The sequence below is a fragment of the Tamandua tetradactyla genome, chromosome 11 (genome assembly GCF_023851605.1).
Source record: "Tamandua tetradactyla isolate mTamTet1 chromosome 11, mTamTet1.pri, whole genome shotgun sequence".
NCBI classification, from domain to species: domain Eukaryota; kingdom Metazoa; phylum Chordata; class Mammalia; order Pilosa; family Myrmecophagidae; genus Tamandua; species Tamandua tetradactyla.
The window spans coordinates 98918225-99062403 of record NC_135337.1 but is presented as its reverse complement, the minus strand read 5'-3'; the positions used below and the strand labels follow the sequence as shown (position 1 = coordinate 99062403).

At 35.9% G+C, this 144179-nt stretch overlaps 1 protein-coding gene and 1 pseudogene across 1 annotated transcript; one reads left to right on the top strand and one right to left on the bottom strand.

Annotated features, from left to right (window-relative positions):
• Nucleotides 1-35755: 35755 nt before the first annotated feature.
• On the bottom strand, nucleotides 35756-80253 carry LOC143649317 (eukaryotic peptide chain release factor subunit 1-like; annotated as a pseudogene).
• A 19130-nt stretch (nucleotides 80254-99383) lies between these two features.
• LOC143649316 (olfactory receptor 8H3-like) lies at nucleotides 99384-99986 on the top strand. Its single transcript, XM_077119436.1, has one exon. It carries the CDS (start codon nucleotides 99384-99386, stop codon nucleotides 99984-99986), a length of 603 nt encoding a protein of 200 aa, XP_076975551.1.
• Nucleotides 99987-144179: the final 44193 nt, after the last annotated feature.

The following is a 144179-nucleotide window of genomic DNA, read 5'->3' as shown; positions in this document are numbered from 1 at the left end:
GTGATAGGCTTCACAAATTTTCTGATCTCCTACTAGCTGATAAGCATTTACTGTTCTGCAATTCTACTATCAATGATTTATTCTGTGACCATGACAGCTCTTTTAGCCCTGTCCTGTATAAATGCATCCAGCCTAGAGATGGTGATTTTTGTCTTAGCTGGGTTCTCCCTGATAACTTCTCCTCTCATTATCACAGTCACTTCACTGCTATTATCTCAGCCATCCTGAGAATCCAGTATGCAACAGGCTGGCAGAAAACCTTCTCCACCTGTTTGTCCTACCTCTGGGTTTAACCATCTTCTATAGGTCCCTAATTTTCACATATTAGTATCCTAATAAAACATCTTCCTTGACCCAGGCATAGGTGGCATCTGTGTTCAATAACATCATCATTTCAATGCTGAATCCTCTGATCTATAGTCTGAGAAAGATAGATGTGAAATCATACAGAGAAAATTATTTCCATGACTGATCTATGCATCTTACCATTAATACAAACCTGGATGACTTTATTCATTTAATTACTCCAATGATTGAGAAAACATTAGTTACCTCAAATGGCATAATATACCTTAAATGCTGACTTAGAAACTTGAAATTTGTAATGTGAACCATAATATGCAAGTGAGAGGCATCTGAACAGCACCTGAAATGATTGCCTTATCACTGATACGTGAGCATGCATAGTAACAGGGGGAAAATATTAAACTGTTGCTTAATATAGCTAGATGTTTTGCTTTCTCAACTGTTAGTAAATTGAGGGTAGAATATTAAGATGCTAAGACAGGAGGACTGCTAAATTCTAGTAACACAAGAAATGGAAGTTGATAGCCTGAGAGCAAAACAGGAAAGAGTACCCAACTAATAAAAGTAAATATCAGCTCCAGTGAAAAGATTGGATCAGTTCAATGAGGTGTAAGCACTAATGGAACACTCAAGTAAGATGGAAAAATCTCTTGATGATGTGGGGTCATTTTGCTAAGAGAATTAAAATTTAGATCACTTATCTGTGATTAGATGAGTTTGATTTTTGATTACATAGAAAAATGATCAGTTTATGATGTACAGTATGTCTTCCATTAAGAATAGCAGAGCTTAATTTTCAGGTAAACTTACAGTACCTTTCTAAGGCCAAACACCTAATAAACAAAGTGTGTGTGTGTGTCTTAGTAAATGAAGAACTAGCTGTAGCATATTTCCTCCAATAGTTTTGGAATATATAGAGACATACTTATTTTCCAGATTCAGCAGAAAGCTTTGGTAATAATGAATCTACAGTGTTAAAAGGAAAAAAAAAAGTGCCTTTTTGTTCCTTGAAGAGAGAATTACAGAGCTGAATAATTATTCTTTATGGTAAGCCCAGATAAATGAATTCTCCCAGACATTGTTACAAAATCCTTCAGTGCTGTCTTTACTATGCATGAGTCATTTATAGCAATCACAGGAATGAGTGGGGACATTGTATTTAAGATGTATGTTGAAAGGAATCAAAGATTAATTGGATGAGGTTCTTTTAAAATGAAATGAGTGGGTGTGTAACATTTCTCTCCAATAGGATGAAGACCGGAAGTTCCTTGAGAGAAAGGATAGCTTACTCTTATTTTTCTTCTCAGCATCTAGCAAGTAAACATTGTCTGTATTTTTGTATGTGTGAGGTTGTATTTATAGATGTGTTATTTTATACCCATAAGCTAATAAGCAATAGTTTTATTTGTTTTTTCCCCTAGTTTCTGGAAGCAGTGATAATTCATTAAGGTCAAGGACCCTATTGTATTTATGTTTATATTTTTCATTGGTATTTGGACAGTCAAGTAAATATTGAAATTCAGAAAGCTCTAGTTTAGAGGAAAAGTTTATTTCAGTATTTCTTTTACTAATATTTCCTATGTATATGTTATCTATGTCATACTGATTTACAGATATATTCCTTTTCAAATGATATATTTAGTAAAGGATTTAGATAGGTAAATAAGAATAAATATTAGAATGCCTGCCTTTTATGTGGGAGACCTGGATTCAATTCCTGGACCATGCACCCATCCCTCCCCCCAAAAAAAGAATAAATAGATCTAAACTTTGTATATATTACTTTATGTGTTTGTAGTCAACTAGGTAGGAAGTTCTCATATCTCATATACCAAAAACAAAATTCCTTTATAGGAGTCTTGGTAGTGACAAAAGTTAGCTTACATGATGAGAATGCTGTGTATGCATGCAGTGCAGTCAGATGTATAACTAGGTGTGTGCATTTTCTCTTTTTTATATTTCAGTGGTCTAACTCCCACAAGTTTCATCTTACAATTTACAATTTTATAATATAAACTGCTCTAATATTCTGGACATGTTATGAAATCCTATGATATTATTGTAGGGATCTATTGAGGTTACTCTCCATTTATTCACTCACTACATTTTATTAAGCCTGTATATTTTTTCCTTCCTTAACAGTGCCTAGTTAAGATTGGTTACTGTATTTACAAATACTGAATATTTTTAAAAGACATTATTGAGAATTATTAAACTAATTATATTTTCTGAATTTATTTTTTCTAACACGGATTTTCATTTATTCTTTCTAAATATAATGTTAATTTTAAAAAATTATATAAAATATCATGGGTGTGCCACAGTGCCTCAGCAGGCAGAGTTCTTGCCTGCCATGCCAGAGACCTGGCTTCGATTCCCAGTGCCTGCCCATGTAAAAACAAACAAACAAAACATCATGGTTTCCACAATGTGCTGGTTTGAGGGTGTTGTGTGCCCCTGAAAAGCCATGCTTCTTTAATCCAGATTCAATATTATGGGGTGGAGAATTTGTCTGGATTGTTTCCGTGGAGATATGGAACACCCAGTTGTGTGGGGGGCCTTTTATTATATGGAGATGTGACTTTGCCCGTTCTAGGTGGGTCTTGATTAGTTTACTGGAGTTCTTTAAAAGATAAAAGCTTTATCTTTTATAAAAAGATAAAAGCTTTATCTTTTATAAAAAGATAAAAGCTTTTTTGGACAAAGCTCAGGGCCTAAAGAAACACAAAAATTTGGAAATTCAGAAGCCACAGAAGATGCCAGGAATTGTGATTGCTGACAGAAGCTAGACAGGAACCAGAGCTGACACAGAGAGAGAAGTTTGGAGAGGCAGAAAGAAAATGCACCTGGGGAAATTGTTTGAAACCAGAAATCAAAGGACCAGCAGATGCCAGCCACATGCTTCCCAGATCAGCCTTTTTTGAGTTAAGGTATCTTTGTGTGGTTGCCTTTTTGGATGTTTTTATGGCCTTAAAACTGTAAACTTTTAAATTAATATATTCCCTTTATAAAAGCCAATTCATTTCTGGTATACTGACTTCTGGCAGCATTTAGCAAATCAAAACAGATTTTTATACCAGAGAAATGGAATGCTGTGGTTTGCAAATGTAGAACATGTTGGAATGACTTTAAAATGCATGAGGGGAGGATTTTGGAAGAATTTTGAGAAGTTTGCTAGAGAATGCCAAGAATGCTTTGAAGAGACTTGGTAGAAATATAGATTCTGAAGATACTTCCAATAAAGACTTAGACAGATATAGTGTGTGTTTTATTGTAAACTGGAAGGAAGATGACCCTTGTCTAAAAGTGGCAGAGAATTTGGCAAAATTGATTACTGGTGTTGATTGGAAGACAGAATTTAAACGTGGTGAGCTGGGGTACTTAGCAGAAGAGATTTCCAAACTAAATGTGGAAAATGCTTCCTGGCTTCTCCTTGTAGCTTATTGTAAAATATGACAAGAAAGAGATAAGCTAGGAAGTGAACCCTTAGGTACAGAGAATCCAGAAATTGATGGTCTTGAAAATTTGGGGCTTCCAGAAATGGAGACCCCAGAGAACAGTGCCCATGTGAGGATTTAACCCAACATGGAACAAGCAGCCATTTCATAAGAAGCTGGAATTCAAAATGGAGATATCCAGAAAGGATTTTTGGAAAAGACTTAGTTCTTTTAAAAATGAGAAGACTTGATAATATTAAACAACCAAGGATATCATGAAGACAACATAAATTATAAGAAATTATTCTGGTAAAACACAGACTTTCTGCCTTTTACACTGATTATTCAGAAAAACCTTTTACAACTTTTCACTAAATACAAACTAATGATCTAAAAGTGCTTTATCACTTTAAAAGAAAGAAAATGAAATTTTAGTTTTGTATCAGTATATTATTTGATATTAAAACTTTACAAAAATTTTATACATAGACATTAAATTTTACACAACTTTGACCACAAGAAATAAACTTTATTTTCTGTGAACCTTCTGCAACTTACTGTAACTATTGCAGTTTTTCCTACATTTTCTTCTAACTTATTCTGTAAAAATTAATTATTTAGGACAAAATTATTTTATTTTTCCTTTTAATAAAAGCACATACTTTGTATCTTTCATACTTAAATTACCAAAATAATTTTGGAAACTGTTGTTAAGCAAACATCTCACAACATGCCATTACCATCAAAGCCAAACTTCTGAGAATAATGCTAAATACATAAAATACTTTAGGCAATGCATTTTTGAAACAGTAATATGCAATCTTTAATAAGAGTTAGTGGCACATGTAGGTATTACATTGTTCCTCACAAAAAAGCCACAATAATTTAAACCCTGAAGGTATTTTGTCCTTATAGTTTTGTGAAATCTGTTAGGGCATATTAATTTATGTATATGTCTACTCCTAGAGGGTATTGAGTGAGGACAAAGCTCAAAATGTTTCACAATCTCCTATAACAGTTATTAATCAGAGAATTTTAGAGGGAATCCTAATATTTTTACCATTTGCCACACCATGGCTGCTGCTTTATACTCATCCTTTATTTTTTGTATTCATAAGGCAGACTGTTTAGCAGGTGTGGGACATATTAGGCAGATCTTGGGTAAAGCATTTGCTTTTTGGCTATTAGGAGGAGAAGTTTTCAGTTTGATTAATTCACCTGCATAGTATTCCCTCATAACTGTACTTTTATTTACTGGCTGAATAGGGCTGTTAAAGGGACAATTTGCACTTTTGCTAATTCTTTAGTTGTATCATTTTTTTCTTGATGTCCTCTCAGGGATTCCAGGTTTTTGAATCCCAATTTTTTTTAGTTAACATAGCTCTTACTTTTGTATGAGTCTTTATTTATTTATTTATTTTGCCTCTTCATTTTAAAACCTGACAGGCCAGCACTTCTATATCATCATTTCTTTTATCTAATGCCCTAAAATGCCTGTTACTAAAGCAGAGGTAAATTTCTGCATATCTCTTTCTAACTGTGACACTTCCTTCAACCTGTGGATTTCTTTGTTTTTCTCCAGACAGTCAGCTGTTGCTGGCTGTTCTGTACATGACAGTGGCCAACTACATCTACCTACCATCAAAACAGTCAAGCAAGTGGGTGACTTCTCCTCACCGTGAGGAAGCAGGCCTCCCTAGGATTATCCTCACAGACTTGAGGATTTTAGCTTTGGCCGCTAACACCTCTTCTGAAGCTGAGTGCACAGCCTCCAAAAGAAGGGGGATGACAGCAGCAGTAGCATTGTGGATTTTCCCCTTCTTATGAAATGCCAATTGCCCTGCAGCCTGCATAGCTATCAGTCCTATTGGGGAGTTATAGGCATCCCCACACTCCCTTGGCAGTCCCCACTCATCCAGGAGGGCATTTATCCCTCCCCACATGGATGTTTAAGACACCCAATAATACTTGCTTGAGAGTTTTCTTTCACAGAATTCATGCTACTAGTAGCAAGAGTCCTTGGTCTTCTGGCTGGATCACTAATTGCCTAGCCAGCAGTAGCCTATCCAGTTAAATGACCAAAGAAAACATCAGGCACAGAATGAGACATGAATTTTATTGGGGAACCTACTTACAGGAGAAGAAATTCTTCTCTGTCACATAGGAAGGCACACAGTGATGTCTACTAGCCATTTATTCTGGCTTCTGGTTCCAATGACTTTTCCCCAGGTTGGTGTACTTTCTGCATCTCCAAATATCTAGGTCTGGGCTTCTCTTCTCTGACACCCCCTTTTAAACCTCAAGCATTGTGGAAGGCACTCCCCTTAGCTGACTACAGATATAATCAGCCATAGGTGAATTTCACAGTTTGAAAATTTAAGCCCACAACAGCAGAGCAATAAGGGACAAACACCTGGCCAAGTTGACACCTGAAATTAATACTAAACTAAGCTTAAGGAGAAAACCTTAATTACAAATTAGAAATACCTTATAAAGAATAAAATAAAACAGAGAGAGCAAAAACACACTGTCGTTAATTTATTGTCTTCCAGAACAAAACTGAATAGCCTTTAAAGGAAGGCAATAAAATCCAAATCCTCCAAAATCTATCATTCAGAAGTTATATTATATAAGAAAAATTAAGCATATGACAAAGCAAGAAAATGTGAAGTATATTAGCAAATGAAAGAAGTTAGTGGAAACAGTTTCCAAGTTACATGTAGTGTACAAAATACAGTTACACATAATATACAAAATACATGTAACTGTCCTACTTTAGGTAGGACAAGAAAGTTAAATTCACTTACTGTTTCTCACTCCCAATCCTCCATAAAAATCATTTTACTATTAGAGATGTACTGTCGGAATCCAGGCAATGAAGATTAAGTAATAAAATTTTAAAAAATGATGAAATTACTTTTGTAAATCATTTTTCTTCAATGTTTATTTATATTATTTAAAATTACACTTGATGGTTATAAAACCAATTTCAATATTGAGAAGAAAAATTCGCACATGGTGATTTTGCAAGTAGTAAGCAGTACCTTTTAAGGTGGCATTAAATTATCACTTTAGACTTTACATTTTGCTTGAATCAAGGTTATCTCTGCCAAATAAATCAATGCTGGTATTTTAATCTTCAAATAAACCTTTCTCAGCTTCACTAACTTTTAAAAAAAAAACAAAAATTTGTCTATATAAATCATAGATATTATTTTCTTACTTCTTTATCCACACCAATAAATTCTCTCCTGAACTTAGAGAGTTTGAGCTGTTTTCCCTATGAGTTACTTCTAAATCTATACCATTCTAAATGGTAATGATTTCATTATCACAAATTAATGCAAAATTCACAAGTCATTTGAACTGAATATGTTTAGAGAAAATGAGCTTTAAGCATTTAATAAATTAAAGATTATGAGTCTCATCAGTTATTTTTACTTTCTTCTCTCATTTTTATTTTAAATAAAATGAAAGCCAAGTATACAATAATTATTTTAAAGTTGCAAAAATATTTTTATAGATGAATAAAGAAATGCATCTGCTGTGAGATGAATTAGGTGACTCGGCCAAACCAGAGTAAAGAAACTGTACCATGTTTTCCATGTGATGCCTCAAAAACACCCATTCATCAGCAGGTGCACACTCCTAGAAGGTAGTGAGTGACAGGGCACCAACACAATGCAAAATACATGTAACTGTGCATTTTAAAAAAGCCTAATTGAACTTAGGTAAAAGTATTATAATTATTTAGTGAAAAGATCAGAATAAGTTACTGAAAATGCAGTATGATAAAATTAAGCAAATGCATACTTATTTACATATAAATAAACATCTAGACAGGCAAGAAAATAGTTGGAAGAAAAGACATGTAAAGATTGATAATTATAAATGATTTTTTTCTTCTTTGAATTTTGTTCCATTCTAATTTTTGTGTAGTAATGTTTACTCCTAAGATCATGTTATTCTTTTGATTATATAAAAAAATCATTATGAAAAATGTTCTATTCTATCCCTGCTGGTTGACAATTTGGACTTTCTGCCATGGAGTAATTAAATATTTCACTAGAAATACCTTCTTTGTTATCCAGTAAAAAAAAAGAGCATCACAAAGGAATTATAAACAATCATGTCAAAATTATGCGGCTTCTAAGGGGTAAGCAATTCTCTGTTACAAACCTAACATGTTTGCATTAGTCCTTGAACTTTTAGCCTTGGAATCATGCCAAGCAATCTTCCTTGGAAATTGTTCCTTAGGGATGACCAATGTTGCATTTTCAGTGATCCTCAGTGTAAGTGGTACTGTGGCATTATCAGGATGAAAGGCAAGAAACAGTCTCATCTCCCGGTGATTATATGAGGCCCTTGAAGTATTTGAGATGTAATTTCTGGGAGAAATTTCCATTTAAAAGGGACTGGAGCAAAATTTTAGGTTGCTTTATGTTACCTCAGGATACAACAAAAATGCATGAGCAAAAATATTAAAGCTAATTTATCTGAAAGGGAACAAATATTTCCTCAGTTGTTTTGATATCCTTCTATGATTTACATATTTTGTGTGTGAAAAAAGAATTGAGGATGTCAAATTTCTAGAATATGCTCTTGGAAGACAATTTTTACCATCTTTTGCTCATAGTAAGTATAATTCTCAATATTAAAGGGTTTAATTCAGATCTCTGCAACATAGATAGGCTTCACAAGAACAAGCCTCAAGTTCAATGGTTTGGCCTATTGATTTGGGTGTCCCTAATATTTGTTGCAGTACCTTGGGTCTCCCTGATGCTAAAGTTTAATATTTCCATATTTTTTCTCCCATCACTGAAGGGACTTTGCCAATACTTTTTGATTATCTGCTTAATATACCCTAGGATGTATCCAACCAATTACATTAAGCTATACAGAATTAAAGGTCTCATTTTATTCTGGGCTCCCTGTGTTTGGATAACAAAGCAGGTTAAGTTAGATGAAATGTTTCAGAAAATTTAGGTTCTTGACCAAAGAAACTTTTCTTCCTTTGTTCTCAAAGAGTAGGTGATGCTCTAAAATACACACAATGCCTAACTTACCCCTGCATTCTGAATTACCTTATGCCCATCCTGGTTGGCTTAATTCTTATCTCTTTATACTAGGTTCTACATACATAAAACAGACTGTAAAAATCCATATATAACAATTACTGATCTGGATTAACTGTGACTTCTATAAGACCTTAGAATCCAAGTTCCAGTTTCCTTATAAGTATTTTCTAAATGAGATCATACAATATTTGTCTTTTGTTTCTGCCTTATTTTGCCCCACTAAATGTCTTACAGATTCTTTCACAATGTGGCATGCCTCACAACTTCATTCATTTTTGTATCAGCACAATGTTTAATCATATGTATACACCATCGTTCACCAACCTGCTTCTCAGTCAGTGCATCTTTCAACCATCTCCAACTACTGGACCTCATGTATAAAGTCCAAAGTCACTCTCCATCAACTCTCAATTTTCCGATAATTCCATTGTTTCCAAGAGAAAGATAACCAATGGACACACCCTCACCAATAGAAAATCCAAACCTCCCCCTAATGCTTGCCCCTCCCCTCATTAGGTACCCTTGGTGTTGCTGTGGTGCTGTTGATGTTTTCCTGTTAAACACAGCCCATAACGTATTAAACACATTCCATGCAAACACAAAGCATACAATAGCATTTTTCTCCCCTGAAATTATACACTCTTTGGACAAGATTCATACCTTTTCAATACTTCATGCAAGAACTTATTTATATTTGTAGTGCTAACTGGTGGGACACATGAGGCTATACAACCCCTTTCAATCATGTTCACCTTCAGCATGGTAACATTATTTTACTAGTGAGCTGCCTTCACTTCTATCAATTCCCGTACAATTAAATTCAACCTCATTAGCTTACTGTTAACCCATCTCAAGCTTCCATGTGTCTCTAGGTCCCCTATATTCTGTATTGTAAGCCCCTGGTTTTACTTTTACCAAGGTCAAAAGAGTGAACTTATACAGTAGCCATCCTTTTATATCTGGCTTGTTTCACTCAGCATTACGTCCTCAAGGCTCATCCAATTTGTCATGTGCTTCAGGACATCATTTTGTCTTACTGCTGCATAATATTCCATCGTATGTGTATACCACATTTTTTTAATCCACTTATCTGTTGAAGGGCACTTGGATATTTCCATCTTTAGGCAATTGTGAATAATGCTGCTATGAACCTTGGTGTACAAATGTGAGTTTGTGTCACTGCTTTCAGCTCTTTGGGGTATTTACTGGAGTAGTGGTATTGCTATGTCATAGGGAAACTCAATATTTAGTTTTCTGAAGAGCTGCAGACTATCTTCCATAGTGGCTGTACCATTATACACTCCCACCAGCAGTGGATATGGGTCCCAATTTCTCCACATCCTCACCAACATTTGTAGTTTCCTGTTTGTTTAATAACAGCCATTCTTATAAGTGTGAGGTGGTGTTATAGTTTGTTAGCTGTTAGAATGCAAGATACCAGAAACAGGACAGATTCGAAAAAGGGGAATTCATTAAGTTGCAAGTTTGCATGTTCTAAGGTCATGAAAATGTCCAAATTAAGGCACCAATAAGAGATTACCTTCATTCAAGAAAGGCCAGTGAAGTTTGGGGTTTCGCTCTTAGCTAGAAGGGAACAGTGTGAAGTCTACCAGCTTTCTCTTTCAGCTTCTCATTTCATGAAGCTCCTCTAAGGGTATTTTTCTTCTTCATCTCCAAAGGTCTCTGGCTGCATGAGTTCTAAAGCTTTTCCAAAATGGTTCCTTCTTACAGGGCCCTTTGTAAGTAACCCCACCTTGAATGGGTGGAGACACATCTCTATGGAACCCATCTAATCAAAAGTTACCACCCACAATTCGGTAGGTGATCTTTCCAAGGTTACAATAAAAAAATTCCCATCCAGCAATATTGAATGAGGATTAAAGGCCATGGCTTTTCTGAGGTTCACAACTGATTCAAATTGGCACAGGTGGTATCTCATTGCAGTCTTGATATGCATTTCCCTTTTAGCTAATGAAAATGAGCATCTATTTATATGCTTGTTTTAAGCCAGCTGCCATTACTTTTTGGAAAAAAAAAGTCTCTTTATCTTTATCTTTATAATTGGGTTCTTGTTCTTTGGTTGTTAAATTGTATGATTGTTTTATATATACAGGGTATAAAACCTTTATCCAATATGCAATTTCAAATATTTTCTCCCAGTGAGTTGGCTGCCTCTTCACTTTTTGACAGTCTTTTGAGGCACAAAAGGATTTAATTTTGAGACATTCCCATTTATCTATTTTTTTCTTCTTTCTTTCTTTCTTTTTTTGTGCTCTGGGTATAAAATTTAGGAAGCTACCACCTATTACTAGGTCTTGAAGACATTTCCTTACATTTTCATATGGGAGTTTTATGATACTGGTTCTTATATGTAGGTATTCAATCAATTTTGAGATAATCTTGTAGGGCATAAGTAAGTTTTCTCTTTCATTCTTTTGGTTATTGATATCCTGTTCTCCCTTGCCCATTTATTGAAAAGACTATTTTGTCCCAGTTCAGTGGATTTGAGGGCCTTGTTAAAGAGCAGTTAACCATAGATTTGGTTATCTATTTCTGCATTCTTATTTACTTTCATTGTTCAATACTTCTACCTTTGTGCCAGTACCATGCTGTTTTGACCACTGTGCCTTTGTAGTAAGCTTTGATATCAGGAAATGTCAATCCTCCCACTTTCTTCTTTTAAAGGATATTTTTAGCTATTCATGCTATCTTTCCCTTTGAAATGAATTTGATAACTAGCTTTTCCAAGTCTTCAAATTAGGCTGCTGGAATTTTTATTGTTACTGGAGTGTATCTGTAGGTCAGTTAGGGTAGAATTGAAATCTTAACTATAATTAACCTTTGTATGATTGTTTTGTATTTTTTTGGGGGGGAGTGCATGGTCCAGGAATTGAACCCAGGTCTACCACATGAAAAGTGAGCATTCTACCACTGAACAACATGTATGATTGTCTTTTGACCTACTTATATCTTCTTTTCTTTCTTTTAGAAATGTTATGTAGTTTTCTATGCACAGGTCCTTTACATCCCTAGATAAGTTCTTTCTAGAGACTTGATTATTTTAGTTGCTATTTTGTATGGAAATTTTTCCTTAATTGTCTCCTCAGTTAGGTCATTGGTTGTGTACAGAAACAACTGATTTTGCACATTAGTTTTATATCCCACCACCTTGCTCAATTTATTTTCTCAAATAACCTTGCTGTAGATTTCTCAGAATTTTTCAAGTAGAGTATCATGTCATCTGCAAATAACAAATGTTTTAGTTCTTCCTTTCCAAATTGGATGCCTTTTATTTCTTTTTTTCCTTATTGCTTTAGCTAGAATTTACAGTACAATGTTAAATAATACTAGTGGCAGTGGAATTCTGTCTTTTATCCAAACTTAGGTGAAAGCCTTTCAGTCTCTTACCATTGAGTATGATGTTGGCTATGGGTTTTTCATATATGCCCTTTATCATATTGGGAAGGTTACCTTTGATTCCCACATTTCAAAGTGCTTTTATCAGGAAAGACTATTGAATTTTGTCTAATGCTTTCTCAGCATCAATTGAGATGATCATTTTTTCCCTGTTGATTTGTTAATGTGCTGTATTATATTAATTGATTTTCTTGTGTTGGACCACCCTTGCATTCCTAATATAAACCCCACTTGGTTGTGGTGTATTATGCTTTTAACGTGTCATTGTATTCAATTTTGTAATATTTTGTTGAGAATTTTTGCACCTATTTTTGTTAGGAAGATTGGCCTGTAGTTTTCCTTTTTAATAGAACCTTTATCCAGTTTTTGTTACTTGAGTGATGTTAGCTTCATAAAGTATGTTAGGTGGTGTTCCTTTTGCCTCATTTTTTTTCTTGAGTCAGTGTAGCTTGTTTGTGTGTTTCCAGGAATTTGTCCATTTCATTTAAGTTATCTAGTTTGTTTGCAAGTAGTTGCCTATAGTATCATCTTATGATTTCTTTCATTTCTTCAGGGTCCTTGGTAATACCCCCCCATTCTGATTTAGTTTATTTGTGTCCTCTTTCTTTTTATCTTTGTCAACCTTCCAATGTTTCCATCAATTTATTCATTTTCATGAAGAATCAATTTTTGACTTTATTGATTCTTTCTATTGTTCTTTTCCTCTCCCATTTATTTAATTCTGTTTTAATTTCTATTTGCTCTCAGTTTAGTTTGCTGTTCTTTCTCAAATTCCTCCAGGTGAGCAGTTAAGCCCTCAATTTTTGCTCTTTCTTCTTTTTTAATATAGGCATTTTAGGGCAATATATTTCCCTCTCAGCACAGCACTTGCTGCATCCCATAAGTTCTGTTATATCATATCCTCATTTTCATTAGTCTCTGGATAGTTACCAATTTCTCTAGCAGTTTCTTCTTTGACCCACTATTTTAAGAGTGAATTATTAATCTTCATATACTTGTGAAAGCTGTGGTTCTTTGGTGATTATTGGTTTCCAATTTCATTCCACTGTGATCAGATAAAGTTTTTTTTTTTTTAATAATTTCCATCTTTTTGAACTTTTAAAGACCTGTTTTTGCTCCAGCATATGATTTGTCCTGGAGAACATTCCATGAGGACTAGAGAAGAATGTATATCCTGGTGTAACAATGTATATCTGTTCAATAGGTCTAATTCATTTATCAAATTGTTTAGGTGCTCTATTTTCTTCATAATCTTCTGCTTGGTTGTTCTATCTATAAAGGAGATAGAGCATTCTCCTACTATGATTGTTGAAATGTCTATCACTCCTTTCAGTTTTGCCCATGTTTGCCTCATGTACTTTGAAGTTCCTTGATTGGGAGCATAAACATTTATGATTGTTATTTCTTCCTGATGAATTGTCCCTTTTATTAATATGTAGAGTTCTTCTTTGTCTCTTATGATGTCTTCACATACAAAGTCTAGTTTGTCCGATATTAGTATAACTACGCCTGCTTTCTTTTGGTTACAGTTTGCATGGAATACCTTTTTCCATTCTTTCACTTTAAATGTATTTATATTCTTGGGTCTAAGATGAGTCTCTTGTAAACAGCATATAGCTGGATCATATTTCTTTATTCATTCTGACAACCTGCATTTTTAAATTGGTGGGTCCAGTATGTTAACATTCAAAGTTATTATTGTAAATGTGTCTCTTGAATCCACCATCTTATCCTTTGGATTTTATTGGACAAATCTTTATATTCTTTCCCCTCTTTCTCTTTTTGTCTTTTAAGTTGCCCTTACTGGTACTCTTCAATTCTGTGCTCTCTTCTAGACTTCTCTCTCCTGTCTTTTTTTTTTTTAGGGGACAGATTTCCCTTTAGTACTTCTTCTAGGGTCAGTCTCTTTTTGAGAAATTCTCTCAGCATTTGTTTTGCTGTGAAAATTGTAATCTTGCACTCAATTTTGAAGGAAAATTTGGCATGGTTTAGAATTATTGTTTGAATGTCTTTCTCTTTCAGCATTTTAAATATGTCATGCCACTGTGTTCTTGCCTCCATAATGCCTGTTGAGTAATCTGAGCTCATTCATATATGATTTCCCTTGTACATAGTTGATAATTTTTCTCTTGCCACTTCCAGGATTTTCTGCTTCTCTTCAACATTTGACAGACTGATTAGTGTGTGTATTGGAGTAGGCTTATTTGGATTTATTCTAATTGGAGTTCATTTGGCTTCTTTGATTTGCATATTTATGTCTTTATAAGCATTGGGAAGTTTCCCCCATTATATCTTTAACAAATCTTCTTAACCCTTTACTTTTCTCTTCTTCTGGGACATTGATGATTCCTATATTTGTGTGCTTTGTTTTGACCATCACTTCCCTGAAATCCAATTCAAATTTTCCATCTTTTTTGCCATTTGCTGTTTTGTATATTCAAAATCAATTGTCATGTCCTCTTGTTCCCTTATTCTTTCTTTTACCTCTTTAAATCTGCTGTTATGTTTCTCTAGTATGTTTTTATTTAGCATCTTTTATTTAGCATCTTTAATCTCTGCCAGATTTCCTGTTTTTCTATTATTCTTTCAAATTCTTCTTTATGCTCTTCTAGTGTCTTTTTGATATCCTTTATGTCATTAGTCAGTGCATTGATTTTATTTAATAGAAATATAAGAACATCTTGGACTAGTTTGTTTCAAATTCTACATCTCCTCCAGGATTTTAATTCATTCATTAAGCTGGTCTCTATCTTTCTGCATCTTTATATGCTTTGTGCTTTCCCATTGCCTCTGAGGCATGTTAAGTATCTTGATAAGATTACTTTGGGAGTTGATGTCCCTCAGTAAGTTCTGCATTTGCAGGATGGATGTGGAGCAGGTTGTGTGTCATGTGGTAGGGTGCAGTGGTGCAGTGAAAACTTGTATGGTGATTTGCATGGGTGTAGTTTACTACACTAGTGCCTGGGAGCATGGGATATGTGTTTGTGGGAGGAAGGTACAGGGACTGTGGGGTTAAGAGACAGCTGAGGCAGGCACTGGAGCGCAAGAGCAGGACATTATATTGGGGACATAGAGGTGGTGCATGGTGGGAGGTGGATTGGAAGAGCTGTGCAGATGTGAAAAGACTGTTGTGTGAAGAGGTTGAAGGTTGTGTGTGGAGTACAGGGGTCACAGGTATCAGGGTGCAGGCAGAGGACAGCTGCAGAGCAGGCAGGGCATAGGTGCATGCTTGTGCTGGGGAATGGAGTCCAGGGAGTCTAGGATGAGGATGCAGGTGTGCACATGGGTGGGGAGCAAGTTACAGTGCTTGCAGGATATGGGCTGGGGGAAGGGCACATGTGCCCATGCATGGGGATTGTGGGAGGCTGGGTCAAAAGTGTGCACATGTTCAGGGAATTGACAGTGTGACACAAATGTGCCTGTTAGCAAATGTTGGTTGGGGGGCAGGGCAAAGTGTGGTTATGCACAAAGCAGGGACATGTCAGGTTGGTGTTTTGTGCATGCACAGGACATATGGGCACATATGATTGGCAGGGGTTTGGGATGAGTATACATGGAAACATTCAGGATGGGAGTGCTTGGAGTGCCAGGAAGTAGAGCTTGGGTGCATGGGGTACAGAGAACAGGCAGTAGGTGGGATTCATTTGCATGGGGTGTGGAGGGTTATGGGTCATGGGCCATGCAGTGGGTTGGTATGCATGAATGGGATACACTCAAGGAACATGGCTTTGTTTACTTCCTAGTCCCCATCTCCTTGTCTGTGCACTCCTCAGGACTTGAGGTCTCCATTTAGAAAGGGGAGCATTAGGCTGTTGGCACTAGCTAGATGGTCTTTGGTTCTCTGCATCTCAGTACTTCAGCTTTTGTAGCTAAGGCCTCACTATGTGGTAGAAGACCCTCACAGGTCACTTACAGCTTGGAATTGATTTTTAAGATAAATATTTAAAGGTATTTTTCAGTATATCCACATTTTCAACTTCTTCATTGGTGTTTGTATTTTTACCCTTTTCCTTTGAATGGGCCAAGGACCCCTTTTTCTTTCTTTATTTAACACACTTTTGGTGAACAGTGTACATTTTTAATGTTTAAAAATGCTAACCCTAGAATTTATTTCTTAGTTGTCTATTCCTTGGTTTTCTAGCCAGCTAAGGATGAGCTTTTGCCTGTGGTGATTGCAATATGCAGATTTTTAACTGCCTCTCTGAAGTTCTGTATCATCTTGGGATTTTGCTTGCTAATTGCTTTGGATTTCTCTCTTTACAGGAGTTTTGTTGTCATCTCTCTTCTTTGAGAGACAGCCTATCTTCTCTGTTGTTTGAAGCTAACATGCCTTTGTCCAAGTGTGCATGCTTTTATCATTAAATTTATTCTCTTTTCACTCTCTCAAGCTGCTTTTGTTTGAGGGTCACCTCATAGAAGACTTTCTAGGTCAGTGTTTCCCAGTAAAAATAAGACCAGAGACCCATGAAGGGCACACAGACTATCTCCCAATGCCCCAGGATGGGATTAGAAAGGACTCCAAGAGATTTTTCCACCAGCTCCCCAAAGTTGAGCTTTCCTGATCTGTCCAGTAAATGCAGCCTCTCACCTAACCATCTCTTATAGGCTTGAGGTGAAACAGCCAATGCTGCATCCAGGGAAGGTTGAAACCAGAGGGTCTCTGTCTTTGCCTGGGGCAGGGGTTAAACAATTGCTGCCATCAGAGCTAAATTCCCAGTGATCTGAAATCACTAATCAAAAGCCAGATCCTGAAAAACTGTGCCGACACCTGTTTTGTAAAAAGAGAGTTTTTATGTCCCTTTCTGTCGCCAGTGAGTTACACACAGTATGGATCCCAAGGCAGCCTGCTATTATAGTGGGGGTCAGGTGTTTATAGTGCACTGAGAGAATTATTTATTGTCCTTTACTGTAGTTTATCAGCCACTTCCTCTTCCTCTTCCCTATATGCTGTGTGGTGTTCTGGCTCTGGCCTCTAGAATTTCAGGATAGTTGTTACATACTGCTGCTGCCTGCTTAATAGTTTTTTTGCTTGATAAACTTGAGTCCTGGAGCTACATACTTTGCCATTTTCCCTGGAAATGCCCCTCTCTATTCTCATTATAGTTTTCTATCTTTATGAATATTAAATGTTTGATATTGCTCCACAGCTCTCAGATGCTATTCCTCACAATTTTTTAAAAAGTCTTTTCTCTTTTGTTAATTCCTATTGGCTTATCTTGAAGCTCAATAAATCTGTTCTCATTTTTATTGGCTCTACTAATAATCCTGTTGATGGGAGTCTTTTTTCTTATATTGTGTTTTTGTGCTTTTTAAAAAGTTCTATTTATAGAATTACTTTAGGCACTAACTAATAGATTATGTGATTAAGATGAAATTTCTCATGTATTTATAAGTGATTTTGTCTTTTCCATGAGATATTTTGTCCTAGTAATGTTCAATGCTCTTTATAAAAACACCTCAGGACCACATAAAGCTGAAAAATTTGGTTTCATTTATCATTGTAGAGAGAAAGAATATATGCTATGTTGAAATAGGTATTTTGTGAGTGAGAGGATTTTGCAAAGAATCTATTACAGAATTAAGGCTTTGGTTGGATAACTAGGGAAAGGGTACAATAATGTGAATATTTAATATTACATTGATGCTTTCAGGAAGCAGAAACTATTCTATGATGTGTATCTCAATAAATTTTACCTATTATTAGGGCATAATAAAAATATAATTTCTAAATTAATAACAGTTCCTCATTTAATGAGAGTATGAAGACATTTTTTATTTTGTAGGTTGTACAATGATCTTGACTGAAGTACTCTCAACTTACCGTATATTCTATTTATGAACACTTGGTAGGGAACTACAGAGAATATATTGGGAATAAAAGCAAACCCCTTGGTTCTAGGACTATCTGCCTTATGCAACTGATGCTGTAGGCCACACTTGTCTTTAGCCGTACTTTATAATTACCTGTATCCTTCCTATGTGCTTGTATTGTCTATATTCTTATACTGTCTACATTCTTCTTTCACCCTCTGCCAAAGGTGAAACAATTCATTTTGACTGTTCCTCTATGACATACTTGTTTCAAATTGGTATTCTGATTTCTTAGATGTTTTCAACCTCATTTATCTTGTGGGTTCATGGAAAGTTTAATTTTGTAAATAATCTGGTTTTTTAAAATTGTTAAGGTTAAGGAAATATTCTTTGTAGATTTCTACACTCTAAGTAGAAATGGAAGTTCTATATATTCTTTTAAATCTCATTCACTACAGTGGCTCCAAATAATTTCTTTCTAGCTAACTCTACAGTTGCCAGTACATTACATCACTGAATTTCAAATTTTGCACCTTGATAATATAATGGAACTGAAGAGTCTTGTAGATATAGCTAATCTAATACATTTTCTTGTTAAACCTTCACTTTTCCCTCTATCACCTCCCCATCATCATCATCCACACCATGTCATTCTCCTTCTCCTCCTGCTCATGCTGCTCTCCCTCCTCTTCCAATGGGAATGCCAATGAAGAGCTTTGATTAATTTCCCAGGAGAAAAACTGACTGAATTTGAGATGGAAATTCTCCCTTCTGACTACTGAATTCATCACCTCTATTTTTGTTCTATTAATGGAGAAGTTGTGAATCTACAAAAATAATAATGCATAAAATACAGGATTCTCCTACACTACCCCATAAAGAACAACTTGCATCAGTACAGATCATTTGCCACTATTAATTGTAACACTTTTAAAAATAGTTGTTCATTTTTAACAGTAGCTACCTTTGTTACAATTGATGAAAAGTTATTAAACTAGTTCTATCATCCATTGTTTACCTTAGGTAGATGTTTCCCCATATACCACTCCATTATAACAACTTTGTTTGATATTATACATTTAATATAACTCATAAAAGAACATTATTAAACTTGTGCTAATAACTATAGTCTGTTATCTACAATAGAGTGCACTGTGCAGTACAGTCTTATGTTCTGTCTTTAAATTTTTATTCTAGTAACATGTATATCCTAATGTATCTTCTTTCAAGCATATTCACATTTATAAATTAGTGCTGTTGACTACATGCAAAATAATGTAGTACCATCACCACCATCCATTTCAAAACCTTTATCATCAGATTATATAGAAATTCCATAAAAGTTAAACATTAACTCACAATTCTCTCACCCAAATCTATGGTTTGTGACTTTTTGTTGCTATTTAGATATCCATTATCTTGATGAGTTTACTCTGAAGGTCAGTTTCTCTCTTACCTGGGGTTTTGTCTTTGATTGACTTTGTATTAAAGCTCTATTTTGCATTTGTTTTAAATTATTCTAGGCCTCTAAAATTGCCCATGTTTAACTTATCAGAGTTTTTAGCTCTTCATATGATTCTTTCTCAGATATGTGGCACAATTTTTAAGATTGTGCTATTTGTGCAATTGAATCATCATCTCTTCTGTCCCCTCTCTGAAAATATTTGTTCTGTTTGTTTTGGTTTTGCCTTTATAGATTCTTTGCTTTTGCTTAGAAAGCAAATTCTGGAAAAAGGACCACCCAGGAAAAAAAATTCCCAAGTTAGCATTTCCCTACTAATACAGTCCAGAAAATCATAAAGTATGTGTAGATCATCTCCAGAGAGCCCTGGGAAGAGTGTCAGGAAAGAAATGAAAAAGCCCTTGTGAAGGCTATCCAAAGGTTTATGTTTATGGCCTACCCACAGATGGTACCCTTCAGAATACTGCTCATCACAGCCCTACAGAGGTACTGATTCTTTAATTCTCAACTACCTCTGTCAGGGATGTGGTTGAAACAATGGCTTGAGCTCATATTTTCCAGAGCATGTTGAAATAGTGGCTCTGAGCCAGGACTTAGTGCTCTGAATTTGCTAATCAAAAGCTGTGTTCCATGCTCAGCTGTCCTACCCCAATTTTAGAGGAAGAGGATTTTATACCCCTTTCTGTCTGCAGTAAGCAATCAGGGGCTGGACCCAAAAGTAATCTGCCTGAAGAGAAGGGGAGGAGTGTCAGCTGCTCCTGCCAAAGAAGCTACTCACAGTTCTTTGCCACAGCTTCTCAACCACTTTGTGCTGCTCATCCCTGGATCCTTCACTGTATTTTTCTCCCCTTCAGAGCTCCAGAACTGTTTTCTGACAGTTCCTGCCTGTTTCCTAGCTGTTTGGAAAGAAGAAGTAAGTGCTGCAGCTCCTTACTTTCTCATCTTTGAAGGAAGTTTTTCATCTCTCCTTGTTTAAGGCCTTCAATTTTTGGATGAGACTTTTCTAATTGTGGAAGGTAATCTCCACCTTTGACTGTAGATGTAATCGGCCAAAGATGCAATCAACTTACTGATCATTTTATCCATGAAATGTTGTCAGAGGAACAACCAGGCCAGTTCTCACTAAAAATCAAACAACTGGACACCATGGCCTGGCCAAGTTGACACATAGGTTTAATCACCAAAGTCCATCACTTCACATGTTGGTACTCATCCACATCTCCTTAACCCATATATAATTTCTAACTAAAAGATTATATAACTAAAACTATCTATCTAGCTAAGAATAATAATAACAGTCATATTTTTCCTTAACAATACTTAACTGTATTCCTTAAAGGCTGAAATACACTACTTTTTCAGAATAAGGTGCAAAGATTTGGGTAATATTCACTCAGACTTAATATTCTATAAGTTAAATACTTCAACATGAATTTATTATAAATTATGTCATGTGATGTGATGGTAAGATAGGGAAGAAAACAAATATATTTGCTTTATGTATAATTATGAACAAACTTATAGCAAAACAATGAAGAAATATGAACATTAGAATCCTTTTATCTATAACTAGTCACATGGTTGTAGCTAATATTTATAGCTACCTTCTTCTGCTACTTATTACATGATTTCTATTTAACCTCAGCAAGAACCTCAGCTGACAGTAGTTCTTTTCCAGGAGAGCTGAGAAATCGTTTTTCCTAAAATATGTAGACCGTTAAAAGTCCTGTCTGGATTGGATTGTTGCAATTTTCAATTGAATTTAACCACAAGGCATAGCAATAATAAGAGATACCCTCAGTGATTTTCTATAGTCCAGCCAACCCATTTTTACCTCCTTTGATAATAAGGTTCAATCATCCCAATAATTACATTGATTCCCTTCCTTACCTGTTGATTCAGAGGCATGAGGAGCAGAAAGTAAATGGATAGCAGTTATAAATTCCTGCTAAAAACAGACTGGAATATAATGTGAGCATGTTGCCTGACTATGAACAAGTTCTGTAATCTCTCTGTGCCTGTCTTATCATCTGTAAAATTCAGCCACTCAAATACTTTTTTATTGAAGCATCCTTCCAGGTGTTGGGGATGCAGAACTGAAAATAATTGTCAATAATCTTGTGTTAATAGAGCTTTCATAAGTGTAGAAAAACAGAGAAGAAACAAAAGGCATAAGCAAAATCTATAGAATACTAGGTGGAGTAACTACTACAGAAAACAAATACAGCAAGGCTGAGGAAAATGAGCAAGGGCAGTTTTGAATAAGATGGTAAGGCCTGGTCTTAAGAGAAAGGGAATGAGAAGAGATCCATGCAGTTATCTGGGGGAAGCGAATTTCAGGGGAAAAAAAAATTTTAATTCCAGGTAGTATGAGGACTAACGTATATAGGGAGGCCTGAGAAAGTCAGTTTGCAGCTGCTGCAAAGTGAGAGTAAGAGATTCAGTGATAAAGAATGAGTTGATAGGAGCAAGGAGGAGGGAGAGGTAACTTTTGATATGGAGACTCTTGTATAAATAGTTAATTTTACTGTTAGTATGGTAGTAAATCTTATAGGCTTTTTGAAGAAATGTGACATAATCCAAGTTAGTTTCTTTGTTACTGTCACTCTGGCTCCTACACTAAGATTAAGCACAGGGGAAATAAACAGAAAGCAAGGATCTAGAAGACATCATTAATAATTTAAAGACAGAGATGTTGGCTCTTTTGGCCAGGGTAGTGGCAAAGGAGGTGTTGAGAAACAGTCACATTCCAAATACATTCTATAGAGAGAATCAATGATATGCTGATGAACTGAATGTCAGATGTATCACATAGGAAAAATACCAGGACTAACTTTAAGTCTTTGCCTGAACAAATAGGATGATGGCTTTCCATTCATTGAGATTAAATATTAGATATTGCCAATACCTCTCTGAGAGGTATCTTGTGAGAATAAGCCAGGTTTATTATAGACTTCAAACCATTTGAATATATCTGGCACTCACTAGATACTCAGTAAACATAATTTACTTTTTATCATTATTATAGAAAATCAATCATTTGCAAACAAAACTTGTTCATATTTTGTCATACAGTAGACTTATTTTTGTCATTATTTAAAGAGTTGGAATTTTGCAATATATAGAATTGTGACATAGTACCATGAAAAAGGGATTTCAAACGTAAACAGAGGAAATTTTCAGTTTTATATATACTGCTAAAAATAGGCATTTACAATACAAACATTGAATCCCAATGTAATCCATTGGACTGTAACTAATAGCAAAATGTAAATAATATCACCACACCAATTATCACAATAATGTAATGTGTTAACAGGGAAGATGTATTGGAACTCTGCAATTTACACATGACTTCTCTCTAAAATTTTAACATCTCTAATAAAAATAAATGAATATATATATTTATATATGCAACAATAATTCAGACCAGATTTTACATAAAATATTTTCTGACTTTATATAAATAAGGATAAAAGGGAAAATACAAATAGTCTAGTTTTTTAAATTATTCAAATGTTATATTGCATGTAACATAATTGTTCACTGGAATATATTATGAAATGGTGGGGTATTCCTAAGTTAATGAAAAATTAAACATTTCCTGAAATTGGTATTATCTACAAAATTATAGAATATGTTGAACATCATTGCAAAAACATATTACCAGATACATTTTCTAAGTCAATGAAATGTACATAATTAAAGTATGGTCAGCACAGTGCATAAAAACAACAGAAAATGTAGATCCTGAAATATATAACAATGGGCACAATACATGTACAAGATGAAAAATTAGTTTAAAAAGTATATGATTAGCTTGATTAAATGAGGTCTAAACACGGTTATTTAGATTGTGTGTTACAGAAAATTTAAGTTCTAGAAACAATAAACCTCCTTATCTTTGGTCTGATATGGTACCTGAAGCTCTAGAGTACATGGATTATCATCCTTTGTCTTGTATTCTGATTTACCTTACACCTGTAGCCTAGAACAGGTATGAAACCTGGTAATCCTGATTAGTTTAATGTAATACCTGAAGACAACTAAGGCTATGGAGGGCTGATAATTAAAAAGTATTGCTAGAGTCCCTTGAAAGACTGGAGAAAAATAAGAAAATGTTAAGTTTTCCCACTCAGGTAACACCTGATAGTCTCTCAAACTTTAGGAACTCACAAGAAAATAATCCAAACTCTTCATTTTGAGGCTTGTCCTTGTGAAACTTATTTTTGTAGTGGAGAAGCTCATACTGCCTATAATTATGCTTAGGAATTACTTCCAGAAAACCTCTTTTGTTGCTTAGGTGTGGCCTCTCTATAAACCCAACTCTGCAAGCCTATTACAATCCCCTTATGTGAGACATCACATTCAAGGGTGGAAGCCTCCTGACAACATGGGACATGACTCCCAGTGATAGTCTTGCCCTGGAACTCAGTTCCTGACAATGCCTTCCAAAATAAAAGGAGGTAAATAAATGTTACAAGATGGAGAATCAGTGGCTAAAAGAGTTCAAATGGAGTTGAGAGGCTATTCTGGAGGCTATTCTTATTCAAGTTATATTCCTAATTGTTATGGTTTGCCATACCCCAACTAACTTCATTCCTGTTAACCCTAAAGAGGTCCTGGAGCTTTAACTGAGACTTTATAAAAGTTTCATGCACTAAGTTTACTTCCTTGAAACCTATAACTTCCAGAAAATTCCTAATCCATATAAATTATGAAACCAGAGGGGCCAGCCTCACCAACCTCTACAATATTGTTGACACTCCTTTTCAACATGAAAAATTTAGAATAAGCATTACCTAAAGACCCCTGTAGATTGAAAGTATGATCAGAAGAGAAGGAGGAGTTTTAAGGGGAAGAAAGAATTTAACAAACAAATATGACAGATGAATCACTAAAGATACTTCATTTAACTTCTGGTGTTCTGGATCTGCTAGAAGGAAAAACATACAAATATGGAATGGTAACCCATACCAAACTGAAATATTTTCTGTAACTACTTGTTAAAATGTATTTTAAAAACTATTTCTTTTTTGTATATATGTTATATTTCATATATATTTGCAAAGTATATGATTTAAAAATAAATGCTTGTCAAAGATGTGTCTCATTGTAAACATACAGAGGAATTACAAAAAAATATAGATTCCTGTGAAACATACATTTCAAATAAAAGATGTAATAATGAAATAATGTATATGGTATTATTTCTTCTAAGTTAAATTTTTCACATAAATTTGGAAAATAATATAGATTTTAATTTATATCTGAATAAATTTGTGACAAACAATGAGCCAGTTAAGAGTTTTTAAACATTGTCATGACTAAAATATAGGTTGAACTTTATTATAATCAAATACCTGGAAAGTGGGAAAACTATTTTCTTATATAAGCTTTGAATAGCAGGGAAAGGTAAAATCACAACCCCAGATTTCATATAGGAATTTTTAAAGGAGATATTAGCAACAATATCTGTTGAAAATTTATGAGATGTCACAAAAGTAGGATTTATTATGAATTCTTACTTTTACAAATTTTATCTATTAAAAAGTCAAAACAAATAAGCCAAACATTCAATTTCTGATTCATTGCTTCCAGCTTCTGATGTCAATGGCTTCCTCTATAAGCATCTGTAGGCCTTCACTTAGTTCCTCTGGGATGTAATTCTGGGTTCTGGTTTGCTTAGTGTCTCATAGAACCATCTACATGTGTTCGGTTCTGCCCTTGTCTAGGCATCTGCTCTCTGTGTCAGCACTGTAAGCATCTGCAAACATCTGTGAACTACTATGTTGGCTCTTTAATTCTACAATAATTGGTTGACTCCAAAGAACATTTTCATCAGACTATTCCTATTTAATATTACTCTCACAAAAACAACACTGATAAATATGTAAAGATAATAATCATTTAATGCACCATCTTACTGGCTATATAAATTCATTGTTATTATAATTCAGATATTATCATTAGTTTTCAAAGGATATTATGTGTTTTTTAACTTTGCTTAATGTCAAATTTCTTCAATAAATTACATTTTCAACATATGTGCATTCCTGATACACTCTGATTCCACAAAATCTATATCACTCTTTCCCTAATTCTGGCATTATTTAGGTAAGCTCTAAATGATATGTTTATGGATATAAATGCTCTTCTAATATTATCTTCATTTATTTCTTCAAATCTAAAACCTTCTAACTTTGAAAAAATAATGCAATAGGTAAAAATCTTCCTCAAGTATTATCTGTTTAAGAAATTTGTCAACATCAAATTTGTCCTGCATATCCAAAATGTAAACTTTAAGGAACTGCTAATTTCTATGCTATAACATTTGTTTTCTTTAAGATAAATTATTTTAAATTTTTGTACAAACATTTTCATTTTTTTCTAAGGCAAAATAAATCAATCACAAATTTTGTTCAGATCCTGATCAAAAGGACAATTCCTCTGAAATCATGTCTCACAAATTTATGAATGAGCTTCTATGAACAAAAGAACAGAAACATTTTCCTGCCTTTAATTCTGATAATGCCAAAGCACTTCTTATATTGATGACTGCTTATGATGTCCCAGTTAGCATCTCTGGGACTGATCTCTAAGGAGGTTACTTGACATGATTCCAAGGATTAATGTGCCAATGTTAAATTTAAACTAGAGAATTCCTTCTCTCTTAAAAACTACAAAAATTTTTTCAATAATCTTTTTCCTTTTTGGTATTCTTTAGAGGTGCTGTAATATTTGACTGGGTAATACAGACTTTATTTTTTATAGAGAAATATGCATATTACCCTGTGCTGAATAGCAAGATCTTTAATAACCAGGGATGGAAAAGCACATTTTTTGCCATAAAATTAAATTTATACTTAAAAGTATGACACTATCATAGGATTAAGCATTTGTTCATTATAAAAATTAGAAAACAGCAAAATTCAAAGAAGAAAATGAAACCCACTCCTGTTATTAATCTGACATATATTTTCATCTAATAACTCCTTTTTGCATAACTATTTATATGTATATTTATGGATTCCCATAATTTTTATTATACTATATTTTCTGTAACATTCAGATTTTATCACTAAATATTTATAACATACCTTGACCAAATTTATAATAGAATTTTGAAAAACCCACACTTTCAGGTTTTGCATTGGTTTGTGAAACATAACTGCTTTCTTTTCAGGAGTATGCACCAGCTGATGAAAGAGCATTTTAAGGTATGACATCAAAACATATAGAGGAGTTTCCCCATTCAGGATTGGCAGTTTCAACTAATTTCATTGACACAGCAGTTGTAAAGCTATATTAATCAATGAAAATGTTTGTGCAACTTACTTTTTTAGTGTTCTTTGCTTATATTTTATTGCAACAAGCAAGAAAGAAAAGAGGAAGGTAGAAATAATTTCTGAGCTGTGAAAGAATTTGCAGATATGGGAAAACCACTTATGACGATGTTATATAGAGAGACTCAAATCAATTATTATAAAGCTACAATAGTCAAAACATCAGGAAGCAAATAAATTTTGCTACAAACTGTGAATATCTCCAGGATTTACAGGGATCAATATCATTAAGATGGATGGGTACTTTTGGTGGGCAATATCTTTCAGTCAGGGAGTCAGAAGCCCATCCTGTAGTTATGGGGTTAGCATAAAGTTACAGAGACTCCTTTGCGGTACAAACTGAATCTCATGCAGGGTTTGGCAAGGAGGGTGGAGGCAGAGTTAAAAGCCTGGGATGTGAGGTCTGATGTGGAAAAATTAGTCTGGGCACACAGAAGAGATTTCTTTTTTTCTCTTTCTGTTGTCCCCTTCACTTAGCCTTCAACATTGACCTCTTGAGGAAGTGGTTTCTACCATGCCTCTCCTGGTTCTCAGAGACAGACTTGGGTCTCCTGCTTCCAATCCACATCCACCTTCTATACTCTTGTGGCAGTTCAAGAAGAAAAGAACCATTTTGAGTTTAGGAAGGAAATGTCAAAATGTGCATGCTTAAAGCAGTGACAATAGGGAGAAAAATTACAAGAATAAGCAACCTCAGGAGCTCAGTGACCCTAATGAATAATATGGGAATCCCAGAAAATCTTGTGACCTGGGGTGGACAGGAATAGAAATGAGGTTTGAGAGAGTGCACTATGCAGTGCAATTGTTGGCAGAACACCAGCACAGGAAGTTAAAAGCCTCAAAAGGTGCAGATGACAGATATTTCTCAAACTAACTCTTTAACGGTGTTGAAAATAATGAAGGCCTCCTCAACCACAGAAGAGAATGGAGGGGTCTTGTTGGAAGATGAACCCTTAAAGACACTGAAATGTGACATGTGTTTTCTGTAGTTGGCCTAAGTCTGAGAGGAAACTTGCTTTGTTTTAAAACAAAACTCAAAACCTTAATAAAAACCATCATTATAGATTCTGTATCTGCATAAGGACAGAGAAAAATGCATGCTCAGCACTAAAAGACTCAGTGTATTTTCTTCTCTGCAAAAGCAGAAGAAGTAACACAGGCATCCACACTTTTGGTCCTCACAGGGGAATGACCAGCAGAAGTGTATCTCCTTCTGTGGTAAAGCAATGACCCTAACCAGGTAAACTCACAGAGCATTGTATCATTCCCATGATCATAGCCATGCTGTGCTCTGTGCTCCCTCTGATCTGTTTAAGGAGGGATCCGCTCCACCTGTCGAGACAGCTGAAGAAGGGACAAGAGAATGTGAACACTGTTCTGCTCTTCTTTACAGAAGAATGTGTTTGGAAGGGGTAAGGGGACATTTCCCTCAGAAATGTTGCAGATACAACTAATTATCTGTAATCAAACCACATACTCCATGTAATTTCATTCTGTACTACTTCCATTATCTCTTTTAAATGGTAACCAAAGTATCCAAACAAAAGGTACTAAAATGATTTATAATATTCAATGTAAAAGTGAGCAATATTTCTTTTCTAGCATCAACCCGCATTCCTCCTTCCACAGAATTATCCAATCTCAACTACATTGGCTGCTTCTCTTGGGTATTTATTTCTGTTTTCAGGCATATGAATTTCCATCTTTTCATACATCCCACACAGAAATATATGAAAATCCTTCTAATCTATGCTGATCTTCCAAAAAGATTTTTGGAATTATTTTTCTAAGACCAAACACATAACACCATTTTCTTGTATTCTTGAACTGGTATCTACCTTTCAGAGATCCACTCCTTAGATGTGTGGTGATCCTTGATTTTCTTCTCATATTGAGAAATGGAAACTTTGAATGTGGGGATCTTTGATGTCAATTTGCCTCTGGTGTGCTCTGTCTGGTTTTGTCCTCAAGGATCCCTGTATATCATTCAAATTAAGTCTCAGAATCTACAGTTAGCACTAAAAAATATTTAAGATACATGTCCCTTGTTATCTAAAATAACATCAGCATCAGATTTAAGTAATATTCCATTTTATGAATGATTTCCTTGTATTTAACACTTCTCTACTGTACAAAATACTACCAGAAGAGTATGAAATCACAGGAATTCCATTCAACAAGGCATAGGAACATAAGAGAATGAATAGTTCACACTAGAACTTCAGACCTTAGAGATGTAAGATGGTGATTCATAGTGGACTTGTGATCCACTCTGGCTACAAGGCTATGGACCCTCAAAAATTTTTGACAATATATTCAACCATTACACACCAGGCAGAAAATTTTATGGTGAGCAATTAGATAAAATAAATGAGCTGTCTCAAACACAGCACTTAATTGTAGATGACAAATGAAAAAAATTCAGCAAACAAATATAAACTTGCTTGACATAAATATTCCTGTTTCACAGGCCATTATTACTATTCCATCCTTAAAATTCATTCATGGGAAGCCAGAAGTATATCAAAATTAATGGCATGAGAACTGAATTGAATAAGGGTAAGGGTGGTGGGTGGTTATTATTTAGTTTTCCTTATCCTGGTAAACAAAGAGACTAGTGAAAACTGGTGAAAAATAATTCCAGAAGACCCTGCCTATATATTAAAACATTAATTCAATAAAAATATAGTTCAGTATAAGAGCACAATTAGTTGAGTGCCTTAAATTATGCATGAGAGATTTCACATCTTAAAGGTATTATTACATACATAACAAGATTCAGATATGTAGAAAATATTGAAGTACAATTTAAGATTATAAAAAATGTTCAACTCATTAAAATATTGGAGAGTACTGTTATGTTTTCTAATTAGAAGGATCATTTTTAAATTAAAATACAAGGAAAATTATAGTTAAGTAGAAAGTAGGTCACTAGTTCTGAGGATTTCAAACTTGAATGCACATCAGGATCATGTGCAGAGCCTAAAAAAATGTAGAAATACTTGGGATCTTTAAATGAAAATGTTTTGATAAATTCAGTATAATTTTTACAATGATAATTTTAAAAACTGCTTATCTGGCTATTTCCATAATGGCAAAATTAAGCTGATTTATATTTATGCCTAAGAACCCCCCAGGCACTCTCTTTTGTTTCTCCAATATGGCCTCTCTCTAAGCCAAACTCTGCTATTAAATTCAGTAACTACCCTATATGGGCATGGCTTCCAGAGGTATAAGTCTCCCTGGCATCATGGGACTGACAATGCTTTGGACAAAAGGGAGAAAAGAAAGGAAACAAAATAAAGTTTCAGTGACTGAGATTTCCAATAGAGTCAAGAGGTCATTCTGGAGAGTATTCTTATGGAAGCTTCAGCTACACATTACAAATTACCCTGAAAAGCCTAAATGATGTCCTGTACTTTATCTGAAAATCTATATAAGAATATTAAATTTATATTTGTTGTTGGTTTCTAAATAAATTCTGCACTGCTTAGAGTATGATTTCAATTTGTTTCATTGAAATGGCACAAGGGCAGACACATGGATGAATGGAGTTGAATTGGGCATTCAAAAATAAAACCTCATATCTATGGTCAATTAATTTTGAAAAGGGGCCAAATCCATTAAATTGAGAAAGAATTTTTTAACAAATGGCATTGGTGAATCTGGATATCACAGACAATGGAATTAGTGTGGACCTGTATCTCTCGCCATATACAATTAACTGAAAAGGATTCTACACCCAAATACAAAAACCAGAACAATGTAACTTTTGAAGGGCTGCATTATGTATTTGAAAAGAAAATAAGCATGTTCTTAAACTAAAGACATTTCCATGGCTCTGAACCCATTTTAAATAAGCTATTTTGTAGAAGTTACTTTTAGTTAAGATGTGGCTTTCACAAATCAGGTTGGGTTTTAATCTGATTTTTGGAGTCCTTTATAGAGATAATGAAATGCAGATGTAGAAATAAAGCTACAGGAGAAGTTGAAAGTCAGTGGAATTCTGAGGATAAAGGAGAAAACATAGCCATGTATATTGCTATGTATCACAAAAGCCAAGTATCAGAGACCACTGGCAGCCAGCCCCAAATGCCATAGTAAGGGGAGAAAGAATCACATTGCAGGTGACCCAATTTTGGAGTTCTCTGAGCCTTAAAACTCTGAGCAAATAAATTTACATTGTTAAGGCAAACCACCTTATGATATTTGTTTTAGCAACCAGGAAACTAACGTAAACTGTTACAATGAAACATATGAAAATGCCTCCAGTGTTTTGTGTGAGGCAATGTTTTCTTAGCCTTTACACCAAGCACATAAGCAATAAATGAAAGGAATAAATAAATGGAACTTCATCAAAATTCATAATTTCTGCACATCAAAGAACTTTATTAACCAGGAAAGTAATTAGAAACTCTGTAAAATGAATAAAACCTTTGAAAATCATGTATCAGAATAGGGTTTATTAGCCAGATATTGAAATAAAGCCTACAATTCAATAAGAATGACAAAAATCATTCAAAATGGGCAATAAACTTGAATAAATATTTCTCCATAGAAAAGATACAAATAGCAAATAACCATATAAAAAGACATCCAGAATCATTAACCATTATAAAAAAGAAAATCAAAAGTACAGAGATACCCCATTCCACATCCACTAGAATGCCTATTATGATGGAACAGAAAATGACAAATCTTTGAGATGATGTGAAGTAAGGGAACACTTGTTCATTATTGGTGAGAATATAAAATGGAGTTGGTTCAGCTACCATGGCAAATGGTTTGGTGGTTCCATAGAGAGTTAAATTATAGAATGACCATGTGACTCAGCAATCTCACTGCTATGTGCAGACTATAAAGAATTGAAAGTTAGCACTAGAAAAGATATTTGTACATGATTGCCAAAAAATGGAAGCAACCCCATCATCAAATGAGTGAATAAACAAAATATGGTATATGGATGCAATGAAATATTATTCAACCAATAAATTATGATGTTTTGATACATGCTAAGCAAGGATGAATCTTGATGACATCATGTTAACTCAAATTAACAGGATTCAAAAATGCAAATATTGTATGATCCTACTCATATGAAATAATCAGAACATAAAAATTTATGGTGTCAGAAAATGGAATGCAGGTAACTATGAGCTGAGTTGGGTATAGAGATGGGAGTTAATGCTTAACTGGAGCAGAGCTTCTGTTTGAAATGATGGGAAAGTTGTGGTAATGGATGATGGTGATGGCCACACAACATTATGAATATAATTTAAACCATTGATTTGTATGTCTGAATGTGGTTAAAATGGAAATTTTAAGTGTATTTAATTTATCTGACTAGTTAAAAAATAGCATATAATGTGTTGGTTGGGAAAAAGTTGAAATCAAGTGTCATCAGTCTGAAGCTTTCTCCCTTAGACTGTAATATTCTATGGCTGGCTGCTGGTGATTCTTAGTCCTGGCCTCCTCTGTCACATGAAAATACATATCGTGGCTTCTACTGAACTCTACCTTCTTGGTTTACTTGACCTTCAGCTTCTTGCTTACAGGAGTTGTGTGAGTTTCATTCTGCATATAAAGGACTCCAGTAACAGAATTAAGGCACATCCTGATTGAGGTAGACTAAACCTCACCTGAAATAACCTCTCTGATCAGTCTTACTTACAAAGGGTTCACACACACAGGCCTGGATAAAGTGTAAGAATGTATTTTCTGTGATACATCCAGCTCCACACCACCATACTTTATTGTTTGGACCCTAAAAGGGCATGCAAGTTTTTCTTTTCCAATAGAAGGACAGGCAAAGGATGACCATTCCTATACTAATAGGGGGAAACTGAAAAGGAAACGAGGATCAAAGTCCCCATACAATTCTGAAAGCAAGCAGGGAAAACTTCATCACATTTCAAAAGGAGAGAATCATCTTTAGATCAATGTTTTCTCTTCAGTGCCTGATGGAGCAGCAGCTTCACCCCTTCCAAGCCTTTGCAAAGCAGCACTGCTTTTGATGGCACACAAGTTGCATCTACCTCCAGCATGCCTCCTGCTGTTCTTTTTGTCTCTGCTCATTGCCAGAAAAGAACACAAAATAGATTGGTGTGAAAAGGAAGTTCTATGAGACAAGTGAAATGTGTGTCTAACTTAACCAATGCCTAAGCAATCTGAAAACATTTTAAATTTAATAGTTCTTTCATTAATTCTTATATTTAGTACTGACATGTAATTGCTCCCATTTTACAATTTGTTTATTAAAGAAAAGCATTTTAGGAACATTATAGCAAATTTAAGGTTAGTACTGAGGTATGTATTTTCCATTATAACATTTCTGATACTAAATATCACAGTATTCATTTATCTTTGTGAATTTTAATATTACATAATATGAAAAGTTATGCTAATAATTTCAACATAAGATTAACTGGAAAATAAGCCATGTAAATTGCCAGGTTGTTTGTTTCTTTGTTTTACATGGCACATTTAAGCCAAAATTGAATGAACATTTCTTCATTAATTTTACACAGAAATAGGCTTTCACTTCAGCCCAACCTCATTATCATTTCCTATCTCATCACTGCTTAGCATATCATTATGTCCTTCTAATGCCATGTACTATTTTCTGAATGTGTTGTAATTCTTGCATATCTGTTATTCTTTAATTCTTGCCTCAAAATGTTGACCAATTTCCTGGCAGTGAATAAAACTATTCAATTTATTGGATGTGCCACTAAATATCTCTTTTAATTACTATTTTTTATTCTTAAATATGGTTTAACATACTTCTCCATTTCTGTACAACACCAAGATTTCACTGAATAGGATCTCTCTGCAGACGCTACAGAGAGTGCAAAGTAACATTTTCACTCCCTTAAGTGCAATACTTATTACTATATAGAGACATACACATCAATATATAATGCAAAATATATCATGAAAAAGAATACTTTGATTTAAGAAATACCAAATTTGGCATTTTTTCCAAACTGAAATAGTAAAAATTAAAAATACAAAAGGAGCTACATACCCTAAATGTACAAACATATTCAAAAATGTAAATTTACATCCAATTTCTCTGGTCTTGTCATAGCACATTAGATCATTTTCAATGGCAAAAACTTAATGTACTGCTGTGAAGAGAGTATTTTTGCTTGCTCTTGGGCTTTCTGCAAACAAACAGCAGAACCAAAATCAAAAGCATGTTCCAGTGAAGCCTCCTACATCAGTGAACACCAAAGAATTGATTTGTCACATTAAATGTTAAGACATCAGGTTACTACTTTCACAAAAATTCATTTGGTCCTCAGAATACAAGGTGAAAAGGTTTATATTTTATGACATACTCCCTTCATTCAATTTCAGTGGGTCATTGGAATGATAACATGTCTTTAGCCTGAGATGAAAAAGTTGATTCAGACCAATAAATCTATAAGTGACTAAGTCAAGAGTCAATTAAGAAGAGTAGTCAAGCACTAAAGTGTTAAAAGTACCCAATTTGAGAACCAAATAAACTCCACTATCTTAGTCAGTGTTGGGGTGATACCAATTGACTTTTTAAACTCTTGGCCCTTCAAAGTCCAATTGGTAGGGTTTTCTATTGCTAACACTGGGCACACCCTATACACTGTTCACTGTCATTATCTCAGCCATGTCATGACCTTGCATATCCTCTGAATTCAAGCCCAATTTACAGGCTGGCAATGAACCATAAGCTTCAAGTTTTCAGGCCCACTTTTGGATCCAATATGGTTAGTTCCTTGGTGCGAGTAACAGTGTCCCATCTCTTCCCATCCCTCCCTTTTCCACCATTCCTTCCCATAATTTTATAAGTTTCATATTTGAACAAAATCTCCAACCCCCCTAAAGGGTACACTGTTTATATTACATGTACAGTAATACATGTCTTCTGTGTCATTTTCTTTGAAAACCTTGTAGTTCATTTTTTAAGATCAAAACATTCACATATTCTCATGCAATCCAACACATGGAAAACATTACTACCTCCCTTTTACCAAGGCTAGACCCAAGCAAAGTAAAATAAAATTTTCTTTAAATTCCTTCAATTCAGTTTAAATTGCATGTTTTATTTCTCACAACCCCAGTGGAATCACAGAAACCCGGTCATACCCATCTCAAACTGGTTTCTAGGATTCTAGGATTATGGGAACACTTGAAACAGCAATTGACACTAAGGACTTCCACCCCCTAGGCAAAAAGTCATCTGGAAAACAGCAGGAAAAACACTGCAGTGGCCCAAATAATCAAGAAGTCATTTAACTTGCAAATGCAATTTGTATCCCTGAAACTGATGGTCTGGAGGGTAAGGTGGTGTAAGGGAGTGAAATTCAAATTGCCTCCAATTAGCTCACCCTTTCAACATTAAACAGAGACCCAGACAGAATTAGTTTCAATGTTTTCCTACATATATTTCTTCTTATGCAGTCTAAACTGAGAATGTCATGTAAATGGTTCACAGTAAGATGCATCAATTTAATTTTTATTCACTCAAAATAAGCAAACCAGCATGATTGCAGTTACATTAACTTTTGAAGGTTTACAGCAATTAAGGTTTCTGTTTCTATGTATGAAGGTTTAAAAAATAGTTTTTCCATAAAATACAAGTGCAATAAATTTAACCATATTGTAAATGTAAACATTTAGATTCTTTTTAAAATTATTCCCAAGTATAATCTTAGGAATTTAGTTGCATGCTATTATATTTGCATCACGACAAAACCAAAGTGTAGGGTTGGATATAATTTTTCTTGGGTTTTCTTTTCACTATCTAATGTTCATGGATTAAATTCTGGAGGCAGGGATCCTTTTGGTTTCCATTACAGGAATGTTCCTTGCATTGGATGTTGGAGTGTGAGATGTGGTTTGCTAGACCCCTGTTGACTATCTAGTAATTATGAAGGTAAAAAAAATATTGTCCCTTCCCTGGTATTTCATTCCCTAGTATATAGTCAGTATGACAAGATACCTCCAATTGCATCAAACCCTTTCATAAACAGAGGTGCTCCTCGTGACCTGTCTGTGACAGTTTTCAAGGTAGCTCCCAATTTTTTATAGCTTAAAAACATTCCAGCAAAGGTATGCTCTCAATCAGCTCTTATTTCTGTCCTGTAACTTTGTGAAATGATACTTATCCTTCTTTTGCTCTGGAGTTAGAGAATTTTCTCTTCATCTGTGTCTTGGCAAAAAAAAAAGTATCTCATTATGTCCAGAGTTTCACAGATTATTAGAATCTATACAGCTCCAATTTCCAAAGCTTTTAGTGTATATTCAACTCCCAAACAGTACTTGCCTGTGTCTTGGCTGATTTCCTCACAATATCATCCTGATAATTTATTCTTTCAAATAAATTTCACATTTAAGAGAACTTCAGTCTATTATTCAATAGCTTGGTTGAAGCTATTTTCACTAGTGAGGTAATTCATAAGAGGGACCTCAGTATTATTGCTGTATTTCCTTACTGAAATGACTTCATGAATATGTGTATTCTGAAGAATTTGTAAAAACATGCTTTCTGGAAGAAGTAGTGAAAAAAAAAGTCGGTTGCATCTGCTTAGTCATGCCCAGGAATGTCCAGGCCTGCCTGCATAGCAAGACAAAATGTCTACTTTTCATATAAGAGTAATCAGCCCTGAGCCACAGAATTTATAGCAGTACCCCTGTCTGTTCCCATGGTAAATCCCATCCTGCAAATTCTGCTTCTGCAGTTCCTGCTTGCTAACCTATATAAGTTGGAGACAAAGGATATTTGATGCTCAGAGTTTGAAAAGAAGTCCTCTGAGTCTGCCAGCAATAAAAAGCTTGTCTACTTCTCAGAGACTCTGGTGCTTTCTTGTGTGTTGTTCAGAGTCTTTCCCTACTACATTTATGGTGCATTGGCCAAGAAGCTCCACACCCCAAGGAAGAGACACCCTTGTGTCTCCTCCCCATCTACAGAGAGACCCAAGCCATAGACTGATCTTGATCATCCCTGGGCATCCCCAAAAACTCTTCAGCTGGTTAAAAATCACCTAATTGTAATGGGATGCCAGCTTTCCTGGACTCAGGAGGGACTTCAGCAGCCATGAGAACTGAACTGGAGCCCCACCCACTGGACTGGTAAGAATGGGTGTTCAATCAGGTATAGAGACTGACAGGCCCTGCCTTTCAGACAGAAGAGGAGATTGAACCTCCTTAACTGGAATGAGCTCCCTTTGGACAGAAGAGAAGCTGAAGGAGAAACTCCCAGCAGTTAGAAACACTCTGATGTTGGGAGGCAACATAATTTGTCAGGCCTTTGTAGCCCAAATTATACAAAAATCTCAGCAACACACTCCACACAAAGTAGAATCTCCACACAGCATATAGGCTGCAAATTTTAGGAAAAGTGGAGCCAATGAACTGCATCCAGAAATCACATCTGAAGAAACTCTGTCAGGAAACCAACATAAAATGGACTGGTGTTCTCCCTACAGCCTTGTTAAGAGTAAGATTCAATCCCACAAAACAAACCAGATTTTTCCCTTTTGAAGTTTTGTTCAGACAGCCTCCACCACTGATAAAAGAACTCCCAGGAAATATTATACAATTTGGAGAATTGACCTTAAGAAAGAAACTCCAGAGCCTAAGCTCCACTATGTCTCAGCTGCATAGCTTGGTAAATGAAAGAGTCCCACTACAATTAATACCACCTGTGCACTCCTTTACTGCAGAGTCATTAGTCCAGGTGAAAGATAGGAAAAATGAGCCACTAACACCCACCTGGTTAGAGCCCTAGATGGTCCTCCTTTCCACCCCTACAGCCACTAAGGTTTCCAAGACTGTCCTCTGGATCCACCACTCCCAGTTAAAACCTGGAAACAGCTCAACCCCATCTTGGAAGTGCCAGGCTAGCAAAGAAAACCTATTATGCCTGACCCTGCATAAAGAATCCAATTGCCCTGCCCCAGCCACTCTGGAGCTGGCTGGTCTACACACAGCCAAAACCTGAGGAAATCTTCTGACTCTAAGCCTTGTTTCAGTCACTCCAGGGCTGACTGATCTATACATGATTGAATCTTGAGGAGCTGCTTTATTAGTCATGTGCTAACTTAGTCTTTCATGAAATGAGTGATATAGTTTATCGTGCCTGTAGAATACATTTTTTATACTTGTGTTTGCATTTGTCATGCATCTAGCAATTTTAGCACTTGCAGAAGAAATCCATCTTCATTATTTCCCCCAAACTAATTTTACTTTAATTTTGTGGCATTATCCATATCCAGGTAACTCTTCCTTTCCTGTATAAGTTACTGAATGCTGTTTTTAATCCCTAAACCTTCTTTCCTTTTCCATTTGTCCCTTCAGGATCACCACCCTGGACTCCTGCCATGAGTGCATCCATGCTGCTGGTTGGTGGCCCAGTCACTTTCACCCTAGTATTCCACACCATTGCACTTGCCAGGATATCCCCAAGGGCTTCTGTACCTACAATCAGACCACATACTTCATCTGTGACCCAGGGGAAGACCGTCATTGCATCTGCCAAGACCTTAAGAAACCCAAGCACAAAACTGTGGTAGAATTAAAATTCTGAGAGGGGGAGAGAGAAATAAAAGTAAGCAGAGCCACTGCCCCGAAGGCCAACAAGTAATATCTCTACTCTTGTTTTTTTTAATGTTTCTGTTGTGTGCCCTGTCATTTGCCTGGCTACACATCATGTGTTACAATGAAGAGGAAGCCCCTGAAGTACCTTCCTACACAAAGCACTAAGTACTACCAGTTGCTGTATGCAATAACAAACAGAAAACCCCTGAGATATCCTCAAGTAACATCAAGTACCCCCAGTTGCAGGGCAGGATGCTCCAATCTTACTAATCTTACCAGTTTAAATATTCATGCTACCCAGTAGGGAAAAGAAGTCCAGGTGCTGTTCAGAGTAAAGTGGCCCCTTAAAGCCATCATTGGTCCCACCCTTTATATAAAAAGAACCATGAACTCTTACAATTGAGAAATATTACATATGTTCCATTCTTTCTGTAACAAAATGCATAAGAACCCCCAGTCATTCCTGTAAGCACACAAAACCTGTTCTTTCAACTGGCAGAACAGAGAACCTCCTCCATAACTGTTTCCTCCTGCTACGTCTGTGAAGGAACAAATATGGGGAACCAATGGCCATGGGAAGCAAGAAAACTGATGCCAAGAGAAAAAGCAAATGTAACCACCTCCTAGCCCAGATCTAGCAGATGGGACCTGACAACATCTATAATTGGAAAAAACTGGATAGATAGATGGGGAAGCAACTTCCCAGTTCCAGTTGGGAACCTCATCTGTCTAGGCAATCATATTAGAATCAGAGTAAAAATGGTACCTTATGGTGGGGATCAGATGAAAATCACACAGCTCCCAACACATCTATGAAATAAAATGTGATGAATGATATTGTCAAAAGGGGGTAATAAGGTCATTCATAAGAGGGACCTCAATATTATTGCTGTATTTCCTTACTGAAATGAATTGTGTCATGAATTTGTGTACTTTCAAGAATATGTAAAAACATGCTTTCTAAAAGTGTTGGTGAAACAAAATATCTGCTGCACCTGCCTAGTCATGTCCAGGAATGCCCAGGCCTGCCTGCATAGCCAGATGAAATTTCTACTTTCCAGATAAGAAAAAATCAGCCCTGAGCCAGAGCTTATAGCTCTACCCCTGTCCATTCCCATGGTAGCTCCTGACCTGTAAGTTCTGATTTGTACTTCCTGCTTGCTAGCCTATATAGTCTGAAAACAAAGGATTTTCAGCACTCAGACTTTGGAAAGAAGCCCTCTGAGTCTGCCAGCAATAAAAACGTGTCCACTTTTTAGAGGCTCTGGTGTTTTCTTGTGTGGTGTTCAGAGTTTTTCCCTACTTCACTACCACTAGAAATCTCAACTATATTTAAAACTTCTTGCAATCTCTGATCAAACATATCAGATTGACTTAGTTCAGTTTTAAAGTTAGCTGATCCAGCAAAAATAAGAGCAGTCACATTAATTTTGTCCCTAGAAAAAAACAGCTTCACAGCAGTCTCAGTTAATTTCCAAAAGTAATTATGTTCTTTTTCTGTTTTTAAAGTGTCAAAATGCAACACAGACTGATCTACTTTATCATGTTTCTTTGGGAGATCCACAGTGAACTTGTGCAGAAATTTTACTGTTTCTTTGGTGCACCATTATCAGCTTTTACAATGAACTAAAACTTGCTAATATCTGAAAGTAGCACTGTAAGAACCCCTGTTTGGATTTTGTCACACAAATACGGTGGCCTATTACTTGGTTTGAAAGGCCAAAAGTCAATATTGACTTTTTTCCCTTTCCTTCTTCCATTATAATTGTCCCTCAGTAAGCAATCTGACCATTTGGAAATACTTTGTTGTAAAATTTTAGACATTTTCATACAGATGAAAGGCTCTGAGGACAGAAAGGCAATTTACCTGTGATTTAATGTTATATGTAGTTCCCAACTCATCTGCTAACATTTTTGCCACTCATGAAATCCTTTGAGAGGAATAATCAACAAAATTATGCTTGCACCATTGTTCAGGCTGCCTCCAGGCTCTTGATGAACTTCTTGATCTTCCAGATAAACAGGTCCATGTCAACAGCACTCTGGTCATCCACCAACTTCTTGCCTCCTCCTCCCTAAGGGCCTAGTCCTAAGTGGAAGCAGCTACTTCCCCCAGAGATAGCTCCACAGTAGTGGCAACTCTGTCTGTCCTATGACACCAGCTCCATCTGTTTTTATTACTTTTGGGACCAAAGAATTCTTTCTCATGGCTGCAGTTGAAAACTGGAGGAATTTTTTAAAATACTCAATAAAATCTTTTAGCTAAAAAGCTTTGTATTTGTTATTTTTATGGTCACTTCACTCAAGCAGCCTTGAAGTCATTTAAAGCATGAAAAACCCTTGTTGAAATAGGATTTCATTGTTGGCCTTATCTCAAAACTTCACTCTCATTCCAAGAAACACTCCCTTGCTCTGCTTGCAGTAATGAAATATCATATGAATTAATATCAGCACCTTCCTCCCTTGTGAAGGAGAAGATCAAAATAGTTAACTAGAGGGCCCTATAAGAGTACAAACATATTGACTTAGCAGCTTTTCTTCTTCTACTTTTTTCCCTCTTGTTTCTTCTGGATCCTGGCCACTTCTTTGTCAGTTTGGGGTTATAAAAGCCAAAACCACCCTTCCAACTCAGAACTGGCCCTGGAAAGTTTTTCCAACAGTTCCTTGATGATGCATCTTTGACAAACTCACCTCCTCACCAAAATAAAGATAAATGTTCCTCTGTTTTTGTTCAGGATCAGATGGACTTGACTACTTAGAAACATGTTTTTCTGATGGTAACAATTTGATGACTGTAGCAGGAACTTCTCTGCTTTAGGTGCAGCCTAGATCCATGTCTTGCCAGCCACAGGGCTCTTTTCTGGGCCCCATGGCTCTGTACCTACCAGCTACCCAGGAAATTTTCTTGGAGGTCTGGGACTGGAGGGTGTAGGTGGAGACACCTGACATGAATGGACACCAGACTTATCTGGGTGAAGGTGACTTTGCAATCAAGACTTTCCCTGTGCTAGGTGTGTGATATTTTGTTTGTCATGTTTTCTTTGCTTTCTTCTGTTTTAATTAGCCTTTTATATAAAAGGCTATTTAGTTGATCCAGGGGTCATGCATGTAGACTTGGTGGGTTTGAGCCCCACTATCCAAGACCCCATATTTGTAATTCTCTTTTTGATTTTGCGTAAGTTGATCCAGAGGTCATGCAAGTGGATTTGGTGGATCTGAGCTCCACTATAGATGACCCTGGATTTTGTGATTCCTCTTTAGGTTTTGCACACTTGTACAGTTTGCATTTGTGTGGGGGAACCAGTTGTGTTTAAGGAGTTCCTACTCTGATGTTCTGTGTTTATGTTTTCTGTTAGTATTGTCCAGGCATGGGAAACTTTCAAAGCGGGCCAGTTATATTTTCCTTAGGAATTTTCTTAGGGATTGATCTAAATTTTTAGAATATCATTTAAAGAAGGAATAGTTACTACATTAGTTTATCTCTGTGTGGCCATGATATAAAGTAAGCAAAAGGATGGAGTGGCCAGAGACTTGGTCTCCAGATGATTATCAATTAGAGATGTATTGCAAGAAATACAGGAGATTAGAGGAAGTGACATATTTTCAACCATTTATGGGGTTGTGTAAAGATAAAGACACTGTAAAAGATTTAATTTACTGTACCTTGAGGATTCAAAGTGAGAGCTGTATGGGAGGAGCCTGTTACAACATAAAAGGAAATATATGAGACCTTAAAACATCATGAGGTTTTGAAAAAGAAGCCCTGAGCTGAGGTAGGTCCAAGGGGAGAAATGGATATTAAAAGCCTTCCATGAAATCTTCACTGGTGAAAAGGACCCATTGGATAACTTTCCTTTTTTCCCCATTCCCTCAACCTTCTCCACTTGTGGGTGCAGGAACAGCATTTTTCCCACAGTCCTGGCAACTGGGGATGGAGCAACACCTCACTAAGTAGGTCTGACAGCATTGCAGTACCTGCCCCCTGACACCCATGAGCCTATCTGAGCCTCCTAGCATTCCTCCAGCACCCCCATGTGACACCCCCTCTTACACCCATAGTGATGTACAATTTGGACGAGGTGTGATGACTTCTGGGACGGGGAAATTTTCAATGTATCAAGTCCTTATAAGAGTTGATGAGGTGAGACACTCTTGAGGAACAATGTTGTTCTACACACTCTTTTAAACATCAGACTTGTCAAATTGGAGAAATATCATGCCTGGTTATGGGATTGATCAAGGACAAAAAAGAAAAATACTGTACGTTTTTGTCACACACCCCAAACTGGCCAGTATCAGACATTGATGAATGTGGTATAGACCTTGGAAGAAAGAGAAATGGTGATAGATAAAACAAGATAGATAGCAGACTGCTTAGGAGAGCCATCGCCTCAGGAATCTGTTTACCCAGCAGCTGCAAGTTCTGCAATCCCTGAGGTGGATACTTGCTTGGATCCTAGTGACCCTGGGGAATGAATTATCTTAGAGCACTATAAGATCTACATTATGGTTGGCCTTATAATCGGACCCGAAAACAAATATCTCTGAAGAAAATACTGGAGGTGCAGTGGGAGACTAATGCAGATTTCCGCTTTTGTAAAAAAAAAAAAAAAAAAACCTCTGAACAATACCATAGATTTTGTGATATGGATCCAGAAAGTGCAGGAAATAACAGAATAAGTAACATGACTTTTATTAGTCAGAGTGCTCCAGACATTCAGCATACATTGCAGAACCTAGTGGGTGGGTTTGTGTTCTAGTTTGGTAGCTGCCAGAATGCAACACACCAGAGATGATTGGCATTTAATAAAATGGGACTTATTTCATTAGTTCTTCAGAGGAAAGGCAGCTAACTTTCAACTGAGGTTATTTCTTATGTGGGAAGGCATAGGATGATCTCTGCTAGCCTTCTCTTCAGGCCTCTGGGTTCCAACAACTTTCCCTGGCTGATTCCTTTCTGCATATCCAAAGGCCTGGGCTGAGCTGTGGGTGCTGAGATGAGATATTCTGAGCTGCTTGGCTTGTGCTACATTGAACTCTCTCATTTAAACACCAGCCAATCAAGTCAAGCATCATTCATTTCAGCAGGCATGCCTCCTAGCTGACTGCAGATGTAATGAGCAACAGACCAGGCTCACATACCATTGGCTCATGTCCACAGCAACAGAACTAGGTGCTTTCATCTGGCCAAATTGACAACTGAATCTAATTACCACAGCTGGGAATGCCCATGGCAATGCTTATAGATGTTGCTTTCAAGATATTCAACTATTGGGAATAAGCTTAGCAAAAATGGCAAACAGAGCAACAAACTGACATTCTGGAAGCTGTTCTATCCTAAGTAGAAATTTCTTACAAGGAAAGCATAGCAGGTAGAATAGGAAGGAGAAATCTAGTAAAGATCAATGTGCTTACTTCAGGGAGGAAGGATATTGGGGGAAAAATACTGCCCCAAACTGACAACTAAGAAAAAAAGAAGAAGAATGCAATGGCATTAATAGCCTATGGATCTGAACTAGAAAACTCTGATTAGGGATGCCCAAGGGCATTGCCAGCATTTTCTTCTGCTATAACAATTTTCCACCAACAGCCTCAGGTGAAGATAAGTGTGGGAAGCAAATTAGTGTACTTTATCATTGATACAGGATCAATTTATTCTGTGATAAGCCAGCAAATGGCCATTGAGACATATGAGAAAATTATGGTAGTTGGAATATATGGCCAAAATACATCTAGGGTGCTTCTGCAGCCTTTATATTGTAGAATTGGGAAAGAGTATTGCAGTGATTTCCATATGTTTCTGAATGTTCTATAGCCTTTGTTTTGGTTGGCTAATGCTGCCAGAATGCATTTTATCAGAAATAGAATGGTTTTTAGAAAAGGAATTTAATAAGCTATGTGTTCAGTTCTAAAGTCATAAAAATGTCCAACTAAGGCATCCAGGTAAAGATACCTTAACTCAATAAAGGCTGATGGGTCCGGAACACCTCTTTCACCTGGGAAGGCCTGTGGCTGGCTTCTGCTCATCCTTTGACTTTTGGTTTCAAACAGCTTCCCCAGGAGCATTTTCTTTCTGCATCTCCAAATGCTTGGGCTCTAGTTGGCTCTGTTGCTTCTGAGGTTTCTCCAAAATGTTTCCTATTTTAAAAGACTCCAGTAAACTAATCAAAACCCACTTTGAATGTGTGGAGTCACAACTCCATGTAATCAGAAGGGCCCACCCACAGGTGGGTGTGTCACATTTCCACGGAAACCATTAATCAGAGGTTTACAATTCACAATATTGAATCAGGATTAAAAGATACATGGCTGCCTTCACAAGATTGAATCAAGAAAAAAGACATGGTCTTTCTGGGGTACATAACAGCTTCAAACTGACACACACTTGCTGGAAGGGATTTACTAACTAAATTAAATGTTCAAGTTGTCTTTACAAAAGGAGAAATACAAATCCAAGTGCCTCCAAATAAAAGGACTGCATCTGCTGGCTGCCCTTTTACAAGCTGAAAAATCTGATAAAGAGCAGGTATCAACTCACATATTATAATGTGTTCTTCTGAGGTATGGTCACCAGCCATTGTGGGAAATGATATAACTGCTCATCCAGGAAAGATTGGGTTCAAGGTAGAAACAAATCAAACAGGTATGTCAATATTCTTTGTCATTACAAGAGAAGAAAGGCATTAAAACAGTATTGAAAACTTTAAAAGAAATTGGCCTCATCTGACCTTGCCAGGGTCTATATAACATGCCTATATTCCAATCTTAAAACCTGTTACTAACTGAGAATATAGGTTTGGCCAAGATTTTAGGGCTATAAACATAAATGTGAATGACATTTATCCAGTTATGCCTAATCCTTAAACTCTAATGATGACTCTGACTGGTAAGTTCAAATGGTTCCCTGCATTGTATTGAAAGGTGCTTTCTTTTGCATATCTCTGGCTTTTGAATCACAAGAAATATTAACTTTTGAATGGGAGGACCCAAGCCATAAAATTAAGGAGCAACTTATGTGGACAGTTTTGTCACAAGGATTTAAGAATTCTCCCATACTCTTTGGAAAATTCTTAGCAAAAGATGTGCATGTACTACAACTGCAACAATGTGCCCTTTTGCAAAAAGTAGAAAATATTTTTATAGCCAGAAAAACTGTAAAAGATTTAGATGCAATTACTATTGAAACTCTCAACTTTCTTAATACTAGGGATATAAAGTGTCTCAAAAAAAGGTTCAAATCTTTAATTGCTGTATAAAGTATTTAGGATATTTGCTCTCCCAAGGACACATGGCCCTCCTGCCTGATAAGTGCCAAGCCCTGATGAATGTTTGAGCTGTTAAGACAAAGAGACAACTACAGGGATCTTTAGGAATGACTGGTTTTTGCCACAGCTAGAGTTTGCATTAGATTGCTAAGGTTACCAAAGTGCATTATGCCAGAAATGGCACAGCTTTTATGAAGATAATTTATTATGTTGCAAGTTTACAGTTCTAAGGCCAGAAATATGTCCAAACTAAGGCATCCAGAGAAAGATACCTTGGCTCAAGGAAGGCTGATCTTGGAAGGCATGTGACTGGTATATCTTAGCCTGTGCTGGTTTGAAAATATTATGTACCCCAGAAAAATTATGTTTTAATCCTGATCCAATCTTGTGGGGTTGCTATTTCTTTTAATCCTAGTTCAATACGGTAGGTTGGAAATTTTTATTAGGTTGTCTCCACAGATATATGACATGCTCAATTTTAGGTGTGACTTTGATTAGATGGACATGTGACTCCACTCACTCCAAATGGGTCTTGATTAGTTTACTGGAATCCTTTAAAAGAGGAAACATTTTGGGGAGAGCCAGAAATGACAGAAATCACAGAGACAACAGAGATAGAGCCTATAGAAATGATATAAGCCTCAGAGCTGACCAAGAGAGCTGTTGACCAAAAGAGAGTAGATGCTTGGAGAATATTGTTTCAGAGAACAGAGACACAGATGTTTGGAGATGCTTGTAGCCTGGCAGACATCACTATGAAATGTTAAGCATGCCAGAACTTCAGAGAAAGCCAAGGAAAGACAAGAAATGAAAGCCAGTCCTGGAGAAGCAAAGTAAGGAACTCCCACAAGAACAGAGCCCAGGAGCAAGGGAGCAACAGATACCAAACATGAGAGTTCCTAGCTGACAGTTGTGTTTCTGAACCATTAGCCTTTCTTGAGTGAATATGATGTCTTGTTGGCGCCTTATTTTGGACACTTTCACTTTCTTAGAACTGTTAACTTGTAACATATTAAATTCCCTATTTTAAAAACCATTCCAGTTCTGGCATATTGCATTCTGGTAGCTTGTAAACTAACACATGGTCCTTGTTCCAGGTACATTGATTCCAGTTTACAATGTCAATGATTTCCTCTCTAAGCTTCTGTGGACCTATGCTTAGCTTCTCTGGGACACAACTCGCTTAGGTGACACATGTGGAGGCACATGCAATGTCTGCTGCATCCTGAATTTCTAAATGTCTGGATCTTGTGTCAGCTCTGAAGTAATTATTCTACAGGTACCTGCATCTGAGATTTCTCCAAAATATTTCCCCTTTTAAAGGACTCTAGTAAACAAATAAAGACCCATCTTGAATTGGTGGAACCACATTTCCATCTGTTCAAAAGCCATATCCATATTTAGAGATGCCACATCTCAGTAGAGATAATCCAATCAAAAGTTCCTGCCCTACAGTATTGAATCAAGATTAAAAGAAATTGTTGCTCACAAAAGATTGTATCAGTATTAAAACATGGCTTTTCTAACATGCATAATACTTTCAAACCAATATAATTCCCAATTTTGGAGCTATTGGTAAATCTTTGTATGATTCTTTGCAAAGTTCAGACCAAGAAGCCCCAGGGTTGACTGCAGAATATAATCAGGACTTTCACCAAATTAGAGAAAAGTTGAACACCTTACCAGTCTTGGGACTGCCTGATGTGCACAAGTCTTTTGATATGTTTGTACATGCAAGGCAGAAAATAGGCTTTTTTATTCTCATGCAAAACTTTGGGGGCCATCAATGACCTGTAACATATTTTTCAAAGAAACTAGACTTGATGACAAAGGGGAGGCCAACTTGTCTTTTGACTGTGGCTGACACTTGTGATATAAGAACCTACAAAATTCACCTTGGGTCAGGAGGTTACAGTACACACCCTACACAGTGTGTTCTATCTGTTTAAGCAGAAAGGAGGTTAGTGACTAATTGCTGGTGGACTAAGAATATTTCAAGGCACATTATTAGATAACCTTAACATGTACCTCTTAAATTCTATGAATTTAAATCCAACTACACTGTTATCTGAATCTGAGGGACCTGCTTTACATGATTATGTTCAGGTGATTGAGGAATTGTTCTCTAATCAACCAGATTTGGGTAATGGCCCTCTAAAGGAACCTGACCTGGGAACAGTTTTATGGACCATGGGCATTGATGCTTGGGATATGCTGCATTAACCCTTACAGATTTGTTCCTGCTGTGAGGTACATCTGCCCAGAAAGTTGAACTCATTGCCCTGACCCAAGCCTTGCTCATCAGATTCAGTTAAAAAAAAAAGGATTTGTATGTATTCTCCTATGTCTTTTCTATAGTGCATGTGCATTGCACAATCCAGATGGAGAGAGGATTTTTGTCCACAAATATTAAAGAAATTAAGTACCCAGTGACCATATTAGATTTATTAAAAATATTGTTTGAGGTGTCAGAAGTCAAACAGCTATTTAGCAGAAGAAAGTCAGAAGATTGGCAAATGGACTTTAATGTGATGGCCTGTGCAACTAGAAACTTCTGGTATCATCTATTATTAGCTGACACATTTTCAGGGTAGGTAGAAGCCTTTGCCTGAAAGAGCAACTGAAGTCATCAAAGTATTTTTAAAAGAAATAACAGCTAGATTTGGTGTGCCATACACTCTTCAGAGCAATAATGATGGTGCTTTTGTTTCAAAGGTAACTCAAAATTTTTGCAGGCACTTGGATTAAATTGGAGATTACATGCTACCTGGAGGTCTCAATCAACTAAAAAAATCTGCGTAAATGAATCATACTTTAAAAAGACTATTGCTTAAACATGCCAAGAAACTAACCTGACTGGGAAAAGACATTGCCTATTGCCATCCACAGAATCCAGGTTTACCCTAAGGAGTCTAGGGTTGAATCCTTTCAAAATTATTTATTGGAGGCCCTTCCTCAAGAAAGCAACTGAGAATATGTCCATATCTTGTTTAATAAATTGCAGAGAGAAACAGTATTTTTTTCCTGTGGAATACTATAAAAAATGCTTTCTAAGTTTGCTGACAATTGACTTTCTTTCCCCACAAATATAGCTTTATATTCCTGCAAGGGAAGAGCTCAAGATTATTGAAAACATGAAAAAGTAATCATCCTGAAGATCAGCTTGTAACCAATAAATTAGGATTTAAAGAATGATTTTGATTATTGAATAAATACATAGAAATTCATTTTTCTTTTGTTAAATTTGAGAAGATAGAAGAAAATACCTGAAATCCCTACACTATAATTCAGCTGCCCTAATATCTGAAATGATTGTAAAAAACACTTATTTTGTGCATTTGTGACTATAAGAGCTGCTATTTCCTCTGTCTGGTCCTATTTTTGTTAGGGCAGAGACCTAATGTTAATGAAGAATTAGAAGTCAGCCATAAACTACCTTCAGCCCTGGACATTTGTAAATGGTATCAGCTAGACTCTGCTATTGAAATATAGCTTGTCTCCCTTCCTTTCAGTTTGTACCATTAGTATTGCAGTGATATCTCTGCTCACACTCCTTTCAAATTGTGTTTTCTTAATGAAATGGCAGTGATAATATTGTCTTCTTTTCTGCTTTGAACTTGCTATCTGAAATGACATCCTCTCTCCTTACTAAATTCCTTAAAATCCTTGAACTTCTAAAACAGATTTTGGATCTCTATGTCATCTGCTCTCCTACTACATGCCTAGTAATGAACTTTTTCTCACATTGAAACCCCAGTGTCTCAGAAATTTGTTATTGAGCACAAATGTTAAAAGAATCCACAGGCTTTTTCTGGTAGCAAGCTATCCCTAAATGGGAGGATTTTACATTGTGTTGCTAACCATTTACTCTTCTTTAGAGCTACAGCCAGCCCTAGAAGAGAGAGATGAAAGAAGTTGCCTCCTACTCAAGTAGCCCAACTGCTGATTTAAAATTATTCTTCCATAAATTGCCTAAAATCATATAATGATTAAGTTGAACATGTTTGCCTTTGAATTGGATAAGGAGGTACATTATTGGATACCATTTTTGCCTAGGCAAATACTTAAACATCTATCTGAAACACTGAGTAATGTAAAACCTTTAAAGCCCTGTTTAAATTTGCATAAGAAAGCTTTATACTTAAGCCAGGCCAAGAGAGCTTTATGATGGTAGGAATAAGTTTTGACTATCTTCCTCCCAGGAGAGGATGCATTAATTATATGCCCTTTCACAGATTAATACCCTCCCTAAAGTCACAGCTCAGTTTATGCATACCACCAAAAAAAGCCTGCATGTGTTAAATAAAGAAGTCACCCAAATAAGAAAAGTTGTCCTACAAAATAGGATGGTTTTAGATCTACAGATTGCAGTCAAGGAGGAAACTGTGCTTTCATTGGCTTTAAGAACTGCACATATATACCAAATGAATATAACAAAACCTCTTCAATATTAGATCATATGCAGGATGATATTGATCATGCTAAAGATCATAGTAAACTGAATTCATTTTCTAGCTGGTTAATGAAACTACTTATGAAATGGAAGAGAACTCTCATTAGCATGGATTTTATTTTGTTTGCCATAAATTTGTCTTGCTATTGCTGGTATTGTATCTGTGGGCTTGTATCCAGAGCATCTTCCAGATTAATATAAGAAATTTGCCCTTGCTCAGCAAAGAAGCAGTTACAGAAAATGGATCTCAGTCCACTACCTTTTATAAGAAATGCCTACAAATGCCATTTATTAAGAATAAGAAAATATCACATAAAAATGGGGTAGGTAATAACTGGATAGATAGAAAATATTCCATATAATGCATTAGTTTAAATGTTTAGTATAGTCTTCAGTACCTATAATTTTTTTTTCATAATCACACCATGCAAGTGCCTTGAAGTCATTTTAAACATAAAAAGCACTTGTTGAACTACTTTGCTGTTGGTCTTATCTCAAAACTTTACCCTCATTCCCTGAAACCCTCCCTTACTCTGTTTATGGGAATGAAGCATCATATAAGCTAATATCAGCATCTTCCTTTCTTTTGAAGAACAAGATAAAGAACCCAAATAGTCAACAAGAGGGGCTTACAGGATTATATGATCTGTTGACAAAACAGTTTTTGCTGTTCTACTTTTTTTTCCTCTTTTGTTTTCTTCTGGACCTTTGTCATTTCTTTGTCTGACTGGGGTTATAAAATCCCATACTTTTTACCTTTCCCACTCAGAACTGGCCTTGGAAAATTTTCCTTCAGTTCCTTGATAATCCATCTTAAATAAACTCACCTTCTCACCAAGATAAAGAGACTTGTTTCTCTGTTTGATGTGGTATCAGGTGGACCTGACTGTTCAGGGCTGTGTTTTCTGATGGCAACACTGGCTTATGATAAGTATATAATCATTCACAATCAACTGCTTTATTCACTTTTTAGCCAAGAAATCAGGAATTAAAGGATGATTTTTTTTACATAATCATTATATAGTCATTCCTTTTTGCTTTCTGGTATATTAGGGGATAGACAGAAGGAAATTACTGCAATCTCTAAATTGTAATCCAGCTGCCTTGGTCTCTGTTAATGATTCTATAGCCCTTATTTTCAGCTACTGTGATTGTAGAAATCCTATGGGTAGCCTTCATTTGTACCCAGTTATCCAGTTTTTCAACTTTAGAGTCTTGCAATCACTGAAAACATCCCCTAATATTTATTAATGATGGGTCTTAGGTCAGCCCAGAACTAACCAACCCCAAATCCAAAGTATAACCAAGAGTGTATCTAACCAAAATATGCCCCCTGAATGAACAGAAGTTGACTTTAACCTTAAACTCACCTATACCTCATTCCACCATTTTCTTACATACATACTGTGACTAAGTATGTAATCAATATATGCACAATTAGATCACTTCTAACAACATCATCTGTTACTAATGCACTCATTATCCTAAAATCTGCCCATCTTATCTCTCATAAAACTATCAGAATTACTGCAATTCAGGGAGACATATTTTAGGCTGATAGGCCATCTACTTTTCTACTACATGTCTAGTAATAAAGTCTTTTTCTCTTTCAAACCCTGGTGTCTTGAGAATTGGTTATTGAGTGCCTGAGGTAAAAGAATCCATGGACTCTTTACAACAATTTGATGACCCAGATGGGGTGGATGCCCAAGGGTCTGGAGCCCCAACAGAGCAGAGAAGTCAGGTGATCAAGACTTCTGTGGCTGCTGGTATGAATTTAGTCTAGAGGCTCAGCAACTGGGTTTCTCTGTTCTGTCAGCACTCCTGAGATTTTTGGCACCTTGAAAGCTTCAAAGACAGAAACTATTTCCAGTTCCATGTCCAGACATCTGACTGGGTAAGTGGGTCATCAGGCTAAAAGTGGATTGGAAAAAAATAGGCACTTTGAATCCCCTTGACCTAGGTCTGGGTCATGCTTCCAGAACTATTCCCTTTGCCTGACCTCTACATCTTCTGTTTTGGGGTACCATACCATGCAGGGTTTGAAGCCCTGATCTATTCCAACAAGTAATTGGTTTCAAATGAAATTTAAACAGTAGGTCTGTTTAAGTGTTAGCTAGTGTGTTGTTACCTAAGTATTGTTTAATTGTTAGTTTAGTGTGTTAAATGATTAATGTCTATTTAATTGTTAATTGATGTATTTGGTGCATGTTCTGTAAAGGGTTTGAATCCCTGACCTAAATTTGTCTGTTGACCATACTCTTTAAAGAATATAATTCAACAATTAATTGGTATTTAATCAAATTAAGTAGGTATGTTTAAATACTAGCTGGTGTGTTACCTAGGCATAGTAAGAATTAATATTTGTTTAACTGTTAAGTGGTGTGTTGTGTTTAATGCCTGCTTGTTAGTTGGCATGTTTGGTCTAGTTATTAAATGGTGTACAGCTTAAATATAATAAGTATTAAATGTCTGTTTGAATTTGTTGGTTGTTATGTTCCTGAATTTGTATTGGTCAAATGTTCCTAATTGATTATTGATTACAGAAATTCTTTTTAAAAAAAAAAAAAAGGGACTCTGGACTGTATTGAAACGTTAAAATATTTTGGTTGAGTCTATTAAAAAGGGTTTATTTCTAACATAGCATAACATAACATAATCTGGGCTCAAAAAGACTTAAATGAAAATACTAGCTTTTCAGTTAAAATTGAAGATATTATGGTTAAAATTTTTCTGCAAATTTCTGTTTTTTTCTATTTGTGTCTGCTTGCTTAGTCAATGTATATTCTTATTCTTCCAGATAGTAATAACAAATAAGAAAAATTTTAAAAAGCTCTATTTGAATTCCTTGGAAATAATTAGGTGCCTGATACAAATATATAAATATGCAAATTAGTACTTCTGAAGCATAAAAGTAAAAAGAGAAAAAACTCCCTGAATGACAAGATTCAAAACTTCAGTTTTGCAACTATTATAAACAAACCTGGACATTAGAAAGAAACTACCCCTGGAATTTCCTTAAGGCAGCAGAAAAATGTTAAATAGCTGTCTCTGGAAAAAGTAAAGACCTTTTACAATGGTCTTAGTCATAGCTTTTATTAAAATAAATGTAATAATTGGGAATAGTTAAAGAACAACATAGGAACTCTCAAACTTCATGACCATCACCTAATACTTTCAAGTCGATGCTCAAAATCAAGCCTGGTTTCTTTCTGTCGAACGTAACCCTGCCTGAAGGCCTAGCCACCTAAAGCAGTTATGGGAACAGGATAGGTATGGAAAGATATTGTGGGTTGTGGTTTAGAATTCTTTTTTTTTCACTGGGTCTGGAGATTAGAAATGGTGAGCATAAAAATGCTACAGAACAGGCTAGGTTTGTTAACATTTTTTCCAATAATACCTTTCCAATGGTAACTAATGATCAGATCACTATTAAAATATAAATAACTGTGGAATAAGAGTAACTGAATAAAATCTGATTGCCAAATTTCAGTAACTAAAATGAAAGATCTTTGAAAGATGTTGGAAAGTGTTCCTGGTTTAGGTTTGGAACAATCTAAACAATTGCAGTTTATTTTCCAGAACTTAATAGCCTATGTACTTTTAAAATTGTCTGTATATTTAAGATATTATGAAAACGAAGAGATTTTTTCAACCTCCATTAAAAGGAATTTTATGATGAGTTTTTAATTGAAAAATGTGATTTTGTTCTGCTTGGATATATTCTCCCTAAATTTATACGAGTTTACTGATAAGGTAGCCTAACTACACAAGTTAAGTTAAACAAGTTAAACAATGTACCTAGTAATAATACTTACATAAAGTACATGAAATTAAGACTATGCTGATGCTTCAAGTATACCCCATTTAAGAAATGAGTTAAGTTCAGTAAGAAATATAACTGGATTTTTTAGTAACCTTAATTACCTGGATTTCAAAGAATCTGGACTTTTTATTTGGCCATTTCTTACCTCAGTATGTAGAAGAATTTGAATTTGTAGTGGTTTTATTAATGACAATCAGTATATTTCTGCTAATAAATGCTATCATAAATAGGAAAAACCTAATTCTTAGCTTCAAAAAGTTTATATTCTGGTTAAAACATAAATGTACTAGGGCATGGTATAAGACAGTGGTAATGAAGGAATATAAATGCTGGAAAAATGTAAAGAGCAAACAGATAAAGAATGACCTAAGAAGATGCCAGAGAAGAGATGGCACTTGTAGTAACTTTAAATTAAAAAGCTACATTTAAATAAATAGAACTTTGAACTAGATTTTAGAAGCCACAACTTAATTGTGTAAACTAACATATCCCTGGTATTATTTAGCAGTTGGAAATAATGTTATTGAAAATTTGAGCTTTTTCATGGATATGAATCCCTCAAATATCAAAAAGCTGATTATATTTCAATTTATATATATATTTCAATATATATTATATTTATGCATATATTTATGTTATATTATGTATTATGTGTGTGTATATATATATATATATATATATTTTTTTTTTTTTTTTGCGTAGGTGGGCATCAGGAATTGAACCCAGGTCTCTAGCCTGGCAAGTGAGAACTTTGCCTGCTGAGACACCATGGCCCACCTGAGCATATTTTAAAGTAATCACTTGTGAGTTCTGAGCATAACATATATAGATGACTGGCTGTGATCTAAACCAAAGCATAATTTTTTTTCTTTTTCCATTATTTTGTAATATCTCTGTCTCTTCTCCTCTTCATGAATACTGTAATTGTAAGGAAATACACAGGTTAAAAAGCTTTGTGAATTTATTATCAAATTGTTTTCTGCTTACATGCAGTCTGGATAAATAAAAACTAAAGATGAAAGGTGATAGAAAGCTTAAAGAAATGGATTTTTAAAAACTTTTTTGTTGTATATTTTAGTATATATACAAAGCAAAGAAAGAAAAAAGCAATCATTTTCAAAGTACTCCTCAACAAGTAGTTATAGGAGAGATTACCGAGTTAATCATGGGTTACCATACCATCTTCTCAGATTTTTTCTTCTAGTTGCTCCAGAACATTGGAGGCTAGAAGGAATATATATTTTTTATCATCACTTTTTTCTTTTTTTTGTGAGAGGTAATATATACAAAAAACCTATATTTTTCAAAGCACAGCACAACAATTAGTTGTAGAACAGATTTCAGAGTTTGGTATGGGTTACAATTCCACAACATTAAGATTTTACTTCTAGATGCTCTAAGATAAAGGAGTCTAAATGAAATATAAATATAATAATTCAGCTATCATATTCATTTGTTAAACCCAACCTTCTCTGTATAACTCCACCATCACCTTTCATCATTCTCCCACACTTTAGGGGTATTTGGGCTATTTCCATTCTAACCTTTTCATGTTGGAAGGGGATGTCAATAATAAGGGGTAGGGAGCTGTAACTAGGTGATTTTCTGGATAGGCTTATCCCTCTATGTTGCAGGACTTATTTGGGTTATTTATTCTAGAAACAATTCTTCAGTCCCTACATTATAATAATCTGTTTTAATAAGAGAGCTTCATAATAAATCTACCACCCATTATTTGGAAGTTTGGAACATTTGAGTAGTTTTTGAAGGGTCTCTGAAAGAGGTTGACTATAAAATGAATAGAATGTCTGTATTCCCTCCAGACTCTATTTCCATCATTTCTTGAGAAAGTCCAGGAAACCATTACTATTGATCCTGTAGTAGTAGCTAAGAGAATGAAAAGAAAACATTATTTGCAATCTGTGTATGGTACTGAAGTAACTCTCTTATTTTCATCAACATGAAAACTGTTCAATAAACATGGCTTAACATGCTTTGTGAGTTGCCATCAGTTCTTCATGCTTTCATAATCCTTTTTCTTACCTAAACAGGGTCAGCTCCCAAACCTGAAGCATCCATACCTGATCTGGGAGTTCACTGTGAAAACACAAGTGATGTGTGAGTTCTACTTTTTTAATCTCTAGGTTTTCTAGGTAATAAATTTCCTAATGGACCATTTTCATAGCCACCCAATTTATGGCCCCAATCCCTGCTTCAATTTGGAATTTCCTCCTGAGACATATAAGTTGTGGAATCCAATGGTATTAAAAGTATTTTCAGAAATGATAGGCCTGTGCCAAGCAGAATTTTATTAGAGCAATTTGGTTGTTTTTCTCAGATCATGTTTTTATTATTTCATATATAAAAACTGTTAGAAATATGTAAAAATATCCCATGATGATCATGGGTCTGTCTGTAAGGGAATAGATAAGAGTGAAAGTAGTTCACTGGTGGGTCTATAAATATTACCATATTGAAAGTGAGCATGATTGAAAGGGGTTATATAGACTCATGTTTCCCACAGATTAGCATTACAAATATAAATGACTTCTTGTATGAACTACTGTAAAGATATGAATCTCGTACAAAGAGTGTATGATTTCAGGGTGTAGGAAGAAAATTGTATGCTATGATCTATATTTAACAGGAAAACATCAACAGTGCCGCAGCAATATCAAGGATATATAATGCAGGGAAGGGCAAGATTTAGGGGGAGGTATGGATTTTCTATTCGGCAGGGGTGTGTTTATTGGCTATGTTTCCCTTGGGAACATTGAAATTATTGAAAATTTAGAGTGTTGATGGACTGTTAACTTTGGACGTTATACATGAGGCCCCGTACATGGAGTTGGCTGAAAGATGCACTGACTGAGAAGAAGATTGGTGAAAAATGGTCTATACAAATGATTGAACACTGTGAAGCTACAAAAAGGAACAAAGTTGTGAGGCATGCAATGATGTGAATGGACCTGTAGGACATTTGGTGAGGCAAAAAAAGTCCAGAAATAAAAAAGCAAATATTGTATGATCTCGCTTAGGAATGAATGTTTCTATCTTTTTCTTGAATTCCATCCTCTTATGAAGAACTTCAGTAAAGAGATTTAAGACCCAACCTGAATGAGGTGGGTGACATCTTCAGTAAAGATCTTATTCACCAAAAAAATCCTACTTACAATGTGTCCATGCCCACATGAGTGGGCTAAAATTAAGACCATGTTTTTCTGTGGTATACCATAGCTTCTTACTATCACCGGCACATCTGTTACTTCATGCACTGATGAAAAGTAATTGATTTCAAAACTTCTTATTTATTCATTTTAGATAAATATAATATGGGTGTAATATTTTATTTGTATGCATTCTTCAAATATGTTTTAGTTTCCTAGGATGCTTTAAGCATATATCATGTAATAGTTTGGCTTAAACAAAAGGAATTTAAGCCAGATTTGATGCCAAGAACATGTCCAAATTAAGTCCTCAATAAGACAATGATTTTTCACAAGATTCTAGCATTCTGAGACTGGCTGACCATAACCCCTGGTCCTTAGCATAGCACATGACATTGCACATGGTGGTGTCTCATTTCTCCTCTGGGTTCCTTTTATTTAAACCTCCAGTTGCTCTGTCTTTTGCTATCTCTCTCACTGTCTGAATTAATTTCATTTATACTGACTGCAAATAATAGGATTATGTCCCATCCTGATTGAAGTGGGTAAATGTCCTGCTTACAAGGGTTTCACACATACAAGAATGGATTAAGTTTAAGAACATGTTTTTCTGGGATACATACAGATTCAAAACACCACAATCTACCCTGTAAGTTAGTCAGTGTTCTCTAAAGAAACAGAACCAATATATATGTAAATATTATAAGATTTTTATAAGAATTATCTCACATGACTTTGGGACGGTAATACCCAAACTTCACAGAACAGATAACAAGCTGGAAACTCAAAACAATGTGGGACAGTTTTTATTTTGTTCCAATATTAATGTATTTTATATCATTCTACTTTTTTTCATTGGCTTTAGCCTTTTAACAAGGAGCCAGAAGGAGAGGAAGAGGAGGGAGTGTCAAAGTCACAGACTTATGTAAGAAGGAAAGGGGGAGTGCAAATGTGGCAGAATAATAGGAGGATCAGGGGAAGTACAGGAGTCAGAAGTAACTGCACAGGGGCTTTAGCTCTTACTTTCTGGATCAGGAAGCCCATGGGTTCTCTTGGTCACCACATTTTCAATTTGTCATTCAAAAGCCTTAATCATCAATGGGCTGAGAATCTCAACCAGCATTTTTCTAACTTGGGAGCTGGCACTTTCCTTTATCTCCTCTAGAGCTGAGTGCTCAGGATAACTGCAGAAGAGACGAGGAGCTTGGCTGGTAGGTAAAATGCCATGCCTCCAATATTTTCCCTGCAGTTTTCCATTCTGAGCTAGAGTCATAAACACAGAATATATGGAGGTTTGTCCCATTTGTTCATTCTCTTACAAAATAAATCTACCTGCAAATAGTAGTATAATCTGTTGACCTCTGAATTGGCCACTTTTGTTTATCCTCTATTTCATACTAAGGCCAAATTCACACAAAGATTTCATGCTTTTCTCTGTCAAACACTTGCCCCCAAATTGCTCCCAATTCTCTAGAATGAAATTAAAGGAATTAACCTTCTTATTTTCCAATATTTCTCATTCAGATTGTTCTTACAGTTTTCTTTTTTATATACTCTTTAGGCAACTTTTGAGACAGAACAAGACAAAATAAAACACAAGCCAAAAAAACTAAAAAGCAAGAACAGAGGCCAAAATGTAAGTACCAAGTTTCAATACCTTTTCCTATGCCAGGGCTATATCCTCCAAAAACAGCTTTGGCAGGAATTTATGTGCTACTGAACACCTCAATAATTAAATCTAAACATAGGCACTAAATTCAGTGACTTTCTCTTTATAGCAGGGGCTTCTCCTTTCCAGAAATAAATTTCCAAATGTAGTTTTCCACTTACATTTTGGCAGGAATTCATGTGTCACTGAATAACAAATCAAACCAGACCCACACAAATATGTATATTTGTATATACAATCTGCAATCTGCACTCACACACCAGACCTGTTTTCCTCCACAGTCAGCCACTTCTGGCATCCTAGAGACCCCAGGCAAGAAATTCTCTCATCCAGCTTTTGGAGAAAAGTTTCTCTACCAGTCATAGAGGTAAGACTCATAAAGGTTTTTCATTGGGGATCCAGAATTCCACCAAGCAGCACATCATCCAGACATTGAGCCCCATGTTGGGTGCCAAATTTAGATAAGCCTCCCCCAAATCTGGGTTCAGAACTTGGCACAGATAACATGTGACATACTAAATGGACTAAAAAGGAGAAAAAGATTTATTTACACCAGTGGGAGAACAGGGAAACTTTCTCAAATGTCTCTCCTCCTAGTGATTTTTCAATTGGCTTTTACACACATTGGAGAAAAAGAAAGATAATCATCTTGGGTGAAAAATTCCTTATCTAATTTGATTACTACTTTCCCACAAGTCTCAGGAAATAGATGAAATTCTATTCATATCTGGGTGATCTGGGGCAGAAGATCAATTTTTATTCATATCAGAGTGCACACTTCACATTTACATATTGTTCCTCTGCAAGACTGAAAGCACACAATCACAGCTCTCTTACAGTTTTAAGATTACATTTAAAGGTCACTACTACAGAAGGATGCAAAAAGAAAAGTTAGGGAGTCATTGAATCATTGACAAGGGGTGTAAACTTAAAAGAACAATGGTCTTAAACAAATATATAACATAATTAACAGTGTAATCATATATAACATAAAAATAATAAGATTTAATGTCTATTAGTAAATAATACCTTTAGAATAATAATTTGTTCTGTACAATAGTATATAAAATAAAAGTGAAGAGGAATCATAGTAACAATTTTCCAAATTTTTCACAACTGTGCAAAAAGGAAAACTGATTATTGTAAGTTTGGTTAAATGTGTCAAATATTTATTGTAAACACTAAATAATCTTCAAAAAAATTAATATCATCTATAATTGTCAATAAGAGGTGTTAAAAAAGGAATTTTAGCAAAAGCATGATTTAATTTCTGTAAGGAAAAGGGATTAAAACACAGAATAAATCTTTAAAAAACACAATGTAAGCTGGTAGAAGTATACCTAAGTATCAATTTTGACAATAAAATATTAAACTTATTAATTAAGCAAACAGTGAGCATAAAAATTAAAAGCTGAAACTACATAAAATAGGCACTGATAATCCAAAAGAACAAAAGCATTCCTCTTATTTATCAATGTTAAAGAAAATAAACTTTCAGCATTATGAAAGATAGGATGCAAATTGCAAAATGGTAAAAATGACCAATAGAATTGAATGACTTCAAAGAACTTAAAAACATATCCTTAATGCATAAAGAAAAATACATTTGGAAGAGGTAATTGAAAAATTCATAAAATCTTGGGCTATTTTTACATCCTTTTCTCTATTTATATACATGAAATGATAAAACATGTGTAAGGATATTTTTCAGCTCCATTGCATCCATGATTTGTATTTCTCAAGAGAAAATACCCAGTTAGACTAGGGGCTGGCCATGAAGTGAGTGGCTGTGATAATTATTTAGTAGGACATGTCCTACCTGGAAAGCCTAGAGATTAAATTCAGAGATGCCCCACATCAATTGTGTTTCTCTGTTATCTCCCAAATCAGCATAAGAAAGCTTCAGGTTTGGGAACTCGCTCAGTTAGCAAAATTAAAAAAGTTAATGAAAGGTTGCAGAACTAAAGGCAACTCACAAAGCATCCTTAGCCATATCTATTGAATATTGTAATATTTACCAAAATAAGAGGGTTACTTCAGGGCTATATGTAGATTTTTAATAACAATGTTTACTTTTCATTCACTTAGCCACCACTACTGGATCAATGGAGCTTGTTTCCTGGGCCTTGTTTTGAAATGATGGACACAAAGTATGGAAAAAATGTTGGTATTTCCATCCATATTAAAATAAATTACTCTCGCATATCATTCAAAGAATTTAATCATTACAGTCTACTCCTTCTCAACTGAGAACCTACACCCTTCTCTTTAAATCATATGCAATCTCTAAGTAAAAGCCATGCCATTCATACCTCCACCTAACAATACACAACCATATTGCATACAACTGGAAACACTAACTCTCCCCAAGCAGTGTGAAAATCCTTGTATAACATTCATTCTTTAATATAAAATCCTAAAACTTAAACAAGAATCTAATACAACTCATGTCATGTAAGGGGATAAGAAAGGGAAGAAAACAAAGATATTTGATTTATGCATATATACATACATAGTTATAGCAAAACAAATAAAAAATTTCAAAAAAAGATCATTCTCAGTTTTGTACCTGGCCACATGGTCTTATATCATATTCATAACTATCTACTTTCACTATTTATTTCACATTCACTTTACACTCATCTGGCTTTGAGTCTTTGACTCATTCTGAAGTTACTGGATCATTAGTAGCCCTGTCTGAATTGCAATGTTGCAGTTTCCCATTGACTTTAATCACAGGGTATGGTAGTACTATGCAACACACTATGGGATTTCCTGTATTCTAGACAAACTATTTACTTATTATGTATATTTGCATTGAAGTCTTGTTTCCACATGATACTCAGGATCAATAACCCCACACAGTACAGTAATTCTCTTCTTTGTCTCCTGATTCAGAGGTAAGAGGAACTTGAAGTGGCCAGGAGACAGTCTTAACTATGAGTTCAGTGGAATCATCGGTGTGTGTCCTAATGAAGCACTCACTTTTTGGAACTAGGAATTGTACACCAGATGTAGGTAGCAAAAGTTGTCTAGTGATAATTAGCCACAATAGTGATTGATGAAACTCCAATTTCAACCCCTTTTTTTCTGGTGCTGTGTCTTGGTTATAGATATAGAGTGCCATAGAATGGACATTGTTTATACCATAAAGAGCTTTCTGAAGAGCATTGTCCCAGGCCTTTAAGGTATTGCCAATATTTGGTAGTGTAATTGAGTCTTTAATTACAGTACCCCACTGTCCTATCAAGCTAGCTGTTTCAGGATGACGGTCTATATTATAAGAATAGTGTATTCAATGAGCATGTACCCATAGCTGTACTTCACTATCTGTAAAGTGGATTCCTTGATCAGAAGTCATGCTGTATGGAAAACTGAAATGGTGGATAATACATTCTGTAAGCCCATGGTAGATAATTTTGAAAGAAGCATTGAATACAGGGAAGGTAAAGCTACATCCAATTAATGTGTCTATTCCAGTTAGAAAAATATGCTGCCACTTCCATGATACGAATGGCCAGTGTAATCAACTTATCAGAAGGTAGCAATTTGACCACTTTGAGGATAGTGCCATAACATGGACTGAGTTGTGCTGTATTCTGCTGGCAGATTGTGCACTTAATGTGTCTATACCTAGGTCAGTCTTGGTCAGTGGAAGTCCATGCTACTGAGTCCATGCATAACCTCCATCCTCACCACAGCAGCCATTTTTTCATGATCCCATTGGGCAGCTACAGGAATGTCTGGAGAAAGGGTCTGATTGGTATCCATAGAATGGGCCTTCTTATCTATTTGATTGTTAGTATTTTATTAATTTGAAACCAGCCCTTGGTGAGCATTCACATGGAACATTAATATCTTCATGTTTTTCCCACTCAGAAATCTCTATGGATATATATCTTCCTTGGCTTCTATGTCGCCAATTGTCTAATCATATTCCTTTAATCCCTGACCATCCAGTCAACCATTGGTGACAGTCCATGAATCAATATACAAACACAACTGCTGAGACCAACTCAGTATGAGGGGTTGTGGAAGACCCCATGAAACTGAAAAATAAAGACACTCACATAGAAGAGTCTTTTAAGATGAGAGCAGGGGACTCATGTCTCAAAGGACAAGAGTCCTGAATGCTTGCACAGCACCATATTTTCCATTCCAAAGTTTTATGAACTATAGGCTTAAAGGAATTTTACATAAAGAAGATTGTGTAGGCCCATTTTCTAGTTGAGGTAATGTAGGAACCATACCCATACCATGCCAGTAACGGGGTGATATGCATGTATGGAAATTACAATATGGTTATTTTGTGACACATGCCACTTTAAAGCTTCTATAGAAGAACATTTAGATGTGTGGTTGCAATTCTGGGCTGCATACCCCTTGGGGGACCAGTCTGTTACAATTCCATAGGAACCATTAAGTAACCACACTCCAAGAGACCTTCTACATTTATTCTAATGTATGTGTTCACTTTCAGGTGTCTATACATGGCTATAAGTACAAGGTGGTCTATCAGAAGGATTCTAGTTAAATTACTCAGAGAAAACTTTAAGCTCAAACCAGACAGTATATACAACTGAGCTACTGAAACATTGCCATGTTTAGGAGTAACAGATAGCCATGCTTGGGATGACAAGTTAACACAGCCCTCTGCCACATCCACACATACAGGCCATATGGAAAAACCTAAAGACAAATTAAATAGTGTTCCTTCTTCATCAGGATGTTATGGGAGCCAAGAAATCTCAGGTCCCAGGATCCAAGAGGAATCATTGATATAAATTAAAGGAGGGCTTTCTTTTCAAGAAACAGGGTGTGATAGAGGGGAATTGGAAATATCAACCCAACAGGTATTATTAGTTGCAGCAATAACAAGTAGAAAACTTACAGTCACAGTGATTATAGTCATCATAGTGATAAGCATCCTGGGTGCTGTTACAGGCTTCCTTGATTCTTTAACTGCTGCTCAGCATCTTGGCATAGATTCTGAATTTGTCCCCATGTTGGTGAACTTGTATATCTAGTGCCTGGAGTCAGTCTCTGTCATGTAGTGGTCAAATTCAATCTTTCCATCTGGATGACTGGAGGGGCCTTGCCCCAGAATCAGGGAGGGAGTGGTCCCTTGACCCAGAACTTCCTCTTTTTCTTGTCACTCTTGGTATGGTTTTATTCTTCATCTGGTCACCCGTGCAGATTTCTCTTCTGTTTCTGGTGAGACACAAGCAAACCCTCATTCCTGTGTTAACTATTTACCCATATTCCAAGTATTAGTTAAAGGATCATTTCACCAGATCTGTGGGGCATCCTTAACATTCTGGGTATTTGCTTCATTCAGCTTATATTGTTTTTCCAAAGCAGTAGCATCAATTTTTGGATTTATAAAAATTTAGGTAAATAAAGCTTTGTGTAAATGAGTATGACATATTTCCTTATTTCCCCCTTTTTATTTTCTAAGCATAACCTTCAATGTCTGGTTGGCTCTTTCGACAATATCTTGTCCTTGGGGATGATAATAAATGTTGGAACAATGTGAAATGTTCCAGTTTTGCAAATACTGTTGAAGAGATGCACTTGAGTAAGTGGAGGCATTATCAGTTTTGATAGTCTGCAGGAGTCCTGTAACTGCAGAACAAGCTAGATGTTGTTTAACATGTCATGATGTTTCCCCTGTTTGTGCTGTAGCTCATATGTAGCCAGAAGAGGTATCCACAGTTACATGGACATAATTTAGTTTTCCAAATGAAGCAAAATGAGTAACATCCATTTGCCACAGAGAATTTGGTTTTAACCATCTAGGGTTAACTCCTGGTTCAGTTTGTACTGGGTTGTTCAAAATTTGACAAGAAGAACAAGTTTGGAATATATTTTTTGCTTGGGCCCAAGTTAATGGATAAACAGCTTTAAGTCCAGCAGCATTTAGATGAGTCAAATTATAAAAATGTATGGCATCACTTAAAACTGGTGTAACTAGTTTATCAGCTAAGGCATTGCCCTGGGCTAAAGGGCCAGGAAGAGTCATATGAGGCCAAATGTGAGTTATATAAAAGGGATGGCTACAAAGATGCACAATGGATTGAAATTTTTGAAATAGCTGAAATAAAGTAGGATTTAGGTTTTACTTGATAACAGCAATTTCAATTAATTGCACCATAAACACCACATATGCAGAACCATAAAATATTAACTGACTGTGAAATGAATTCAAGGCAGTAATCACTGTTAGGAGTTCAGCTTGTTGGGCTGAAAATCCTGGGGTCAAAATTTTCTTTGTTTTAAAACCTGAATATCCTGCAGTGTAATGTCCAGACCCATCAGTGAAAATAATAGGAGCATGTACATGTGGACTTTCTTTTGTTATATTGGGCAATATGCATTGAGTTCTTTTAAGAAAATGCATGACAAGATTACTGGGGAAATGATTGTCAATTTTTCCCACAAAGTCAGCAAAACAATTTGCCATAACAAATGGTCCTGAATGCAAGCATTAACTTCTCTCTTTGTCAGAGGAAATATCACATGAGAAGGATTCTTTCCTAGTAAAAAACCATATTCTCTCTGTCCTTAAAAACTATTTATGCAAAAAGATCAAGATATAGAGATAAGGATTTTACCACATTATTAGGAAGAAATACCCATTCTACTATTTCTTCACTTTGCATTATTAATCCCATTGGGGAATGATTGGAGGGAAGGATTTAAAATTGCAATGAACCATTAAGGTGAATGTGTTCCAACTGGGCTTTTTTAATTTTCTGCTCAACTAATTTTAGCTTTTTTTTGGCTTCCTTACTCAGGAATGAGGACTAGTTAAGCTTGATTCTCTTCAGGGTAAAGCAAAGAGATTGGACAATTCATAAGTAGCAATACCCACTTTTGGTCTAAGCCAATTAATATCTCCTAAGAGCTTCTGTAGATCATTTAGAGTTTTTATAGAGTCTCTTCTAATTTGCACCTTTTGTGGTTTTATAGTTGTTCTATCTATCCCATATCCTAAACAGGACATAGGAGTGACTGTTTGAAATTTTGAGGAGGTATTTTAAGCCCAGAATTTGTCAGATGCATCTCTAGATTCTTACATAGTGATATTAACTCCTCAGTTGTTTCTGCCACAGAAAGAATATATATCATCCATATAATGGATTATATAACATTGAGAATATTGTTGTCTTATTGTACTCAAAACTCTAGTGACATAGTTCTGACCTGACACAAAGTAAGACTGTTCAACATCCCTTGGGGTAGAACTTTCCATTGAAATCTCTTCATAGTTCTTTATTGATAAGAGAAGGGATGGAAAAGGCAAAATTCTCCCTATCTTGGACAGCTAAAGGTATAGTAAAAAAGCAATCCTTTAAATCTATAACATTATTGGCCATATTTTTGGAATCATTGTAGGGGAGGGCAACTCTGATGGTAGGGCACTCATGGGCTGAATTACTGCATTTACAGCCCTGAGGTCAGTTAATAACCTCCATTTACCTGATTTTTTTTAATAGGAAAAACTGGAGAATTCTATGGGCTAAAGGACTCCTCAATACGTCCTTTGTCTAATCGTTTCTTAAGTAGTAACTTAAGTGTCTCTAATTTTTTCAGCTGACAAAGGCCACTGCTCAACCCATACAAGAGTGGAGGTAGTCCAGCTATGTGGCAATGGACACAGAGGTTTTAAGAGGCTAATGAGAGCAGTGGCCACTATGGAAAAGGTGAATACCCTAGGCTCTTCTGGTTTTTATAAAAGGGGAGAGAAATAGGGTCCACTATATTGTGATGATGTTTTCCTAACCCTAATCCAGTAGTATACCCTTGTTTTTGCATTATTTGTTGGCACTGCTCACTACAATTATTAGTTTTAGGAATATATATCTCAGTTTGCCATTGTTTCAACAAATCACAGCCCCATAAGTTAATAGGTAAGTCAGCAACATATGGCTGCAACTTAGCTGGTTGTCCATCAGGGCCATGACAATGAGAATGTTAACACTTTGTTTCAATTCTTGGAGTTCCTATTCCTAATAAGGAAACCAATGCTTCTTGTTGTGTCCAAGAAGATAGCCAATATTTGGTATCAATAATAGAAACATCAGCCCCAGTGTCAATAACAACTTTAAATTCCTTATTCTGAATAGTTATTTCAAATATGGGTCTACATTCTAAAATGTTTTTCATTTATAAACACTCCAGCCTTTCCCATACTTCCAAAGCCATAACTACTATGTACCCAATCACTCTTACCCACAGGCACATAAGGGAGAATAAGAAGTTGGACAATACCTTCACCTGGTGAAGCTTTCCATACTGTGGATGATGATATCATAATCAAGATTTCTCCTTCATAATCAGAATCAATAACCCCTGTACAAAAGCTTACTCTCTGGGAGGTGAGACAACTCCTTCCTAATATAAGATTTACAGTTCCTGATGGCAAAGGACTGACAATGCCTGTTTTAACACAAGAAAGTGCTTCCTTGGAGACTAACATAACAGGCCCAGCACAGGGATGTCTGTTGCTGTGCTACCCACAGTGGCTGGGGATAAGCCCAGGGTATGTCAAAGTACTGGCTGAGTGGTGACACCTTTTGATCATTGATTTGAATGAAGATACCCTCTTTTTGGTCAGTGCTGGGAGTGTGCCTTGCTGGTAATTTCCCTGCAGTAATCTACCATCCTTATGAAATATAGATTTACATTGAGTAGACCAATGATGTTCCTTCTGGCATATGAGACATAGTCCAGATGGTTTAGAATTTTTGTCTTATCTTCTGTAGCAAATCCCTTGTTTGTTTACTTTCTACAATCCTTCCTAACATGGCCAAGTTTTCCACAATTATAACATTTTCTCTAGAAGTGAATACTTCATTTTAACTGCCACCACTTGAGCCATCATACTAGTCTGAGTCTCAGCCATCATTTCCATTTTGTGGCTTTCTGTCCCAACAGCTTCACAAAGTTTAATATAGCCTGTTCAATCCACCTTCCCTTTCATTATACTGATAGCCTTTTGACAGTCTTTATTTGCATTTTCATTAGCACAAAGTTGTAGAATAGCATCTGCTGCTTCTGAGTTACTAATTTGTTTCATTATAGCTTCTTTTAATCAAGCTATGAGTTCAGTATAAGGCTCTTTATCTCCTCAAATTATTTTTTTCTAATTAAATACATTTATTCACCTAAAAAACTATATGATCATCTTCTTAGTGTCATACAAAATATTTGACAAAATTCAAAAGCTAGTTATAATAAAAACTCTCAGCAAATCAGTAATCGAAGGGAACTTCTTTAACTTGATAAAGGACATCTATGAAAAAAAGTTCTGCTAACATAATAATGATGAAAGACTGGATAATTTCCCCCAAAGATTGGAAAAAAGGCAAAAGTGTCCACCTTCACCTCTTCTTTTCAGCATTGTTCTTGGGCTCTTAGAAAGTACAATAATTCAAGAAAAAGCAATAAAAGGCACACAGTCTGGAAAAGAATAAATAAAACTGTCCTTATTAAAAAAACAACATGATTGGCTATTTAGGAAGTCCTAAGGAATCTACAAAAAGCTACCAGATTAATGAGTGAACTCAACAAGGTAACAGGATACAGTCAATATAAGAAATCAATTACAAAAAAAGTTACATACACAAATTAAACCTATATGTAATAACAGGAAATGATCTTCAAATATCAGGTTGAGTGTAAAAAGAATGATGCATGTAGTATAACATATTTATGTAAATTTGAATTAAAACACCACCAAAGACCAAGAAAATCAATTGTTTCTATTTGCTAGCAATAGTTAGAAATCAAGATGTATAATATAACATTAAAACAGCATCAGAAACCCAATTTTTAGGGATAGACTTAACAAACTATATGTGAGGAACTACATATAAAAAACTACAAAACGTTTCTAAGAAAATTTTAAGACTCAAATGAAGAGCTATGCCATGATTATGGATTGAAAGACTTAATACTGTGAAGATTTCAATTCAGCCCAAATTAAGCTATTCATTCAAAGAAATCCCAATAAAATGCCAGTTTTTTTTTTAAGAAATGGACAAAATGATTCTAAAATGCATGTCAAAATATAAAGGACCTAGAATAACCCAAAACTATTTTGCAAAAGAAGCTCAAAGTTGGAAGGACTTACATTACCTGATTTCAAGACTCACACCCAAATAAGCAATCCATCCTCACTCAATCTGTCCTCAGTTCTTCCGGCAGTAAATCTCATAGTATGGGATACCGACAACCCACCATCACATCCCCACTCTAATCAAATTAAAAACAGAATCCTCTTTGCCTTCAATCCCTCAATCTCCCATTTCCAATGCATGCCTATGAGGCTTAAAGTCAATAATTTCTGCGCTCCTCTGAAGGGGTCTGCTTCAACCCACCCATTCCCCATGCAATACCCCTAATCTTCCTGTAAAGAAGTCTAATGGCTCATACCAGCTGGTTCAAGACTCACTACAAAGTGACCTAATTAAGATAATGTGGTGCTGGTGTAAATATGGAATTATTGATCAGTGAAACATTATACAGAGTCCAGAAATAAACCTACACAGATTTACAGTCAACTTATTTGTTTACAAAATTGCCATTGTCATCTATCAGAGAAACAAATATTTTCAACTCAATATCCATATGAGTGGAAAAATAACTTCAACCCTTATCTCACACCATTTCAAAAATTAACTCAAAATGAATCATTCACTGAAATTTAAAATCTTAAATTCTAAAATTTCTGGAAAAAAAAAACAAGAGAAAAAACTTTGTGAACTTGGATTAGGTAATAATTTCTTAAATGGGACACAAAAAGCGCAGACCGTAAAAGAAAAAAAAAATTAGTAAACTGGACGTCATCAACATTTTGTGGTTTTTTAAATTTAGAAGTTTTATTCTTTGAAAGATACTGTTAAGAAAATAAAAAAACAGGTTTCAGAGGGTGAATATGACTGAACGGGGTTGTTTAGAGCCATGTACCTCACTGATTAGCACTACAAATATAAATACGTTCTTGCATGAACTATTTCAAAAGCAGGACACTTGTACAAAGTTAATAATGGAGGGTGTGCCGGTTTAAATCTGTTATGGACCCCAGAAAAGCCAAGTCCTTTAATCCTCATTCAATACTGCTGGGTGGGGGCTTTTTGATTATCCATGGAGATGTGACCCACCCAACTGTGGGTGGTAAGTTTTGATTAGATGTTTTCCATGGAGATGTGTCTCCACCCATTCAAGGTGGGGTTGCTTACTGGAGCCCTTTAAGAGGAAACTATTTTTTTTTTATTAATTAACGGAAAAAAAGAAATCAACCCAACATTTAGAAATCATACCACTCTACATATGCAATCAGTAATTCTTAACATCATCACATAGATGCATGATCATCGTTTCTTAGTACATTTGCATCGGTTTAGAAGAACTAGCAACACAACTGAAAAAGATATAGAATGTTAATATAGAGAAAAAAATAAAAGTAATAATAGTAAGAACAAAACAAAACAAAACAAAACAAAACAAAAACCTATAGCTTGGATGCAGCTTCGTTCAGTGTTTTAACATGATTACTTTACAATTAGGTATTATTGTGCTGTCCATTTTTGAGTTTTTGTATCTAGTCCTGTTGCACAGTCTGTATCCCATCAGCTCCAATTACCCATTATCTTACCCTGTTTCTAACTCCTGCTGAACTCTGTTACCAATGACATATTCCAAGTTTATTCTCGAATGTCGGTTCACATCAGTGGGACCACACAGTATTTGTCTTTTAGTTTTTGGCTAGACTCACTCAGCATAATGTTCTCTAGGTCCATCCATGTTATTACATGCTTCATAATTTTATCCTGTCTTAAAGCTGCATAATATTCCATCGTATGTATATACCACAGTTTGTTTAGCCACTCATCTGTTGATGGACATTTTGGCTGTTTCCATCTCTTTGCAATTGCTATAAACATTGGTGTGCAAATGTCCGTTTGAGTTTTTGCCCTTAATTCCTTTGAGTAGGTTCCCAGCAATGGTATTGCTGGGTCGTATGGCAATTCTATATTCAGCTTTTTGAGGAACCGCCAAACTGCCTTCCACAGTGGTTGCACCATTTGACATTCCCACCAACAGTGGATAAGTGTGCCTCTTTCATCGCATCCTCTCCAGCACTTGTCATTTTCTGTTTTGTTGATAATGGCCATTCTGGTGGGTGTGAGATGATATCTCATTGTGGTTTTCATTTGCATTTCTCTAATGGCCAGGGACATTGAGCATCTCTTCATGTGCCTTTTGGCCATTTGTATTTCCTCTTCTGAGAGGTGTCTATTCAAGTCTTTTTCCCATTTTGTAATTGGGTTGGCTGTCTTTTTGTTGTTGAGTTGAACAATCTCTTTATAAATTCTGGATACTAGACCTTTATCTGATATGTCGTTTCCAAATATTGTTTCCCATTGTGTAGGCTGTCTTTCTACTTTCTTGATGAAGTTCTTTGATGCACAAAAGTGTTTAATTTTGAGGAGTTTCCATTTATTTATTTCCTTCTTCAGTGCTCTTGCTTTAGGTTTAAGGTCCATAAAACTGCCTCCAATTGTAAGATTCATAAGATATCTCCCTACATTTTCCTCTAACTGTTTTATGGTCTTAGACCTAATGTTTAGATCTTTGATCCATTTTGAGTTAAATTTTGTGTAGGGTGTGAGATATGGGTCTTCTTTCATTCTTTTGCGTATGGATATCCAGTTCTCTAGGCACCATTTATTGAAGAGACTGTTCTGTCCCAGGTGAATTGGCTTGACTGCCTTATCAAAGATCAAATGTCCATAGATGAGACGGTCTGTATCTGAGCACTCTATTCGATTCCATTGGTCGATATATCTATCTTTATGCCAATACCATGCTGTTTTGACCACTGTGGCTTCATAATATGCCTTAAAGTCAGGCAGTGCAAGACCTGCAGCTTCGTTTTTTTTCCTCAAGATGTTTTTAGCAATTTGGGGCACCCTGCCCTTCCAGATAAATTTGCTTATTGATTTTTCTATTTCTGAAAAATAAGTTGTTGGGCTTTTGATTGGTATTGCATTGAATCTGTAAATCAATTTAGGTAGGATTGACATCTTAACTATATTTAGTCTTCCAATCCATGAACACGGTATGCCCTTCCATCTATTTAGGTCTTCTGTGATTTCTTTTAGCAGTTTTTTGTAGTTTTCTTTATATAGTTTTTTTGTCTCTTTAGTTAAATTTATTCCTACGTATTTTATTCTTTTAGTTGCAATTGTAAATGGGATTCGTTTCTTGATTTCCCCCTCCGCTTGCTCACTGCTAGTGTATAGAAATGCTACAGATTTTTGAATGTTGATCTTATAACCTGCTACTTTCCTGTACTCATTTATTAGCTGTAGTAGTTTTGTTGTGGATTTTTCCGGGTTTTCAACGTATAGTATCATATCGTCTGCAAACAGTGATAGTTTTACTTCTTCCTTTCCAATTTTGATGCCTTGTATTTCTTTTTCTTGTCTAATTGCTCTGGCTAGAACCTCCAACACAATGTTGAATAATAGTGGTGATAGTGGACATCCTTGTCTTGTTCCTGATCTTAGGGGGAAAGTTTTCAATTTTTCCCCATTGAGGATGATATTAGCTGTGGGTTTTTCATATATTCCCTCTATCATTTTAAGGAAGTTCCCTTGTATTCCTATCCTTTGAAGTGTTTTCAACAGGAAAGGATGTTGAATCTTGTCAAATGCCTTCTCTGCATCAATTGAGATGATCATGTGATTTTTCTGCTTTGATTTGTTGATATGGTGTATTACATTAATTGATTTTCTTATGTTGAACCATCCTTGCATACCTGGGATGAATCCTACTTGGTCATGATGTATAATTCTTTTAATGTGCTGTTGGATACGATTTGCTAGAATTTTATTGAGGATTTTTGCATCTATATTCATTAGAGAGATTGGTCTGTAGTTTTCTTTTTTTGTAATATCTTTGCCTGGTTTTGGTATGAGGGTGATGTTGGCTTCATAGAATGAATTACGTAGTTTTCCCTCCACTTCGATTTTTTTGAAGAGTTTGAGGAGAGTTGGTACTAATTCTTTCTGGAATGTTTGATAGAATTCACATGTGAAGCCGTCTGGTCCTGGACTTTTCTTTTTAGGAAGCTTTTGAATGACTGATTCAATTTCTTTACTTGTGATTGGTTTGTTGAGGTCATCTATGTCTTCTTGAGTCAAAGTTGGTTGTTCATGTCTTTCCAGGAACCCGTCCATTTCCTCTAAATTGTTGTATTTATTAGCGTAAAGTTGTTCATAGTATCCTGTTATTATCTCCTTTATTTCTGTGAGGTCAGTAGTTATGTCTCCTCTTCCATTTCTGATCTTATTTATTTGCATCCTCTCTCTTCTTCTTTTTGTCAATCTTGATAAGGGCCCATCAATCTTATTGATTTTCTCATAGAACCAACTTCTGGTCTTATTGATTTTCTCTATTGTTTTCATGTTTTCAATTTCATTTATTTCTGCTCTAATCTTTGTTATTTCTTTCCTTTTGCTTGCTTTGGGGTTAGTTTGCTGTTCTTTCTCCAGTTCTTCCAAATGGACAGTTAATTCCTGAATTTTTGCCTTTTCTTCTTTTCTGATAAAGGCATTTAGGGCAATAAATTTTCCTCTTAGCACTGCCTTTGCTGCATCCCATAAGTTTTGATATGTTGTGTTTTCATTTTCATTCGCCTCGAGGTATTTACTAATTTCTCTAGCAATTTCTTCTTTGACCCACTCGTTGTTTAGGAGTGTGTTGTTGAGCCTCCATGTATTTGTGAATTTTCTGGCACTCCACCTATTATTGATTTCCAACTTCATTCCTTTATCATCTGAGAAAGTGTTGTGTATGATTTCAATCTTTTTAAATTTGTTAAGACTTGCTTTGTGACCCAGCATATGGTCTATCTTTGAGAATGATCCATGAGCACTTGAGAAAAAGGTGTATCCTGCTGTTGTGGGATGTAATGTCCTATAAATGTCTGTTAAGTCTAGCTCATTTATAGTAATATTCAGATTCTCTATTTCTTTATTGATCCTCTGTCTAGATGTTCTGTCCATTGATGAGAGTGGTGAATTGAAGTCTCCAACTATTATGGTATATGAGTCTATTTCTCTTTTCAGTGTTTGTAGTGTATTCCTCACGTGTTTTGGGGCATTCTGGTTCAGTGCGTAAATATTTATGATTGTTATGTCTTCTTGTTATATGTTCCCTTTATTAGTATATAGTGTCCTTCTTTGTCTCTTTTAACTGTTTTACATTTGAAGTCTAATTTGTTGGATATTAGCGTAGCCACTCCTGCTCTTTTCTGGTTGTTATTTGCATGAAATATCTTTTCCCAACCTTTCACTTTCAACCTATGTTTATCTTTGGGTCTAAGATGTGTTTCCTGTAGACAGCATATAGAAGGATCCTGTTTTTTAATGCATTCTGCCAATCTATGTCTTTTGATTGGGGAATTCAGTCCATTAACATTTAGTGTTATTACTCTTTGGATAATATTTTCCTCTACCATTTTGCCTTTTGTATTATATATATCATATCTGATTTTCCTTCTTTCTACACTCTTCTCCATACCTCTCTCTTCTGTCTTTTTGTATCTGACTCTAGTGCTCCCTTTAGTATTTCTTGCAGAACTGGTCTCTTGGTCACAAATTCTCTCAGTGACTTTTTGACTGAGAATGTTTTAATTTCTCCTTCATTTTTGAAGGATAATTTTGCTGGATATAGGAGTCTTGGTTGGCAGTTTTTCTCTTTTAGTAATTTAAATATATCATCCCACTGTCTTCTAGCTTCCATGGTTTCTGCTGAGAAATCTACACATAGTCTTATTGGGTTTACCTTGTATGTGATGGATTGTTTTTCTCTTGCTGCTTTCAAGATCCTCTCTTTCTCTTTGACCTCTGACATTCTAACTAGTAAGTGTCTTGGAGAACGCCTATTTGGGTCTAATCTCTTTGGGGTGCGCTGCACTTCTTGGATCTGTAATTTTAGGTCTTTCATAAAAGTTGGGAAATTTTCAGTGATAATTTCTTCCATTAGTTTTTCTCCTCCTTTTCCCTTCTCTTCTCCTTCTGGGACACCCACAACATGTATATTTGTGCAGTTCATATTGTCCTTGAGTTCCCTGATCCCCTGTCCAAATTTTTCCATTCTTTTCCCGATAGTTTCTGTTTCTTTTTGGAATTCAGATGTTCCATCCTCCAAATCACTAATTCTACCTCCTGTCTCTTTAAATCTATCATTGTAGGTATCCATTGTTTTTTTCCATCTTTTCTACTTTATCCTTCACTTCCATAAGTTCTGTGATTTGTTTTTTCAGTTTTTCTATTTCTTCTTTATGTTCAGCCCATGTCTTCTTCATGTCCTCCCTCAATTTATCGATTTCATTTTTGAAGAGGTTTTCCATTTCTGTTCGTATATTCAGCATTAGTTGTCTCAGCTCTTGTATCTCATTTGAATTATTGGTTTGTTCCTTTAACTGGGCCATATTCTCAATCTTCTGAGCATGGACCGTTATCTTCTGCTGCTGGCGTCTGGGCATTTAGTCAGATTTCCCTGGGTGTCGGAACCAACAAGGTTGAAAGATTTTTCTGTGAAATCTCTGGGTTCTGTTTTTCTTATCCTGCCCAGTAGGTGGTGCTCGTGGCACACGTTTGTCTCACGTGTTTGGAAGGGATCTCCCCGGTAACCGATCTCCGCGGCCTGGGGATTTCCTATCCAATTCTCTCCATTGGTTCGGAGGGCCACGCATGGTGGGGGCGTCAGCCACCGCGGCTTGAGGGGACCCTGTGGCTGGTCGCTGGCCGCAGCGGGCCCGGGGAATTTGCCACCAAACCAGGAAGTCACCTGCGGGGGAGGGGTGTCAGTCACCGGCCGCCGCGTCCTGTGGAATTCCCCACTGGACCAGGAAGCCGCCCACGGGGGAGGGTCACCGTGGCTTGGATAGTCCTCTGATCCGAGACTCGTAGCCAGACCAGGAAGCCGCCTGCAAAAGAGGGGCACCGGCCACCTCGGCTTGGGAAACTTGCCTCTCTGAGACTCTCAGCCGGCCCGGGAAGGAGGGAGGGAGGAGCTCTGGCAGCCACAGCTGCTGCTGCTCGGGAAATCATGCACCGCTCAGGGATCTCACCGCAGCCGAGTCTCACAGTCAGACTAACCAGTCCAGACTGGGGTACACTGTGTGTCCGTTCCCTGTCATGGCCCCGGGAGCTGTTCTGCACTGTTTCAGTTCACCTAGTAGTTGCTTTGGAGGAAGAACTAAGATGCACGTACCTTACTAAGCCGCCAACTTGGCCCCTAAGAGCTCCTTAAATTATTTTTTGAAAAGAGGCTTTGTGCTCCCCTTTGATTTCAATTCTTTCCCATGCCTCAGCACAGCATTTACAGACTTGGTCAATGGCCTTATCTGTCATGGATAATTGATCTTCAATTCTTCCCCAGGGCTCTCTTCCCTGCTAGTTGTTCTAAAGAAATTGGAATATTCTGTGCTAAATTTTGGTTATCTAAAGCATCTGCATGTTCTCCCCACCAAGTTCTAAATTGCAGATATTCTCCTGGCCCAAGAGTGATTTTTGCTAGATTATCCCAGTCAGTTATGGGCAAGTGAGAGCCCTCAGCTAATCCCTGTATCAATCCAAAAGTAAAGGGAGAATTAGGTCTGTATTGCTCTACTGCACTTTAGTTCCTTTAAACTCTTAAAAGGACAAGGCTCATGCCTGAGTTCATAAATCACATCAGGATTCTTAGCAGCTACCCCTGGAGCAATTTTTCATGGATTCTTACAGGGAAATCCATCTGAAGATCATCTAAATCACCTTCCCTGAGAGCCTGCAAAATTCCCTGTTGAACAGGTTATAATTGATGTTTACCTGCTTCCATAGAAGGGAAAAGGAAGAGGTGGGAAAGGGAGCTCATCATCTTTAATATCCTTAATTTTCATGGGGGGGCAGAGGGGAGGTTTAGAGAATCATCCAGGTTCTCTTTTAGTTTGTCTAAGTTGTCAATTACTTCTTCATCTTCCTTCTCATCTTCAGTTTGCAAAGGCTCAAGGATTGGCTTGATTATAGTCCAAGGGGGCCAAAGGCTACAGGAAGTGACACACCCTGTACATGTAATTTTTAAAGCTCTTTTTCTAATCTCTCCCAGTCACCTAAGCTGCCAGGAGTGGGAAACCAGGAAAAATATTTCTCTATTACTGGTAAAAGTTCTAAAAGCCAAGCCTCACTGGCTCTTATTTCTCCAGCTTTAAATAATTATTTAATAAGACAGAAATAGAGGTGATATTTAGTAATGTTATCATTATTCACCATTTTTACCCTGCTCATTTTACCTGAGAGTGTCCATGCCTTTTAGTTTCTGTTTCCCAGATTCAAGAGGCCTCTAAATCCACTTGGGGATTCATGTTGTGACAATTTCAATTTTTGCTCCAGCGAATCTTCTTCTTTATGCCCATGTTGGGCACCACTTGCTGAGGCTAGCTCAGTATGGGGGGTTGAAGAAGGACCCATCAATATGAAAAATAAAGACATACAGAAGAGTCTGTTAAGATGAGAGAAGGGGACTCATGTCTCAAAAGACAAGGGCCCTGAATGCTTGCTCAGCACCATATTTATTTCCTCAATTAAGAAGGGAGTGCACAGAAATGTTTTTTTTTTTTTTGTTTATGCTTATTCTCTAACAGTACATTCAGACAAAGAGAGTACCTGTTCCTTCATTATTCAGGTAATGATTGCTGGAGAAAGAGCATGTTTTTGCTCTATCTTTATTAGAATGATAACCGAGTGGATGATTCTCAACTTAATGTTCTAAAGTTAATATTCCATCATAAACCACAGGTCTCAGTGTTCTGAATCTACTCATATTGCAGTTGCTTTGACTTCTCTTATTTTCCCCTTCACACAATTGTGACAATTTCTCTTTAAAAGCAAAATGTATCAGGTGCACTGCTCAAAGTTCTACACACTTTGAGAAATTCCCTTCAACACTGTCCTATATGGATGTCCCAAAAAGGCTCTAGTAACCCTGTGCTGGCTTGATAGGAAGTATGCCCCCTAGGAAATCCATGTTTTAGCCAAAATCCATTTCATAAAGGTGGAATAATCCCTGTTTAATGCTGTATGCTTGAAACTGTGATTGGATCATCTCCCTGGATGATGTGATTTAGTCAAGAGTGGTTGTTAAATTGGATTAGGTGACGACATGTCTCCATCCATTTGTGTGGATCTTGATTGGTTAGTGGAGTCCTATGAAAGAGGAAAGATTTTGGAGAAAGAGACTCAGAGAGAGCAGAGAATGCTGCAGCACCATGAAGCAGGGTGTCCACCAGCCAGTGACCTTTGGAGATGAAGAGGGAAAATGCCTCCTGGGGAGCTTCATGAAACTGGAAGCCAGGAGAAAAAGTTGGCAGATGATGCCGTGTTCACCATGTGCTCTTCCAGCTGAGAGAGAAACCCTGACTGTGTTTTTCATGTGCCTTATCACTTGAGAGAGAAACCCTGAACTTCATCAGCCTTCTTGAACCAGGTATTTTTCCCTGGGTGCCTTTGATTGGACATTTCTATAGACTTGTTTTAATTGGGACATTATCTCAGCCTTAGAACTGTAAACTAGCAACTCATTAAATTCCCCTTTTAAAAAGCCATTCCATTTCTGGTATATTGCATTCCAGTAGCTTGCAAACTAGAACAAATCCTTTAGCTGCCCACTTTCAAGTGATGACTATATATCATGCAGAACCTGGCCCAAATTTTCACTTCCTCAGTCAATTGATTATAAGGAACTACCCTAGAGGTTGTTGTCAGGGATGAAAAGTAACATTGTAACACTGAAGGTGTGGCATTTGGGCCACTTAATCCTGTAACTTATTTGTGCCTTCAGGAGATCCCAAAAAGGCCTATTGTGTACATACCATTTGCAATTGGTCATGGTGTGCTTCTCTGAGTGCCCAACTTTTTGGCTTTGTGTGTTAGAGAACACCAAACTCTTAATGAGTAATTTAATATTATAGTAACTTAAGCCCATGGTTAAATATTCAGTCTCTATTAAGGTCCCATAGTGGGACAAAATCTGTTTCTCAAAATGAGTCTAGTTATCTGTAGAAGATGTAAAGGCTTTTCTATAAAATATCCTAAGGTTTTGCATTGTGATTCTCCTATGGTGTTCTAGTTTGCTAGCTGCCAGAATGCAAAATACCAGAAACAGAACAGCTTTAAACAAGGGGAATTTAATGAGTTGTTAGTTTACAGTTCTAAAGCCAAAAAAATGTCCCAATTAAAACAAGTACATAGACATGTCCAATTGAAGACATCTGGGGAACGATATCTTGGTTCAAGAAGGCCAACGACGTTCAACGTTTCTCTCTCAGCTGGAAGGGCACATGGCAAACATGACAGTGTCTGCTGGCTTTTTCTCATGGATCTACCAAAAAAGGACTCTTTCCAAAATGTTTCCTCTTTTCAAGAATTCAAACAAGGAACTTCACCATCAGTGGGTGGAGACGCACCTCCACAGAAATCATCTAATCAAAAGTTACCACCCACAATTGGGTGGGGCACATCTTCATGGAAACAGACAAATGTCCCACCCAGCAATATTGAATGAGGATCAAAGGGCATGGCTTTTCTGGGGTCCACCACAGATGCAGACCAGCACATATGGTGACCTGGCAAAGGTTCCAGATAACATCTATATTTACCACTGACACTTCTAGCACCATTAAATCTGCTGGAGCATATGACCCAAGTGGAAGAGCATCTACACAGCATCCTGAACCTGTTGCCAAACCTCCTTTTGTTATAGTCCCCACAGAAAATCAGTACCTTTTTTGCTCACTTGGTAAATGGGCCAGAGTAGTAACCCCAAATGAGGACTATGTTTTCTACAAAACCTAAAAATGCAAACTCATCATTGTGCCTCTTTCTTGGCTGTAGGAAAGGCCAGATACAACAGCTAATTCTTAACCTTAAAAGGGATTTATTGACAAGCCCAATCTACCAGACATCTAGAAATTTCACTGAGGTGGAAGGACTCTGAAATTTTGTGAAGTTTATCTCCCACCCTCTGATAAGAAATACCATTCCAGTACATTTACAGTAGTTGTTACTTCCTGCACACAGGTCCAAACAATATGTTTATCAAAAAATGACCAGTATGATGCCTTATGGTAGTGAGAGATGGTAAAGGGCCTTTCAGGATAGATTATGATGTTTGGTTAATGAATTGATATACCCCTGAGTTAGGACAATGAAGGTGTATTATTGACCATGAAAGCTAAAAGCAAACTGTCTCTGACCTTCTCAATAACCACACTTGAGAAAAATTTGATTTTAACAGCTACATACCAGGCACCAGTGGGTGTGCTCACTTTCTCAGGCAACGATATCACTTCTGGAACACCAGCTGCAATAGGATTCATTACCTGGTTAAAAGTTTCTGATAATCTACTGTCATCCTACAAGATCCATGGGTTTTCTGCATAGACCAAATAAGAGAGTTTAGTGAAGATTACAAGTTTGTCTGGCTAATACTCATTAGAATTTAATGGTATAAGACTGATTGGATGTCCACATTATGGTGTTCTGCTATTCATTTTCCTGGGAAATTCATCATGATCTTTCATTGGAGTTCCTAGCTTATGTCTGCCCTTTTAAATTTGGAATACCCAACCCACAGTTTTTTGAATCAATTTCAGTTAAAAAAAACCATATATATATATATGTTTAAGAATCAATTCTGAGCCTCTTATTCTATAGAGAACCCTGACCAATAACATTTTATTTCTTCACACTCCACTGAATGAGAAACAGTCTTGATGACAGGGCAAGGATATCAGAAATAAAATACTACTTGTGACAAATAACATGATTTAATTCTTTAAATTTAATACAATCTTGTGATGTGAATACGTTTGCCAAAATTTATTTTTGCAGCCTTTAAGGAAAGGCATTTTATGTGTATTGTAGCAAATGAATAACTAGTACTCAGATTTGCCCTGTCCACTGTAACATTTTGGGATTTAAAAATCCAATTTTAAAGCAATTTTATTAATGATCCTTTGGTGATATTTGTTTCATTGTTACTTTAGAGACCACATAAGCAAGGATAATATATTAATGAAATGGTCATGATTTCTTATTGTCAGAAAGATGTCCCAAAATTCCACATAAGGTCATTTAAGGGATAGTAAATACATTAATAGGGAAACATATTATATTTAAGTCAAAATCTGAAAAACAGTCATGGTAAAACATGCTGCAAAGTTCACATTCTGGAAGTTACTGATATATATTTTAAGAAAGAAAACTGATAAAAAGACATTTATTTCCTTTTATTTTTGAAAACAATGCATGACTACCTCCAAAACAATTTCTGCAGCTCTGTTCAATGCTATTCTTGAAGGACAAATGGAAAGACATCGCTGCCAGGAAAAAGCACAAAACTGTTTGTTATGATGGGCTGTCCTGTAAGACAGGTTGACATGTGTATGTGTATCTAATTATCTTAATTTGTAAACATATGGAAATATTTGAAAATTATTTCATAAACACACCTCATCACCTTTAAATTTAATACCATCTTGTGATATGAATATGGTTGCCAAAGTTTATTTTTACAGCCTTTAAGGAAAGACATTTTATGTGTATTATAGCAAATGAATAACTAGTATTCAGATTTTTCCTGTCCACTGTAACATTTTTGGATTTAAAAATCCAAATATTCATTTGTGTTTGTAAATTTGAAAATAATGTAATATGAGAATAGAATGTTGAAAATTGACCAGAAATGAGGTGGAAAATAGTACTTAATTTGTCAGATTTTTCTTAAAGACTTATTTAGAAATAAATGAGTTACTTCCATTAATTTATAAAGTAAATTCATCCAATAGGACACAATTTCTTCACCATTGCTGATCATATCAATATGTTGGATTTCAGTATGCCTTTTCAAAAAATAAAGATGAAAACATAATCCATTTAATTAATCCATTTACCTGAGTCTCTTCTAGTGGCTGAGAAGAGTCAGAAAGAAATACATTGGGTGCTAAGCAAGGATTCACAGAAATAACCAGAACCTGGAGAGAGCCACGAGAAGCTAAGAGAAGAAATGCAGAGTTTGTCCCATAAATGCTAAGCAATGGCCCACAGATTCTTGGAGTGAAAGTCAGTGTAATCAGAAGCTGGAAGAAATGAATCATGAGCATGGAAGGACCTCAGATGCCTGCCATGTGAATTCCCAGCTGACAGAGGTGTCCTCGATGTAGGATGTCTTTCTTCCAAGAAGACATCTTATTGGGGCCCTAATTTGAACATTTTTAGAACCTTAGAATGGTAACTTGTAACTTAATAAATCCCCTTTGCAAAAGCCAATCCATTTCTGGTATGTTGCATTCCAGCAGCCTTAGCAAACTGAAACACTAAGGTATAACATTTTCCAAAGAAAAGGAAAATAATAAGTATATGGATGATATTATCACAGGACATTGCCTTGAGAACCTATAAATATGCACTGAAACATCAGGATTACTATCTGATTTGGATATATGCAGGGTTTTATGGAGAATGTGACTGAAGACCCTATATTGAAGTTGATTGACTTCATGGATGATTCTGTATCTTCTTATTTTTATTATTTTTTAGCAATTTGCATCTTTATTCTGGTAGGATATTTGGGACTTGTATTGATGGTTGGGAATTCCTGGCTTCACAGTTCCATAAACTATTTTCTGAGTGTGTTGTCATTGTTGGATGCCTACTGTTGTTCACCTGTCATCCCAAAAATGTCAGTCAAATTCCTGGCAAAGAATATAACATTCTCAATTCTTGGACACTGTGCTGGTTTGAAGTTGTTATGTTTCCAAGAAGAGTCCACATTCTTCTATTTTTTTTTAACAAGGGCAGGCACCAGGAATCAAAGCCGGGTCCTCTAGAATGGTAGGTGAGAACTCTGCCTGCTGAACCATTGTGGCCCACCCAGAGTCCACGTTATTTTAATCCATTCCTGAAGGCTCAGACCTGTTGTGGGTGGGATTTCAATTGAGTTGTGACCCATTCCTCTTAAGGTAGGCCTTAACCCTTTTACTGGAGTCATTTATGAGAGGATAAAGGACAGAAAAGCCAAGAAAGCACTGAGAGAAAAATCCCAGAGAAGCTAAGAAAAGACCTGCAGGATACACAGAGGAAGTCACTAGAAGCAGAAGCTGAAAGTAGCAAAACTCAGGATCAAAGGACAAGCAGACACCAGCTACGTACCTCCCCATGTGACAGAGGTGTCCCTGATGCCAGCAGCTTTTCTTCATAATCCAAATGTCATTTTGTTGACACCTTATTTTGGACATTTTCATGGCCTAGAGCCATAAATTGTAAATAAATAAATCCAATCAGCCAGAGAGTTTTAAGGGGGAGTTGTGACATCAGCAAACATTGGAGAGAGAACTTTCACCTCTACTTCAGCAAGCCAGTCTCTCCTGGGGAATTTACCAAAGATCTCCATCCAACCTGTTAGTTCATAGCCTCCTGAATGGAATTCAGACTCATGCATACCCACAATAGCATGACACACTTTAATAAAATCTCATTTTGACAGATATCTCCTGTTAGTTCTGTTTCTCTAGAGAGCCCTGACTAATACAGCTTGGCACTTGGAGTGATTCTTGAGAAACAGAATCTTAGAAACGGGCTTTTAGAATTGGTTTTCCACTCAGATTAGATTCAAAGGCTCCAAGGATTCTATTCCCAATAACCAATATGGCACTCACCATCCATGGCATGAGTTAGGAAAACAGATACACAAAATATCACCATTTGGTTATCCTAATTGCAAACTTATATGAGTCAAGGCTCTGGGTGAAAGTGTTTTGAACATCTTAACAATTTTGTGGATTTAAGAGATATAATGATGTTGGCTGGTTTTGAATAGACTGGGTACTGTTATAAGAGAAAGGGATGAGCTGAAGGCTTTAAATTTGCACTTAAATGCTATATAGAAGATGTAAAAAATCTACATGTGTCCTGTAAAAAAGTTTTATTTCCTGTGGTCACAGATTTGAGATCTCTGAAAATCAGACCCTGAATATCACTATGTGAGCAGCAGATTTACAATGTCAGCTAAATTTTAACCTTGCAGAGTGTCTATTATTAAAGTAAGGCATTAATTAGAAAAGAATGGGATCCTGAAAATTGAGATGGTAAATATGGATTGATAACGATGGTAGTGGAGATATTGGAAGACTGGATTCCACTGAGTTATTGCTAGATAAGCCTCTAAAGGTCTTCTGTGAGGAAACAACACCCGCATATCCACCCTGCCCTGAGGAAGTAACCACACAATCTGTAGCTTGTCCCTGAGAAAACAGCTATACAACCTATAGCGTCTGTTGGGTAAAAAGCTTCCTGACATCCAGTCTGACCTGAGGAGTCTTCCATCCAACTTCTACTAAAGAGATTAACCCTTCAACATCTGCTAAATCTGTAACCATATTCCCTGGAAATAGCCCTCACTTCTCTGCCTGAAGAGATTAGTCCTCCTTTAACAAATAAAACTCCAACAGAATGCCTTGAAGTAATTTTTATGAAGGAAACTTTTAATTCTTTTAATGACCCAACACTCCACCATTCTTTTCTTCAAGACCTATAGCTAGACTAGAGTCCCAACAGGCCCCCAAAGGTGAGGTACAAAGTGTGACTCATGAGGAAGTAGGCTACACTCCAGAAAAAAAAATTGGCATGAGTTTTCTAATCTAGATAGACAGAAATCAGGGATATATGTGGAAATGGATATTAAGTGTATGGGATAATGGTGGAAGGAGCATAAAGTTGGATCAAGTTAAATTTTTTGATATGGGCCCAGTTAGCAGAGATTCTCCTTTCAATGTTGTAGCATAAGGAGTTAGAAAAGGTATTAGCAATTTGTTTGGGTGGTTTGCTGAAACATTAACAAAAAGGTGGCTAATAATATTGGAGGTTGACTTGCAAATATTGTCCTGGTATAATATAGAGGAGGGTATCCAATGGTTTAGAGTGATTGGGATGTTAGAGTGGATTTATCATGGAAAACCTGGTCATATAGCCCAGGAATGTCTAGTTGTTACGTTTTTTTTACAAGGATTGTGAAGAATATATTTGTGCAACTAGCTTCATCCTCCTTGAAGAGTTCTATGTGCAGCCTTGTCAATGTCAGTTATACCATGGGAACTGCTCTCATTGAGCTGGATTCTTTCAATATAATGGTGATGCTTAGACCCTGAGTTGGCTGAAGCCACATCACAGCACTTAATTGCTAGAGACTTAGTAAGTGTGGCTACCATAATATTAGGACAGAAGATTCAAAGCAGCTGTCAAAATAATCTGACTCACAGAGCCTTATAGCATTGGCTAGTAGATCATGCAGTACCTAGAAGTAAAATGGAGGAGAAGTCTACTGAATTATTGATTGAGCTACATAAGTAGAGGAGTTTTAAACCTGATAAACTAATACCTAACTTAAATTACAAAAACAGAGTCACAGCCCTTAATCAATTCCAAGACAAGAGACAGTTCATAGATGCAGAGCCTCTTGAGTGAGGAGAAGGCCAGGTACCCTTGTGGAAAGACCCTGTTTCACTCTCAAAATTTATACAGTTAATGTTCCTCCCAGCCTTCCCCAAGGATACCTGCAGCATTTTACCAGGGCAACTGTGCACTGGGGGAAAGGAGGTGATCAGACATTTCATGGATACTGGCTCCAAAATGGCATTATTTTCTCGAGGCCCAAATCATCAGTCTGGCTCAAAATTCAAAGTACTGGCTTATGGAACTCAGGTGATTGATGGATTTTTAGCTCAGGTACATCTCACAGAGGTTCCAGTGTGCCCCCATTACCCATTCTGTGATCATTTTCCCAGTTCTGGAATGAAAAATTGAATAGACATACTCAGTAACTAGGAGAAACCCCAGAATTTTTCTCTGTTTCATACAATGAGGGCTTACTGACTGTGTATTACTTAGAGTTGACAATAAACAGGAAATCTTCATAAATATAAAATTTATAAAAGTGTCTCACATAAACATGGGAACATAGAGTACAAAATCTGTAAGGACAGGCTGTGAAACTGATGACTCCAGTGGAAGGTGTGGATGAACTTCACAGAAGAGGCTCACCAGCTGAAGCAGAAAACAAGCCTATCTCTTCTAAATCCTCTTTAAAAGGTTTCCAGTGATTAGATTAAGCATCCCTAATGGCAGAAGACACACCCCTTGGTTAATTACAAATGTAATCTTCTGTGGATACTGTCAAAGTGATCATGATTTAATTCCATGAAGTCTCCTCATAGTAAAAGACAGACAAGATACTTGCCCAACCAGACAAACAGGTGCCATCACTTGGACAAGCTGACACATGAACCTGACCATGAGAGTCCACTCCTTGTCAACGTGGAAGCTATGCTCATCACCTTCAATCATATCTAATTTCTAAATAGAAAACAATGAAAGACACTTTTTTCACTAACAATACTGAACTGTCATGCATACAACTGAAAACACATTAAATCTCTAGCAAAACAGCATTATAGTCTTTGTTTCTGTAACTGATCATGTAGTCATAGTTCATATTTGTCACTATGCTTTCCATTACCCATTCCATGTTCCCTTTTCCCTCAGCAAGCACTTCAGCTGGCCATAGTTCTCTGCCTGGTGGGGTTACCCAAACCTTCATTCCTGAAGTTTCAGAGAAATTGGTAGTCCTGTTTGGATTGGGTTGCTACAATTCTCCACTGATTTTAACAGGGCATGATAGTACTAAAAGATGCCCTAAGGGGTTTCCTATAATCCAGAAAAACTCTTCTTTACCTCCATTGCATACCCGCAGTCCTATTTCCCCATGATAGTTAGGGTCACTCACCCAAGCCAGTAATGTAATTCCCTTCTTAGCTTGTTGATTAAGGGGCACAAGTAGCCCAAATTGACCAGGTGGTAGTCTTAGATTCTAGTTCAATGGGATCATTGCTGTTCCTCCTACTGAAAGCACTCCCCTTTTGGAACTAAAACCTGTAGACCAGCAAAACTCAGGGTCACAGGGACAGGTAGTGGCAATTTTCCTAGAGGATCACTAGGGGTAATAGTGTGGTGCCACTCCCATTTCCACCTTTTGGTTCCTGAACCCATGGATCCTGGGTATGGAAGAAACATCACTGTAGTAGTTAGATTCAGGTGTCAACTTACCTAGGTTGTTCTATTGCTGTGGACATGAGCCAATGGCAAGTGAATCTCATCTGTTGCTGATTACATCTGCAGTTGGCTAAGAGGCATGTCTGCTGCAATAAATTATGTTTGATATAATTGGTTGGTGCTTAAATGAGGGAGCTCAATGTAGCACAGCCCAAGCAGCTCAGTACAATTCATCTCAGCCTTCACAAGTCAGCCCAGGCCTTTGGAGATACAGAAAGAAATCACCCCAGGGAAAGTTGTTGGAACCCAGAGGCCTTGAAAGAAGGCCAGCAGAGATCACCCTGTGTCTTCCCATATAAGAAAGAACCTCAGTTGAAAATTAGCTGCCTTTCCTCTGAAGATATGTTAACTAAATAATTCATCTTTTGTTGAAAGCCAATCCACCTCTGTTTTGTTGCATTCTGGCAGTTAGCAAACTAGAATAAGCACCATAGAGTGGATGCCGATTCAGAGCATACACAGCTTCCTGGAGAACATTACCCCAGCCCTTCAAAGTATTTCCACCTAGTTGGCACCATAATTGAATTTTCAAAAGGCCATTCCACCATTCTATCGATCCAACTGCTTCTGGATGATGGGGAACATGGTAAGACCAGACCATTTCATGAGCACTTTCCCATTCCTGCACTTCATTTGCTGTGAAGTGTGTTGTTCCTTGATCAGAAGCAAAGCTGTGTGTAATACCATGATGATGGATAAGGCATTCTGTAAGCCCATGGATGGAAGTTTGACAGAAGCATTGAGTTCAGGGAAAGCAAACCCATATCCACAGTATGTGTCTACCCCAGTTAGATCAAATTGCTGTTCATTCCATGAAGTGAGGTGTCCAATGTAATCAACCTGCTGGCTGCTCACCTCGGGGAATACTGCAATATTGGGTAGTGAGTGTGGGTCTCTGTTGCTGGCTGATTGGGCACTCAACAGTGGCTGCAGACAGGCCAGCTTTGGTGAGAGGGAGTATGCTTTTCTGAGCTCATGCATAGCCCCATCTCTACCAACATGTTCACTCTGTTCATGAGCCCATTGGACAATGACAGGAGTTGCTGGGGAGAGAGGCTGACTGATATCCACAGAAAAGTCACTTTATCCACTTGATTATTAAAACCTTCCTCTGCTGAAGTCATTCTCTGGTGTGCATTCACATGGGACACAAATATTTTCATGTTTTTAGCCCACTTAGAAAAGCGTATCCAATATTTCTTCCCTAGACCCCTTTGTCACCAATTTTCTAATTATGGTCTTTCCAAGTCCCTAACCATTCTGTCACACTATTAGCAACAGCCCATGAGTCAGTACACAAACACACCTCTGGCCAGATCTCCTTCCAAGCAAAATGAATAACCATGTAGAGTGCTCGAATTTCTGCCCACTGGGCAGATTTCACCTCACCTCTTTCCTTCTAAGACATCCCAGAAAGGGGTTGCAGTGCTGCAGCTGTGAGCTTTTGGGGGGGTACATGCATATCATGCCAAACCATCTGTAAACCAGGCCCAAGTTTTCTCTTCCTCAGTCAATGCATTATAAGAAACTACCCATGAGGCCATAGCTCTGGTCTGGGAAAAGAAGATAATGTGGCAGGAGAGGAGACCATGGGCATTTGGGCCACTACCTCATGTAACTTACTTGTGCCTTCAGGACCTCTTCTAGCCCTATCACATATATACCATTTCCCTTTTTTGATGTAGTGCTACTACACATGCCCAACTTTAAGGCTTTGTGAGTCAGACAACACCCAGCTCATGATAGGCAACCCAGGCCAAGCTGATTCTCAAAAGGAAAGTTGTTATTTGCAGAATATGGTAAGACCTTTCTCCAAAATCCTAAGGGTGTGTATTGTGATTCTCCTATAAGGACCTGCCAAAGGCTCCAAACAGCATTTCTCTTTGCCATTGACACATCCAGAACCATTGGGTCTGCTGGATCATATGGTCCACGTGGCAGAGCAGCTTGTACAACAACTTAGACCTGTTACTGAGCCCTCTATTGTTTAGGTCTCCCATCAAAATTAGTAGGTTTTCTGGTCAGTCATCACTCAGTAAATGGGTAGGCACAGCACACCCAAATGAGGAATATGTTGTCACCAATATTTAAAGAGACCAACAGGGTACTTTGACTGTTTCTTGGTTGTAGGAGCCTCCAGATGCAGCAACTTAAACTTCACCTTAGAAGGGATATCTTGACATGCCCCACACCACTGAACACGTAGAAATTTCACTGAGGTGGGAGGCCCCTGTATTTTTGTTGGATTTGTCTCACATCCTGTGGCACACAAATGTGTAGAGTAGTTGCTCACCAAGTCGAATCAAAATGATATCTTCACTATAATTGATCAGTGTGATGTCTTGTGGGAGGGAGAAATGATCAAGTTCTCTGCAGACAAGATTATGATATTAGGCTGGAGAGTTGATATACCCCTGAGGTAAGACAGTGAAAGTACATTGCTGACCTTGCCAGCTGAAAGCAAAGTGTTTCTAAGGGTCCTTACTAACAGCTATTAATAAAAAAGGGTTTTCCAGATCAATACCTGCATACCAGGTACCAGGGGATGTACTGATCTGCTCAAACAATGATACCACATCCAGAGCAGCAGCTGCAACTGGAGTTACCACCTGGTTGAGCTTACAATAATCCACTGTCATCCTTAAAGACCCATCTGTTTTCTGTACAGGCCAACTAGGAAAATCAAATGAGAACGTGGTGAGAATCACCACCTCTGAATCCTTCAGGTCCTTAAGAGTGGCAATAATCTCTGCAATCCTCCCAGGAATCCAGTACTGCATCAGATTTACTATTTTGCTAGGTAGGGACAGTTCTAGTGGCTTCCACTTCCATTTTTCTACCATAATACCTTCACTCCAAAACTTTGAGAGCCAATGTGGGGATTCTGCCAGTAGCTCAGTATGTCGATTCCAATTATGCATTCTGGAACTGGGGAAATAACAACAGAATGCATCCATGGGCCCACTGAACCAACTGTGAAATGGATCTGAGCTCAAATTCCAATGATCATCTGACCTCCATAAGCCACAACTCTCAATGGTGGAGAAAAGTGATGTTTTGGGTCCCCTGGAATTAATGTCATTTCTCAACCAGTGTCTAATAATCCCCCAAATATCTGATCATTTTTTTCCCCCAATACACAGTTACTCTGGTCAAAGGCATTCTCAAGGAAGATTTGGAGGAAGATTAACGTATAAACTTGTGGCAGTGTAACAGGGTTCTCCCCAAAAGGTACCTGGCCTCCCCTTCATTCAAGGGACTCTGGGTCTGCATACGGTTTCAAGTCTGGAAATTGATTAAGGTGTCATGACTCTGCATTTTTGTAGTTCAAGTTAGAATTCTGCTCAGATGACCTAGAATGCTTCTATTTATACAGCTCAAACAAGAATATAGTAGACTGCTCATCTATTGTACTTCTAGGTGCCACAAATCTCTACAAGTCAGATTATTTTGACTCCTGCTTTGAGTTTGCTGTCTGTCATAATAGCCACATCAACTCTGTCTTTGGTGACTAATATGAACCAAGGCTGCCACCTGGCTTCTGCCAACTCAGGATCCCATCATCCCATTATGTTTTAGGATTCCAGTTCAGTGACAGCAGTTCCCACAGTAATGTCTGATCTACAGAGAAGAGTAACCACAGAGTTCTTCAGGGATGATGGTGTTAGTCTCACAAATTTATTTCTCACTGTTCTGGTAAGAGATGCATCCTCTGTACATTCTTGGCATATAAAAGCAGGCTTCTTATGATATATCCACTCTAACATTCCAATCTCTCTAAGTCTCTGGATCCCCTCATCTACATTATACCAGGGAAGTTCTGGAATTTCAACCTTATGTAATGTTGGCCACCTTTTGATCCATGTTTCATCCAACCATCCAAACAAACTATTAATGCCTTTTCTAACCCCTCGAGTTGTAAAATTGAATGCAGAATCTCTGCCTAGTGGACCCCTATCAATAAATTCTGCCGGGTCCAGCCTTATATTCCTCCCACCATTATCCCACACCCTTAAAATCTACTGCCACACATATTCTCTAAATTTCTGTCTATATAAATTGGAAAGCTCACACAGTTCTTTTGAAGTATAACATACCTCCTCAACTGTGATACATTGGACCTCACCTTTAAGGGTCTCTTGGGACTTTAGTCTTGTTATAGATCTGGGAGAAATGACAGGTGGGGGGGTGGGTCATGAAAAGAATTAGAAATATCTTCCAAGCCACTTGCTTCAGGGCATTTATTTGCTGTTTCATCTGGTGAAACAGGATTAATCATTCTAAGGCTAATCCCTTCAGGTGCAGGTTGGGTGGCCAACTCCTCAAGGTAGGCTGGAGTGGGGTGGCTATGTCCTCAGGGCAGACTGTTACAGGGCTATCTAGATAAGACTCAGCATGACCTAGGGTTTCAACCTCACCCCCGACATCATTATCAATCCAGATGTCACCATCCCATTTTCAGGGTTCCATTCCTTTCCAATTAATGCCCTCACTCTAACAACAGACACCATACAAGATTGAGATTTCAGTTTATGTTTTAAAGTTGCTACTCTAACAATAAGATTCTGAGTCTTATTTTCAGAAATCTCAAGTCTACAGCTACACAAAATAAGATTTTCCTTCAGGATACTCATAGAAGTGTTTACATCTCTCAGATAGGGTGTAAGCTTCTCATTTGAAGCCTTAAGCCTATCCCTTTCTGTCATTAATGTATACAGTGTTTCTAACAACAATCAGTCAACATCTTTATACCTCCTATTTCCACAAACCTCCATGAAGGTGTCAAGAACATTATCCCCAGAGCCTGGCTTCATATAAGCAAATCATTAGAAGAAATAAATTCTGATATTTTGACTACCTCTTTTGCCACTCATCCCACGGATTGGCAGTAACATTCTGATTACAGGAGCAGAGTCCTTAGTGCATTTGAGTCCAGTCAGAGTAGATAACCAATCATTATAACTCATTTTTAAGATTCTGGTTCTTAAGAAACACTCCTGGTACCAAGCTGTATTAGTTAGGGTTTCTAGAGAAACAGAATAAAAAGGAAAGATCTGTAAATTGAAAACTTATAAAAATGTCTCACATAACCATGGGAATGTAGAGTCCAAAATCTGTAGGGTATGCTGTGAAGCTGACATCTCTGATGGAGGGTCTGGATGAATTCCATTGTAGAGGTTCATCAGCCAAAGCAGGAAGAGAAGAGAGATGTCCCTTCTGAATCCTCCCTAAAAACCTTCCATTGTTTCGATTAAATTTCACTCATTGTAGAAGGCTCTTCCTTCACTGCTTACAAATGGAATCAACTGTGGATGCAGCTGACATGATCATGATTTAATTCTATGAAATGTTGTCATGGTAATAGACAGGCCAGCATTTGCCCAACCAGGCAAACAGGTACCACCATCTGGCCAAGTAGACACATGAACCTTACCATGACAATAGTGAAGTTGTCTGAAGTTTTCCCAGCCATGCCCACAATTTCTTTAGAGCATTTGATGAAGACCTGCAGAGAAGGTCTTGTGAGTGAATGCAAAACCCTTGATTCTAGAGCTCTGACATTTACCCAATCAGAACTGTAGCTCAAAAATTGATGTGATGGTTTAAAACTATTACGTACTCCAGAAAAGCCATGGCTTAATCCATATCAAATCTTGAGGGGCAACACATATTGCTTTAGGGTGGAAAACTTTTATTAGATTGTTTTCATGGATATTGACCTACTCAGTTGTGTATGTGACCTCTTGGTTAGATTGTGGCCATGGAAATATAATTCATTCAATTGTGCATGTGAACTTTTTGATTGAATGGATACTGACTTTATCCATTCAAGGCAGGACTTGCTGAGTTTACTAGAGTTCTTTAAAATGGGAAATATTTCATAGTTCATTTCAGGTGTCAACTTGGCCAGGTGAACATGCCTAATTATGTTGCTGTGGACATGAGCTAGTGGTGCATGGATTTCATCTGTTTCTCACTACATCTGCATTTGGCTAAGAGGCGTGCCTACTGTAATTAGTGATGGTTGATTTAATTGGATGGTGCTTAAATGAGAGAACTCAATGTAGTGCAGCACAAGCAAAACAGCATACCTCATCTTGTCACTCATAGCTCAGTCCAGCCTTTGGAGATGCAGAAAGGAATCATCCCAGGGAAATTTTTTGGAACCCAGAGCCCTGGAGAGAAGGCCAGCATAGATCACCCTGTGCCTTCCCATGTAAGAAAGAACCTCAGTTGAAAGCTAGCTGCCTTTCCTCTGAAGAACTAATGAAATAAATCCCCTTTTATTAAAAGCCAATCTGTCTCTGGTATTTTTGAGTTCCAGCAGCTAGCAAACTAGAACACCTGAGATGCAGACACTTGGAGAACAATTGCCTCAAAATACTGACACAGATGTTTGGAAATTCAGAAGCCACAGCATATGGCAGGAATTAAGTGAGGCAGAGGAATATAGACAAGTACCAGTGCTGAACACAGACAGAGATGTTTAGGGAGGCAGAGAGAAAATGTCCCCAGGGTAGCTGTTTCATATCAGAAGCCAAAGGACAAGCAGATACCAGCCACATGCTTTCCCTGCTTATGGAGGTGTTCCAGACACATAAGCATTCCTTAAACAATTGTATACTTTAGTTTGGACATTTTTATGGCCTTAGAACTATAAACCTGTAACATAATAAATCCCTTTTAAAAAAGCAGCTCCATTTCTTGTATATTGCATTCCAGCAGCTTTCACAAACCAATTATACTTAGCTTTAGTAATTCTCTGAAATGTTCTTTAGCAACCTATAACATTTACTCTTTTTGTAAAATAAGTATATAAAATATTCTACTTATCTGCTAATATGGTAGACAGATTTTTCTCCCATTCTCTCTCAAAAGTGAAACAGTCCGTTTTCCCCATCTCTTCTTCTTGAATGGCTTGCCCTCCTTTGTAATTGATTTCTTTTATGTTTTTGACCTTAACTTTCCGTTGTGCCTATGAAAAGTTATGGATTTTAAGACATCACTTTTATAAAATTATCAGGTTTGAAGGAACATTCTTTACAGATTTCTGCATCTTAAATTGTATATTTCTTTTTAAATCTTTTTCATTTAAACTTGTTAAGCTGGATTAGGTGGAAACATGTCTCTACCCATTTGGGGGGCTTTGATTAGTTTACTGGAATCCTTTGAAAGAGAACAAAAGAGAAAGCCAGGATTAAGAGAGAGCAGAGCAGAATGACATACCCAACAGAAGCCGAGTCCAGTGGCCTTTGGAGATGAAGAAGGAAAATGCCTGCTGGGGAGCTTTCTGAAACAGGAAACCAGGAGAGGAAGCTAGCAGATGATGCCCTGTTCACCACGTGCCCTTCCAAATGAGAGAGAATCCCTGAACGTGTTCACCATGTGCCTTTACAGATGAGAGAGAAACTCTGTATTTGCCATGGGCCCTTCCACTTGAGAGAGAAACCCTCAACTTCATTGGTCTTCTTGCACCAAGGTATCTTTCCCTGGGTGCATTTGGTTTGACATTTCTATAGACTTGTTTTAATTGAGACATTTTCTCAGCCATAGAACTGCAAATTAGCAACTTATTAAATTTCCCTTTTTAAAAGCCACTCCATTTCTAGTATATTGCATTCCAGCAGCGAGCAAACTAAAACACAATCCTACTCACTAAAAGATCTTACAATGGATCCAAACCCACAGGAATGAATTTTAAGAACAGGTTCTTTTCTGGGATGTATAAAACCTCAAACTACCACATTGAATCCTTTGGCTCAAAAAAGACATTTTTTTCCATAAGAAAAATGCATTAATTCCACCACAATATCAAAAAATCCTTAAATAATTTCAATAACAATATTAAGTACAAAGTCTCATCGAAATCACTTACCAGTGTGACCTGTCATAGGGCAAATTACCCTCAGGATGAAGATCTGGGAAGCTTAGAAGAAGTTATCATCTTCCAATATGGACGTTACAGAGTAAACGTTCCATTGCCAGAGGGAAAATTTGGAAAGAAAACAATGGCTACCAGTCCCAAAGAGTTCCAAAGACTTGCAGGGGGGACTCCATTTGATTTCAAGATGTGAGAATCATCTTTAGAGTACCCTTTGTCTTCAGGGATTGATAGAGTGGCAGGCCCCCAACTTTCCAATGACTTACTCAGTGGCACTGCTCTTTCCCAACATGAGGTTGAAGACTGCTACATCTTCAAACATTGGGGTGATGGCCAGAATCTATGGTACATCATTCTCAAGTGATTGGATTGTGACTGGACACTTCACAATGCAAGACACATTTCAACCCATTTAAAACAGTGGGATGGTAGCCTCTCTCTAGTTCCTGGGGAATATCCCCCACTTTCTCTGAATTCTGGGCACGAGACATCTTCCCGAACAATCAAGAGGTAAGGTCTCCTGATTATCTGAATAATCAGATATTATTGATTATTCAGGGGTTGAAGGCCCTCACTCTGCAAGTTCTGAGGCATAGTCACCTTGTCCACATATATTGGTGGGTCCACTATCTTAGCCTGAAAAGATGTCTTTGCTCCTGACTTCAGCTTCCATGATTCTGCCATTGTAGTTATTTTCTCATTTATCTGTCCTTTTTCTATTCATTTAGGCCAGAATGACAGTGGTTCCATACACACAGATCTTGCAAAAATCCTGTTTGTTTCGAATGCAGTATAGAGTGGTCACATCATGGAGAAAGATCTTCCACAGATCTTTCCTGGGTAATTGCACCTTCAATTGCACCTTCAATCCTTACTCATACAGAAGTGGCTACCTGGATGATGTTCAGTTAAATCTTTACAGAGAACTATTCTCTGGAGGCTCCCATTCCCAGAATTTTCCTTTTCTATATGCTCAGAATTTCAATCAATTTCTGTTTGTATGTTTGTGTGTGTGTGTGTGTGTACTGTGTGCTCAGGGATTCAGTTCTCTAAAGCTTATTGCCTTCTGCTCACATTTTACTATAAGCTGCAAGAAGAAGCCATGATGCACTTGCCACATCGATTGGGAATCCCATCAGTTAAATATTCAAGCTAATCACATTCAAATTCTGTTATCCACCTGACATTGAGACTCAATTTTGCCAAATTCATCAGCACTTTTAAACAAGGATAATCTTCCTTCCAGTTTGCAATGACACATTCATCATTTCTGTCTCAGACCTCTTTAGAAGAAACATTGGCATCCATATTTCTACCAACAGTCTCTTCAAAGCAATTTTGGCCTTTTCTATCAGGCAACTCATCAATCATCCAGAATCTTCCCCTTAATGATTTATCAAGCCATTCTTTCATTTTTGATATTTGCAATCACAGTAGCCTACTCTTCTAACACCAAATTCCCTTTTAGTTCATTAATGCTGATGAAATGCAATATACCAGAAATGAATTAGCTTTTCAAAAGGGAATTTATCAGCTTACAAGTTTACAATTCTGAGACCTTGAAAATGTCCAAATCAAGGTTCAACAGGATAATACCTTTTCACTGAAGACCAGCTTCTGGTGATCCTCAACTCTTCTGCCATGTAGTCAAGAACATAATGATGTCTACAAGTCACTCCCTTTTTTCCACAAGTGTTGTTGCTCCCAGCTTCTGGGTCAGTGGCTTCATCTCTGAGCTTCTGTGTTTGTCCTTATCCCTTAATTGTCTGGAGCTTTTCTTGTGTCTTCTTTCTACCTTTTATCCTCTTATAAAGGGCTCCAAGAGGAAGATTAAGACCCACTCAGTATGACATGAGTCGTATCTCAACTTAAGTTAATATCCGACTCGCTAAAAGATCCAACTTATAATAGATCCACACCCAAAGGAATGGATTAGCTTTAAGAACATGGTCTTTTTCTGGGTTACTTACAACTTCAAACTTTCATAGATATATAACAATCATCAATTAATGTAAGATTCACAACATAATTCACCCAGTTATATAGAGAGGAAGTGAGGCTTTGGCCATTAAATTAATTATAAATGCTTACTCAATTGAGCATTGAATTTTACTTTCTTGTGTCATGATTCTTTAAATACATCAAAAGACAGTACACTAAAATAATGAAGCCAAGTTGTACAAACATTGTTGTGATTAAATATGATACATCTGCTGTATAGATGAAACAGAGGACACTGGCAAAACTGGGTGGTGAAACTCCACCATGATTTTCTTTCCATGCCTCAAAAACACCCATTTATCAGCTGGTACACACTCCTAGAGAGAAGTTAGTTATACTGCACCAGCCAATGCAAAGTACATGAATTGTGGGTTTTATATAAGCCTTTTATACATAGGTCAAAATGTATCACAAATATTTAATAACAAAACCAAATGTTGCTGAAAATAAAGTGCAATAAAATTATGTAAATATTTAAATATACCTAAAAATAAGCATTACACATACATAGGAAAATAATTGAAAGAAAATACATCTAAAGATTAACATTTCATTTTCCTATTTGAATTTCATTGTATTCTATGTCTATGTTGCACCTTTAAATATAAAAATGTGTCACTTTGAAAAATGTGCTAATCCATCTCTGGTGAAATAGATTAAGTATTTCTCTACAAATATCTTCCTCATTACCCAGCCATAATTAGGGCATCAGAAAGAAATCCGAAATAGGCTGCTCAATGTTATGGGTTTCTGTGGGGAAGCCACCTCTCTGCTACTAACCTAACATGAAAGTATTAGTCCTTGAATTTTTCATCATTGGAATCATGCCAAGTAACATACCTTGGGAATTGGCCCCAGAGTTGGCCAGATACTATCATTACCTGCAATATTCAATATAAGTGTTGTTGTGGCATTAACAAGGCACAATGCAGGGGACATTCTGTTCTGCTTGTGTTAACAGTAGCTCACTAGTGTACTTGTGAAACATAATTTCAAGATTAACTTTCTATTTGACCAGGACCTGAACAAAAACTTTAGGTTGATATTCTGCTTTAGAATAAAAAGAAAGTCATGCATAAAAAACTAAGCAATGTTACCTTGAAGGATTACAAATATATATCTGAAATTTCAGGCTCGTTAACTTACATATTGTGTTTTTGACAAAATATTCATGAAGATATTGCTGGAAGTTTGTACTCACCAACTTTGGCTTATGGTAAGTATTAGATTCTAAAAATTAGTGTATTTTAGTTTATAGAAAAATAAGAGGATATTATATAATGAAAAGAATATATGTATACATATCATGTCATCCTTACCTAAGTTTTGCCAGGATTTGTAGAAATTGAAATAAAGAACTCATGATATCAAATTCATCAAGCAAGTCTATATATTAAAAACAGGTTTTTTGAAAAAAATTAGTTTAGATAATCACTTGAATGATACATCTGCAATAAATCAATAGTAAAATACATTCTATAACATTAATACTCCACAGCAAAGCAGTAAAGTAGCCTGAGGATTTAACTTAAGATCTGTCATTTTTATAAGTAAAATTGGATAAAAGAACAGTAAATGATGTATTAATTATCTCTATCATTGTTTTTTTATATATCTAGTACTTTTTAGTTTGTTCTTCTGAAATTAATTTAAAGTAAGTAGAGTGTTTTGAGCATGAGTTTTTGACTCAAAAAAATCTTGGTAGAATCGCCACACCAATAGCACTTAAAGGTTGTGACTAAGTTAACTTTGTGTTCCCTTTTATTAACTAAAATAATTGTGCAGTAGTAATACCTTTGATCTAATATTTACACCTTGATAAATAGGTAAGTAATAGGAAATTTTTATAATAGTTCATGTACATTTTAACTATTCAATATAAATGAGTTTCTATTACCTAAAATGGAAATGAAGTTTTATATCAAATTTATATTTGGCAGTCAAGGTAAGAACTTTTCATTCACACTTTCAAAATACATCATAAAGTTCCAGGAATGTGAAACTAACTTTTTAAAATGCATAATTATCAATATGTACATATAACATTTTGAAATCATTCATGCCAAGTATCACCTTTGATTTTCCTACAGTTTACAAAAGTTGAGTGCTATGGGAAGTAGGAATAACACAAATGTGTCTCATTTCATTCTTATGGGATTGACAGACTCTGAAGTGATCCGACCAGTCCTCTTTATGGTGTTTCTCCTGATATATCTGGCTGCTGTGCTGGGGAATGCAGGGATGATACTGATAATTCATCTGGATCTCAAGCTTTGCACACCCATGTACTTTTTCATTAGTCAGCTGTCATTTCTTGACTTTTGTTACTCCACAGTCATTATACCTAAAACCTTAGAGAACTTACTATCCTCCAGAAAGTACATTTCATTCACAGGCTGCTTCACCCAAATGTCCTTTTTTGCCTTCCTGGGTATCACTGAATGTTTCCTTCTTTCTTCAATGGCTTATGACCGCTATGTAGCCATCTGCAACCCTCTTCACTACACTTTGGTTATGTCCACAAAGCTCTGCTATGTTCTCATCACTGTGTCCTACATGATAGGTTTTATTCAATCATTAGTCATTGTCCATTATGTGAGCAGTTTGCATTTCTGCAACTCCAATGTTATCTATCACTTTTTCTGTGATACAACTCCAATTTTAGCCCTATCCTGCACGAACACTCATGATACGGAAATCGTGACATTCATTCTTGGTAGTTTAACTGTAATGGTGTCTCTTACCACAATCTCTGTGTCCTATGGGTCCATATTGTCCACTATACTGAAAATTAATTCCAGTTCAGGAAAACGCAAAGCCTTCTCTACTTGTGCCTCCCACTTCTTGGGAGTCACCATCTTTTATGTCACCACAAGTTTTACCTACTTAAAACCAAAGAAGTCCTACTACTTGGGAAAAGATCAAGTGGCCTCTGTATTTTACACTATGGTGGTCCCCATGGTGAATCCATTCATTTATAGTATGAGGAACAAAGAGGTGAAAAATGCCCTCATTGCAGTCATGCAGAAGAAAGAGGGCTGTATTCATTTCACAGTCAAATGAAATGACTATGATTCTGAACACTTTTCTATCATTGTCATTTGGGTACTTATTTTCTAAACAAATGTCATCCTTTAATTTGTTTGAATTTATGTTGAGTCATCACCTATTTGACCACATATAATCTGAATATATTTCCAAGAATGTGTTTTTAGAAATAATAGCATTTTAGACATGAAATATGTGGTAGTCTTGTGGTTCAAAAATATGTGTTTAATGAGCAATAATATAAAAAAAAAAACATGGTAATATTCTTGATGTTGCATCACAGAAATCCCCAAGCTTATTCAAATTTCAGAGAATTTTATCATGGAAAGCTTTCTCAGAAGTCATTCCATTTCCTCTGTAGAAAAGATATATAGTACATCTTAAAAGTGCTGCTTTGAACGAGAAAATCTAGGGTGTAGATCCCAGAATTGCCACCTTTTATCAATATATCCCTTACTAAGTCACTGAATATTTAAATCTAATTACCTCAAGAGGTATTTTACAGATTATATAAGATGATGAATGGAAAAAATGTAATGTACTAATAAACCTTAATGATGACAATCACCAGAATGTCTACAATCTTGTAAAATTTGGGATACACAATAACTTTTGTGATGCAAATGTTCATTGGTCCTTTATAAATACTTTTGACTAATCTTCCTCATAAACAAATATCTGAAAAGGAAAAAGAGCAATTCAATATTATGTCATAAATCAAAGTAACATATGGGGATAGAATTGTTATAGAAAAAAGTGTATGTGAACATTGATGAAACTTTGGAAAATATTTTAAATTATTAAAGAAAATAGAAACAGCCTAGCAATTTTTGAGAGGTTTCTTCATGGTCTTCCAGACTCATATTTTGCATAGGTATACATATTATTGTACATATGTATATAATTGCTGGTTAATTTCTATTTCTATTTTGCAGCTTTTGTTTTACATTTTACATTGGTTATTCCTTTGACATTTAAGTTTGGGAGATGAAAATTTGCTTGGTATATTAGTTAAATCAAGAATCTCTACTTGTAAGACATTAAGACCTGAAGTTTTGTAAATTCATCAAGTTAAATATTTGCGCATGCTTGTCTCTCTTCTGTGTGTACTTGCTAACCATTTGAAAATCCTACCATTCTGTGGTGCATCAAAAAACTTCAGTAATTACTATTTCTTTGTATAATTTCAATATGAGTAAAAACAAATTTCCTTTTTCCTGGATGCCATATGTTTTCTAAAACAATAAAATTTTGAGTTAAATTTTGGTTGATTTGATTTTAACAACTATGGTAGCAAAAAGTTGCATAGCCAAGAATTTATAATGAATCCAAATTTTGTACATCCCATGAATTTCTGTCAGGATGGCTGCCAATAATTCCTTTTGAAAATGTTTCTCTGCTATTTAGAATTTCAGTTTTAATTTTTATAGCTATGCAATGTATATTTAAGAAAATATGTATTCTTCACTTTCTTCTATTCGATTATTTGTATTTGTACTTAAACTTTGATTATTAGAATGCTTTTTTTGCTTCAAGTGATTTTTAGCTTTCTTTTATTGTAAAAAATAACATTCACACCAAAAAGCAATAAATCCCAAAGCACAGTGCAACAACTGGCCTTGGAACATACTTTAGAGTCCAGCATGGCCCACAGTTGCATAATCCCATATCCTTCCTTCTAGCTGCTTCAAGACACCAAAGACCAAAAGAAACATCAATACAACAATTTGGCAGTCACACATCCATCAAATCCCCCCTCATTGCCACCACTCCATCTTCTCCTGTGATATCCCCTTATTCCCAGAGATTGCTGCGCCATGCCTGCTACAATCCTGTGATGTTGGAAAGGGCTGTTGACAACATAGAATAATTAATGTTCTGGAGATGCTGACCCCCTGAGCCTCAGGAGTCATCTAGCTTACTAACACATCTGGAGGCTGCAGGCCACTGGAAAGCAATCACAGTGCTTGGAACATTTGTAGAATCCCAGACAAAACCTCAGGAATTCCTCAGGATTGGCAGGTATGGCCTTGTTTGAGGTCCACAAACCATGACAATATGAACATCCACTCGAAGCTTGCATAAGTGCAGCCTCCAGAGTAGCCATTCAAATTTATCCAAACTCCCTCAACCAGTGACATACCTTTTTCTTACAATTCTTTTCCCCTTTTTGGTCAGGAAGTCATCATTGAACCCATTGACCCAGTGCTAGGCTCATACCCAAGAGTCATATCCCACACTGCCGAGGAGACCAGCATCCCCAGATGTCATGTCCCACATAGTGGGGAGGATAATGATTTGAGAGAAAGGCCACATTTGAGCAAAAAAAGAGGTCTTCTGGAAGCAATTCCTAGGCACAACTATAGTAGACTAAGCCTCCCCACCAAAAAAAACAAGCTTCACATAAGCAAGCCTCAGGACTAAGAGCTTTGACCATTGACCTGGGAGGCCCCAAAGTCCTAGAGAGCACCAGGAGTTTTCCCAGTGGTAAAGACTAGTAGTTATATATGTTTTCTCTCATCCCTCAAGGAACTCTGCCAACACTTCTTAATTATCTGCTCAACATAGACTGAGATGTATCTAGGCATTATATTAAGCTATAGAGAACAACAAGCCATATTCCCACACTGGGCTCCCTGTGCTTGAGTTATTTAAATGATCCATCCAGACAGGTTGGTCAGATTATGCTACCAAAAGTTTTGTTTCTGAAAAAAAAAAACTTTCGTTTGGTGCAATACAACAGGTGAAGTTCTAAAATACAATGTCCTCCCTGCCCTGTACTATGATCTACCTTAGTCTAGACCCAACTAAATTCACTCTTATCTCTAGTCAAAGCTGAATCTCTGTTTCAATTTCCTAAACACTATATACAGCAATGCTGACCCTCTAAACTGCCAAACTCCCACTCTGAGTCTTAGGTGTCATATAGGCACCCAGTGTTTTAGGGAAATCCCAGGCTATACATATATAGTAGAGCATCTCAAATCTAGAAATTAAAATTACTGTTCTGGACTAAATGTGACTGCTATAAGACCTTACAGACCAGGTCCCAATTATCTTATATTTGCTTTCTAAATGAGAACATAAAATATTTGTTTTATTCTTCCTAGTTTATTTTGCATTACATAATGTTCCACAGGTTCATTCACAACATTACATGCCTCACAACTTCATACCTTTCTGTAGAAGCACAATATTTGATCATATGTATACACCATGCTTCACCATCCTTCTTTTACATCTGTGGATCATTCAGCCATTTCACCCATTGGGCATCCCATTTAATGTCCAAAGTCAAGAGTCCATCTCTCAAGTTTAGACAGTTTTCATTGCTCCCAAGAAAAAAATAACTGATAAACACACTCTCATCAAATAGAAAATCCAAATCTTCCCTTGACTCTAGTCCCACTCTTCCATTAATTATCCATGGTATTGCTGTGGTACTATTGATGTTTTCCTGTTTAAAATAGCCCATAGCATGCAATAATAGTTTCACTCCTATACCCTGAAATTACACAGACTTTACAAGATGTGTACATTTAAAGTTGTTTTTGAATGGATATTTATATTTGTGGTGTTAATTAGTGGGATATATGGCTCTACACAACTTCATTCAACCATGTCCACCTTCAATATGACAATATAACTTATAGAACCACTAATGAACTGCCTCACTTAAATTCCCTTACATTTCAGTTTTACCACATCAGCTAACTTTTCATCCATATCTAGCTTGCATGTATCTATAGCTCCCCTGTATTCTATGTTATAACACTTTTAATTTACTTTTATCATGGTCATAAAAGTGAAATTGTATGGTATCTATCACTTTGTGCCTGGCTTATTTCACTTGGAATTCTGTCCACAAGATTAATTGACCAGGGAGAGTACCAAGATGATGGCTTAGCAAAGTGTGGGATTTAGTTCATCCTACAGAACAGCTACTAAATAGCGAGGAACAGTACAGAATAACTGCTGGGGCCACGTCAGTGACCAGACACAGAGTGTATCCCAGTCTGGACCACCTGGACTGACTGTGAGCCCTCCCCCAGAACCGTGAGTTCCTCAAGCCATGGCAGTTGGTGCCCCTTCCCCACAAGTGACTTCCCAGAGGGGAAAGGAAAGGGACTTTATCAGCAGCAGGGGCTGAGTGCAACTAAGCCTCAGCTGTGGAATTAACTCACAAGTTCTGACTATTAAAAATAGGCCCCCAGCTCAGTTGAACCTGGTCAAAGTGGAGGTTGCTGATTTTTGCCTCAGCACCAAGGGGCAGGGCTGCCAGAAAAAGAAAAAAAGAAACAGAGGTTTTTGGATCAAATAGCACATAATATTTGAAAGGGTCTGGGCTCTGAAGGAAAGGAGGGGGCACATAGGATCTGAAGGTACACAAAGCAACATACCAACTTCTGGTCTTTATAGGCAAACCTGAGGAATGGGGGTCCTGCTCTGAGAAGGATCTTTCTCTTTCTTTTTGTGGCTGTGTTTCTACAAAGACCTGACTGCCTTTGCATAGAGCAGTAGGGCTTCTCAGGCTGCAACTGCCCCAGGCATAGGCAGAAACAAGCTTATTTGAGAGCTTATCTGGAGCGTGCACCTTCCCCAGGAGAAGAGTGGGGCCTAGCTCAAATGAATACCTCACTCAAGGAATTCAGACCCCCAGGGTTTGGAAAATTGAAGTGATTAAAACCAGCCTACAACCTCTCCTCTGTCTCCATCATGCCCCCAGAAGGAGAGTCTGCCAAAGTTAAAGGTACCAAATCACCGTATGCTGGTGGGACCTGCAGGCAGACAAGCACAACATACTGGGCAGGATAAGAAAAACAGAGAGTCCAGAGGCTTCACGGGAAATTCTTTCAACCTTCTGGGTCTCACCCTCATGGAAAACTGATGCAGGAAACTCTTTCCTCCTGACAGGAGGCCAGTTTGATCTGAGAAAATCTGGCTGGGGTCTATAATACCTAAGTAGACCGTCATAAGAGTGGGAGGAAAATGACCCATACAGGCAGGGCAAGAAACAGCAAAATAAGAACTGAAAAATTCTGCTCTATTAAAACCTAAGCCAGAATAAGCTGAACTGAGTGTCAAAGAAGAGATAGACAACAGTCATCCAGCAAGAAATTCCTCGCATAAAGAAGTGAAAATAAACTCCATGAATAAACTAATTAAGGTAATTAAATACCCAGATGCTAGCAAAAACTAACAAATCACACTAGCAAAATTGAATATATGGCCCAGTCAAAGGAATAAACCAACAATTCAAATGAGATACAGGAGTTGAAACAATTAATTCAGAATGTTCAAACAGACATGGAAAACCTCATCAAAAATCAAATCAATTAATTGAGGGAGTATATAAAGAAGACAAAGAATAAACAAAAAGAAGAAATCAAAAGCCTGAAAAAACAAATCACAGAATTTATGGGAATGAAAGGCACAGTAGAAGAGATGAAAAAAACAATGAAACATACAATGTCAGATTTAAAGAGGAGGAAGATAGGATTAGTGGATTGGAGGCTATTAGGGCAATGCAAATCAAAACCACAATGAGATATCATCTCACACCCACCAGAATGGCCATTATCAGTAAAATAGAAAATGACAAGTGCTGGAGAGAATGTGAAGAAAGAGGCACTGTTGGTGGAAATGCCAAATGGTACAACTGCTGTGGAAGGCAGTCTGGTGGTTCCTCAGGAAGCTAAATATAGAATTGCCATATGACCCAGCAATACCATTGTTGGGTATCTACTCAGAGGACATGAGGGCAGGGACACAAACGAACATTGGCACACCATAGTTTATAGCAGCATTATTTACAATTGGGCAGTGATGGAAACAGCCAGAATATCCATCAACAGATGTGTTGCTAAACAAACTGTGGTATAAACATATGATCGAGTATTCTGCAGCTGTAAGACAGAATAAAGTTATGAAGTATGTAACAATATGGATGGACCTTAAAGACATTATGCTGCATGAGATTAGCCAGAGACAAAATGGCAAATACTGTATGGTCTCACTGATATGAACTGACATTAGTGAATTAACTTAGAGAACTTCATGGGTAACAGAGACCATCAGGAGATAGACGTAGGGTAAGATATTGGGTAATTGGAGCTGAAGGGATAAAAATTGTGCAACAGGACTGATTGTAAAAACTCAGAAATGGATAGCACAATACTACCTAACTGTAATACAACTATGTTAAAACACTGAATGAAGCTGAATGTGAGAATGATAAAGGGAGGAGGGCTGGGGGCAAAAATGAAACCAGAAAGAAAGATACATAATAAAGACTGAGATAGTATAATCTAGGAATGCATAAAGTGTATAATGATAGTGACTAAATGTACGAATTTAGAAAATGTTTCTGTATGAGGAAGAATGAAGGAACGTCATTACTGCAGGGTGTTAAAATAGATGGTAATAAATATTTTAAAATTTTAACTTATGTGTGAGACTAAAGCAAAAAATTTTCATTTGATACAAAATTTATATTTTAACTAGTGCAGTTCTTAATATAATTTATATAGACAACTTAATTGAACACCATAAGTACATGGAACCTTGAGTAGGGCACAAGATTTTGTTGGTTTGTCCAGAGTGATGGCATGACAAATCCCAGAGTGATTTGATCAGTGAATAAAAAAGTATTTGCAAAGTCCCCTTCAGGGGATGCTGAGAACCTTCCCCAAGTTGAATTCTTAACATGCTCACAAGCACTGGGGATAGCCAAAGCAATAGGCTGAGTCCCCAATCTTGGGGGTTGTTCATATGAAACTTAACCTCACAAGGGATAGGCCAAGCCTACTTAAAAATATGCCCAAGAGTCACCCCCAAAAGAACCCTTTTGTTGTTCAGATATGGCCTCTCTCTCACACCAACACAACAAATAAACTCACTGCCCTCCCCCTGCCTACATGGGGCATGACTCCCAGGGCTGTGGACCTTCCCGGCAACATGGGGCAGAAATTCTAGAATGGGGTGAGATTCAGCATCAAGGGATTGAGAAAGCCTTCTCAACCAAAAGGGGGAAGAGTGAAAAGAGACAAAATAAAGTGTCAATAACTGAGAGATTCCAAACAGAGTCAAGAGGTTATCCTGGAGGTTATTCTTACACACTAAATAGATATCACCTTCTTAGTCAAGATGTAATGGAGAGGCTGGAGGGAGCTGCCTGAAAATGTGGAACTGTGTTCCAGCAGCCATGTCTCTTGAAGATGATTGTATAATGATTCAGATTTCACAATGTGATGTGTGATTGTGAACACCTTGTTTCTGATGCTCCTTTTAGCTACCTTATCAACAGATGAGTAAAACATATGGAGTAAAAATAAATAATGGGGGAACAAATGTTAAAATAAATTTAGATTGAAATGCTAGTGATCAATGAAAGGGAGGGGTAAGGGGTATGGTATATATGAATTTTTTTCTGTTGTCTTTTTATTTCTTTTTCTGAATTGATGCAAATGTTCTAAGAAATGTTCATGATGATGAGTATGCAACTATGTGATGATGTGAATTATTGATTATATATAGAATGAAATGATCATTAAAAAGATTAATCTACCTTGTAATGTGCTTCAGGATATTTTTTATTATTTCTGCATAATATTCCATTGTATGTATATGCCACACTTTATTTACCCACTCATCTGTTGATTGGCACTTGGGTTGTTTCCATCTTTTGGTGATTGTGAATAATGGTGCTATGAACACTGCTGTGCACGTATCTGTTTGGTCACTGCTTTTAGCTATTCTAGGTATATATCAAGTAATGGAATAGTTGAATCATAGGGCAACTTGATATTTAGTCTTCTAAAGAACCACTAGACAGTCTTGCATAGCAGCTGGGATTATACATTCCCACTAGCAGTGCTAAATGACCCAATTTCTTCACATCCTCTTCAACATTTGTAGTTTCCTACATGTTTAATGTCAGCTATTCTTATAGGTGTGAGGTGGTATCTCAATGAAATCTTTATCTGTATATCCCTTATAGCTAATGAAAATGGACGCATCTTCATGTGCTTTTTAGTCATCTGCATTCGCTCTTCAGAAAAATACCTATTCATACCTTTAGACCATTTTATAATTGGGTTATTTGTTCTTTTGTTATTGAGTCATATGATTTCCTTCATGTATACATGCTATGAAACCTTTATCTGATATGTGATTTCCAAGTATTTTCTTCTGCTACTCCACCATTTTGACAGTCTTTTGATGCACAGAAGCATTTTATTTTGAGGAGTTTACATTTATCTACTTTTTCTTTCATTTCTTGTGTTTGAGTGTATAGTTTAAGAAACTATTTCCTATTACTAGGCCTTGAAGGCATTCACCTATATTTGTTTTGGAAGTTTTTTGGTCCTTGTCATTGTATTTAGGTCTTTAATCCATTTTCAATTAATTTTTATATAAGGTGTAAGGTATGGGTCCTCTTTCTTTTTTTATTTCACTATTGAAATCCCGTTCTCCCATGCCCTTCTACTGATAAGACTGGTTTGTTCCAGTTCAGTGGATTTGGGGGCCTTGTCAAAGATCATTTATCCATAGATTTGGTGGTCTATTTCCATACTCTTGAGTCAATATCATTGGTCAATAGTTCTATGTTTGTGCCAGTACCATGCTGCTATGACCACTGTGGCTTTATAACAAACTTTACAATTAGAAATTATTAATCTTTTCACTTTGTTCTTCTTTTTTCAGGATTTTTTAGCTATTCAAGGTCTCTTCCCTTTCCAAATGAATTTGATAACTAGCTTTTCCAAGTCTTCAAAGTAGGTTTTTGGAATTTTGATTGATATTGCATTGAATCTGTAGAATAATTTGGGTAGAATTGACATCATAACTCCATGAGAAGGATTTTCCTATTATAGTATCATGTCACCTGCAAGTAGTGAAAGTTTAATTTCTTCCTTTCTGATTAGAATGTTTTTTTACTGCTTTGTCCTGCCTGGTTGCTCTAGCTGGGATTTCAAGTACAATGTTCAATGACAGTAATGACAAAGGGAATCCTGGCCTCATTCCCTGTCCTATACTGGGAAAGAGTCCCAGTTTCTCTCCACCAAATACAATACTGGCTATGGGCATTTCATAGCTGTCCTTTATCATATTGAGGAATTTATCTTTGATTCCTACATTTTTGCAGTATTTTAATCAGAAAAAGATGCTGAATTTTATGAAATCCTTTGCCAGCATCTATCAAGTTGATCATGTGATTTTTCCTTTTCAGTTTGTTAATATGTTGTTTTACATGAACTGATTTTCTTGTGCTGCAGTTCCCTTGCATTCCTGGTAGAAAACCAACTTGGTCATGGTGTATGATTCTGTTAATGTGTCATTGGATTCAATTTGCTATATTTCCTTTAGATTTTTTCATCATGATTTGTTAGGAAGATTGGACTGCAGATTTCCTTTCTTATAGCATTTCTACCTGGTTTGTGGGAAGATTTTTGATGATTGATTGAATCTCTTTAATTTTGATTGGTTTGTTCAGCTCTTCAATTTCTTTTCAATAGACTATAGATTATACATGTGTTTCTAAGAATTTATCAAATTATTTATTTATTTATTTATTTTTATAATGTACCTTTTAACCCATTTCTCATCTTGTACATGCACTGTGTCTTTTATTATAATTATAGCCCCATAACACTTTTTGCTGTTTTTTTATGAACTGTTCTGGTCTTGATTTCATTTATGTACATTTATATGATTTAGAAAATGCATCCTGTTCTTGGATTTTTTAGCAAGAAATATCAACAGGTTTTCTAAGTTTAGAGACAGTAGAAAGTTCTGAATATCATGTTATTTAAAAAACATTTTTGTTGTCAATTGTTAACAAACAAACATACAAACATTCTATACATGCTGTGCATCAATGGCTCACAATATCCTCACATCACTGTGTATTCATCACCGTGATCATTTTGTTGAACATTTGCATCTCTCCAGCAGAAGAAAGAAAAAAGAAAAACTCATATATGCTACATACCTAACCCCTACCTCTTATTGACCATTAGTACTTAAATCTACTTTAATCTTTGTTCCTCCAATTATTTATTTTTATCAATATTTTCTACTCTTCTGTCCATTCCCTAGACAAAAGGAGCATCAGACACAAGGTTTTCACAATCACACAGTCACATTGTGAAAGCTATATCATTATACAATCATCTTCAAGGAACATGGCTACTGGAACACAACTCCACAATTTCTGGTACATCCCTGTAGCCACTCCAATACACCAGAAACTAAAAAAAGGATCTCTCTATAGTGTATATGAATAACCTGCAGGAAAACCTCTAAATTCTGTTTGAAATTGCTCAGCCACTGACACTTTATTTTGTCTCATTTTTCTCTTCCCTCTTTTGGTTGAGAAGGATTTCTGAATCCCTTGATGCCACATCCCAGCACATCCCAGGATTTCTGTCCCATAATTCCAGGTAAGTTTATAATATTGCAAGTCATGTCCCACAGAGATGGGGAGGACAGTGAGTTCACTTGCAGAATCAGATTAGAGAGAGAGAGAGGCCACATTTGAACAATAAAAGAGGTTCTCAGGGGGTGACTTTTAGGCCTAATTTTTTTCTAATTTTTTTTTATTGTATAATATAATACATATACAAAGCAAAGAAAAAAAACAATAGTTTTCTAAGCATTATTCAACAAGTAGTTACAGAACAGAATCCACAGTTTGTCATGAGCTACCATACCATCACCTCAGATTTTTCTTTCTAGTTGCTCCAGAATATAGAAGGCTAGAAGGAATCAATTTTTTTATCATCACAATTGACTTTGTGTGTGTGTGTGTGTGTGTGTGTGTGTGTGTGTGTGTGTGTGAAAAATAACATATATACAAAAAGCAATGAATTTCATAGCACAGTAGAGCAATTAGTTGCAGAACAGATTTCAAAGTTTGATATTGGCTACAATTCCACAATTTTAGATTCTTACATCTAGCTGCACTAAGATATTGGAGACTAAAAGAAATATAAATTTAGTGATTCAGCAGTTATATCATTTGTTAAACCTCATCTTCTCTGTGTAACTTCACCATCACCTTTGATCTTTCTCTCCCACTCTTTAGGGGTATTTGATCTATGACCATTCTAACTTTTTTGAAGGGGCTGCCAATAATATGGAGTAGGAAGATGGAACTAGCTAATGCTCTGAAGAGTCTCAGCCCTCTAGGTTCAGGATTTATCTGGTCTAGGGACCCATCCAGATGTTGTAGGTTTGTGGAAAATTACCTAGTGCATGGAAAATATGTAGAATGTTATATGTTGTCTTAAGTGCTCTTTAGAACTAGCCAGAATGGTTTGGGTTTGGGTTTGGCAATTTATGATAGGTAGCAATGTCCAATTGAAGCTTACACATAAAAATGACTTCCAGGGTGGGCCACGGTGGCTCAGCAGGTAAGAGTGCTTGCCTGCCATGCCCAAGGACCTGGGTTTGATTCCTTGTACCTGCCCATGTTAAAAAAAAAAAAAGAATGACTTCCAGAGTAGCCTCTCAACTCTATTTAAATTCTCTCTGCCACTGATACTATATTAATTACATTTAGTTTCTCACTTTTGGTCAGGATGTAGCTGTTGATTCCACAGTGCCAGGGCCAGACTCATACCTAGGGTCACCTCCCATGCTGCCAGGGTGACTTTCATCCCTGGATTTCATGTTCCATGTGGAGGGGTGAGTGCAATGATTTGATGTACAGGGTTGGGCTTAGAGAGAGTTAGGCCTTGTCTGAGGAACAAAACAGGTCCTCCAGAACTAACACTTAGGCATAACTATAGGTAGGCTAAGCTTCTCTGCTACCTACATAAGCTTCACAAGAATAAGCCTCAAGATCAAGGGCTTGGCCTATTGATTTGGGAGTCTCTAATGTTTGATACTGTGTTAGGGGATTCCTTGATGTTAAAGTTTAATAGTTGATATTTTTCTCCCATCCCTCAAGGAAATTTAGCAATGCTTTCTGAGTATCTGCTCAACACACTCTAGGATGTATCCAGGCATTATATTAATCTGGATTAAAGGCCCTCACACTTATTCTGGGCTCCCTGTGTTTCAACTGTTCAACTGAGCTGGGCAGACGTGTTGAGTTAGATTATGTGTTGCAGAAAATTTAGGTTCCAGGCAGAATAAACCTTTCTTCCTTTGGTCTCAAAGAGTAGGTGCTGTGCTAAAATAAACATAATATCTTTTTTACCCTTGTGTTCTGAATTATCTTAATCCCTACCTGATCAGCCACATTTTCATCTCTAAATACCAGGTCATAAATATATTAAACACCCTCTTAAAATACAGAAAATATAATTTCCACTTTGGACTAGATTTGTCTGTTATAAGAATTTACAATCTAGGCCCCTGTTTTCTTATAAGCATTTTCTAAAGGAGAGCATACAATTGTCCTTCCATTTCTCACTTATTTTGCTTCACCAAATGTCCTGCAGATTCATTTACATGTTGGCATGCCTCACAACTTCACTCCTTTTAGTAGCAGCACATTTGGTCATATATAAACACCATCATTCACAAATCTACTTCTCAATTGGTGTATCCATCAGCCACCAGAATTCATTAGGCATTATGTATAATGCCCAAAGTCCACAGTCTATCAGCACTTTCAATTTTAGATAATTTTATTGTTTCCAAGAGAAAGATAACCAATAAACACACCCTCACCAAATAAGAAATCTAAACCTCCCCTTAACTCTTGACCCTCCACCCAGCATTTACCCTGCTGTTGCATTGGTACTGTTGATGCATAGTCCATAGCATGCAATACCAGTTTTCTCCCTGTATGCTAACTTAAACACTTTTTGTACATGACTCATACCTTTGAAGCAGTTCTTGCAAGGACTAATTTATATTTCTAGTGTAGTCAGAGGGAGACATAGGTCTATACAACCCCTTTCAATCATGTTCACCTTAAATATGGTAATATTACTTACAGACCCCACTAGTTAACTGCCTTCACTTCTATCTGTTCCCTTACATTTGGGTTCAACCCCATAAGCTAACCATTCATCCACCTCTAGCACTTATGTATGTCTAAGTCCCCTATATTCTGTATTATAAGCCCCTGATTTTACCTTTACCATGGTCATAGAAGCGTAATCATACTGTATCTGTCCTTTTGTGTCTGGCTTTTTTCACTCAGCAATATGTCCTCAAGGCTCATTCATCTTGTCATGTGCTTAAGGACATCATTTCATTTTAATGCTGCATAATATTCTATCACATGCATATACCACATTTTGCTAATCAACTCATTTGTTGATGGACATTTGGATTCTTTCCATTTTTTGACAATTGTGAATATTTCTGCTATGAGCATTGATGTGCAAATGTTCGTTTGCATCACTCCTTTTAGCTCTTCTGGATGTATACCAACTAATGCTATTACTAGGTCATAGCGCAACTCGATATTTAGTTTCCTAAGGAACTGAAAAATTGTCTTCCATAGTGGCTGCACCATTATACTACCCACCAGCACTTCATAAGTGTCCCAATTTTTTCACATCCACTTCAACATTTGTGGTTTCCTGTTTGTTTAAAAGCAGCCATTCTTATAGATGTGAGGTGATATCTCATTTTAGTCTTATTCTGCATTTCCCTTAGATGACATGAAATGAAATTGAGCATCTCTTCATGTGCTTTTGGGCCATCTGTGTTTGCTCTCCAGAAAAATGCCTATTTGTATCATTATCCCACTTTATAATTGGATTATTTGTTCTTTTGTTGTTGAAATGTGTGATTTCTTTATGTATATATGATATCAAACCTTTGTCCAATATGTGATTTCCAAATACTCCCTCCTATAGAGTTAGTTGCCTCTTCAGCTTTTTGTCTCAAAGTCTTCTGAGGTGCAAAAGTATTTTATTTTGAGGAGTGTCATTTACCTGTATTTCCTTTTGTTGTTTGTGCTTTGGATATACAGTTTAGGAAGTTGTCTCCCATTAGTAGGTCTTGAAGATGTCTCCTTACATTTTCTTCTAGAAACTGTATGATGATAGTTCTTATATTTAGTTATTTGTCCCACTTTGAATTGAATTTTGTATAGGGTATAAGAGAAAGGTCCTCTTTCATTCTTTTTTTTTTAAAGGAAAGACAGAGAGAAGGAAGGAAGGAAGGAAGAAAGGGAAACATCTTTAAACATTTTCTTGTTTTATTGTATTCTGTTTCTCCGTATTTGTTACATGGGCTGGGGCCGGGAATCGAACCGAGGTCCTCCGGCATAGCAGGCAAGCACTTTGCCCGCTGAGCCACCGCGGCCCGCCCAGCTCTTTCATTCTTTTAACTATTGATAGCCAATTCTCCCATGCTCATTTACTGAGAAGACCATTTTGCCCAAGTTGAGTTGGTTTGGTGGCCTTGTCAAAAATCAATTGACCATAGATTTGGTGGTCTATTTTTGGACTCTCATTTTGATTCCATTGGTTAATAAATATTATCTTTGTGCAAGTAACATGCTGTTTTGACCACTGTGACCTTATAATAAGTTTTAAAGTCAGGAAATGTTTATCTTCCCACTTATTTCCTCTTTTTTAAAGATAATTGTATCTATTTGGAGTCTTTTTCCCTTCCAGATGAATTTGGTAACTACATTTTCCAAGCCTTCAAAGTAGGTTGTTGGAATGTTAATTAGTGCTGCTTTGAATCTGTAGATCAATTTGGGTAGAAGTGACATCTTAACTATATTTAACCTTCCTACCATGAGCAGAGAATGTCTCTCCACCAATTTATATCTTATTTGATTTCTTTAGCAAAGTTATGTAATTTTCTGCATACAAGTGCTTTACATCTGTAGTTAAGTTCATTCCTGGGTACTAGTGGACTTGCTTGTGTTTTAATTACATTCAGACTAATCTGTCATCCTGTAATATATTCTATAATGCAGATATTATTCTATATTTTTCTATGATGTTATTAAACAAATGTCACAAAACTTTGGGGAATGTGAAAACATTAGAATATTAACCTTATCATTCTATTTTCAATTTACAGTAGTGTATATATTCTATATAAGATGTGGTCTGAAGTATTTTTAAAACAAAAAACTTTGTTCATGGTGGTATGGTAAAATTTCATGTATAATAAAAGTTGAGCTACCTTTAAAAAGATAAAGGAAATAAGACTTGTATACAGTATAAAATATGAACATTAGGATATTTCGGCAAATGATTGATGTTATATAATAATGGTAAAAATAGATCATATTTATTGATGCCTTTTGAGAGCTAGGTAATATTTAAAACAATTTAGGTATATTAACAAAGTTTATGTTCACAAGATAACTCTCTGATTGGTACTCACAAGACCTAAAATTTTATCTCAGATAATTAAAAGCAATCCTCCTACTGCTCAGGTAAAGATATAAGAGTCATCCTGGCATTTCCTCTATGTCTCAGAACCCACATCTTTCCCATCAGCATATCATACTGATTTGGTATGGACAATATACTTAGAATGTGACAATTTTTTCAACACCTCCTCTGCTACCACCTGGGCCAAAAAACCATCACCTGTATATACATTATTGCCAAAGCCTTATATATTGTTTCCCTGCATTCTGCCTTATGCCCCTTGATTTTCATCTCAAGTTATAGGCTGGTGATACTGTTAAAATGTTGTTTGTACCATGTCACCTTTCTTTGCAAAATCTACAAGACTTCTCATCAGTTTAGGAGTAAAAAACAAAATTTTTACATGAGCCTACCGGTACAAAACAATTTTGCCCCTGCTTCTTACTTAAAAAAAATCATCTTTTATCACTTTGTCTATTGTGCTCATGTTGGATCAGCCACACTGACCTTTTCAATTTTCTGTAACATTATTCCTGATGCTACCTGGAATATTTCCATCTTTTTATCTTTCCTGAAATTACCCTTCCTCAGATAACTCTATGGGCATTTTCTTTCTTTTCCTCAGAAGATCATCCTTTATTTAAACTTTATATAAACTCATATATCATCCTTTATTTAAACTTTATTTAAACTCATATATACCCCGTTCTGCCTTAAGGCTATTTCTGTTTTCAATAGCAGTTATCCCCATCTAACATTCTAAGTATTTTTATTATGCTTTTTTTACTTTGTGTTTTACACACATTGAAACCTCAATGAGCACAACATCTTTGCAAGTTGTGTTCAGTGCTGTATCCATAACACAAAGAGGAGTTCTTCAATAAATGTATTTGAATGGCTGAATTTTACAGTTGTTGAAACTGGAGCATAAAGTGGTTTCATAGTTTATTCATGATCTGTGAAAAAAATAAAAACAAATTTAAATTTGAACCCAGATCATCTGACTATAGAGTCCATATCTTAACCAGTACATTATCATATGACATTTTCTTCTGCAAAATTATATGACTCCTATCAGAAATGAAAACATATAATACATTATTTATTTAAAGTATTAAATTTAGGGATTAGAGGAGGTATATTGCTGGGAGATGTCACAAGAGGTATTAATAGAAGGCAGTGTAATTTCTGAAATAACAGCTGAATGTTCTCAAACATACATGTATAGAATTATTTTCTGAATGAAAGAACTGTGTAATTAACGGAAAGAATGCTTTATCAGGTTATGTGATTGGGTAATTGGGCTGGGGAGATTACTTGTCAGGTACAGGCTGGTTGGTATAAGAAATGTCTTAAGAAACAGAATGCCTCAACAAAAGGAAAAGTTTTATCCTTGGGTGTGAGAGTGCTGACTTTAGCTGACTTGGCTTTGTGGGTGACTCTTTTCCTTGAGGCAATCCTGGTATCCAGATTTCTTATACGTCATTGCTCTGCTATCTCCCCAGATCTCCTCTTATATAGGATTGAAGTGGTTCATATAACACTTCCACACATAACTACATTCCACTTGGAAGGAAATTGTACATTTGTAAAGCAAATTCAGAATTATTTTGTGCATGTGATTTGGAAGACTTTTAAAGTAAACCTCATTTTATTTAAGAGAGGTAGCACTAATGAGATTACCTGTTTCTTCTGATGTGAAATTTCATACATTTATTCCAAAGAAATGGTCAAAGTTAATAATTACACATCTTTTTAACATTTTCTTATTATTCTTTTAATATTTGTGAGTGACTTTATGATATCTTTCCCTTAAACCCTTATTTTTGTAATTTTCTCCCTTAAAATGATCATATTTCTTTAATTTATCATAGTCTACCTAAATTAATATACCAAATAACTTATAACATTAGAATGCAAAGTAGTAGCATCTCAGGTCTTCTTTCAAATATTTTTGTTTTTGTACTAAATTGTACTTTTAAATATAGTTTAAGCAGAACAATTCCTGAAACCAAATTTGCTTTAAGCAATTATTTCAAAGGCCATTAAAGTTTTATAAATCAAACATTACATATACATATTCATTTTTACATTTTCAATGTCATTTGTGTCCTTATTTCATGTCTTTTCATCATATTCCTGCCTGTGTGCATGGTGTGTTACTTCTTCTCTAAAGTCTAATTTGTTTTTATATTGGAAATTTCTTTTCAATGGCTTTAAACCATGGAAGAATTAATATTATATTTTAATATCATGAATATACTGTTATTTTCTTCTGTTTTAATCATTATATATGTGTATATATCACATTTCATATGAATTATGATTTTTCTTCTGTTTGTGATATGTATTTTCCTCTGAATGCCTTCTGTATTAGTTAGGGTTCTTTAGAGAAACAGAATCAACAGGGAACACTCACAAATATAAAATTTATAAAAGTGACTCTTATAACACTGGGAATGCAGAGTCCAAAATGCACAGGGCAGACTGTGAAGGTGATGATTCCGATGGAGGGTCTGGACAAACTCCACAGGAGAGGCTCACTGGCTGAAGCAGGAAGAGAGTCTGTCTCTTCTGAATCCTCCTTAAAAGGCTTCCAGTGATTAGATTAAGCATCATTCATTGCAGAAGACACTCCCCTTGGCTGATTACAAATGGAATCAGCTGCGGATGCAGCTGACATGATCAGGATCTAATTCTATGAAATGTTATCATTGCAACAGACAGGCCAGCACTTGCCCAACCAGACAAACACATACCACCACTTGGCCAATCTGACACAAGAACCTGATCATGACACCTTCCTATTGTATACTTCTCCTTCTTTTTCAGCAGTGAAAAACACTTGTTGGTTGATTTGCTTTTTGCATTTATCTTTCCTGTGTTCTGCTGACATTTGTAGTCTTCTGATTTAATGTCATTCATTATTTTCTTGAAAACTCTTATCCATTATCTCCTTAAATATTTATTATGCTTAATCTTCTCTCTTTTCTTTTGTATTCTTTTGCAAAATAAGTCTTGATCACAAACCATAAAAGCCATCCAAAGTGTATAATCACTGGCTTTCATTATAATCACAGAGCTGTGGTTTTCATTGCCACAATCAAGTTTATAATATTTCAATAGTTCCAATAATAAATGCTCATGTCCCTTTACCCCTCTTATTGACACTTAGCATTGGTTGTGGTACCTTTGCTACAATTGATAGAAAATGGGGAATAGATACTTAATTTATGCAGAACATTCTCCCTCTCTATTCTTGTTGTAGAACCTTAACTACATGCACATTCAATTGTTTGATATGTCCACAGCTATTGGATAATTTTTCCCACTCTAGTATTTTTCTTAGCTTGTTTTCTAACTGGCTAATTCCTTTTGACTTATCAGCAAATTCTCTCATTTTGTCCTCAGCTGTACTGACTGTACTGATGAACCAATTGAAGGAATTCTTTATTTCTGATATTGCATTTTCTCTATGATCATTTCTTAATTTCACTCAGCTTCTTGGTATGGCTTTCTTCATAAACTTCACAATGTGTTGCATCTTTATAAAAAGAACTCCAGTGTGAGAATAAAGACCCTACCTAACTTGACTCAAGCTGCCACACATACAATGTTTCTGCACCTACAGAAATTATTTAAAAAGCATATACTTTGCTGGAGTACATAACAGCTTCACACTACCATAATGGAAATATGATTTTGCCATGACATAGTAGTGATTAAATAGGTTTTAATAACACTGGCATGGGTTCCCAGTTGAGAAAGATTGGACTGTGATAATGAAGTTCTTGTGTCAACTTGTCCAGATTCTGGTGTCCAATAGTTTAGTCAAACAAGCACTATCCTGATTGTTAGTGTGAGGGTATTTCATGGAATTACATTATCAGTAGATTGATTGACTCTATGTCTGATTACATCTACAATTAGCTGATGAGGTTATATTTAACATTTAGAGACTACTCATCCAATCAGTTTAAATATTTAAAAGGAGAAGTGATTATTTCAGCAGTAGAAAGAAAGAATTGTCATCTCTACTTCCACCAGCTAACTTTTTTTTGATGAGCTAATCAAAAACATTCATTGGAACTCCTAGCTTGTGGCCTGACCTGGAAATTGGGAATCAGCCACCCCGCCACCACATGAGGCAATTCTCATAAAAATTTTATAATATTTACATATAGTTCTTGTTGGTTCTTTTCCCGTAGAGAAGCTTGACTAATGGAGTAGAATGTGATTGTTTGAAGCTGTATGTACCCCAGAAAAGCATGTTCTTAAAGCAAATGCATTCTTTTGTGTGTGAACTCATTGTAAGGTCTTTTGATGAAGCTACTTCAATTTAGGTGTGACTCATCTCAATCAGGAGGCATCTTAATCCTATTGCTAGAGTTAGTATAAGTAAAACAGAAAGTTAGATCTAAAGAGAGAAAGCAATAAAGGAAGCAGTCAGATGTTGAATTCAGTGGAATATGGAGGTGAAGGGAGATACCAAGAGATACCACCCTGTGCCATAGTCATGTGCCATATAAGGTCCCAGGGGCCACTTTCAGCTAGTTCCAGAATGCCACAGATTTAAGGAGTAAGTGCCACTTTGATGAAACCTTAGTTTAAACATATTCCTGGCCTCAAACCTATAAACTAATAAATTTCCATTTTTTAAGCCAAACAATTACATGATATTTACTTAAGCAGTCTAATAAACTAAAATACATGTGAAGAAAGTAGCAAAGGGAAGTATCACATCCATATTTTCAATCTAAAATAAATAAGGAGTTATAAAATCAATTATTTTTCATCAAAGCATAAAGTAGTAAATGTTCCTGTCACAGCTTGAAACATCTATGTACTGCAGGAAATCATGATCATAAATTTAATCTATTCCTGTGATTGAGGACACATTATAAGTAGGATCATTTAATGAGTAACTCTCAACCTAAGAGGTAACCCACCTTGTTCAGGGTCAGTCTAAATCCTTTTACTGGATTCCTATATAAGAGAATGAAATTCTGAGAAAGTAACAGAAAGAAAGACATTGAAGTTGAGAGAAAGACAAAGAAACAGCAGGAAGCCACTGAAGAGAAAAGCTGGAAACAAGGAAACTGAGAAGAGAAGGGAGACCAGAAGATGTTGTCTGTACCTTGTCATCTAGCAGAAGAGCCCAGGATTGCTGCAAAGTAATAAATCGCCAGTGTTAAAAGCCCTGTGATTTCTGGTATATTGCATTTTAGCAGCTTTAGCGGACTAATATAGTACCCTAAATGAAAAACAAAGTACTTCTGCTTTGTTATGGTATGTTTGTTGTCCAATGCTAAATATGTAATCAGTATATTCTATTAAAAATAAGTCCAGTAAAAAGCAATGTTCTGTGCTGTAAGGGATCAAAATGATTCATCTCTGTCAGCACATTCTGCTTATGGACATTTCAATTTAGTAATACTATGTTTTATTTAAATACTCTTGATTTTCTTAACAATTCAATTTGCTGGCAATTCTTAGTCACTGATCCTCTCTAAAAAGCCAGAAGTTTATTTAAAAATGAAGGTACATTTTGTTACAAATAATGTTTCACTACAGAAGTTCTCTACAACACTATAACATCTGGCAGTTCAGTACAGAAAATGTGTGGTGTTTAATCATTTCATCCAATTGGCTCTGTACACAGTTATTCCTCTTAAGTGGAGCTATTGAACTGGTTGTGTTATGTTTAGCTGCTTTTGATTTAGGAGGAAATGGAAGCATTTAGAAATAAAAAAACACTACATAGTCTATCTGAAATAGTCAATTCAATTTTCTCCTTTTGTTATAATCAAAACTCATAAAATATAATCTAGATTCCATAAAATCTATGGAAAGTGTTGTACAAATGCTAAACTTGAAGAGAATTAAAGCTATGATAGAAGCAACCATATAATAAATTGTTATATGGGTTAGGAATTATATGACATTAATTTATTTACATTAAATAGCAATCAGCAAATTAAATAATTTAATGCCCATTTTTACTTAAAATGTCATGTCAAGCTAGAAATAATTTGATCAACCTCTCATGGTTAATTACTAGCAGAAGAAGGATTCAAGCTCAGATCTACTTGACTGCACATGCTAAGCCACTGGGCCAGATAGGCAATCCCATTGTGATATGCAAAATTCTAGAATCATTATAGTCTAGAATCATTCCAACAATATTTCCACTTATTTGAATTATTTTCATAAAGCCATCAAGCTTAAAATAAATGAAACTTCACAAATCATAATAAAAATATGTCTTCTAGATAAGTTACTAATGAGTAATTTAAGTTTAAAATTAATCTATAATCTCTACCTTTGAAAAATATTATCTCAAATGGCATACACACAATGAATGCTTGAAAACCAATTTTCTGTCTTTGGTAATTTCCCTAATATTTAAATATAATCCTTTATCTGTACTGGCCCCAGTCCTTTATCTTCTCTCAATAAAATTAAAGGAACTTTATGACTTGCAGTTCTATGACCCAAGTATACAGAGAAATCATCTTACTTTCCCTGATAAAAGGCATGTTCTTCAATTTTCATACAACTCTGAGTAATTTAGAACCCTAACTAAAATTTAGTTATTAAAGTCCATACTCTAGTTCAAGATTCATGGTTATAGTATCTAAAATATTGTGAAAGTGAAGAAAACTCTTTCCTCTTACCTCTGGAACTGAATTAGTCATTCAATTATAGTACACTGTGAAAATTATGCATTTGGCTATTTATGCTAGTTTATAAAAGTCTTCTTGAAGTCCACAGGGGATGTCAAAGGGGAAAGCACAAAAAATATTCTACAACAGGACTACAAGAAGATGATTTTTTTCTCTGTAATAGACAAGTGAAAGTTTCTGGAATATTGAACTACATGAAAAAAATGAATGCATGGAAGAACTTTAGCATTTAGTAAACTATAATCCCTTGGTGGAAAAACAATATGGCATAGGATTGGAAAAGTAGTCAAATGATAATTTTTTCTAATCCATATTCCTAGATCAAATATTTAGTGGGATTTGGCCTTACTTTAATAATTTAAATTCCCTGAAATCCAGTTTTTTCTTGCTGGGAATACAACTCCATAATTCTTCAAAATTCCATAAATGTGTATGTTACAAAATAATATACAGCAGGTTTTAAAGGTTATATGGTCTGTCCTTCTGTTGGGTTTACCATATATGAATCAATATTCTAGTACCTGGCTCTATACACTGGAAATTCTCAAGATAATTTTGAAGGCATACATGGATGCCATGATCCAATACCATGAGATTCTAATTTAGTGAATAGGTAATGCTGGTCATAGAATCTGAACAAAATAAATATCTAAAGAGATATGATAATGGTAGCAAGCCATTTAGAGTAATCAATCTATTAATTAAATGCAATCCCAAATTTATCTATAGATTTAATGCAACACAATTAAAATTTTAGCAAACATTATTGATTTTTTTGCTGAAATCAATAATGTGATTTTATAATTTGTATGAAAATTCAAGGGACTAATATAGTCAAAACAATACTGAAAAAGTAGAATAAAGTTATAGGTCTCACATAATCATATTGTATTATTTGTCAAAAATCTAAAGTAATCAAGAGAGTGTGGTATTGTTGAAAAGAGAGATACTGTGATCAATGGAACTGAATAAAGAGTTCAGAAAGAGATTAAAAAACATGGTGAAGAACTGTGAATGCAAAGTTTGAATGATTCAGGTTTGGCGATTCCTCCATATTTTTAGTCAACTTTCTTATATGAATAGTGCAGAAAACAGATGGATCTTGGAGGATGAGAATAGATTACCATAAGCTAAGTAAGGTGCTTACTATAATGGCAACTGCTGTTTCAGATATAATAACATTGCTTAAACCAATTAACTCTTCCACAAATACATATTATGCAACTATTGATTGGATGAATACCTTTGTCTTCAATATGTATAAGTTTTCTTTCAGTTGGTAAGGCCAGCAAAACAAAAATATTGTCTTTCTCCATGGGTAGCAAATCTTCAGCCATATATCATAATCTACTCTATAGGTCCCTTGATTCAATTGCCCTTCCATAAGACATCACATTGGTGCATTAAATTTATGATATTATGCTGATTGGACTAAGTGAGTTAGAAGTAGTAACTATTTCAGAATTATTGATAAGACATATGCACCTCAGTGAAATTTCTAGTCACCCAGTTGTTGAGCCAATGCTAGATGTCCCATTTTAAGTGAAAAATAAAGTATTGCATCTTCCCCTTCTACAACCAAAACAGGCAGAACAATTAGTTGGCCTCCAAACATTTGGAAAATGATGTGTATTTCTCATTTGAGTGCCACACAATTCCATTTATCTTGTAACACAAATGATGGTATATTTGAGTGTGGACTAGAAAAGAGGAGTCTTTGCAATGGGTACCAATTGCCATGCAAGCTGCTTTGTCAATTGGGTCATAATAATGAACATGTCAAATATTGCCTAAGTATCAGTGGCAAATAGAGCTGCTCTTTGGAGACTTTCCCAAATCTCTATATGAGAAACACAGTAAAGACACATAGGATATTGTAGCAAAGCTTGCATACTCTGCAGATAATTACTCTCTTTTTGTAATTCTGTTTTTGCCTACTACCAGAAATTAATAGAGTTTGAATGCTTAACCTTGTGTCCACTATTTTCTGAAACCTGCCTTACCTATTATGAGATAGGTGTTGCCTGGCCACCAAGGGATGAAGTTGGGTTTGCACTGTTGTACTGCATCACCAAGTGGAAGTAGTGTATAGATCCAACTCTAGCAGGTCCCAAACTAACAAGTAACTTAACTGAAGTACTGGCTCAAAATTCCATGTTCCCCACCCCTGTCACCTTACCTTCTCTCCCTAAGCTTATAGCTATGGCTTTGTGGAGATCTTTCAAGAAAATTTGGTCCTTGTTTAAGATGGTTATGTGCAATATACAGACACCATCCAAAAGCATATAGCTACAGTACTACAACTGTTGGAGTCATCCCACCAAGCAAAAGACCATGATCTAATGAGGTGCTTGCTGAGGGTAAATGGAATATGAAATGGGTAGTGGATGAAGATAGCTATAAATACTAGCTATGACTCTTTTTTCTGTTGCAGAAGCAAAGATTCTTTGTTCAGTATTTTCCCTTGTGTTCTTTTCAATAGGTACATATATTATACATATAATATACATATATACCCACACATATGTGCACATATCTATGTATACATTTAAAACATTAAATAACTTTTAGTTTGGGATGTGAAGAGGTAGAAGAGAATCACTAAACCAAACTTTATAGCTATTTAAATCATAATATGAAGCACTGGGTTTAATTCAGACAGTTTTTTTGTGTGTATAACTAATCATATAAAAATATACATTACATGTAGCTAAATGATGGAATATGTAGCTCAAGGCTTTGGTCACATAAATCTTTTAAATGATTTGGTTATATATTAATTTTGAGGACCAATATTTGTAACTTAAAAAATAAATAAATTTAAGGTTGAAAGTTCAATTATATGAATCACTTTCATGATTAAACCAAATTGAACTGTGTAAAGGAAATCATTAATATAGTTATTACTTTATAGATTTAATTAGTCCACCTGGCCTTGATCATTCATGACATCATAGCTATTCAAATACTTTGCTATTTTAAAGGGGAGTAAACATTAGACAGAAAGCCTAACATCACATGCACGTTTTAGTCATGCGTCTGTGCTATAAACATATTTATGGATTCCAAATTCTGTTTCATTTATCTTTCACTGTTCTGTAGTCAGGCTCATCATTGGGCTAAAAGCAAGAATTGATTTATGGCTGAAATTCTTTTTGTGAGTTCTAATCACTTATAAGGAATAACGGATTTGTTCTTATATGATCAGCAAATTGTGTAAATTAAAATATTTGGGTTTTCCCATTTGACCAATTAATATATTTTAAATTAAATGAAAAAAAACTTAAGTATTTCATACTGTTAAAGTAACTCAAAATATTCAGTTAATTATAATGCATGGTTTGAGATTCTAATTTGTTTTGTCCTATTTATTTTTATTTCCAATACGTAGACATCACTCTAAAATCTGACTTCTTTGGCAGCTCATTTGAGCATTTCTCTTTTTCTATGCCTTTATTATTTATGCTAAGTGTATGAAAATGTTTTCACCTGATATTGGCAATTATTCTAAGTAATTTAACCTTATCTTTCCCAGGGAAAATTTTGGAATGGGGCTTCCTTACTCTTTCATCATTATTTCTACTCCAAATGGCTATTTCTCTTACTGATGAGATCCATGTCAATATAGCAAAACTGGAGCTTGAATAACAGTACAAGCTTAAATATTTTATAGAATATTATTTGTAGGATAGTATGTGACCTCAAGACTGACTCAAAATTCCAAGAGGTGAACTCAATAAAAATGTAAATAGGTGTATTAAATGACAAGTAAATCTATCCTCCAACCAGTGCTGTGCTGGTTTCAAGCTGTAATGTTCCCCAGAACAGCCATGCTATTCTAATCGATTCTGGTTGGGGTCAATCTGTTTCCATGAAATCTGTCTCACTCTATTTAAGGTGGGTCTTAATCTTTTACTAGAGTCCTCTATGAGAGGTCATGGAGAGTGAGATTCTAGAGATAGAAACATACTGAGAGAAATAAGCAGAGATCCACAGAACCCAGAGAAATTTGGGGGAGAATTGCCAGAACGTCACCAATTGCCATGACCTTTCTTGACAGTTAGGGTATCATCCTTTGGATGCCTTAAATTTGACATTTTCATGAGCTTAGAACATTAAATTGTAACCTAATAAATCCCCTTTGCAAAAGCCAATCCATTTTTTTGCTATATTGCATTCCAGAAGCTTTATCCAACCAAAACAGATTTTGGTAACAGAGAAGTTGGGGGGACTGCAGTCTGCAAAAACCCCAAATACTGGAATGGCTTAGTAAATTGATAAAGAGAATATCCTGGAAGCATTGGGGGGCACTTGATAAAAAGGCCTAGATTTTTTTAAGAGATTGTTGGTACAAACATGTACTCTAAAGATACTTCCAATGAGGACTTTGACAGAAATGAGGAATATATCATTGCTATCTGGAAAGAAGATCACCCTGTTTTCATGTGGCAGAGAATCTGAAAAAATGTGTGCTGAAAAATTGTGTGAATGGAAGGGAGAATTTTCAAGCAATGAACTGGGATATCTTGCTGAAGAAATCTCCAAAGTAAGTGTTGAAAATGCATCCTGGCTCCACCTTGCAGTTATAGTAAAATTTGATAGGAAAGGTATAAGCTGAGAATTGAATTTTTGGATACAAAGAAATCAGAAACTGATAGTTTGGAAAATTCTGACCTTTTGTAAAATGAGTCCCCAGAGGATAGTGAACAATGTGAGGATTTAGCCAAACATGGAACCAGCCAGCCATTTCAGTGTAACCCAGAACCGAACATGAAATTATCCAGGAAGAATTTGTGGAAACTCTTTTTGTCTGATGATGTGACCTCTGTATGCTGCATGGGAAACAGACAAGTTTGTTGCCTGTGAGGACTAAATGGACAGAAAAACAATTAAAAGGAAAATCACTTTAAAGGCAGAACCATGGAAGCAAGTGTCTGTAGTTAAGACAATTTGGGTCAGAAGAGTGGACCCACCCATGCACATAGCGAGGACAAGTTTGTCCTGGTATTCACAGAGAGTAGCTTAGCTGACCCATTGTTCAGAAAGAATTTTGTTGCCCCAGGCCTCAGATTGAGTGGAGAACATTTCCTGGGGTTTGGTAAGAGCTTGGCCAAATACTGAAGGCGTTGAATTTGCACCCGTGTGATGCCTCAGAGTTCAAGTGCCACCCTGATTCTTGAAGAGGGTTGGGCCAAGAACAAGGTGATCTGCTCAGCATTTAGATATGTTAAAACACTCACCCCAAGTGTTTGCAGGGAGCACAGCCACTGTGTAAGCCCTTGAATATGGTGGGGCCAACACTCTCTCAAGCCCCAAGGATAAAACATAATTGTATAAATGACCCTCCAACCTTGAATTCTCCTTGACTTTTGTTTTTCTTCCAATTTCCCCTTATGAATAATGGGAATTTTTATCCTATGGCTGTTCTTCCTTTGCATATTGGAAGCAGATAACTTGTTCTGAGCTCCACAGGTCCACAGCCAGAGAAAAACTTTGCATTAGAACAAACCCTGCCTCTAGCTGATTTTGATGAGACTTCATACTGATTTTTACTTTGTGTTGTATTTGTATTATTACTGGAATGGTTTAAGGCATTTGTGATATTGTAATTTTGGAATGAATGTATTTAGCATATTTAAAGAACATATCTTCTGGGGGTCCAGAAATTAGAATCTGTTGGTTTGAGACTTATGTATCCCAGAAAAGACATGTCCCTCTCATCCATTCTGGTGTAGACAGACTTTTTGTGGGTGGAACCTTTGTTAAGGTTTTTGCCATGGAGATGAGACCTATCCAATTCAAGTAGATCTTACTGCTTTATTGGAATTCTCTATGAGAACTCATGGAGAGCAAGAAAGTTTAGAGAGACTGAAATGCTCTGCAAGAAACAAGCAAGGACCCAGAAAAGCTCAAAGATATTTTGGATGAAGGTCAAGCAAATGTCACCATGTGCTCAATCATATGACAAAAGAACCCCAGATGCCATTGGCCTTTCTTCAGTTTAAAGCTATCTTTCTCTGGATGTCTTAATTTGGACATTTTCATGGGCTTAGAACTGTAAATTGTAACTTAGTCCCCTTTGTAAAGGTCAATCCATTTCTGGTATACTGGATTCAGGCACTTTGGGCAAAAAAAAGTGCTATTTAAGAGATAACAAATGAAAGTTTGGATTTTGGCATAGGTAACTACTTGGCTCTTAATTTGTTTAACTATTTAGAAAGATATTTATTTCATTCTAGCTTTCATTATTTCATTTTTTACACTTAAATATTAAGTCTTATACCTAAGTTTAAAGATTTTCATTTCTGCAGTAATATCAATGCAATTTTAATCCAATCATAGTGTAGCTTCCCCCAAAATACTGATTAATGTGTTCAGCAAATCCCAATAAGGCCTAAGGCAACTGGGAAGGTTTGATAGATTACCTAGTACCTCAGAAATTTTTTAATCACCTTGTGTCTGTGAGAGTAGTCTAATTCAGACATTCTAAATTAAAAATTGCATTAACATTAAATCTTACTAACATCGTTTGTCTTTAAACATGTATTCAATCTCTTAGATAAGTGCTAAGATCTCTATTTTATGGGTGAGTAGATTATATCAAATCATTTTACCCAGTCTCTGAAAGATCTAGATTTCTTCTGTTCTAGTGCAATTCTTTGTCCATTGATATACTCTCTTATGTATTTGGATATGATATAAAGGACTTTTTTAGGTATTAACTTTATGTTTTCACATAATTTCCTATGAAAATAGCTACTATAATGCAGTGGTACATTAACCAGTTGACCTGACTGATTTGCATATAGCATGAGTTGAACCAAGGGATAATAAACTTGTGGACCAACACCTTCCTTGGTGTAAGAATAAGGGCTTCTGCTTCAGTATTCTGCCCCACTGTCATTACAGTGCTGAATCAAATGGAGCTTCCCCCTTTGTCATACACAGAAAACTATTTTGAGGTGTAATCTATGTATGTAACAAGTAAATCAAACTGGGATGGCTTTGGCTCTCTATTATTCTACTAATTGGGGACATATTAGTTATATCAAATGGCATGGCATAAAGTAATCCATCATTTTCAGTCCTCAAATTTAGGACATGAATTATATATATTTTTTGTTTGGAATAAACACTGATGCAGTGTAATGGAAAGACGTATAGACATATGGAAGTAAGTAATGAGGCATCTGAACACTGTCTAAAATTTATGGAATAGAAATGATGTGCAGGCAAGCATCACAAGTAACCTGTGAAAATATTTAATTGGGGGCTTTTAGAGTTAGATATTCTGTTTACACAGCCTTTACTAAATCAAGAGTAAAACATTATGATATTAAGATGGGAGGATGCCTAAATTTAAAGAACATAAAAATATCACCACTGATCACCTGAGAGCAAAGCAGAAAAGAGTGCTGAAATAATGAAAATAAATATAAGCCCCCAGTTAAAAGTTGAGTAATTTCAATGAGTTGTAAGATCTAATGGGCTATTGAGTAATTTTGTCAACATAGGGTCATTTTACTATGATAACTAAAATTTTGATCATTTATCTGTGGTTAGACATGATAATTATTTGGAGTTATGTAGAAAAGTTGATTTGTTTAAGAAGTAGAAGATGTTCTCCATTAATGTAGCAGAAATTAATGTTTGAATAACTATAGTGTGACTTTAACTACAAAGACAACATACAAACATGTGTGTATGCGTGTGTCTAGATTAATGAAGCAGTAGATGCACAATACACTAGCCAAGTATAGAGATTTCCTTGTCTCTAAATCTAGCAGAAAACTTTTGTTAATAATGAATTTTATTTCCCTTGATGGGAGAATTACAGGGCTGAATAATTATACATTAATGGAAACCTAGATGAATGAACCCTCCCAGTGATTGCTTCACTCATCATTTTTGCATTTAATCATCACATTTGAAAGGCTGTATTTGTCAGTACTGTTTAAATTGTGCATGATTTACAGTAGAAATCAAAGAAATGAGCTGGGCCATCACATTTGATATATATATATACAACAGAATCAAAGATAAATTTGATGAAGCTTTCAAAATAAAATATATTTATGCGTGTGTGCCTGTGTTTGTGTTTAGCATTTTTCTCTTTCCAAGAAGATTAAACTTCTTGAGGGAGGAGTTGCTTATTCATATTTGTGTTCTTCATAGCCTCAAAATTATGTATCAGATACAAAATGTACAAGTAAACATTGATCACATTATAACAAAAATGTTTTTATAGATGCATAAATTTATACATGTAAGCTATGAAATGATACTTTTCTTTTGGGTCTGTTTACTTGGGAAAGCACAGTGGTAATTATTCACAATCAAGGTTGCTGTCATACTCATGTTTTATCTCTCTTTAGAAATATAGCAAGCCTTGTATGTGTTTCTATTCAAAATATGCTAATTTAATTGAAAATCTCTTTCTTGAATACTTTGCAGCACATTTCCTATTTGTACCTTAAATAAGGCATAACAACTTACTGATATGTTCCTTCACAAATTATATATTTTTGAATATTTAGAATTAGGATATCAGTATAAACAGAATTATACTTTGTATGTATATATGACTTAAATACAGGAGGTCAACTAGTTAGAAAGTTTTCATATATCATATATTAGAAACAAACCTCCTATAAAGAAAATGAGTCTTTGGTCTTGGAATTGCACAGAGGTTTCCCTGTTTGGAACAATTTCCTTCCATGAAAATGTATGACTAACTCTTCCTCATTTATGTCTTTGTTCAAATGCTAAAATTTTACTGAGGGCAGCCTTGACCTCACTATTTCCAGTTGCTTTGTCATGCTCATGGGAATAGATTAATGTAAGAATATGTTTTATTGGGCACATAATTCAAACTCCAAAAGCCTTTAAATTTTGGTCAGCATATTTAGTTATTTGCTCCACTTTGAGTTAATATTTTTATATGGCAAGAAGTAAGGGTCAGCATTCACTCTTTTCATTATCTATCCAGTTTTTGCAGCACCATAGGTTTAAGAAACCATTCTTTCCCCATTGAGAGAATATGGCACACTTTTCAAAAATCTATTAGCCATAGACAAGAAAGTTCTTTCTCTGAACTCTCATTTCAATTCTATTGTTTTCTGTTTATGTCTTTGTGCCAGGGTCATGGTGTTTTGATAACTGGAATTGTAATAAATTTAAAAATTGGGAAGTGTTAGGAATCCTTCATCCTTCCTCTTTTAGGATATTTGTGGCTATTTGTTCCTTTCAAGTTTGTGAATATTTCCAATTCAGCTGAGATGTTTGTTGGGATTTCTTTATTTTTTATTTTTAAGATTTTATTGAGAAATCTTCACATACATACATTCCATACATAATGTACAATCAATGGCTCACAATATCATCACATAATTATGTACTCATCACCATAATCATTTTTAGTACATTTGCATCACTCCAGAAAAATAAATAAAAAGAAAAAACTTACACATACCATACACCTTACCCCTCCCCATCATTGACCATTAGTATTTCCATCTACCCAATTTATTTTATGCTTTGTCTCTCCTATTATTTATTTATTTTTATCCATAAATTTTTATTCATCTGTCCATACCCTGAATAAAAGGAGCATCAGACTGAAGGTTTTCACAATCACACAGTCAGATTGTAAATGTTCTTTCTTTATATAACCATCTTCAAGAATCAAGGCTACTGGAACCCAGTTCAACAGTTTCAGATACTTCCCTTCACCAACTCCAATACCATAAACTAAAAAGGGATAACTATATAATGCATAGGAATAACCTCTTGTCTCTGTTTGAGATATTTGCCACTGAAACTTTGTCTCATTTCTCTCTTCCCCTTTTTGGTCAGGAAGGCTTTCTCAATCCTTTGATACTGGGTCCTGGCTCATCAAATCATTTCTGTCCCATGGTGCAAGGTAGATTTACACTTCTAGAGGTCATGTACCATGTAGGAGGGAGAGCAGTGAGCTCATATGCCAAGTTGGCTAAGAAAGAGAGGCCATATCTGAGCAACAAAAGAAGCTCTGGTGGTGACACATAGGCCAAATTTTAAGTAAGATTTACCTACCCATTGCAGGAGTAAGTTTCATAGGGTTAAACCCCAAGATTGAGGGCTCAGCTTAATGATTTGACCACAGAGCTTGTAAGAATATCAGAAATTAATTCTCCAAATGGGGAAGTTGAATATTTTCTCTTCTCTCCCCATTATCCCAAGGGAACTTTGCAAATAATTCTTAATTCACTGCCAACATTACTCTAGGATATATTTGCCCAAACTGGACAAAAACAACAAAATCTCACATCCTATTCAAGATTCCATGTACTTATGGTGTTCAACTAAACTGACCATACAAGTTCAATTAGGAAATGCAGTACCCAAAGTATAAATTTTGCACCAAATAAACCTCTCTCCTTTTAGTGTCCTGCAGAAGTTGACAGTTTAAAATATTGATGATGTCATTCTTTTCTCTTTATTGTGATATATCTTAGTCCTATCCAGATCAGCTTCATTGATATCTCTGCTCAAAGTCTGATCACTTTTTCAATTTTTTAAACAGTTCCTGTATGGGGTACTGCTGACTTTCATATCGAGAGCTCTAATTCTGCATTCCCAGGTGCCAAATAAATATGCACAGTTTCTGGGAATGTTCATGTTATATATAAACAGCTCAGTATCTCAGAATTTAGAATTAAAAGTTACACTTCCTGAATATATGTGACTGCTGTAAGAGCTTACAATCTATGAGCTTTTACAGTTGGCACCAACCTTATAACCCAGGCTCTTGACTTTAGTTTACTGAGTTTTTATATTATAGTTAATCCAAATGATTGAGGCATGATAATATTTGTTTATTGCTCCCAACATTTCATTCAAAATACAGTCTTTAAGATTAGTTCACCTAGTTGCATGACTCACAACTTCATTCCTTCATGCAGCCATGGTGTAGTCCATTGTATTTACACAGCATAGAGCCCCATTCCTTTCCTCAGTCATTTGTATGCTTAGGCCACCCCCATTTATTGTGAATCAGGAACACTGCTGCCGTAAACACCAGTATGCAAATATCCACTTATGTCCCCACACTCAGTTCCTCCAGGTATATATTGAGTAATGCTGTTTCAGGATCAAATGCTGTTTCCATAGCCTCCTGTGGGAACACCAAACTGCTCTCCAAGTGGAAGCACCTCTCATTTTCTCTACAGATAGTGAATAGGTACATATCTTTCTTTGTATTTTCTCTAGCACTTATACCTCTCTGTTCATTTTTAAACAATTTTAATCACACAGCATGCACTTCTACCTAAGTGTATAGACATGGCTTCACCACCATACTCTAGCTGAAGACATTTCCATTTCTACCACAAATAATCCATACTCCTTTCCCATTCCCCTACCTGTTGACATTTAGTTTTGGGATAATGCCTTTGTTACATTCAGTGAAATCATATTACAATTTTACTGTTGACTATCGACCTTAGCTTGCATTGATTGTACTTTTTCCCATATACTATTTATTTTCAACACTCTTAAATATTGATATTAATTTGTTCTCCCTCATGCAATAATTTTTTATATTTATACATTTAATCACCATCATTGTCCATTATAGGCATTCCTAAATTATACTGTCTTAATCTTTATCTTCTATCTTTCCTTCTGGCTTCATATGTGCCATGGCCCTTCTCCCCCTATTATACTTTCATTCAGCTTCATTCAGTGTACGTATATTATTATACTACAATAAGGTAGTATTGTGAAATCCATTTCTGAACTTTTACCACCAGTCCTACTGCAGAATACATTTTCCTTCAGTATTAATTGCTCAATTTCTACCATATTTCTATCTTCTGACAAGCTGTTTTATTAACTTCAATTCTCCAAGTTCACTCATTAATGTTATTTCATATTAGTGAGACCACATAGTATTTTTCCTCTTGTTTCTGGTTAATTTCACTCAACTTGATGTCCTCAAGATTTATCAGTGTTGCCTCCTTCATGACTTTATTTTTTTTACAGCATGTAATATTCCATCAGTGTATATACCACAGCTTGTTTAGTCACTCATCTGTTGAACATTTAGGCTGTCTCCATCTCTAGGCAGTCATAAATAATGCTGCTATAATCAACGCTGTAAAAATGTCCCTTTGTGTCTTTGCCCTCATGTGCTGTGAATATATGCCAGTTACTAGGATTACTGGATAATATCACTATTATATACATAGCTTCCTGAGGAACTGCTGCTTTCCAGAACAGTTGAACGATTTTACATTCTACTAAAAGTGGATAAGTGTACCTCTTTCTTCACATCCACTTCAACACTTGCCATTTTTTTTGTTTTTGTTAATGGTCATTCTAATGGGTGTCAGATGATATCTCATTTTGGCTTTTATCTGCATTTCCCTACTAGCCAGTGAAGTTGAACAACTTTTCATGTGCCTTTTAGCCATTTTGTATTTCTTCTTCTGTGCAGTGTCTGTTAATGTCTGTTGCCCATTTTTAAATCAGTTATTTGTCTTTTTGTTACAGAATTGAGGAATCTCTTTATATATTCTGAGTACAAAACCATTATGTGATATGTAGTTTCCAAATATTGCCTCCCATTGCATAAGCTGCCTCCTTAATTTCCTTTTTTTATCACTTTGGGATTTATCAGGTCAACACACTGGACAAATCTGCAAAATCTCATGCCTTATTCAAGGTTCCATTTACTTACAGTGTTCAGTTAACCTGTCCATATGAGTTATATTAGTAAATGTACAAGTCAAAATATAAATTTTGTACCAAATAAACATTTTTTTGCTTTAGCCTTACACAGAAGTTGAAGTTTTAAAATATGATGTTTTAAGCACCCTGCAGCATTGACATTCTTTTATTCTTCTTTGTACAAAAACATTTTTTTAATTTGTACATTTAGTCACTATCATTTTACACTCTAAGCATACCTAGAAGATACCATCTCAGTTATTATCATCTATCTTTCCTTCTGGTTTCCTATGTGCCCCCAGCCCTCCTCCTTCTATCATTCTCACATTCAGCTTCATTCAGTGTACTTACATTATTGTGCTACAATTAGGTAGTATTGTGCTATCCATTTCTGAATTTTTGCAATCAGTCTTGTTGCACATTCTGTATCACTTCAGCTCCAATTACTCAGTATCTACCCTAATTTCTAGCTCCTGATGACCTCTGTTCTTAACTGAAATTCTCCAAGTTCATTCATTAATGTTAGTTCATATAAGTGATGTCATATAATATTTGTCCTTTTGTTTATGGCTAATTCCACTCAGTATAATATCCTCAAGTTCCATCCATGTTTTTACATACTTCATGACTTTATTCTGTTTTATAGCTGCATAATATTCCATCACATGCATATACCACAGCTTGTTTAGCCACTCATCTGTTGATGGACATTTGGGCTGTTTCCATCTCTAAGTAATTGCAAATAATCCTACTATAAACATTGGTATGAAAATGTCAATTTGTGACCTTGCTGTTATGTCCTCTGAGTAGATACCTATGGTATTGCTGGATCATAGCTTCCTCAGGAACCACCAAACTGCCTTCCACAGCAGCTGTACCATTTTATATTCCCATCAACAGTGGAAAAGTGTGTTTCTTTCTCCACATCCTCTCCAGCACTTCTTGTTTTCTTTTTCTTTGATAATGGCCATTCTGGTGGGTGTGAGATGATTCGTTATTGTGGTTTTGATTTGCATTTTCTTAATAGCAAAGGAAGCTGAGAATCTTTTCATTTCCTTTTTAGCCATTTGTATTTCCTCTTCTGAGAAGTATCTGTTCATATCTTTTCCCCATTTTGTATTTGGGTTCTCTTTTTGTTGTGTTGAATAATCTCTTTATATATTCTGGATACTAGACACTTATTTCATATGTCATTTCCAAATGTTTTCTCCCAATGTGTAAGTAGTCTTTTTACTTTCTTGAAAAAGTTCTTTGATGCACAAAAGTGTTTAATTTTGAGAAGATCCCACTTATTGCTTTCTTTAATGCTCATGTTTTTGGTGTAAGATCTAGGAAATCACCTCCTATTACAAGTTTTATAAGATATTTCCTTATATTTTCTTCTAAAAATTTTATGGCCTTAGACCTAATGTTTAGGTATTTGATCCATTTTGAGTTCATTTTTATATAGGGTGTGAGATATGGATCCTCTTTCATTCTTTTGCATATGGATATCCAGTTTTTCAAGCACGATTTATTGAAGAGACTGTTCTGTCCCAGGTGAGTTGGCTTGACTGCTTTATCAAAGATCAGTTGTCCATAGATGAGAGGGTCATTTTTACTTTCTTAACAAAGTTCTTTGATGCACAAAAGTCTTTAATTTTGAGGACTTCCCATTTATCTAGCTAGCTATCTGTCTATCTATCTATCTAATCAATGCTCGTGCTTTGGATGTAATCAGTGAGAATTTTACTTCTTCCTTTCTAATTTGAATGTCTTTATTTCTTTGTCTTCTCTATTTTCTCTGGCTTGATCTTCTGGAACAAGGCTATATAATGATGGTGACAGTGGGTATCCTTGTCCTGTTCCTGATCTTAGAGGGAAAACTTTCAATCATTCCCCACTGAGGATGATGTTAGCTGTGGATTTTTCATATATTGCCTTTATCATATTGAGGATGTTCCCTTTTATTCCTATCCTACGAAGTGTTTTCTTCAAGAAAGGATGCTGAATTTTGTCAAATCCATTTTCTGCATTAATTGAGAGGATTATAGCTTTTTTATGCTTTAATTTGTTGATATGGTATATTACATTAATTGAGTAACTTATGTTGACCCATCCTTGCATACCTGGACTAAATCTTACTTGGTTATGGTTCATAAGTCTTAAATGTGTTACTGGATTCTATTTGCAAGTATTTTATTGAGGATTTTTGCATCAGTATTCGTTAGAGAGATTGGTCTGCAATTTTCTTTTCTTGTGGTATCTTTGTCTGGCTTTGGTATTAGTGTGATGTTGGCATCGTAGAGAATCAGTTAGGTAACTTTCCCTCCTCTTCAAATTTTTGAAGAGTTTGAGCAAGATTGGTATTAATTCTTTCTTGAATGCTTGGTAGAATTCACATGTAAAATCACCTGTTTCTGAACTTTTCTTTTTGTGGAGTTTTTGATCACTGATTCAATCTCTTTACTTGTGATTGGCTTGTTGAGGTCATCTATTTCTTCTCAAGTCAGTGTTGTTTGTTCATGTTTCTCATCCATTTCATCTACATTGTCTAACTTATTAAAATAGTTGGTGATAGTATCCTCTCATTACCTCCTTTATTTTTGTGGTGTCAGTGATCATGTCTCCTCTTACATTTCTAATTTTATTTATTTGCATTCTTTCTCTTTTTCTTTTTGTCAATGTAGCTAAAGGTCCATTGATTTTATTGATTTTTCTCAAAAAACCAACTTTAGATTTTGTTGATTTTCTCGGTTGTTTTCCTGTTCCTAATTTCATTTATTTCGCACTAGTCATTTTTATTTTTCCTTTGGTTTGCTTTTGGGTTAGTTTGCTGTTCTTGCCCTAGTTCTTCCAAGTGAACAGTTAACTCCTCAATTTTCACTCTTTCTTCTTTTTTAATATAGCAATTTAGGGCAATAAATTTCCTGCTTAGCATTGTCTTCCATTTTGATATGTTGTGTTTGCATTGTCATTTGCCTTAAAATATTTAATCATTTCTCCTGTAATTTCTTCCATGACTGACTAGATGCTTAAGCATATGTTGGTTATTCTCTATATATTTGTGAATTTTCTGGCCCCTGAATGTTATTGATTTCCAACTTCATTCCATTATGATTTGCAAAAGTGTTTTGTAAAATTTCAATTTTTTCAAATTTATTTGAGACTTGCTTTGTGACCCAGCATATAGTCTATGCTTTAGAATATCCATGAGCATATGCAAAAAATGTGTATCCTGATGTTATGTGGTGTAATGTATATTCATAGCTTCATGTTGTCATACAACTCCCTGAGACCCTGCTCATGTTTTCCCATTCTTTTTTTTTTGTGTGTGTCAGATTTCAGATGTCCAGTCTTCTAGTTCACTAATCCTTGTTCTGTCTCTTCATATCTATTGTTGTATGTTTCCATTGTTTTTCTTTTTCATCTCTTGTATTGTGCCTTTCATTCCTATAAGTTCTGCATTTATATTTTCAAACTTTTGATTTTTTCATTTTTTTCCTCCAATGTCTTCTTCATATCCTCCCTCAACTCACTGATTTTATTTTTGATGAGATTTTCCATGTCTGTTCAAACGTCCTGAATTAGTTTTTTCTACTCCTGTATCTCATTTGAATTGTGAGTTTGTTCCTTTGACTGGGTTATTTTTTCAATTTTCTGAGTATAACTCATAATTTGCTAGCATCAAATAATTTGATTTACTTAATTAGTTTATTTGGGTGTTTTTTTTTTCACTCTTTTACCTAGGATTTTCTTGCTGGGTGGCTTTGTTCTGTATCTGTTCTTTGGCATTCTGTTCAACTTATTCTAGAACTCTAACATAGATTCTATTTTACTGATCAGAATTTTTCCCTTCTTGTTTTCATTTCTTGTTTGCCTATATGGAGATTTATTTTTTGAGGATGGTCTTATCAGATATTATAGACTGCAACCAAAATTTCCCAGATTGGACTGACCCCCTTTCAAAAATAAAGAGTCATCAGCATCAGTTTTCCATGAGGGTCAGACCAGGAGGTTTTCAGACTTTCTTATGAAGCTGCTAGATACTGTACTCTTGCTATCCTACTTAGCCTGTGATGTTTGTCTGCCTGTTGTTTCCCACCAGCTTAAAGTGACATGATACCTTTAATTTCAGCAGACACTCCAGTTCTGTGTGGGGTCTCAACTGCCTCACCTGGTCCAGACTGGTGTTCACTGTTTGTTCAGTCACTGAGTAGCCCCTGCAGTTGTTCTGTACTGTTCCTGGCTCTTTACTAGTTGTTCTAGAGGATGAACTAAATTCCACACCTCACTAAGCTGGCTTCTTGCCCCCAGCCTGAATCATTTTAATTACACTATTTTTTACTTCATTGATTATTAGTTCTGTATATTCAACATCTGGTCTTATTCTTTGATTTCTTTGATGAATACTGACTTTTTTTTTCTTTCAATGGGCCAGAATTTCTCACATCTTTGTTTGTTTTTTAACTTTTGTCTCTTACCACAATTTGTGTGTCCTATGGGCCCATTTTGTCTACTATCCTGAAAATCAATTCCACTTCTGGAAAGTGCAAAGCCTTCTCTACTTGTGCCTCCCACCTCTTGGGAGTCACTATTTTTTATGGCACTACAATTTTTACTTACCTAAAACCAAAGCAGTCCTACTCCTTGGGAAAGGATCAAGTAGCTTCTGTGTTTTATACTGTGGTGATTCTCATGCTGAGCCCACTCATTTATAGTCTTAGAGGTGAAAAATGCTCTCATTAGAGTCATGCAGAAGAAAGAGGGTTCCAAACAATAGGAAAGGCAGTGTTGCTGGACATATTTCTCTTTTTCTTATTTGGATATTTATTCTCTAAATAGAGTAGCATCCTTTAATGTTTAGATCTCTTTTGAGGAATCCTTTATTTTGAAAATATAGCATCTGGAACTTTCCAAGAATATGTTTTTAGAAATCTACATAGTATATAGAAGACATGAAATATGTATTAATCCTATGGTTTAAATGTGTATGTGTTTTTGAGGGGAACTACCAGCAAAAAAACATGGTGTTATCCTTGAAATTGTATTACAGAAATCACATGTATATTCCAATTTCAGAGGATTTAATCATGGAGAGCTCTGTTAGAATTTATTTCATTTATTCTGTACAGAAGATATATTGCACAGTCTTAAAAATGCCACTTGGAATAGAAAATCTAGAGTTTAGATCCCAGAAATGTCAGCTTTTTGACTGTATATCTCTTATTAATTCACTGAAAGTTTAAATCTACTTTCCTCAACAGTTCAAGATAAGAGATGATATCAGATGATTAATGGAAAGAATTTAATTTTTTACTACTAATATATTTTGAACACAATCCTCAGAAAGTATATTCTTGCAAAATTTTGAACACACAATAACTTATGTTATGAGAATGTTCACTCACATTTTAAAATTTGGCTCATATTATTTGTAAACAAACAAACAGCTAAGAAGGAAAATGAGCTCTTCAATATTTGGTCTTAGAGAAAAGTAAAATATTGTGATAGAATTAAGTTATAGAAAAATGTTTATGTGAACATTGAAGAAAATTTGAAAAAATTTTCAGTTTTTATAGAAAATAGAAATGTCCTAACCATCTTTGAGAGTTTTTTCATGGTCTTCTAGGCCAATTTTATGTATAGGTATGTGTATATACATATAAATTTTGTAATTTCTGATTTCTACTTTGCAGATTTTGTTTTCTGTTCATCACTATAAGCTTTGATAATTCATTTGACATTTGATCTCAGAAGGTGAATGTTTTCTTGGTGCATGAGATAAATGAAGAATATCTTCATGCAATGCTTTAAGACCTCAAGTTTTGTAAATTCAGAAGTTTTTTTAATTGCATATTGTTATATGTCTTTTTTGTCTTCATGCTAATCATTTGAAAACTCTACCATACTGTGATGGATCAACATGCTTTAGCAATTACTATTTCTTTGCTTAATTTCAGTATGATTAAAAAATTAATTCCCTGATTTCTGGTTTCTATAAGTATAGGTTATTCAAAAGCATTACTTTTTGAGCTAAACTCCTGTTTCATTTGTTTTAATAATTTCAATAGGGAAAGGTTGCAAATAAATAATTTACAATGAATCCAAATTTTGTGACATCCCATACACTTTGGTCTGGGTTGTTAATATTTTCTTTAAACATGTCTGTATGCAAGTTTTAATTTTCTCTACTATTCCATGTGCATTTGATAAAGGATGTTTTCTTCTTTTTCCCATATTTGAATTTTTTATTTAAGCAGTGTTTATTAATTTGTCCCTTCAAGTAATTTGAATTGTTTTAATTTATATTGAGGTTTGCTTTTTAGAATTATTGTTGTCCATATTCTTAAATGGTTTTTGAAAGATTAAAAGAAAATTAATTTTCATAAGTTCATCAGTATTAATTTATTCAAATGATTTAGATGCATAGTATAATCCTCTACAACCTGAATTCATATAAAAATTTAACTTAATTGTGTATAATATGCATATAAATCACCCTATTAAGATTTATTTTTGCTCTGAACTCTATGTTGTTTAGAATCTATTGCAATTATTTTTGTTTTGTGTGCCTATGTTTATGTCTTAGATAGAAATTATTTTTTAATAAAATATCTTTTAAACTATTCTCTTATCTTGTAAATGCATTGTGTTTTTTCTTTATTTATAATCCCTTTACACCTTCTTTCTTTTTATGAACTATGTTAGCTTTATTTTCATTTATGTACACTTATGATTTATAAAATATCACCTGTTGCTTTCTATTGGAAAGTCTCTAATTTTCCAGACAGTAATAAGTTCAGGAATTGTTTATGTTGCATTTAAATTCAGACAATGTTGTCTTATTATTATATATTCTAGAATACATTTATGATGTTGTTAAATATATGTAATATATTACCTTTGCAGAGTGTACAAACACTGAAGTATTTATATTGTATTTGTGTTCTCCCTGTTTATATCAATGTGTATCATATTTTATTTAAGATGTAGTCTTCAGTCCTTTTAAAACAAAATCTTTTTGTTCATGTATTGGACATGTACAGACATACCAGATGCCACTATGGAGGAAAAAGAAGTTTTATGGAAGCCAAAGGAAGACAGGAAACTTGATTGACCTTAAAGCTGCCCCCCGTGTTGATCTTTCTTGAGGCTTTTATACAAGTTAGAGAGAAAGAGAGTCTATCATCCTGAGTAGCATGTGAATTTAGCAGGAGGCTGGAGAATCTTATTGCTTTTTATTTCAGTTATTTATTACACCTTAAAGATTTTTTAAAGATGCATGGGACTTGGTGCCTCTTACTCTGAATCATGCTGAGAGAACACAAATGATAGTAATTGATGCATACCTCAGCATAGTGCCCATATGTGATTAGTTGTACACCCTGTATTTTGCTTCTCTGTTAGACTAACAGTTTGCTTCTCTGTAAGACTAAATTTTAAGTACATAGCTTCCTTATAGTTTCAGAGTTAAATCTAAGATTTGAACAGTACAACATGCCAAAATTCTACATAGTGAAGAAGTTGAACCACTTAATAAAATTGTAATACAGCATGACAAAATGTGGACAATTGCATTTGTTTGCAAATTATTGGTGTCAAATAATTATAACAAAAGTATATTATATGTCCTGACCACCTATTGAAGGCTCTATTGAAAGGCTTTAACTAAATTTAACATAGTTTTTCTTTGCAAGATAACTCTCAGTTTGGTACTTGGAATACAACTTTCAATACAATTACAGTAATGCAAAGCTATCCTGCTACTTATTTCATGCAGACTTAAGCCTTCTGGCATTTTGTCAATCTCATAAACCTCATATCTTGTCCATTAGCTTATCATATTGATGCTCTGTGAAGAATATATTTGGAGTGTGACTATTACTGAATATCTCTATTACCTGATCCAAACAACTATCATCTTACTCTTTAAAGTATTGCCCCAAACTTCTAGACTATCTCCATCTGCTATTCCATAGCCCCTTGTGTCCAATCTCAAGGTAAGGGTGGTAATATTGTCAAAACATGGATCACAGCATGTCACTTCCCTTCAAACCTACAAGACTTCCAATCACATTAACAGTAAAATTAAAGGATTTTTCAAGAACCTTCAGGTTGAATATGATCTTGCTCTTATTCATTACCTCTATGAAATTATCCTTTATCTCTGTGCTTATCATGCTTACCTTGCAACAGCCACTCAGACATTGATACACTTCACTATACACATTAGTTCTGATGCTGCCTGCAATATTTTCATTTTTATTTCCATCTGAAATTTCCTTTCCCCAGTTGACTGCCTAGATCTTTTATCACTCTCTTCCTCATAAGACATCCCTTACCACACTATTTAATACTGTGCCTGCCCCACACTTCATCAATACTCTATTTGTTTTCCATAGCAATTATTTCCATCTAATATTCTGTGCATAAACCTGTTTCTCCTCTATTTTTTCCTCCACTATGAAAGCTCTATGAGCACAATATTTTTGCCAATTGTGTTTAATTCTGTATCACCAGCACCTACAATGAACGTATTTGAAGGCCTGAAATTTAGAGTATGAAACAGAGGATGGTTCCACAGCTTATGTATGAACACCCAACTGGTTAAAGGACAACTTCAAATTTGAAGCCAGATAATCTGAGATAAGAGCTCACCTTTCTAATCACCAGTTCATCATATGAAATTTTATTTTTTTAAAAATTGTGCTACTCTTATCAGAGTTAAAATCATATACTATTACTTATATCAAAATGAATTAGCAAATACAGCAATGAGGGGGTCTATTGATGGCACAATTTGCTACAGCTGTTAATAGAAAATATAGTTTGGAGAAATCTGCTAAATGTTCTCATGTATAGTCCTATTAAAAAAATAACTCAAGGAAAAATTGATTTAACTGGTGATTTGATTAGGAAGAGAATCTGTATTAGCCAAGTACAGGCTGGTTGGTGTAAAAAAGAGTATCAGCAATAGGATGACTAAACAAAAAGGAGTTCTTGTGTATGATTTGTTACTTCATAATGTATGATGAAGAAGCCTGATAATCTAAGTACAAAGTGAAAAGATCACTTTGTAGTTTTATTCTTTCAAAAGTGTGGTTTCTATAGTCAGAAAACTACTTTTTAATGGGATATAATTCATATGTGCTGTGTGGTTTGCACAAATAACCTCTTTAAGTTGTTTTGATTTGTTGCCTTTGCTTTTCATCTGTGATATTTGATGATAAGTAATAATGGACTTTACTTTTGATGTAATTTTGATGATATAATGAGTTAGTACATGTAAAATATTTATATATTTTCTAATAACTAAAAAGCTGCATTGAAGTGTTAACTGCAGTTATTAAATAATATTCATGTCTTAATTCACCATTCACTAAAATATGTATGGATATATATTCTTGTTAAGTTATATGTTCCAGGAAAAACATTATGCCCTAGTGATACAATTTTGTGGACCAGGAAAATTCTGCCTTTCAATAAGTTATAATGTAATTGTAGTAGTAGCTCTAGATAGT

Bases quoted from the DNA above. Each gene is read 5' to 3' on its own strand.
- LOC143649316 (XM_077119436.1), top strand. From the start codon at position 99,384: ATGGCTTATGACCGCTATGTAGCCATCTGCAACCCTCTTCACTACACT.